The following is a 144,179-nucleotide window of genomic DNA, read 5'->3' on the forward strand; positions in this document are numbered from 1 at the left end:
CTTGCTATTTTCTTTTTTACCTGTCTTTGTGATTCTAGTACAATATAGTGTTACTCAAACACACAGGAGTCATGGAACTTGGCACTCAGGACTTAAGATACAAGTTGAAAACAAATTTAAGCTGATTTGAAAATTATGTAAAAAAACTAAACTTACAATAATGCTAATACATGGAATATTTTCATGTTAAGTGTATTTAATGCTGAATCTTATATTTGAGTCAAGATCTACCAGGAAAATAGAAGTCATTTCAAGTTTTATAACAAAGAACATTTAATGCAAGAAATTGGTTACACGGGCGATGGAGAGGCTGAGAAACCACACACAGGACAGTGAGACAGCTCAGAGATAAGTCACAGTAAGAAGCCCTGTGACACAGTGGACTGGAGTATCTGGGAGGAGGTGAACCCCCAGAGTGCAGCAGCCAAGGATGCCTGGAAGGAGTCACCAGAAGAGATTCAGGCAGTGCCAGAGATACTGCTCAAAGGAGAGATGGCGGACTATTCCACTTCTTTCTTTCCACCCTCTGAAATCCCACAATTACCTCTCATTAGCTGAATCAGTTGTCATGGGAGCCTGGGAAACGCAGCCTGCAGGTGTCAGTTCCTCTGTGATATAGAATAGAACAGGAAGACTGAGGAGAGGCTAATAGTCACAGAACTGGCTCAGCTTACATGCCATTGAACATAACCAACATGAAGCCTTGTTTTAATATTCAGTATAACAGTAAGTCTTACCAAGGTTAAAAAACAAAAAGAAAATCATGTTAAATTCAACTCATCCCCCAAAGTCATATTATTCATTTTAATATTCAATTATGAGTTTGTCAGCATACCCTTGTAATCAAGTAGCTATAAATAATCAACTGCATTACATGGAAACAATTATTGATAAGACTATGCTTTAATGACATATGACAACACAACTAATACTCTACCATAGAAATTTAATTTTAAACTCCATATTTGTTTTTCAAAAATCTAGGATCCAATACTGTCATAACAGATATCACTTTAATAAATTTTGGTTTCTTTCTATAACATATTATTACTTTTAACCATTGTGGCAATATAATTTATTAAATAATGTTTTCCTTTACTTCAAACTGGGTAAAGCATTTTACATGGAATCCTTAACAACTATACGTGACCCATTTGCAATAGACCCATAAGCTTACAATAGACCATGAGCTGAAGTAAAATGACTCAACTATAGCAATGAAAAAGAAAAATGTTAGTGGCAACAAACTGAAAATAATTTTATTTTAAAAGTAGCCTAAATGTGGATATTTTATATTAAAAACACCCTAGCTGAGAAATAGCAAGCAATCATCTTGCATATAGTACCAATAAAAGATTAAGGTGGCTTTCATTTTGTGGTTGTTGTTTTTAAGAAAATTGTTATGTAGTATATGTGTAGAGCCACAAACCATCCCACCAAAGAATGGCTGTAATTCTTATCTAGAGTGATCACACTGTTTCATTGCACTCATAAACTTAAATCACATGAATTTCCAAAGGAGATTCAACATGGATTAAAATGAAAGTGCAATACAAGAGAACTGAACCATTAGCCCAGAATTAAGGATAAGGTAAGGAAAAAAAGGATGAAAAATAAAACTATTTCATTAAACCTGTTAAAGACCTGCCTGAGCTTTCTAGGAGCTGAAACAAAGAAGAAAATGTTAGGTTTTTGTAGCTCCCACTGTCAAATATAAGAAAATATATATCCTCTTGATGGAAAGGGTTGTATGGTTTCAGTCACATTTTCAGCCTCACTCAGGTTGAACAGTGACAGCATCACACTCAGCTCTGATAGAAAAAGTTGGCCTGATCTCAATCAAAGTGCTAAAGGCCTACACAGTAAATTTAAGGGTTATTGATCTCATGCTTCCTTAAAGATTCAGTGATCCTTGTTTAAGCGTTAATCATCATCTTATCAAATCCCCATTTCAATTCATTCCCCGTGGATTTTGTAAAACTTCTGATTGTATTTGTAGATTTTTTCCCTCAAAATTATATTATTGCTTCCAAGAGAGAAAAATGCTTATTTTTGGTGCCATGACACCAAAAGTGCTGTCATGACAACGCTTTTTGTAAAAATCAGGCTGTGCATGAGAAACAACTTAATAATTCAAGGATTCAAAACGAGTAATTTTGCACTGGAAAACAGAATTGAAAATCCCAATCATTTTGGTACTTGGTTTGATTTTGGTGGACTGTGATCCTTTCTAAGGCTTAATATGGAAATAGATCACTATTGCCATCTCCTGGCAAGTATACCACATGACCACCACGATTTAAGTCTTCGAACAGCCACGTATTATGGGAAGACAAGAAGATTACCCTATAAATACGCAATAAAGTATTAAATATTTATTGTAAGACAATCGTTGGATTTTTATTCTTTATTCCTATAAGGCTTTTTACAAAAATCCATTAGAGTCGATAAATAGTAGCATTTGTTTTATGAGCTCTTTATGTTGAACAGAAATCCTGCTTGTTGTAAGTTTTTAAATTAAATGCATATGACGTATCTACCTGTGATTGAAACAAATATTAAAACTGATTCAAAGAGAAACCCTAGAGAATGTTTGCAATGCATTGGGGAAAGGAGCCAGGATTGTACCACCGCATGCAGCCAAGAGAGTGACAGGTAGCTTTCTACCATATAATAAAGCTGATTGAATGGATAACAGCTCTGACAGCATTAATCCATCTTTCTGCTGTGGGGGCTTTCACAGAGATGAATGATATTCCCCCTCCAATTCACCGTGTCATCTTGCTGTGTTCCTCTTTAATTTCTCTCCCTTGCTATTGTTCTCCTTTTTAATCAGCTATTGCTGATACGTTGATCCCCCTTCCTTCCCTTCTTCACAACTAGACATCAAGTCATTAGCATCTGAACTTGGTTCATATACTCCCTGCCTGAGATGCCACCTGAGCCATTTATGAGCTCAATGTCACTTCAGTCTGTAAACTGTACTCCAAGGTGTCACCCTGTCCTATAGACTCCAAACTCTTGCTGCAGCTACGTGTAAAAAAGAGAATGAGATATGGCTTCAAATCATTACCGTGCCAATCAGAATGTTACATTCCACATGGTTCTGAGGCTTGACATATCACCTTAACCTAATCAGTTCTTCAAGGATGAGCATGAGAACTAACTTCCCCAAGATGGGCTGAAAGCACCAAGACAATTGACAAAAAAAAACACCCTCTTCTGAAGTCATTCCATGAAGGAAGAAAAGAAATCCATTATGGCTGTTGTTGTTGTTTCACTTTTATCATATCTTATCAGACTTCTTACCTAATCAAAATTCGATTCCCTACCGACCAGCTCAAGATCACTAAGCTTTTATACTAAAGTAAAAAAGGAATGAATGTTTGAGAAATCAGCCTGGACGTGAGCACTGAAGCATAAAATCACTCCAGTTAAGTAGCTCAGAGGGCTCCTGTTGAAGTTTCACGTTGCCAACCTGTCGAATCCCTAGCTACACCAATTTCCTGAAGAACCAAACTGAGAGAAAAGAGAGGATGATCAGCTGATGATGCCAGAGTACAGAGGGCAGATCAGAAGGACTGACCCTTGAAAATGCTCCGTTTCTGTATTCCAGCTGCCCACCAGCTCAGAGAACCTTCGCCTTTAAAGTGAATCTCAGATAAATCTATGAGATGAAATCCCTCCAGATAAGAAACAGTTTTTGAAGAGAGGAAAGAAGGACAGAGTAAATAAAGATTATAGTAAAAATAAGTCAAAATCATAAAACGGGAAAATTCAAATGAACAAGCATTTGAATAATCATCATCCAAGCAATAATAGCATTAAAAGTTGACATATACAGTACTTACTATGTCCCAGACATGGATCTAAGCATTTTACATAAATTAACTTATTCACTTCTCAAAATTCTATTGTCTCCATGTAATAGGTAGGGAAAGAAAGCACAAAGATTTGAAAACAAACAAGGTCATGCAACTAAGAAAAAGTTCAATCCAGGGGGTCTGGCTCTTAACCATTATGATCTTCTATCGCTCCTAAATTTATTTATATTTATGTCTGTACCTTTAAAAACTCCTAAACTCTCTCTCTTCCCTCCCTCCTCCCTCTTTCATATGTTTGGCTATTACAGAAAATATATATATGCACTAATTTCCCCCCTTTACAGATAAGCTAACTCCAGCTAAGATTAGGGAACTGCTAAGTGACAGAGCCAGGATGTGAACCAAATCACACCTTCTTCCCTTCACACCTCACTGTCTCCATGGGTATGATGGCCTTGAAAATGCATGGCTCAGATCTCCTGCTGCAGTTTTCTGACAGCCTCAGGTATCTTTTCTCTGGACCCACCACCATTTTTGCACCAGGGTGTTACTTCTCTTGAGCTGCTCTCAACAATGACTGAGCACAAAGGGGTATTAGTACAGGCCCATCCCCCTGGTGAAACAGGACTGCTCTATTGTGAGGCTGTAATCTAAAGACTCCCCTTGATCCTGGTTGAAACTTTCTTAGAAGAGCCCTAGCACTCTTCTTACCCAGTCTTTCTTCCTTCCCCTTCTCCTTTCACAAGTGTCAGACCTGCATCATAGTCTGGGTTTCTTTTTTCCCGTTCCTACTCCCTCCTCTCCGCGTTCTTTCATAAGCATTTTCTCTAATAAGTTTCTTACATATTTAATCCCATCTTGAACTCTGCTCCTCAGAAAACCCAAATTAACACACAGGCCAAGTAATATCTTTAGAAACTCATTTAACTAGTGATACAAAAATGTAGATATCTATGTTTTTAGACATATTATTGATATTTAACTAGCTATCTGAGTAATATTGGTTCAGTAAATCACAATAAAACAATAATATGGAGCAAACACACTAAAAAGCCAATGGAGACAATTGGGCCCTCTCCTATTACACATCACTAAATCTAAAGCATATATGCTAGAATTTCTCTGGGATAAAAATAAACAAAAGGCTACAATGTAAATGACTGGCTCAAAATGGATCAGAAGTCTTCAGGAGAACTTTATGGCATTCCTATCAACCTTTAAATGACAAGACTTCAAAGAACACTAAAATCCTTTCTGAGAGAAAAAAAATGTTAATTCTCTGATTTTACACATCTCACTATACTGCAAGCTGGTTTAAATAATCTCTAGTGACATATTCTTCTCATGATATTCTATGATTTATTATTACCCTGAGGTATGAGCTTTCTCCTTATAGCTCGCAAAACATGGTCTCTTTTTGATGATTTATTTTATTTGCCAAAGAGCTTACCTTGAATCATCTTTTAAGAAAAACTTGATCCTGTAAACATAGTGGCAATTTCAACTGCCAATCCCCAGATATTTAGCGCATAGGGGAAACGCCAACACCAGAAATGTGCTTTGTGAAGCACTAACATTGGGCTGATGAATCACACCGGGAGTCATGGGATGTAAGAGGCTCTTGTAAGTTGAGCTTCAATAGAACTGATCATGGCCGTTGAATGTACAAGGCATTTAAAATCAATATATCATTAGTAATCAACACAATTGTACTTAAACAGGATTCAGCTTTGACTAAATTGTCATAAAGAACTGACTACATCATTTTAGTGCTGGTGCAGATTAGCACTAGTTAGAAACTGGGCTTCTGTGACAATGGAACAGAATGCTCTAATACATCTGTATTCTATTTCACGACCTAGGCAGTAACAAATCATTGGTTAAGTAATTGCAAAACCAAATTACATGGTACCGAAAAAAAAATAAAATACAAACACGAGGATGTAAACAAATCGACTTTGCTGAAATAATTACCCTATCTAATTCAGACTGCTAAAGAAGCCATCTGACACTTACGTAATGACACTACAGATGATGATAATATAGTATAGAATGATAAAGTATGGTAATGATATGGTGTGACACAGTACAAGGTGGTACACTTAGCTAAGATAAAGGATGGTATAGAATAGTATTTCTAGATGATTACACACCATAAGAATATGTCCAGAGTCCCTCCAAAGCACTTTGCTATTTGTCAAGTGTTTAGCCAACAGGATTCAAAAATCTTTCTCAGAATTAGTAAAGACAAAGAGCATTTTCCAAGGTTAGAGATCAATAACCAGTTTCCTACCTGCCCACTTTTAGAGTGTGGAATGCTTATTCAAAACCTACAAAATAGATACAAATATTGACAATAATTCAATAAAAATTTTATTTATAATTAAACTCATTAGAAAATCTGAAATTTATCTAAAGTACAGCTTGTTTTTTTTTTTTTTTTTAATTAGCAATGTCAAGAGTCAGTATAAAAACTCTGTTTACATGCAGCTTTTTAAAGTGAGGGTTTACTCAACTCGTATGTGCATATGTTTGTGTGTATAGTTGATAAAATAACTACCTATCCAGTCACAAGATTTTAATGGATAAATATAGTTGTGCATGTATTTGTATTCTTACTCTAACTCAATTAAATCAAAAGGATAAAAATTCATTGCTCAAAAATTAACATAAAGTTTTCTGTAAACGTAAAACTACTTTAAAAAATAAAGACTATTAATTTTCTTAAATGGTATGTAGGGGGAATAAAACTAACAAAAGTCATTAACATAATGGAAGTTATCTATGTAACTATCCAGATCTTTATTAATGTAATTACTAACTTGCATAAAATCATTAAAAAGTAAAATTCATAAATTAACACTGTCAAAATTTTCTGAGGGACCTTAAAATATTTATAACACTGTACATGAGTAAAAGTCTTTCTATAGGACTTCCTGTGCATGGATTCTCATTTATCCTCACAATAAACCTATGAGATAAGTGCGATGTTCTCCATTTTATGTGGAATGTATAAGTGGAACACAAAGAGGTTCTCCCAAAGTCATTTGGATAGCACCTGGGAGAACTGGGATTCAACTCCAGGTTTTTCTGACTTCAGAGCCCCACTTCTGAACCATTATGCTCTATTGCTGTCCAAAATCATTGACTGCTTAAAGCTTATAGAGGTTCCATCTACTGTTGCCTCAGTTACCTATATGGATTTAAATTGGGCTGGGAAGATTTACCCGTCTGATACAAAGCTTTGTGTTGCAATGGGCTAAGATAGCTTGCAGAAAATTTCCACATATTAACTCGGTTATTTAATGTTCAGCAACTTAAATCATTCTAGGCAATTCAAAATAGATCATTGAAAATTATTTCTGGTGTTTTTACTGTCGAAGTGAAACTGAAGCACATGTACGGGTAATTATCAAGGTCATCCTCCCCTCCACCCATCCCCTCGATTTTTAAGAAAGGCATTCGATTTACTCTTTAGAGTAATCTGAGCCTTTCTTTTTTTTTTTTTTTTTTCTGACATCCTTACAAATAATGACCATAAAGCTACAATATTTTTCAATTCCTTAAAAATTCTATAAGCATCATTCTTCTGAGTCTGCTGATCTGAACATATCCAGCTTTTCAAGCTACATATCAACTACTGTACTCTATTTGGCTTTTTTTTAAATCAACTTTTCTATTTGGCTTTTTACCTTCCCTTCATGGATTAACTCCCTCTGTATGATTAGATTTGAACTTTTCAAAAAGACACGTTTTATAAAAGCATAAAAAGCTCTCATTTTCTCAGATGTTTTTACCTTCTACAGAGATCTACAGTTTGTGTGTATATATTTTTAATAAAATTTAAAATAAAAAATAATTTAATTTAATTTTTAATTTTAATTAAAAATTTAAACCAAGTTCAATGTCTTTATCAGGCTGATTTTTCTGTTTTTCATTTGACTTTCAAGTGCTATCATCTTAAAATTATCCCCACCAAGGCTATCCTTGAAATTCTTTCTTTTTTATAAAAACCGAAACAAGAAGGACACCTACTCTATTAATATTTCTTCTTCTGTATAGATACTTATTCTAACAACTTTTAAGATCAGGCCAAAAGTATTATCAGTCAGCTGGAGGAGGGTGGAGAGGGAAGAGTTCCTATATACAGAGTGTTAGGGGCCAGCGCTTCAGGAGCTGATGGGATATTTTTTTTTTGAATGGCATTCCCCAAGCTGTTCATAATACTGCTTTCTGGCCTGTGGCCTGTGGTTTTGAGTGATGAAGACCCCAAAACTGAATTTTTTTTCTCCAAAATGTCATACTTTATTGTTGTTTCTTATACAAGTGATTTTCAATAAAAGACATGAAATGTGAGAATGTGTAGATATATTATTTCTCTAATACTAACATTATGGAATCATCACTCTCCAAATTTGCATCTATCTTTTACAGACTACATATCATATACTAAGAATATGGCTTGTCATTTCTGTCTTCCATTGGGGTGAAATCTCCAGCAGAGCTGTTGTGTCACTTTCATCTATCCATTGCCAGCACAGTTTATTTGTTTTTTAATGTCATTTTCTGGCTCAAAATACGTCGGCATCAAGACTAATGCTTACTGCACTTTGTTTTAAGGAAGGAAGTTCAGCCTTAGAATGAATTTCAACACTTTTAATGGCTCCCTGTTGACCAAAAGTAAAATCCAAACTCCTTACCGTGACACGTAAAGCCTCTGAGGCACTTGATGGTTTTTAGTTTTATAGTCTCATTCACTTCACGATTACACCAGGGCTTCAGAACCACACACAAACATTCCAGCCACTCCAATCCTTCTTAGTTCCTTTTGCTTCACATCTTTTGTTTATGCCTGAAATGCCTTTTTTGCTTTTTCTGTTTGACTGGTATCTAATCCATGCTTTCTTCCAACTGAAATCATAAATTACCTCCTTTCTGGCTGTCCCCTGACACTTCCTCAAATAAATATTTGTTCCCTATTTTGTAATAATATACATTTTGAATTTATTATCATATTTAGTTTTTGTCACATTTTACTATAATTGTACATTTCTCTTCCTCCCTCACGTACATATATGCTCCTTTGCAAATATATACATTAGCTATAAGCTTCACCAAGACAAATATTGTATTTTGTTCTGCAGTCTCTTTATTTTGCACAAAGTCTAGAAAATGGGGGAAAACTGCTTTGGAATAAAATTGTAGGGCAATTATTTTCACGTTAGAACTTATTCTGCCCCTTACAACCGTATGTCATTGGGGAAGTCACTTAACCTCTCTGAACTTCAGTTTCCTCCAGACAAAATTGTAAAAGAAGAAAACTGCTTTATATCATACAACTGTTGTGAACATTAAATCAAATGCTTTGTATGAAACACATTGGAGAATCCTTTAAAGCATATTATGTGAACTGTTCATATTATTAGTGTAGAGCTTGAGGTGCCTAATAAAATGATGCTGTTTGTTACTATGGTTTCTTTGAAATACTAGAATGAATGAGAATAAAGGAGTCAGCTTAGTCTCAATGATTAAGTTATACAGGACTATCAAATTTGCTCCCAATAGATTTTTTTTATTTTAGAACCAGCAACAAAAATAAAAGTTTAAAAATATATTTAAAAAGTAGAATTATTTCAAGACACAATTGTATTCTTTCCCAAATACTATAATGAGAAAGTTATTAGGTGTTGCAGTTATACTTTATCAGGAGACTTTGTTTATATTTATCATTTAAAAGCTGACTACATTAATTTCATTACCATCTTATTCTTGCCTGGTTCACTTAAAGTTAGTTAAACATTCTATCTGAAATGAATCTCCTGAGGTATCTTTTATCTCTTTGAAGATGAACTTACTTTAATGTTTGCACAGGGGCTCAAGTGTGGGCATGGTAGATATTAATGGGTATGAAAAACTGCAATGCAGCATGAAGCAGAGAATGAGTCTCTGCTTATACAAATGCCTCCACTCCATACTCAGAAAAAGCTGTAATTAAGGAGATTTTTATCAGGTACCTGTTCCTATTCATCATGGCATGGAAGAAGCATAACAAACATGGGGAGGACACCCCAGTCAGGATGCTAAAAACCTCTATGAGTCCATTTGCTAATTTATTTACTGATTACATCTAAGTAGAGTAGGAGTTTTAATTTAGAAACAGGCTATGGCTTGCTGAAGAATCTAAAAGTGAGCCATATCATTTTGGGATTACACGAGCTGGAGAAGACCTTGGTAACTTAACCTATATTCCCAACCACCAACTGAGGGTGTGATTGAGATTGACTAGCTGGATGGCTGGGAGTTAGCTCAACTTTGTATACTCAGTCATTCACATAGTCAATCTGCCCTAAGGCAAATAGATCTGGATTCTAGGACACTTTGGTAAGACAGTCAAAGAAAACTTCATTCAATTATTTTTTCTGGAAAGCCAATGTTTCAAGGGCCTTTAAGTTCCAGAAAGGAAATATTTTAGTACTGGGTTTGATTGAGAATTTATAGTTTGTTGGGAGAATGGGAAACATCTCAGTAGAACTGGCTTCACTTTCTTACAATACTCCTACAAGACGATGACAATCTATGGCTTACACAAGTATTGATCTGTACATGCTCCTCAGAAATTCAACCCTCATTTTAACATTGATCTTTGTTTCCTTATATCCCCATACCATGCACTTATCAAATCATCATTAGCACTGTGTCATCTAGCTGCTGTCCTCTCAAGTAATGGTTCACAGAATTGGCAGTCCAATTTCTCACCACATATAAAAATACCTATATATCTACATCTATATCTATAAAAGTGGTCTAAAACAATGAATGGTCCTCTGTTACCTTTACCCAAAGTTGTATAATATTAGTGTTTTTCTTCATGAGTCTCATCCTTTTCTATTTGGAAAAACAAGGATTTTCCCCCTTCTCTATGGTTTTAATATAGTACAAGCCAACATGATATTATTTATGCAGTGATTTAGCCCAGAAGCCATCAAATATGTGAACTGTGTATAGGAACACTGGACTTCAGGGCTGCTTCTGCTGCATAAGTAGTCAAAGGTACCAAACAATAAATAGTGTAAGTCTAACCCAGACATGAATTAAATCTTTCTTCAGTTCCACCTTCCTCTGCCCAAATTATAAAAAGAAGTTAATATATGTGATCTGGATCTAGACCTGGTTCATTTAGGATTTTCTGCTTAGGTCAAAGCTTGCCTACCCTGCTCCTTAGTCTCTACTAGCTCTTAATCAGATAGACCAGACATTAAACAGCCTGATGTCTTGGGATACGGGGCATGCAGGTAGATAGAGGCAGCATGATTTGTGACTAATATCCTTTGTCAGTGTCCAAAAATTATGATGGATATAGACTGAAGAACTGCTTAATGCAGTATTTCACACTTTTAAATAGGCTGAGGATTGGGCAATATTTACAAAAAGAAACTGTTCAGATAATTTATTAAAAAGACATTAAATAAAGTGTAAAATATTGATAAAGCTTATATAGCTATATAGTAACAATAGTTTCAGTAAGTGCATTTACCATCACTAGCATTGTTAATAAGTGTCAGGTAGTGATGATTTTGAAGTGGTTTCATGACGAGAAAATCTTTATTTACATTTACAGTACAGTTTCTGCTTTGCCTCGGAAATAATGGTACTAAACAAAACAAGCATTCACCGATGCACTAGCACTCAGAATTGTAATTAGATGTATGTTGAATGATGTTTCTTTGGGAAGAAATGTGAACAACTTTTATTTCAAGAAGTAGAGACATGGAAAATGGAAAGATCTTCATTTAGAGAAAATGAATTCATAGAATAGCATTCATATAACCAGCAATATCTACACTTTAACTGTTGTTAATGATGCATTGCTGTTTCCATTATAAACTGATACATTTATTGAATTAAAATTCCTACCCAAATGTTGCTGCAGGTTGACTCTTAGCAAGCAGGATGCCTTTGCTAAAGAAATGAAAGATTTCCATAATGCAGTAGGAGAGACTGACTAAAATACAAAGGAAAAATAAATTTAGAGTAAATTAGGAAAAACAAAAGTTACCTTGAAATTTTCAGTGTCTCTTTTAAAAAACTGCTCATAGAAATCCTTCGCTGTTAGTAAGTGTTAAGTACAGAATCAGATTAAAACAAATATTTAAATAGGCACCTACAATCTTTTAAAGAGGCATCATAGAAATGCAAAAGAAAAAAATGTAATTTAAAGCAAATGTTTAGTTTTTAATATAATTTTTTTTTCAATACATTTATGGTTTTCACTTGACTTAGACTAGAAAATTTATTTGTAATTTCACCTTTCTTTGAGCAGTTGGTTTTATTTTCTGGTTCTAATCCATGTTTTTAATTTTCTGACATTAGATTTGGCAATTTATAAAGTAAAAACAACAAAGAATAATTTCCCAACTCATTAAAACTTTATAAAATATCCCCTTGTTAGGAATTACAAGCTTTCAAAATATATGAAAATATAGGATGGAAAAATAAATACAAAGTCTTTGCAAAATATGTTATATTTTATGCTTTTCAAATGCCATTATATTTTTTTTCCTGTTTTTTACAAGAACAGTGAATTATCGTCTCCCAGACATGGAAGATAAAGTGAGATTAATACTTTTAATGAATTATTAACTGTCTGTTATCTATCTCTCTGTTCAAAGGTAATTTGCAAAATAGTTGACCAATATTAGCCAAATATAGTTTAATTAAGAGAATCAAGGTTGTTTTTTTCTTCAAATATGTTGCATGAGTTTCCATAATACGTTATATGCCAAGTATAAACATGAATAAATTATTTTTCTCACAAATGTAGGCCTTTAATAATAACTGTGTCATTATATTAATAATTAGAGCTAATAATTATTCAGTAATGCAATGTTTCTGGGACTGTTAAAGTGTTTTGCATAGATTAGCTCATTTCATCTTTACAATAACCCCATGGGGTAGGAACTGTTATCTCCAATTTCCATATGAGGAAACTTAGACACAGATAATTTAAATATTTGACACAGTCACAATATGACAGAATGAGATGATAACCAAGCAGGTCTAGCTTCAGAGACAGCATTCTTAATCACTACTTTTATAAAACTGCCCCTTTGCACACTTTACATTTTGTGGTCCTTTATGTTATGACTTAGCTCTCCAGTTTTTCTAATGGCAAATAAATTACAAGCAATACTTGGAAATGTCTTGCAATTAGTAAACACGACAAGATATTTTGTTAAAAAGGGAAATACAAAGATTCATCATCTAAGAAGTTATCTAACATAGGAATATTTGGCCAATAGACAACTGTAAAAAAACCGCTAAACACTGGCAAAACTCTAAAACAATTTGGACACTTCAGGATAACATGACAGCAGGTTAAAATGTCAGGCCATATGGGGTTGTTTCTCATTATTATTTTCTACCTGTTGTTTTGCAATAAGTAGTAGGAAATGAAGACCCAAATATCACCACTATGAGCAAAAATGTTTAGAGTACCTGAGACATAAAAGGCATGTTCCTCTGTCTGTGTAATCTGCAGTCTATTATGGAGATAATGCATGTGCTTAAGAAGACGGTACTAATATGGCAATACTAGGTAGCACAAGCAAGGAACAAAGTTAATGGCACCAGCCATGAGGGAAACCTTCATGAAGGAGAAAACAGTGTGTTCAAAATGTCTTTACTGAGCACCTTCTATGTACCAGGCACTTCCTTTGCCCTGGGGTTACAATGAGGTCAAATTAAACCCCAGCTAACATTACAGTTGGGAGATACATAGACAGACAGACAGACAGACAGACAGATAGATAACAAGACCTAATAAAAACACAATAATAAAAGAATAAAGAATGATAGGTGAGCTATTTTACTAGGAAGGCTTCTCTCAAGTTGTGACACTTAAAGAGTGACTTAAATAAAGGTGGAAACAAGCCATAAATTTTTAGTTAATTACTTCCAGGCAGAAAGAATGGGAAAAAAAAAACAAGATTCTGAGGCAGAAAAGATCTGAAATGAAGTCAGAGATGACCAGGGTCAGATAACATAGAGCCTTGTAAAATATGAGTAGGTCTTTGCATTCTAGTGTAAGAGAAACAGGAAGCTAGTGGGGTGCTTAGAGCAAGAGACTACATTGTATGACATCGTAGGCGGCTCACTGAGCTTCTCCATGAAGAATAGAGAGCAGGACAAAGAGAAGAAACAGGAAGAACAAATGAGAGGCTACCATGCAAGTCCTGGGAGGGAGGATGGTGCTTCGAACCAGGGTGTTAGCAGTGGAAATAGTGCAGAAGCTGAATATTCAAAGTTGACTCTAGAGCCAAGAGGATGTGCTGATAAACTGGAAAGGTTGGACAAGGAAAACAAGGGGAAGAAAACAGATACAGTGATTACTGTAGAAAATACACACCTGATGCAAAACAACAGTGCTCATGCAATGAAAAATGGCAAAGTAAACCAGTGTAAGAGCATCCATTGCTGCAGCCTGTTCAAGCTGTGCTGGATCAGCTAGACATTTTTTCACCACAGAACTGTTCTTGCCACATGCTGACCTAGACATAAAACTGTAAATATATACAGAGGGTGCCAAAAAATGTATACACATTTTAAGAATAGAAAACTGTATTAAAATTGTAATACTCAATGTATACCAGTAACAAAAGATGAATATCAGTCACATTTGACTTCTACAATTACAAGAGGTGCTCAAAGTGGTTACCATCAGCATCCAGACACTTCTGATTACAGCTAACTACTGCTTGAGCAATGTTGACCAAAGTGCCCACTAGTGTATAGTTTCTTGGTACCTCTGGTATAGATTTAAAACTGTAAATAAATATATACATAATTGTAAATAAATAAGTATACATATTTGCATATATATAGTTACCAAATACATCATGTTTATTTTTTAAAAGACTAACATTCCATTTGCTTAATTTTGAAGTGCAAGCAAAAATACTATCATATATTCCAAAAATTGTATTAACCCCAAAAACATTAATAAAAAGGAGTAAAAAATGTAAGTATCTCTTCTGATACACTGTCAATTTAGAGCTGCTATTTCATAGTTATTCACCTTGAATCTTGCTCTAAAATGTTCCTTGGCCTGTCAGAAAAGGCCAGACACAGAGTAACACAGACACATAAACATGCATCACTACATTTACAGTGATTCATTTATTCCGCAAATGTTTATTGTGTGCCTAATATACATCAAGTATTATGTAAGGCGGTAAGGCTATAGAAATGGATAAGCAGACCTATGCCATTAGGTGGGGATCTCAATGTCTGGAAAGAAAGTGACATTGAGTATGTAATTATAAGTGATGAGCTGTAAATAAAGCATGTTAAGGAACTCCGAGGTGCCACATAGCCCCTATCACCAAAGAAGCTGGGTACTACATAACCAATATATTTTAATATGATACAGAATTTTGTTTGTTCAGTTAGCTGATTGTTTGTTCTTAAGAAGAAGGCTTCCTAGTGATTTAAAGTCTCAATGTGGACATTAAACATTAACTACTTCAATATGTCTCTAGGCATGAGAAAACAGTAAATAACGTGGAATAGGCTATTGGGTTTTTTGTTTGTTTTTTTTGTGTGTTTTTTTTTTTGGGGGGGGGGGTATTTTAATCCATAGTACAGAGCCTGTGACCTACCAGTACTCAAAAATATTTATTGAAGAACAAAATGAATGAATAAACAAGTCTATTTAAAGAATGAAAATGGGATTCAACTTCCAAAACAGAAAGAAAAACTAAGAGAAACCTTCGACAAAATGAAAACTTACCAGTTCCTTTTTCACCTTTCCACCTCTTACATGCATACCTTATTTTTACAGTCTCCATAAATTATCCAGCAGTAGTTTCTACAATCGAACTATATATGAAAAAACCAGAGACTATATACCCTGCTGTGTTTTAACATTTAGTAAGTATGTATAGGCTACAATCTACAACAGTGTTTTCAGATGTTTATTTAAATGTTACTTTTCTTTGCTTTTGAAAGAGACTCTGTTTTGCTTTATATCCACTGGTTTTAGAAACTGGAAATAAAAAACATTAAAAAATTGAAAGTAAGAGAAAGCTAATTTTTTTGCAAAGACGCTCGCTTTACCATACCCCAGCCATAATCCCAAATCTCCAAGTTTTCTTACAGATACAGCAAGTTCAAGGAGCCTTTACTTTAGAGCATGGTGCAATGGTTACCATGGATATTTTTTAAAGTTTAGTGAACTGTGCACTTTCAAAGACATACACTGTCAATGCCTTTAGCAAAATAAGAGGTTTGCGCTACACAGCAGGCACCCCAACCCTTGGAACCTGCATCAGAAAGACAATACCCCAAAACATCTAGCTTTGAAAAACAATGAGGCTTACATTCAGGAGACCCAAAGGGCTGTAGAGAACTGAGATATAGCTCTTAAAGGGCTCACACACTGACTCACTCCCCCTGGGGCCCAATGCAGCAGCAGCAGTTTGAAATTGACTAGACTACTTGTGAAGGAGATCCATTTGCTAAGCTTAAAGTGTCTGCCCAAGGGGACTCTCTCAAGGATGGAGGGACTGGTAGACACCATTTTTGCACTCATTCTCTCCCCTGCAAAGACTGTCAGGGGTGTGCAGTTCTCATAATCTCTCATTGTCCTGCTAAAGCCAGAGGGCACACACCACCCTGCACTCGCCAGCTGCCTCACTAAAGCCTGTGGGCAAGCACAGACCACACAGGAGACCTATCCTTGATTACCTGGCTCTGGTGGTCAGAAGGGTTTGTATTCTTGAGTCCCACAGGACTGTAAATATCAGAGAGACAGTTCTTGGCAGGCTATAACCCCAGGGCACTGCACAGCCGACTGAAACATACCCCAGCCTTCCTTTGAAAAAGGCCTATTTCCTTGTCCTGGGGCTTCAGCCTGAGGGTCAGGCTTCAGGTGTACCACACATCTAGAGGTTACAGAGGTGCTCTCAGGAAACTTAGGCCGGGAAATGCCATTTTGCACTCTCCCTATGTCTTACTACAGCTCACAGGTTCGTCCCCGGAAGGAACTTATATACTGGAACTTATGTACTCACTCGGGTCCCAATTTTTGCAACTGTCACTCAGAGGACATCTCCAGATCTCCTGATCTGGAGGTTATGATTGCAGTCCCACAGGACTGTATATGTTGCCATAAAAGCTGCTGCTGAGCATGTGGGTTCCAATCAGCCTGAAACTAGGTGCTGACTTGAGATCCCTCCCTTTGGACAGCCAACAGGTCTTGGCAAACCCTCAACAACTACTAACTCTCAACAATTACAAGGATAAATCAGGTGGCTTAGACATTCACAAAGTTTCAAGAAAAAAAAACAAGAACTAGGGCAGGGTTGAACAACAAGATTCATTTCTTATGCAAGGCCATTCTTTTAAGATTGGGAGAGGTAGCTATTTTTTATCTAATACATAGAAAGAAACATAGAGAGTCAAGCAAAATAAGGAAACAAAGGAATGTGTTCCAAACAAAACAACAAGATAAAACCTCAGGGAAAAAGAAATATACTTACTGAAACAGAAATAGCTGACCTTGAGATGGTCAGATTGTCCTGGATTATGCCAGTAAATCCAATGTAATAGAAGGCTCCTTATAAATGGAAGAGGGTGACAATAGAGTCAGTCAGGGAAATATTTGAAGAGGCTATGCTGCTGGCTCTGAAAATGCAGGAAGAACCCATTAGCCAAGGAATGTAGGCTACTTCTAAATAAAAGCTGAAAAAGGCAAGGAAACAGATTCTCCCCTAGAGCTTTCTGCTTATACCGATTTAGACAAGCTACTACCATCTCTCATGGGGATTACAAGGAATTTAGCCCTCCAGAGATGCATTTCAGATCTCTCACTTCCAGAACTGTAAAATCATAAATTAGTGTTGTTTAAGCTACTAAGTTTGTGACAATTTGCTACAGGAGCAATAGGAAACTAATGTAATTGGTGTCTAGAAAATGTGCTAAACTACTGTTAATGCCAATAGTTATTTTTGAAATTTCCTTTCAATTTTACCTGCATAAACATGTATTACATACAAATAGCCATGATTTTGCTTTGTTTTTTTTCCCAATACTAACACATTATTTTAAATTTTCTTTTTTTCTTGCTACATTAGTTATAACACCCAGCACAATATTGAAAACAAATCGGCACTTCAATTCTTGCTACCTTATAGAAACGATGCAGTTATATGATGTTTCCTGATTGACGGATGCTATTTATATAAGGTAAGGCAAGACCTTACCTACTCTTAATTTTCTAGGAGTTATAACAAATTTCCTACTCAGCATTTCCTCTTAGATATTTAATAATCATTTCAAACTTAATGTGCCTAAAATAGTCTTGTTATTTCTTTCCCAAATATGTTCTTCTATCTACCCCATCTCAATGAATGGCACCCCTTTTCACACAGAAACTCAGGTCCAAACTTAGGAATCATTCCAGACTCTTCTCTTTCCTGTATTTCTCACATCCAAGTGATTGGCAAATTCAATGAGCCCTATATTTAAAACGATAACATAATTAACCACTTTCACCTCTCTGCTCATACCAACTTGGATGAGCTACTACATTCTCTCATGTGGTCTTACTGCTCTCTTTTGCCTTGAGAGTCAATTTTACAAGCAGGCAGGATGACCTTTGAAAATGTAATTTATTTAATGTCCTTTTGTGCTCAAATTTCTCCACTGGCTCTCCATCATATGCAAAATTTAATCTGAATCTTTATCATGACTTTTAAGATTCTATATAATCTGACTTCATCTTCTATTACTCTCTCTTTCAACCTGCCTCACACATTGCATTCTTTGATGATGCTTGAGTATGTGAAGCACTTCTAGTCTTTTGTACTTGGTGTTCCTTCTGCCTGAAACCCTCTCCCTCAGATATTTTTCCATGTATTACTTCCTCTTCCCATTCAGGTGTCAGCCCAAATGTTTATCTCCTCAAAAAGTCAGTCTTTGCCCATACCATCAAAAATATCTAAAGTACTACACACATTCAAGTAAATGAACACACCCATGGTTCTTTAATTTTCTACATAGAACTTATCACTACCTGCCTATATATACATCCGAATATACAGTTCATTTTTTGTCTTGACCACTATGATATAGGAATGATGAGGACAGAGATTTTGTCTCTTAGCTACTATGGCATTCCTAGTGCTCGAAAAGTGCACATCATATAGTAAGCAGTAAAAAAATGTTTGTTTAATACATGCTGAATTTGATCAAATACGTACTATACCTAAAATAAGACCACAGATGTTGCATCTGTCAATGTAGTGAATTACACTTATATGGTCTATCATTGTCACATTGTTAACTTTTGTAAGTTTTCTGTGTTTGCTTAGAAAAACATGTGCTTTTTCAGATCTATCATATCAAAATAATCAATCATATCTATATCATCCAAGAATTTTAAACGCTTACTAATTCTATATGCTTGATTGATTTACTTTTTTGTAAGATATGTCCCATTGAGATTATATTTGTAGATCTGTTGGCTTTTGATATATAAATTCCAAGAGAAAAATGTGAGAAAAAATGTGTGAAAGCTCAATATTGTATTATCTTATTTCTTTTCTTTTCATCATTTTGTAAAATTTCTCTCCAACCCAAATAACGTACTGTTTTCTCTTAAATTTTATTTTGTCTCATATTTATATTGCTATACCAGCTGTATTTTGGTTAGGATTTTATAGTATGTTTATTTCTTGTATTTATATTTCTGTACCACTTTAAGAATTCCTTAGAAGCTGTGTTTTTCTGAATTTTATTTCAATATAAAGTATCAAGTAGTCTTTTATTTTTATATGCAACAGTTTAGCACATTAACATGTCTTATGATTACTGGTTAAGTGTAGAATTATTTCTTCAATCTTTTCTTATTTTTTTTTACTAGCCATTCTTTTTTTTCTCTTTCTGTTTTCATTTTTTACCATCTGTTGGATTACGCTTTCCTTAGATCCCTCTGTATTGCATACGTAAAACTTTTCTAAACAAGCTCTCTAAGAAAAACAAGAATTACTATATTTTTAGTGTTTACTCTTTAATAGTTAGCATTAATGTTGACTTTATACCATCTCAACAAAGTTTAAAGTTGTTTAGTACACCTTTTATCAAATAACAGATAATTAATATACTTTAGTTACTTTCCAACCCCTCTGCAATCATCTCTATAACTCAGAGTTGTATTTTTTCTTATCTTTAATAGACCTATCAACATCATTTACCACTGTTTTTTGTCAATGAGTACTTATAGCATTGCATTCTTTTCCTTGAATTTATTTATTTATTTTGCTGAAGAACATCTTTTAGTAATGTTTGAAGCAGAATCTTTTAATTATACACTATCAGATTTTATATTTCTGAAAATATCTTATTTTTTTCTCACTCTTGAATGATAATCTAGCTGACTAGGATAGTTTCCTCCTGAATAAATGCAAATAATTGAAAAATCCTCTGGAAAAAAACATGTATTTAAATGGCTTTGAAAATCCTCAAAGTGATAAAAGAAAAAAAATTCATGAATAACAAAAATTATGAAACTAAAGGAGACATATGTGTCAAAACTAGATGAATGTTTTAAAGTCAATTATTAATTTTGGAAATGAAAATATCAACATTAAAATTAAATTATGGGTGTATGCTGATTTGGGCAAAGCCATATACAAATTGAGATAATTGGAACACAGTACTAAAGACTTGACCCGGTGGGTCTACAAAGAGCTATAAATAGATGCAAAATATGAAAGATGAGGGAAGAATTGCCAGGGAACGATTGTGAAGTTCCAAGATACATCTAATACAACTTCAAGAAGTGAAGGGTATAGGGAATGAAACAAACTATATTTGAGGCAGTAATGTCTCACCATTCTGAATTCAAGAAGGAAACATTTATGTTGAATTTGTGACTATCTGTCATGGAGTTGATTTCTTCTTATGTTTTGAAATCTTAGTTTTCATGATCACATTGATTAGGAATTTCTTGGAAAGTTTACCGTTGTTGTCATTTTTGTTTTTCTTATTTATGTGTTTGTGTGTCTCTCTTGAGTTATCTGAATCTGTGGCTTTACGGTTGTCTTTAACCAGCTCACAGACATGTATTTCAGAAATAAGTCTTAAAACAAATGTTTGGGCCTATATCCTGAGGTTTCCACAAATACAGTTTCTGAGTTAGTGGGCACTTTGGTGTTGGTCCTGATATGCCTCCATTTTTCTTCTCTCTTTTGCGCTAGGCAGCAGCTCAGTACTAGTTGCAACGAAAGGTAGCCCTCAAAATAGATTAAATCACAGTTCATAATCGTAAATGTATCCTGCTTCAGTTTAATGTCATTAATATGACTCCAGGCCGCATATGAGTAAGTCTCATCCATATTATCACACAGCATTGAACCCAGACACCTCTGCTTCCTTCCTGGTCTTAGAGCTGGATTCTAGAGGTCTATGGATTAAGCCTCTAAATACTGAATTGTGTTTCTGTTCTGTTTGTGAATCACGAAATCTCATCTTGATTTTGATTTTTTAAAAGCTTTACTAATACCCTAGACTATCCTCTTTCTATTTTCCTTCAAAATTAGTTAGGACAAAAGAAATTGATTCCCACATTGCCTTATTCCCTATGACTGCAGTAATAGAAAAAGATATTCTCTTAGCAAAAATTTATCAACTTGAATGTTAATTAATATTGTCTATTTTGCTACACATGACATGTCTTCAGATAGTGGACACTCCAGCAGTATGGCTGACACTTCTGGTCCACAAGTAGAATTCCACGATTAACATGAGTTAGTTGTGATTGTTTTCAAAAACACTATGACAAAAACACACTAGTTATGGCAATTCTGTTGTTTAATTAAAAAGCATGTACATTGATGAAATATAAGTGCCAAAAATGGTTTATTTCTGTGAAAAATTAATTGAATGATTTTAAAAAGCTTGGTTATCATAAACTCTTAAATAAAAATGCTATTAAATTATTTGTGGGTGAGCCAATGCTGAAGACTCAAAATTTAATAAAAAACTGAAACATTTCTGTGCAGTTGTCTTTAAAATCATGTTCTACTCTGGAGAACTAAACCTGAAAATTATAGAGTGAATTCTTTATATGGTTTATGCTATAAAAAATAAATAAAAATTTATTCAATAGATTTATACGTTAGGAAAAATCTTAACTCTATTTTAAATTATTGTAAATAAACGTACGTTTATGTTTTAAGCCAAAAATAAAGCATTTACCTTGGGCTTGTATAACTTTCATGATTTCCAGCTTTAACCAACATTTTGATGATCTAATTAGATCCCAGTCCCAATAGCTTTTATTATATTTCTGCCACCATCAGAAAAGCACTGGGAGAAAAACAAATTGGAGGACTTTGTTTCTTTATGAAGACAAAAAAAGATAAAAACCAATTTAATTTGGCAATAAAACCATTTTTTAAACTTTTAAATGAAAATTTGATACCATTTCTATGTTCAACTGTGTCTGTTTTGGGATGTCAGGCTGGTTCTTGAGACAAAGTGAGTTTTGGGATTAGTCTTAGTTTGGAATTGTGTGGTATGGGTCCAAGCAACATGAACTCAGGGAAAAACAAATTCCCCACCCACTTGGGGTCATAAGAGCAAGTATCTTAGAGTTCAGTGGAGGATTTGTGGCTTTGTGAACAGTTAAGGTGAAACCCCAAGGAACTGTCCCTTCTAAACAAGCACTATACAGGAGACACTGAATCATTGTTTCAGGGTAACCTTCGCAGGACTTCTGGAGAGTGTCCCTATGATTATTTACTACCTTAAAAACAATCTATGCAGAATTTGTTAGGATATGTAGCCCCTTGGAGATCTCACCAAAAATGTAGAAAAGAAGCTTTGAATATTTTTTTTTTTTTTTAGGTAGGACTAACATAAATTTGTATTCTACATAAGAATACAAATTTGTTAATTTTGTTATAACAAGTTGTAATGTCTACAACTGCTAGTTTCAGAGATTTGCTTACATCTCCAAGATGACTGATTCCAAAGACATAGTATTATTTAAAGCTCTAAAATCACTAGGCTAGTGCAACCAATTCATTTATACATAATGAAATAAGACCTATTATGAGAACCATGACATGCTTTCCCCATGCATAAAGTAATTTAACATATTTTTTTAAGTCGCAAACAGAGATGCAGAATCACAGACGACTAGTAATGCTTCCAAGAGCTTCTTCTATTGACTACCATGCCTCATAGGATGAAAGCTGAAGGAATGAGGAAGGAGGAGGCAGGAAAGATAGCTTCTAGTTTTTATTCCTTTTAGGGGCTATATAACGCTCAAATCTGTGCAAACTGCTCAAATCTCCTAAACAACAGATAAACATTCCTTGGGACTATAAGATTATTGTAGCAATTTATAACATTTCTGGAGCTATATTTGATTAAATTTTATGACCTCTCCAATCAATGCACAATATATAATATCAATAGTTGACAAGGATACAGAGGAACTGAGACTCAAGTTTCCTGCTGGTGGGAATGTAAATTAGCACAACTACCAATAAAAAGTAAAGTTGAAGATAGATATGCCCTTTCTTCCAGTAGTCCCACTCAGGCATATGCCCTAGAGAAAGTTTCCCATATGTACTCAATGAGTTATTCATAATAATGCTTATTGCTACATTTACACATTCACAAAAAAATGCGAGTCGACGTAAAAATCTAATATCAAAAGAATGGATAAATAAATTCTCATCTATCACACTAGGATACCATATCTAGCAGCTAAAATGACTGAACTAGAAGTTGAAAAAGATTACTTACAGCTTAAATCATTCTTAAGAAGGTTAAAAACAAGAAATACATATACAGCTTGAACACATATACACATTGCATCTCTATTACCTTAAAAATACATGTATTTCAAATATATATAATATGTATTATATTATATAATTATATATTTATATGTAAGCATAAACAAAAGAAAAATGGAAGAAAAAAAACACATTTAGGATAGTGATTATTTCAATAGAGGCAGGAAATGAAAAGGGTTCAGAAATGAATACACAAAGGATTTAAACTATATTTGTAATATCATATTGCTTTAAAACTGTAAAACAAATAAATAAATTGGCAAACTGCTTTGAATTAGCAAAAGTTTGTAATGGGTTCTTATATTTTCACTATGTTATTCCTTTACTTTTCTCTATAGGTGTAATATTTCATAATTTAAAAAATATAAGCCATTATAAGCCATAGTTTTCTTAAATTGGCTTATAAAGTATAAGCCATAGTTTTCCTAAATTGAAGATTTAACAAACTCTTTAAGATACCTAAACATATACTGAAACAAATAAATAACCAAGAGCCATGTGTTAAGCCCTTATTTTTCCATAGCTTATATGGATTTTACTCTAGAAAGTAAGGACCACACTAGAATTGTTTCTTTAATAGTCCATTTTTAATTGTTTTGTTTTGTTTTGTTTTGACATTTTAATCACTATCACATGCGTACTTCCAAGACTGACTGCTTGCTGAATTTTTTTGAGGGATGAAAATATTACAGGAGCAGTGCAAAGAAATTTAGGGTTTTTTCTATGGAAACGAAAAATAAAAGGAGACTTTTCATTCATGGCTCCTCTTGTCATACAGTAGCTAACTCCAAGAACACTAGAAAATACAATTTTCATTTTAGAAGATCGAAAAGTTGAAAGTAGTAAAACTAGGCTGTAAGTCTCCCTCCACTGCTGTATTCAGAAGAACAGAGAGAAAGCACCCACACAATTATTCCATTATTTCAAAGTCTGCTGTGAACATCTCAGGTTGTTTGGGTCACATAGATTTATAACCAGAAGAAAATTAAACTCAACTTAGAATTTAATCTGCTATTGGGGATTGTGAAGACTAAATGTTATTTCCCAGGCAATAGTTGTTTTTCACCTCATTTTCTCTAATACTATATCTTTTTTATTTGGGAAAGTTCAATATCACCACTTCAATTAAACTTGAATACTCCCTGCACTAAACTAAATTGAGAGGATCTTGACTATGCTGCTGAACATTTTATCTCCTTACTTGGTGTAGAACAGGATTATTTACACTTTTTCTGTTCATGCCTCAAATTTAACTATAATCCACAAAGGGAGAGATATAAATGCCTCCATAATATTATATTTCTCATGTACATGACTTTAACTCTTTTGAAGTGCTATATTTACATAATTCCTAAGATTATTTCCACAAGAACAAAACCATTTTAAAGCCCTGAAGATTCTGCTTTAATAGCTCAGGGGGGTGCTTATTTTCAAAAGAATCAGCATGGAGAAGTTAATGATAAATTATGTAAAGGGAATAAAAATGATTCCAGAGATAAGACGAATAGCAAGCTTCATCTCCCAGCTGTAATACCTCTTTGCTGCCTGCATGGTCTGAGGGGAAGGAACTGTGTATATTTAGATGACAGGCCTGACCTGTACTCAGGTCTTTGTGACTCCCCATCCAGTCTTAGTGTTTCTGAGGTTGTAATATCTTCTTGCTGGATCAAAAGAAGCTGAACTCAGCTATGTGGGAGCAGTTCTCCTGAGCATTTCTCCTTTATGACATAAAGCAGTTTGATCCAAGTAGAGAAAATGATACTTTGCACAGGCTTAAGTGAGTTTTCGAATTTTAGTTCTATGTCTCACAAGACTAAATTCCTTGCTAACTTGGGCAAATAGGAGACTGCTCCTTTTCTGCTGGGTTGTACTTTCAGGTTTATTCCTGATTCCCTGGAGTGTACCAGTAAAACTGAAGTAGTTGGAAGGTTCCATTTAAGTACCAGCTTCTCTGTCATTTATGTCACTGCTATCACTAAATCTGTAAAACTGAAACTTTGCACAAGTAGCTAAGATTGTCATTTTTTATCTTATTTTGAAAAAGTAAAAGCTGAGTTGACCATGTAGTCAAAACATGTGTTACTGAGCCCAGTGGAGAGTCAAAGAAATCAACTGAATATTTAAGAGCACTTACTATGTATTATGTTACTCAATTTTTATGCAAACATGGCAAAATGTTATCATCTTTTTGTGCAAAGTCACATTTAATAACTTGGCTAAGTTGCACACATTGTAATATTAAATTTGGATTAAGCATCCAACTCTTTTCAATTACAAAATGTTACTATTTTTCCATTCTGTGATCCTTCTTGCAGCACTGTTGTTTTAATGATTTAGAGGAGAAGCAAAATAATTTTATCGCTTTTTATATATTGAAAAAATATATAATATGCTAACCAATGTACTAGACTTAAAGAAATTTTTAAGACAGCATTCTATCTGCCCTCAAGAATTTCAATCTAGTTGAAATAAATAAGGTACAGCAACTATAATGCAGTACTGGTATCAGACTTACCCTTTGATTGAAAACAACTCTAAAAGTTCAGTTAACTAAAACTAAACTGTGGTTTGAACACATTGAAGAGTAATCAAGGCATCCAGGATTTGGGTAACTGAGATCCCAAGTTCCTGAAAAAAAGAAAGTGTCAGAGAAAAAAAGCACAAGATTCTACATGCAATTTCCCCAGAGATATATGCCAGTTCCTAACTGTGCATATGCAGTATGAAATGTCAAAACCAACAGAGAGCAGCTGCTAAGAGGATATAAAGGTAAGCAGAGATTTTTGTAATTTCAGAGTTCTTACAAGACAAATATTGTAGTTCAAGGTTCACCAAGGAGAAGTGGAATCGATTACAGCCCTAGTTGCCTATTAACATCACTGAAAGATCCTGCCATAGGAAAATAGTCCTCTCTCTATAATTGATGAAATAAGCAGAAAAGAATATATACAAAGTATGTTTCCTGACCACAATGGAATTGATGAAGAAATAAATAAAAAAAGGATAACTAGATCATTTAAATAAATAAAATATAAATATCACTTGGGCCAAAGAAGAAATTTAAATTGATAATTAGAAAATAATTTGAAAACATGACATTTATGCTTATAGAAGACAGTGCTTATTTAGCCTTAACTGTATAAATTTTTAAAAGAAGTAAGGCTGAAAATCTATTATCTAAGTTTCTACCTCAAGAAGCAAAAAATCATTTTTTAAAAGAGCAGACATAAATGAAACAAAAAGCAGATATACAAAGGAGAAAATTAACAAATGCAAGAGTTGGTTGATAAAAATGAATAAAAGTAGTAAGTCCGTAGCAAACTGATGAAGAAAAAAAAGAGAAGGAATACAAATTATATGAAAAATGAAGAGAACACATTACTACAGATTCTACAAAAATTAAGATGGTAATAAAATCTATTGTGAATAACTTTATGCTAAAAGTTATCATATTGAGATCAAACAGATACATTTCTTGAAAAACACAATTTGCCAAATCTGACACAATGAGAAACAGAACATCTGATTAGTTCTATAGTTTATAATTTAATTCAATCTGTATTTTAGCAAATTCTCACAAAGATAACTATAGGTTCATATAACATTACTGGTAAATTCCACCACGTATTTAAGGAAAACAATAGGACCAATTTTATGCAAAACATTCTACAGATTTAAAAAGAGAGAAAGCATTTCCAATTTATTCCAGGAAGCCATCTTAACCTTAATATGTAAAGATTAGAAGAATATAGAAGAAAAGAAATCACAGAATACAGATGCAAAATTGCTGCAATGAATGTAACAAATTAAGTTCCAATTTATGTAAAAGAAATATACCAAATTAAATTTATTCTAGGAATGCACATTTGGCTTAAAATTTGAAAATCAATCTCTGTTGTTATATTAACAGTGCATATATATATATATATATATATATATATATATATATATATATATAATCATCTTAATAAATGCCAATGTACATCCAAGTTAAAAAACTTTGAGCATTCTAATGCTAGAAAGTAACTTGTTTCCTATTAAAGGATATCCACAAAAATCTATAGCAAACATTAAATTAATGTCAAATGTTGAAAAAAATCTTCCTAAGTTTTGGAATAAAAAATAGAAGTCTGATATCACTGCTTTCATTCATCATTGTATTTGACGTCCTAGCCAGTACATTAAGGCAAAAAAAAAAAAAAAAAAATTGACTGCATGGGGATTTAAACAGAGGCAGTAACATTGGCATTATACATAAATAACAAGAAAGATTATATAAGTAAAAAATCGAATAGACTCTATAGATAAACTGCTAGAATTGGTAAGTAAATTTAACAAGGTCAGTAGACACTGTTCGATATTCAAAATCAAGTTTATTTTTATATACTATTAACAATCAAGAAATCTCTTTTTTAATTGATACTACAGTTGATCCTTGAACAATATGGGTTTTAACCAGGGGGGGTCCACTTATATGCAGATATTTTTCAATAAACATAGAGTTGGGTGGCTCACTGTATCTCCAAGTTTCACATTCATGGATTCAACCATCCATGGATTAAAAACAGTATTTTCAATCCACGGTTGGAAATCCGTGGATGCAGAAGGTGGACTATATGTATCTGTGGATTTTGGTATCGTTGGTGTGTCCTGGAACAAATGTCCCACAGATACAAAGGGAAAAGAGTAAAGTTGTAAAGTTTGGGGGGAGGCAAAAGTTAAACACAGATTTTCGACTGCACAGAGGATTTGTCCAAGGGTCAACTATTTATAATATTCAAAAAATACTAAATAAATAGAAGCAGTGAGACAGATGTTGTGACCTTGTTCCTGATCTTAGGGGAAACCATTTAGTATGCTATTAGCTACCAGTTTTTCTTAGATGCTTTTTATAATGTGGAGGAAGTTTCCCTCTATAACTAGTTTACTAAGAGACTTTATCGGCAATGTACGTTGGATGCCAAATGTTTCTTTCTCTCTGCATCTATTGAGATGATCATATGAATTTTCATTTTTAGTCTGTTAACATGGGAGATAACATTTATTGATTTGTAAATGTAAAAGCTATATTATATTCCTGGGATAAAACCCAATTGGTCATGAGATATATAGTTTGAATTGTGTTAAGAATCTTCGCATCTATGTATTTGGCGACAATTCTCCATATGTTTTTCTAGATATCTTTAGAGTTCTTCTCTGCAGCTCTCTCCTCTCATATATTCTACCTTGTAATATTTTTGCATTCTTAGCTTCCCCAAATTCCTAGCTCTGCCTCTTCAATTTAGGAAGATCATTGAGTTATATCTGGGTCTCCCCCATCACCTCTATGCAGCACCTGGAAACTCTCCAGCCAGTAAGCTGGGGCAAACGTAAGGCTCACCTCATTTGTTTCCAGTCTCTCACAGATGGATCAATGTATTTAATTGACTGATGATCAACATTTTGAGTTACGGTTTTATATATTTTGTCTGTTTTCTTAATAGTTTCAGGTGGGAGGGTAGTTACCCATCATTGGATTGAAGTAGAACTAGAATTTTATACCATATTTAATTTTATCTTACAATAAATCCTCATGTTCTCTTAGAAAAATCACCATCTACACTGCTACTCACATCAGAAACTTTTTGTTGTCCTTAATTTGTCCCATTCCCTCACTTGTACAATTCAATTTGTCAAGCCCTGCCAAGTCTTTTCCAAAATATACCACCAATATATTGACTTTTTGTCAATACACTTTTACCACCCTAGCTCAAGTCACCTTAGGTATGTGAACTTGAATAATATGACCTCTGAAATACATCAGTTTTCCAGAACCCGTAAAGGAACAGTAATAAATAGTTTCAGGAAAGATTCTAAAATACAAGTACAAGGTGAATGTAGAAGTGGCCATCTTTATGTTGGTCTACATGCAGTGAAAATAAATTTCATAAGAGCAAGAGAAACTAAGGAATACACATTTTGATAGAAAGGGGACAAGAAGAAAATCACCCATACTTTCTTCTTAATGTATTATTATAATCTGGACAGAATTATTTGCAAGTATCCAGCTATCAAGAACATTAGCTCAAAAATGCTCCCTCCCACTCCATTTGATCCCATTCAATTAGGGAAAAACAGCTTGGGAAATAGGGGCAAGAATCTTCCTCAACATTCTTCATAGGTATGGAGAAATCTTTCTGCTATACATGGAATCACTGCTTACAGTTGTAAGCTCATACGTACCTGCCAATTACCTAATATGCTTTTCATTCATTTATTCATTCATTCACAAAACACCTTTGCATATCTAGATGTGCCAGGATCTTGAGATCTGGGATTACAATTATGAATAAGAAGCAGTCATTGTTCTCAAGTAGTCTTCTAATAATGAATGTACACATAAACATAAAAAAAATATTCTATCTAAAGTGCTTTTAAGCTATAATACTATTTTGTAAATTTATACACTATTTCAAGATTGAAGGTTCAGGACACGAGCAAGTATTTTCACCAAGACCATCTGCTATCAAAAAATAACTCGAAGAACAGCAGTTTGGCCACCTACACAATCCAAATTATTAAAGTACCACTTATTACTAATTTTAATGAAAAAGAAAATCAATAGAATACCTAAATGCTACTCAAACTCTTAGGAGAAAAATAAAATAATTGAAGAATAAGAGTCATCAACCATGGACATTTATATATTTTTCAAGCTTCAAATTCATTTTATATGTATATAGATGCACATACATATTAGTCTCTGCACACTACCAACAGATTTAGAAATTCAGTATAAATTCATATCAAAGCACATCATCTTCTACAAGCAGGAAAAGGTATTTAACATATGAGAAAAAAACATTAAGTTGCACAGTGATTCCAATTAAATAAAAATTAAATTCTTAAAAGCAGTTACCAAGGGTTTTATAGTCTCCACAAAGAAAGTCAAGTGTTTTTCTATTGAATTATATAGATGCTTTAGTTTGACTAAGATCATTAGATAATAAATTAGATTTAAGTACTCAAGGAGAGGCAAAGTATCACCTGGCCCTTTGTTGTCAACTGTATATTTCCTTATGAAATAGTCCTATTTAAAAGTTGTTAAAACATTTATTTCTGTTAAATTAATGTAAAATATTCTAAAATGAATGTCTTCATACGTTGTGTCAATATTTAAGTAATGCTCAAAATATCACCACTTTATATTAGGCAAGGAACAAAAGCTACATATATATATAAACATTTATAAAACTCTCTCTCATACTATATATATGATATATATGTGTGTATGTGTGTATATATATATATATATATATATATATATATATATACACACATACATATATATTTGGCACTATATATACATATATATAGTGCCAAAAAATGTATACACACTTAGAAAGAAAAACTGTATTAAAATCATAATATTCAATAAATGCTGATAACAAAAGATGAATACAAGTCACGTGTGACTTCTGCAATTACAAGAGGTGCTAAAATGGTTACCATCAGCATCCGGACACTTCTGATTATGGCGAAATACTGCTTGAGCAGTGTTGACCAAAGTGTCCATTTGTATACATTTTTTGGGCACTCCATATATATATATGGACTAACTTTTTTTGGCACTCCATATATATACGGACTAACTTAATTTTTGTACCACACTGAACTGATTAAGAGTACCATTTTTGATATCAGACAGACCTGAGGACTCAGCCAGTTCTGTCAATTATCAGGTCTCAGTTTCTCATCAATTAGATATAACATGAGAACCTAAATAATTGGGCTGTTGTGAGTACTGAATGAGTAAACTCTGTAAACTGTTAGGCATATAATCTCATCTGTGTGCCCAGACCTGACAACAGCACTTCTCTTTACAAGTACACCCAGGTCACATCTCTTCACTGTGTAAATGAAAGGGCCTTGCGATCCTCAGACTTGCATTACTTAGCACATTCACAGGGCAGGGCCTGGGGCTCAATCCTATGGGACTGAGCAGGCAACAGCACCCAGCTCAGAGCCCTGATACAGGATTGGCACACAACAATGACAGCCTTTTCTCCTGAGAGTGTTAGAGCAGCAGAAGACTTATGCAGCTCTTGGGCAGAAACCTGGAGAGGCATGGAGAAGGACAGGTCAAATCCTTCGGTGAAGTAAGTGTGTAGATCAATGAAGAGAGAAAACACCACTACTACCAAGTTCCCTAGCGGCTTCTTTACAAGTGATTTCTTTACAAGCTTGGAACATCTGTTCTAATTTTTCTGCTTTGGTCCACATGTTAGAAGGCAGCTTTGCACAGAAGGAATTAGAATTCTAACCAGGTAGTCTGACATATTTATTGCTCTGAGACTAAGACTATCTACCTACTTTGTGGACAGAAACATGAATCCCAGGGCTTTTTCACTTGCTAGCTGTAATCTTGGGATCTTCAAGATCTGTTTTCTTCATTGATCAAAAAAAAAAGGTAACAATTTCTACCAAATACAGATTTTATAAAGACTAAAAGACATTAAAGCATGCATCACACACTTGGGAAATAAATAAATGAATCAATAAATAGCTATTATTATAATCATGAGCAACTTGTAGTAAAAATGGGAAAGTTGAATGAAAAGGAAATAGGCAACAGAAAAAGATTCTTGGGAAGAGGATATCAAGTGGCTGAAGCCTCCAGGAAAGGAGCAGTGGAAGTTTTGGATATACTGGAAACATGGCAGACCACTGTGTGTTACCAGAATGCATGGTTTGAGTAGAGAGAGGACAAAGCTAAGAGTTAAATTTGGGAAGATAGGGTCAAGAGCCAAACCAGAAACCTCACTGAACGACACTCCATTGGGGTTATCATTTCAAATATCACAGATTCTATGATAGAAGAAGATATAATTGTAGCTTATATCTTCTTATAATGTATATTAAGTATACAATAAAAATTATCTTTTTTTCTTTTTTTTTTTTTTTTTTTGCTTTTGCATGTGCTGTTTGCATCTTTATTCTCTAAGTTTTCTTTTTGGTGTAATGAAAATAAACTAAAATTAGATGATGGTGATGGTTGGCCAACTCTGTAAACATACTAAAAAACCATTGAATTATATATTTTAAATGAGTGAACGTTTGGGATGTATATTATATATCAATAAAGCTGTTAAAAAAATGGAACAAAGAAAATAACTTCTTGTTCATTGAGATTTCCGAGAAGCAATATAGAATAGTAGAAAATGAGAACTTTACAACCTGAGAAACCAGGCCATACATTATATATATACATACACATACATATGTGTATGTATATATATATATATACATATACATATATATATATATATATATATATATATATATATATATATATGAAGTGGAGTATAGCATTAGGAATAGAGACAGTGGAAATGTAATGGCTGTGTGCAATGTCAGAGGGGTAGTGGATAGGGGGAGAGGGGTTGTCACTGTGTGAGGGATATAAATGATAAATGTCTAACTATGACACTGTTTTGTGCACCTGAAACTAATAAAATAATGTTTTAAAAACCGCCCTACATTATTGCTAGCCATTTACAGCTAGCAAGCATCATTTAGGAGCTGAGGCACTTAACAGTGGCAAGTTATTTGACCATTCTGGAATCATTTTCTTCAGTGCTACAGTGAGGAATAATACTCTCCTTGCAGTGGTGTCGCTAGAATTGCATGAGAAAATAGATGTAAATTTTTCAGCACGGTCCCATGACAATTGCCCAGTAAATAACAGCTGTCATGATAAGCCTTCACGTTCTGGATGTGTAAACCAAAAATGCAAAACAAGCCAACTTTTGGTCAGGTCAGATCTGGCAGGCTGACCCTGGGGCTATTCTCAAAGTCCTACTACCAGCTCCTGTCACTACTACTCAGGTCTCATATACAGAAGTATAAAAAAATCCTTTCTTAAATATTGCAGACAGGGGATATGACACTGGACAAAACCTTGATGATTTTCACTTCCCTCTACTGCAAACTTGATATTTCTCGCAGAAAATATACCTGAAAGACTTGTTTTCCAGGTCAGCGGAGACTTTCAAACTCATGCAAACTCTGCTGCCTTGCATTATTTATTTAAGGAAGGTGAGGCAAATGAAAGGAAGTTAAATCCAGAGACTGAAATTTCCCATACTGAAAAAACGCCAACTTTAAATTCACAGTAATTTACAGAAAACAAAACCATTACTAACGAAGTTGAAAACAACTGTCAATATTTTGTGAAAATAGAGCCTGAGATTTTGTTTAATTGTGATTTCTTATTTTATTCTACAGGTTCATCTTCTTTTAATAATAAACATAACACAATATAGCAAAATAATTAAAAATTTTATTTTTACTGCTTCTAAAAGTACATATCAGTATAATTTTAGTATGGCTCTAATGACATGTTGCAAAGCTTTCAAAGTATAAGAGTGTTTCTGCCTACCTATCATTTTCACAGATGTTCTCTATTACACCCCATAAAACCACCCAGTGAAGAATGTATTATTATCATTGTTATTAACCAAGTTTTGTTCATGAGGACTCAGACCCAAAGAGGGAAAGTAACTTACCTACAGTCACATGGCTAACAAGTGGCAGAGACAAGACTCTAACCCAAATCTTCTCATTGGTGCATTTTCTTGTTATCATTGCTAGAGTACTTATTAAGATTTCATGTACCTTGAGCACTGTATCTCAATACATGGTAGTATGAAATTTAAATATGAGGGGAAATGTGTTTTAAAGTAGCAGAATAAACCTGATTAAGCAATCTTCCTGCCCTATAACGAACAAAATAGCAAACAAAAAATAATAACTCAAAAAAAGATTGAAAAAAAAAACATTATCTGATGGCAACCAAAGAAAGAAACATTGTCTGTACTCAAAAAACTTCAAAACTCATAGTCAAAGTAGAAAAGATAAGATTTTGAACAGAAGGAAAAGGCACCATACAACACAATGTGACAAAATTCCTAAGAACTCTTAGTAAAACTCTCAAATACAAGGAAAGGCAAACTGAGTGACGAGTATCTTTGTTCCAATTCTGACTGAGAGGTAATGGAAACCCTTGCTGAAGAAAACAGATAAATGAGGAAAGTGAACAACAGGGCTGACTGATAGAAATAAAGCCTCTAGGAATGCACACTGACTTGGAACAGTGGCCTGAAATCTAAGTGTTTCCCCCATGGAAATGTAAATCCCACCTTCCCAACCAGAAGGAGTGAAATATCATACAATACATTTCATAACCTTCCGGAAAAGTGTAGCCCAAATAAATCTGTGTATCTCTGCAATTGAGTTCCCCTCCTCCCCTTGACAACTCCCCGGGCTCCAATAAAAAGAAAACATACCAAAGGCTCAGTCTTCAAACTATTGTTGAGAAAGAAAAGACAGAATTCCCAAATACAGTGAGACACTGCATCAGATTGAATAAGAGACTTGGACGGAGCCACCCAACCATAAACAAGGTGACAGAATTTACATGGCAGCTAGGCAAAGATATTACAGTAAAAAGAAAAGGGAAATCTTTAGCATGGTAAAAACCTAACCTAGAAGAAAACATATCCCACTGACCCCCGCCCACCTCCCCAAAAATGTAATCCTCCTATAGAACAATTGTTTTTTTGAATATAAATTGAACCAAGAAGAACTCAAAAATGATCTTATATCATGTTTAGAATGAGATTTATTTTCAAAGAGGGAGGGTTCATCAACTCACAACCATATGCATGATATTGAGGATCATATTTATTCATTTTTTTTAATTAAAGTTTATTGGGGTGACAATTGTTAGTAAAGTTACATAGATTTCAGGTGTACAATTCTGTAATATGTCATCCATATCTCACATTATGTGTTCACCACCCAGAGTCAGTTCTCCTTCCATCACCATATATTTGACCCCATTTACCCTCATCTACCATCCCCCTTCCCCTCTGATAACCACTTAAATATTGTCTATGTCTATGAGTTTTTGTTTCTTCATTGGTTTGTCTTGTTCTTTTGCTGTTTTCAGTTTTATGTACCACATATCAGTGAAATCATATGATTCTTGACTTTTTCTGTCTGACTTATTTCGCTTAGCATTATAATCTCAAGATCCATCCATGTTGTTGCAAATGGTATTATTTCATCTTTTCTTATGGCCAAATGTATTGCATTGTGTATATATACCACAGCATCTTTATCCATTCACCTGACATGAAACAATAAATTGCACTGAGTAAAACATAGGTACTAAACTTAGGGACCTTGAGTTCAAAGAGGATTTTATGAATTTGACTACAAAGGCAAGGGAAGTAAAAGCTAAAATAAATGAATGGGACTATATCAAATAAAAAGCTTCTGCACAGCAAAAGAAACCATTGACAAAATAAAGAGGTAACGAAATGAATGAGAGAAGGTTTTTGCAAATGATGCCTCCAATAAGGGGTTAATATCCAAAATATATAAGGAACTCATACAACTCAAAAAACAAACAAACAAACAAACAAACAAAAAAAACAATTATAAAATGGGCAGAGGACTTGAAGAGACATTTCTACAAAGAGGACATACAAATGGCCAATAAATATATGAAAAAATGCTCAACATCACTAATCATCAGAGAAATGCAAATAAAAACCACAAAGAGATATCACCTCACCCCAGTCAGAATGGCTATCATCAACAAGAAAAATAGTAACAAGTGTTGGAGAGGCTGTGGAGAAAAAGGAACCCTCATACACTGTTGGTGGAAATGCAGACCGGTGCAGCCGTTATGGAAGGCAGTGTGGAGGTTCCTCAAAAAATTAAGAATAGAATTACCATATGACCCAGCAATCCCTCTCCGGGGTATCTACACAAAAAATCTGAGAACATTTATCTGTAAAGACATATGTGCTCCAATGTTCATTGCAGCTTTATTCATGGTGGCCAAGATATGGAAACTACTAAAATGCCCTTCGATAGATCATATTTATTTTGAAAAACAAATATATTAAAAAGTTATGGAACAACTATACGTGTCTGAAAATCAATTAATATCACAGAGAAAAAGCTTGAGAAAATTTCAGTGAAAACAGATAAAAACACAAAGAGATTAAACTAATGGAAAGAAGTTAATAAACACAAAGGACAGACAAATGCAAGCCAACCTAATAATAGTTAATATCTCTGAAGTCAAGAATTCAACAAATGGAATGAAAAATTAAAATATGCAATCTAAAATTACGTTCCTCTGAAATGAGTAATAATAATGAAACCTGAATTTGGAAATATATGAAATTTCAGGGAAACTTGTTGTATGGTACTCAACATTGAGATACATCCTGCTTAAGAATTTAAGGACAAATAAGAATCCTCCATGTATCCAGTGAGAAAAAGCAAGTCACATGCAAGGGGAGAAATTACAGGTTGGCTTCAGACTTGTCTACCATACCATATAATAGCAGGCTCTGTGTACAATAATATGAGTAAAAGGAACTATAATCTAATGCTATCATACTGAGCAAAGCTACCGTACAAATATAAAGCAAACAGGAAAGAACCCAGAGAACACAGTGCCCATGAGCCCTTATTTGAAAAACTACTTGAAAATAAATGCAGTCAAAATAAAGAACAAGGAATTCTGGTGAGCACCAAATACAATAAAATAAAAAAAATAATAAGAAACTACAATGCAGATTATGGTCACAGGTCAGAAAATTACATGTATATACCTGAAGCATGTAAAAAAATAACAAAACATATAAAATTGGAGATGTGAAGAAGAAAATAGAATTGTGAAGGTCTAGCTGTCATGGCAGAATCATCTGATACACAGTTAAATTGAAATACAGTTTTAAAAAAGGAATTCTGAATGACTTTCATAACAGTATTTCTTTCATATTAAAAGAATCCTTCAGGCAATATCTCTTGTGAAGAAAAATATGTGCATTTATGCAATAATTCCAATTACGCTGTGATTCTTATTTTGAAATATTTGAATACAATTGAAATAGTTTCATAAAAATTGCATGATTGTATTTAATAAAAGTATGTCAGTGTGTTAGTCTTTCTCTTGGTATATATGCCAAAGATTTTTGAAACAATGTAGAACAGGTGAAAACAAAGATTCAGTCCTGGTGAATGAAGATGTCTACATTTTTTTTGTCTTCCCTTATCCTTATAATGACCTCGCACCATGTTTACAATAAAATAGGATGATTTAGGGTAATTAAAAAAAAAATACAACAAAATACAACATCTCTGCAACTAAGGAATTTGAAGTCAAATGTTTTTTAAAGACTTTAACACTTACATGGCAGTTCCTGAGAAAATTTGAACAGAGGGGGTCATGTGGAAAAAAGAGACCTAAATTAGTTAATGTTGATTAGAAGATATTTCTTTGAGATAAATGTTAACAGTTTCTGAAGGCAGGAATAAACAATGATTGATAGAAATGAAAATATCTGTGAAGAGATAAGGGAAAGTGCAAAATATGTCCAATTCAAAAAATGAATATTTAACTGGACCAATGATTTTGTATTTTGAAAAAGAAAGAGAGGAAGGTGAGAGAAGGAGGAATAGAAAGGGGAGAGGGGACGGAAGGGAGAGGCGAGATGGGGGAAAGAGAAAGAAAAAGGGGAAGAGAGAGAGGGAGAAGATAAGGACGAATAGGAGGCTAGAGGAGCACAATTTCTATTAGACATTTCATGTATTTTCCTATGTACTAATTATAACAATAGTGTGAATAATTTAAAAAGGAGAAAGGAAAACTGTGGTTTATAGAGATGAAGTAACATATCCAGGTGTGTAAAGCTAGTAAATATTACAGCCAGAATTTCTCCCACCCCCCGAAAAAAATGTTAAGATATTTCTAGAATTGCTTCCAAACAGATGTAAGAATTTAAAGATTAAGTGTATTTACATACCCCATAAACCTCCTTCATGCATAGTTCAACCTAGCCACTCAATTCCCAGAAATAAAAAAAGGAATTAAGACCCATTGACTGGGTTTTATGGACAAAGAAAAAAAATACATAGAAATTGATGGAAATTGTCCTTTTTTGCCCTCCGTAGGTTACACAGAAAGATACTTTTAATATCCAGATATTTACTGTCAAGTTTGAAGTAGCTAGCCAAAGAAGGGTTAGTATTGTTCTGTTCTTCACAGACCCCGACTCAGCAGCTGTTTGGTCTTCTTCTTTATTGTTTTTACAGGGAAAATCACTGGACTCACATTGGTTCTCAAGGCATCATCTTAACATCTAAGAGGTATAACCCTAAACCCTGGCCAGGGTTCAGTCTTACATAGTACCCCGCCTATACCAAGTAAGTTTGCTTTGACCTATTCTGTGTTCTCCAAGGCTGTGACTTCACAGCAGGGCATTTGCCAAGGTAGACTAGTCTATACTGTGATGATTTTTAAAGAGTCACTCTTATCATAAGTCCTTTGGATATTGGTAGGCATTTCTGATCTCTGTCATCCTCACTTTTTCAGATTGAAGAAATCTTTCCCATCTGGAAAATCGTAACAGCAGCAGCCGCAGACTCATCAACAGTTAGATGTGGCACACGTTATGGCTTCTTGGACAGAGCAAGTCAACACAGCAGGCCTAATTTCAAGGGTAAAGGAAAGCATAATCTCCTAATGCCAAATACTAGAGCAGAACCAAGTATCAGGTATTAGAAGTAAGATCTACAATCAAAATCATTGACTGATTTCTAAGTCCTAAATAGAGGTGGGGGGTTACATTACCATTAACTTAGCTATCTTAAGTAAAAAGATACTAAAATTCATACAGTCAAATATTGCAAAACTGTACAAAGTTACCTTGATTTACTGTCAATTTTAAATGAAAGCACGTAATATCCTAAATATAATCGGAATAATTTTTATGCCTTTATCAAGAGGAGAAAATTCCAATAACATTATGCTACCTCTTCCCCATATATAAGCTGACAGCTTGCTTCCTTTTGTTTTGTTTTGTTTTGCTTTGGTCTCTTCTAGGTGACATCAGCACAAACAGGAATTTTTTTAAAAAATATATCTATTCTGAGGTTCAGCCAGTGAAATTAAATATGGTAAGGAGAGATACTACAAGTTGTTAACAAAGTGAACTTTATGAGAAGTTGTATTTGAATTCAATTGTTTTAGCCTCTTAGGGTAAGATGTAAAGTTTTAAGATAAAAAAATCTTTTAAAAAATTTTTTGGACTTACTGAAAAACTGCAGTAGAGAATAGCAGAACAACACAAAAAATGTTAATACTTGAAAAATCTGATTCATTAAAAGGTGAAAACAGAAGTATTTCATAACTAAGTCCACTTCAGCCAAACTTTAAATATTGTATCCACATAAAATGACATTTCAAGGCTACTGTAATTTCAGGATTTATTTTCTTTCAATGAAAGTGGCTTTTAATGTCTGACAGGTTATGACTTAATTTTATTGTTCTGAAATTTTTCTCATATAAACCAATTTATGTTTAAGAAAAAGAAATGTATCCCCTCTCTTTTAATATATAATAAAATATAGTCACTATAGCAAACAGAAAAGAAAAGTAACTCACATTTTAGCATCAGTCTTTACAATACCCAGAAATCTTATTTCCCACAAAGGGACAAGAATTGGCAGCCTCACTGATGAAGTCTCCAATAAATTCTTCCAGAGCCAAAGACTTCTTGAATTGGGTTACCTCATTAGAAAGCTGGGTGATTTCACATCCAAATCAGGAATGAGGAAAAATAAGTCTTGTGGGGAGCCACAAGTAAATTCCAGCCCACAACGGAAAGACTTCATCAACTAGAGTTGGTTCTGCCACAAGGCAATTTAGCCCCTATGATTGTGCATGCACAGACCTTTCTGGAAAACAGGCTTTCTGCCACACCAAACTAAATAAAAAAGGAAAATGCAGAGCTTCACATTCTTGTTTATGAAGGCTTTCTCTTTATTCACCAATGTGAAATTTTTATAAACTATACCATAGTGATGTATACCTTTTTTCCAGAAGTTTACTGGGAAGAAGTTTTCCTTTGGGAATTTCTTTAGCACAGTCTGTTGAGCTAGATAATGTTGCATATTTTTAAACTATTACATATTATTACAAAATGCAGAAATTAAAAAATATTAATTTATTTCAAGAGAAGTTGCTGTAGCTTTCACTTTTATGAAGGTGTATCCTCTGTTGACTAAAGGAACTACAAGTAATTCAAGCAATTAGATCACCACAGTATCCTGGTTAGCTTGCAGTCACAACACAGTCACACCTGAAGTTCACACTTACTCTCACATACACAACTAGCTGTTTGATTTGATCACCTATAAAACATAATAAATAATCTCTAATGTATAGTAATAGATCTATCGTAATGAACTTATTTAAATATAGCATAAATCAACTGGAGAAGTGAATTACCATAGTCAATGATGAATATAAACACACGATAAAATTATAGCCATTGCCAAAATGTCTCCAAATAGAGACAATCTGATAAAGGCAGAAAAGTTGAAACAGGAGACACCTAAAGACCAAAGCAGGCAATGGTGAAGAACACAGTTTGCTTCATGTGTGACTTTCTCTTAGGGTTGTGCTTTCTCTAGGAGTGTTGCTGTTACCCACACAATGGGATATTGTTGGGATAGGGTGGTGGTGATAGAAAAAGAAAAAATGTGTCTAAGATTTTTGAACACAATGCTCTGTTGTAGCTGTGGTGCTCTCAGGAACCTGGGCCCCGTGTGCAGGGAAAATATCCAGAATTGGCCAGAACAATGGTTCTTTCCATGTACATTATCCATGACAGTGGTTGTGATGGTTAAGTTTATGTTCAACTTGACTGGGTACCCAGATATTTGGTCAATATTATCCTGGGTGTGTCTGTGAAGGTGTTTTTGGATGAGATTTATATTCAAATTGATAGACTGAGTAAAGCACATTATTCTCCCTAATGTAGGTGGGCCTCGTGCAATCAGTTGAAGGCCTAAATAAACAAAATGGGTGACCCTACCATGAGTAAGGACAGGGTAGTCTTTCTGAGTGGCTGTTGAGCATTTCATGTCTTTGAACTTTCACGGAAACATCAGCTTTTCCTGGGTCTAGAGCCTGCCGACTGTCAGACTGGATTTACACCATTGTCTTTCCGGGTCTCCAGCTGGCTGACTACAGATCTTAGGGTTTCTCAGCTTCCATAATCATTTGAGCCAATTCTTTATAATGCACATCTTTATGTATATCCTCTTAGTTCTATTTCCTAGAGAATAATGACTAATACATTTGTTAATGGTTTTCTAATCAGCTAAAGTTTCCAGTGACTGGATTATCTAACTGAATAATGGATTAATACCCAACCATTTATACCAATGCTTCTTAAACATTCCTGTACATACCCATTCCTGCGCATCTTGTTAACATGCAGATTTTGCCTTGCTGGACCGAGGTAGGACTTGGGACCCTGCATTTCTGACAAGATCCCAAGTAATGCCAATGCCAATGTCACTAATCCATGGACACACTTTGAGCAACAAAGACGTAGAGACTCCATCTTTACTTTAAACTAAACTGACTGAAGACTTCTACAGACCCAGGAGCATCTGTGCGTTATACTCGGTCCTTGGCCCTTTCCTACACCAAGGCAAAGCTAGAGTGAAAAGTATAAATCAGGGTCATCTGTGAGGGAAATGCATGTCACTCTCAGTAGTTGGTCTCTGTTTCCACTATCAGCAAGCCACAAATTGGTGCCTGTCTGTGCATGAAGAAGAAAGATAGAAATGGATAAAAACAAAAGCATGTCCCCTTGGGCGGAAAGAATCTACTGTTTCAAGTATTATTTTCTGGCTAAAAAGCCACGGCAGGCAGAACTCAGTCCTCTACATAAGTGGAACTAAGTCCATGCTGCAAACCCTTGCTTTCTCAGAACCTTCCCATAGCAATGTATTATCTTGACAAGTACCTAAGCAGCTTGCCTATCTCTCCAGAACAGAGGAACATGAATTTCTGAGTTACTTTTTGTTGTATCAAGCTTATCAATAAGAAAAAATAAATATATATATATATATATATATGCCATATGTTAAAATGTCGTTTAGCCAATTTAGTAAAGAAAAGCCTTCATTTGTGACAATTCAAATATGGGCTCTTCAATAACCCTATTAGAGATTGTAGAAAATGAAATGCCAACTTCATGTTCCCTTTCATTTTAGGTTAAAATGTTGCGACAACTTTTCCTGACTTGACAAAAAGCACTTGTTTAAGCAGTAAATGCTACCACATATTTACCAAGTAGACACCAGGTTAATGAAGCATGAAAATATTTCACCATTATGACAAGAGGCAGCTGTAACTTTTATAAGAAAACAAAATGTGTTCTGATTTATCCAGATTTCCAAACAGTCAACTTTATGATTGGAAGCAGCAGCCTGGGTTAGAAGACTTGGCATTTCATCAGATGTATTACCTATTCTTTGGACTGCACAGTATTTTAAGCTGTTTTGTGACAGAAAATAGCATGCAGGTGTGAAGCAAGGGAGTCTAAAGGTGCTTTCACTCACTTTGCATTATGAATTTCATCCAGTGAAACTGTTCATTTTTGGTCTTTCCTTTTAATATCATTTTGACTTTCTCATTTCCTTGGCTGCTTTGGTAGGTGTTTTGACACTTGACACTTAAAAGGAGCAAAAAGCAGGAGGTTTTTCTATATAGATATCTCTCTGTTTTCTAAGAAAAAGACAGAACTCTTCTGGAAAATCAGATGTTCTGATGAGAGAATCTTCACATATGTGATTGTAGTACCACTAAATCTAAGCTGTGTACACTAAGCTGTGTACAGTGTAACAGTTCTTTGATGATTCAAAAGGCCCTTAAACACTGCATGACAGATGTGTGGAAATACTGGGAATAGTGCAGTCTAGCTGATCAAATGAAACACAACACTTTTACTGAGTGCCAAGGCAATAATGATACCCAGTCGCTAGACTGCTAAAATAAAGCGCATTACTGGCTCACATAGGTATCATCTAACATCTGGAGCATGCTGTTTCTCAAACATAGAAAAATCATTAGCCTAATGAGTTAAGGTTGCTTGACACCTGATATATATGGGCTCATGCATTTAGGTAAATTACCTCAACAATCTGGAGACAGTTTTCAGGGTATTTAAGTTTCCAGTGTCTTGAGTAGGACCAGAAAATGCATTTACATCCAATATATTGAAGTTCTGGTGCTGTGAAATGAGTACTTTAAAACATTTTAACCCCTGAGGTCCACTGTTCCCCCTGTCCTACTTTTTCACGTGAGAGTCACAAACACTAACCCACTCTCTCATCTGTCCTTTCCCTCTCTGGCATATCCACTTTACTCTGCAGTAAGGTATTTCAGCAACACTATCATTGATTTTTAAAATTGGGTTTTTGTAACTATTTAATGAAAATAGCATTTTATGGAAGTTTTCATTAACAAAAATTTATAAGCTCATGAAAGTGAAATGAACTAACATTTTATAAATGGCCACTATGTATCTCCACTTGGGTAGGCACTTCATATGCATTATATGCATGATATACTTAATTGCCACCAAAAATCTGTAAGGTAGTTATTAGTTCCACTTTCCGGATAAGAAAATGGATCCTCTGAGAATGCAAATCTGTCCCTAGTCACACAACTAGTTATCATTAGCTAAATCGTATTCTCATGTACATATGATAAATTAACTAAAATGAATTATAATTTAACCTACCCTAGGCAGTTTGTTTGCTTGGTTTACATCTATTCATTTATCTAATTAGAAGAGTAATATAACTCATCATCAGACAATTTGGAATATAGAGAATACTTTAAGAAACATGAATATTACCTGTCAATCTGCCAGGTAGAGGAAATAATTGATAATATTGGATGGTTTTATATAAATTTAAGTTTTAAAAATTTAGGTTCATAATGTGTGCATCTTTTATAACTAGTTTTCCCTTAACCATATATTATGATTATTTTACATGATGTTAAATATTCTTCTGCACATGACTCCCATGGCTACATACTATTCTATGTAATAGAGATAACTAATTCAATCTGTTCCCCATTGTTGAATATTCCTGTTGTTTCCAAGCATCATTATTTCTTAAAATACAAAACAAGAAGGTAGTATGATATAATTAAAACAACTAGGCCTGGGAAATGCAGAATATTGAATCCTAGATTTGTTATTTGCTAGCTCTGAAACATTTAGAAAGTAATTTAACCTTTTCTGGTATTGATTTTTGACTGAAAAATAAAAGAATTGGAATAAATAACACTTTCCACATATTTTACCCAAAGATATAGGCAACTGGGGAGAAAGGGGTGGTTACAAACATACAGACATTGGACCCATGTGGCAGGCTTTACTTCTTGGAATGTCCAATCTTCTCTACTATTTGAGCTGAAATGTTATTTAGACAAGTACTAATGTGTTATTGAATAACGTAATATTTTAGTCTCTAAAATAGAAAACTTCAAAATATCAAACCTCAACTCTCTAAGATATATATATACACTCTTCTGTATTATTAGGTAAGCACTGTCTAAAGCAATTGAAACTGACCCTAGAACACTATAGTTATGTTAGTAACTAATAAACTAATTTCATGTAAATGATGCAGGTTTTTGGCACAAATATTCTTTGCAAATGTCTCTGTTCAGATTCTATAAACAGCTGAACTTTTCTCTAGATTTAAATGAAAAAATAGCAGTACTTTCCTTTTGTTTCACCTCAGATGGATGTTTCCAAAAAAAAAAATCTCAACAACAACAACAAAAATCACCTCATGAGCGCCTGTTAAAAATATGAGTTTAACACCATTAGCAAAATGTGGTTCTGAGAAGCAGTTTAGTGTTTGTGACTCCTAAGCATTTTCCTCTGTTGTACATTTTGTGTTGTTATTTGTTCTTCTTCAGTTTTTCGTCCCCTTGCCACAATCCCAGATATTACTCTCTCCTTTGATTGCTATGTTAGAGACACGTTTTCATTAATAATGTTGACCTTAAAAATGAAACAGTCAGTTATTTTACCAGCAAAATGGGTTTTGTTCAGAGACAGCAAAGAGTTGCAATTCAAGACAAGCAAGGTGTAGCAAAAGCCGTAGGTAAATCCTATAAACAAGGAGCAAAATGTTATTTGATGGAGAAAAAGGATGAAATTTGGCGGACTTATTTTAAATGAAAGTGAATTGGGGAAAGGCAAGACTTTGGAAGATGATAGTCTCTCATTGGCTGAGTTGTTGTGATTTCTTGTAGGAGATGCAATGTACACCTTTTTCTGTTTAAGCCTATAATTGCTGTTGAGGATTTACAGTAGGGTTTGTAATTGACAATTCTTTCTATAATTGACTTCTAGTGTCACTATGTGACAGCGCCCTCTTCTAGCCTGTCAACTCCATTTTAGAGAGCTTTCCCTTTGTTAATTAAAAAAACATCCTTCATTAAATCAGGTATTATAAAATGTACATAATGAATCTCTTTCAAGACAATTTTTCCCGATAAAAGTTAAAAATGTGCATTTGTGCAAGCCATACACCCACACAGAAACACACATTGTTACACATGGGAATCCTTGAGATTCCTCTCATGTTTGAATGGTTTTCAAAGCAAACTACAATTGTTGAAATGAGGATCATCATCTGAAACAACAATGAGGTAAATCAGTTGGGAATTATTCATTCCAATAGTCACTTCATGAAAACCAGCAATTTCTGACTGTCTGAAGAAATAATTACTGGTTTAATGGTAGTCAGGCAACAGATGTAATAAAAATTAAACAGGGTCTTCAAGATAGTGATATAATTTTCTCCATGTATCCTTCAAGTCTTAGTTTGTTTTTGTGGGAATCTATGTTAATCATGAAACAGTGCATTTCCACAGGTAGACCCTTGTATTTTCTCTTATCTAAACATCTATTGACATTGAGATAATCCATTCAGCAATGCAAATATAAATATGAATGACATATGACTTTTATCCTCAGGGAGTTGAAAATCTATTGGCCAACAGTGAAAAGATCCTAAACATAGAAAGATAATGTTACTGAGAGAATTTTTCTTGCTTTGTTTTGTACTGTTTTGAGAACTAGCTGGACTCATAAAACTAAATCATCAGTTTTCCAGGATCATGCAGATACCAAGGCTAATATTTCAGCATTTATGAAATGTTGTGTTTGTGTTGACATTTATAGTTTTTTTCCACTCACAATGCCCCATTTGATCTCATAATAGGCATGGGATGCAGGAAAAGCAGCAGTCATCCACACTTGAGAAACAAGCTAGAGAACCTAAGTAACTTCTTCAAGTTTATTTCACACAATTCAGATTGTCAGTCTAATGTTTTCACTTTTCTTTTGGGTAAATACCAAATTGTTTGAAAAGTGTGCTCAATTTTAGATTATAATAAAATATTAGATCCAAGCAGGGACTTACAGGGATGAACTGAATTGTCTGGCTTCAGGGTGTGAACTGGAGAGGCAGCTTTCTCCCAGACAGAAAAGCTGACAGAGTCATTGTTCCTTTGTTCTGCCCTTCCATCACCCAGCGCACAGATGCAGGCAGGCACCATATCTGAATCACCATCACCCTGGCTAGCACTATTTGCCCCACTCTGGTGATTCCCTGAGACCACTCCCCCCACACACACACACACACTCAACTTGCAGGCCCACCAATGCCACTTTCAGTGGTTTTTCTATACAAGTGGCCTGTTTTGGTTCATGCTGCAGATTTTACTAAAATCTCTCAAAGGTTCACAAGATCCATACAAGAAGCATCTGGCCTCAGCATGCCCTATACTCTTGTTAAACAGCCCCAAGCCCAGCACTAACAGCAGTTGGCCTCAGTTCACAGCTAAGCCTCTCCCAGGTATCTCCAAGCCCAGCACACGTGGCAACCATACACAGATCACTTTGTAGCTCATACCAAGTGTCCCCCAGTAGGGCACAGGCAGCAGCTGACTTTGGCCTGCAACAGAACCCTACCCAAGAGGCCCCAGAACCAACACACTCAGTGCCCAGCTTCAGACCACAATACAGCACCACCCCCACAAAAACCACTACCGAAGGCAGACTGGGAAAACACAGACCCCAGCTAAAGTGAATCCCATTTTGTAGATTCAGCCCCTGAACAACAGCTCCACCACCACAGTCACTGCCAGTCCTCACAACCAATCAGGCAGAGGGTCAATCTCTTTCATTGATGTGCCATTAGCAACCAAAGCTCAACTACCACAGGAGGTCACATACAACCCACAAAAGGGACACAATTGCAGCGTCTGGCTCAGGTGACCAGGTAGACTGTGCCACTGAGACCCACAGGACACCTACTATATAAGGCCACTCTACCAAGACCAAGAGACATTCAGCTCTACCTTATACATAGAAAAAACACAGGGAAGAAGCCAAAATCGGGAGACAAAGACACATGTCCCATATGAAAGAACAGAACAAAGCTCCAGAAAAAAGAACTAAACAAGATGGAGACAAGCCATCTACCAGATATAGACTTCAAAACACTGGTTATAAGGATGCTCAATGATCTCAGTGAGAACTTCAACAAAGAGATAGAGAACTTAAAAATGGAGATAGAAAACATAAAAAGAATCAGAAATTAAGAATGCAATAAAGAAATGAAGAATATATTAGAGGGAATCAATAGTAAATTAAATGAAGCAGAAGATTAAATCAGTGATTTTGCAGATAAGGTGCCAGAAAACACCCAATCTGAACTGCAAAAAGAAAAATAATCCAAAAAAAAAAAAAAAAGAAGATAGATTAAGGGGCCTCTAGAACAACATCAAGCATACTTATATTTTTATCATAATTAAAATGCCAAAGATTAAAGATAAAGAGAGACTCTTAAAAGCAGCAAGAGAAAAGCAATTAATTACCTACAAGGGAGCTCCCATAAGACTATAAGCTGATTTCTCAACACAAACATTGCAGGTCAGAGGGACTTGCATGAAATATTAAAAGTGATGAAAAGCCAGGACCTGCAACCAAGATTATTCTACCCAGCAAAGAAAGCTATTATTTAGAATTGAAGGACAGATAAATATCTTTCCAGACAATTAAAAGGCAAAAGAGTTCACCATCACCAAACAAGAATTACAAGAAATGGTGGAGGGACTTCTTTAAGAACAAGTAAATAAATAAATAAAATGTGAATAATCAAATGGCAATAACTACATATTTGTCAACAATTACTTTAAATGTAAATGGATTAACTACTCCCATCAAAAGACATAGGGTGGATGAATGAATAAGAAAACAAGAGCCTTATACATGCTGCCTACAAGAGATCCACTTCAGATTAAAAAACACACACAGTCTGAAAACAGAAAACAATGGATAAAGATATTTTATGAAAATGGAAACAAACAAAAGCTGGGGTGGCATAATTTATACCAGACAAAATAGACACTAAAACAAAAGCTATAATAAAAGACAAAGAAGGACCTAGTAACCCCACTTCTGGGTGTTTACCTGAAGAAACCCAAAACACTATTTTGATTATCCATGTGTCATCCATATGTTCATTACAGCATTATTTACAATAGTCAAGATAGGGATACAACCTGCGTGTCCATCAGTGGATGAACGGATAAAGAAGAGGTGGTACATATGTACACTGTAATATTAATCAGCCATAAAAAAGAATGAAATCTTGCCATCTGCAACAACGTGGATGAGTCTAGAGGGTATTGTGCTGAGTGGAGTAAGTCAGATAAAGACAAATGCCATGTATTTCACATATATTTGGAATCTAGAGAACAGGATAAACGAACAAAGAAAACAGAAAAAAGTTCATAGATACATGGAGCATTTTGATGGTTGCTGGATGGGGAAACTGGTAAAGTGGGGAAGAGGATTAAGAGGTACAAACTGGTACGTACAATATAGTTATGGAGATATAGACTGTAGCATGGGGAATATAGTACTATTGTAATAACTATGTATGGTGACAGATAGATACTGGATTTATCAGGTTGATTACTCTGTAAGTTATATAAATATAGGTATAAATGTCTAATCATTAAATTGTATACCTGAAACTAATATAATATTGTATGTCAGCTAAATTGAAAAATAATATATATATATATATATATATACTGAGACCTAATTTTAAAAAAATAGATTTAGATCCAAGAATCTAATAATTTGATTTAAGAATTAGATTGATATAGAAAACAACTATGTAGAGACAATACCATATTCTGTAAACCACCATCTCCTAGTCTCAATTTTCTTAATCACTTATGGTAGTACCAGATGGCAGGCAATGATAAATTGAAAAATAAAAATTGTCAAATTAAAATTAAAAATCATCAGGAAAATGTTTTACATTTAGTAAGAAGCCTTATTTAGAAGAAGGAGTTAACACTTTGGGTATAGATATTTGGAGGTCTTTAAGGCTGTGCTGAAATTATCCTGATCAGTATGTCCGATGAGAGGAGGCTGTGAAAGACAAGAGTGAGGTAAAACGAGGAAACAGGTGGAGGCAGGCTGAGTAACTAAAGGATTTTCCCATCAGAACCTGAACTACACAGTCTCCCCTCAGTGTTGCCATGATTAAAGAACCCCTCCTCCTGTTAAATGCATTATAATAATAAATCTTACATATAAACTAAATAGTAAATAGAGCAGAGCAACACTTAGACTTGCCGGTTTCCCTTTGGGCAAGGTTTAAGGAGAAATGTCTAAAAAAGACAAAGGATGGCACCATGGAAGTTAAAAGTAATTTTTTTTTTCCTGTGCCAGCATGTTGTCCCATTCTTAGATACCACAGGTGTGCTAGATTTCCTGTTGGCTTTATTAGTAAATGTGTTAAGCTCAGTGTTTTGGGCATCCACATTGCTCTTGCTACTCTGCTACATGATTACCAATGAGAGGAACTTCGGAACCAGGAGAATTTTGGATAGCTTGATGGGTTTGCCATGGGTTGCAAGCAGTTGTGACAGCAGCTACCTGCAGGTATCTTTCTGGATCTGTTGCCCCCAAGCACACTCAAAGGGATCTGGGGACAGAAAAGAGACAGCTGCCAAGGACATCTCAAGTAGAATACCATTGCTACACTGCAGAAACTGCACCAACTTCCTTTCTGAGCCACTTCTGTGTTTGTCCATTGGTACGTACTCTGTAACCGGAATGACCACAGAAGTGTTTAAACTATCTACAGACACTCCTGTGACATAGATTTCATCCATTCTGTAAGCCAGAGGTCAACGACAAAAACCTTTGCATGAAAGAATCAAAACAATGCCAGCATTTGAAATGCCTCCTGGTCAATGCCCTACTTCCTTTAGCAGAGAGGGACAGCTTTGCCTTTGTCTATTACCAGATACATCCTTCAAATTGAAGCCATCTGTTCCATGAACTTCTAAGACTTGGGCCAAGGGAACTTTAAACCAAGAAACCATTTCACCAACTGTCAGTCAGAGTGTCGGGCATCTGGCTGAAAACTAAAGACTCAGAATGTGATGTTTCAGAAGGCTGCATCTTTTTTCTGGGATTTCACAAAGTGTAGTGTTCACTTTAAAATTTATGTTTATTTTACATTTCGTCTTAGAAAATGATTTGATGGTCCTTATAAATAGTTTAAGAGATAAAAAAAAACCCAGAAAGAAAATAAAAATGATTCATGATCATGCCACACAGATGTAACCACTATTAATGTGTTGTTGTATTTCCTATCTTTTTTTATATATTGTTTGTTTTACAAATTTAGCATTATATTTTATGTACTGCTATGTATATCTGCTTCTTCCTTTATACTTTCCATGTCATTTAATAGTGTATTAAAATGTTAATCTATCATAAGGCAGTGCCATTATTAATCAATTCTAAACTAATGTACATAGATTTTTTTCCCATTTTAAATAGAATATTTTAGAGAATGTCTTTGTTCATATTACATTGTGCATCTTTGATTTATGCCTTATTTTTTCTACAATCATAATTACGATGACAAAGATCAATGCATGTTTTTAGAATTCTGATACATTTTGCATATTGAGAAAATGAGTACTCTCTCACAAACAGGACAGTGTGGATGAGGAGCTCTGTATCACTGTACCCTGTCAAGAGAAGAACTATCCAGGTAGAATATCTGAAAAATGTCTAAATATTGTTTTGAATTTTCACTAGTGAGATTAATTATTTTCTCTCTCTCTCTCTCTCTCTCTCTCTCTCTCTCTCAAATGCTGCTTTTCTACAACAGGAAGAGCTCTGACACAGCCTCACAGCCTGTTCCACAGCTGGCCCTAACCTGGCACATCTAGGACTCATTGGAGGACTTCTGTCCAGATCTCCTCTACCCACTACTTCTCAGGAGAGAAAGGTGCATGTCGGTATTTAGTGACACTCTTCAATCCAATTATATCGAAAGCATATACAGTTGAAATCCCTCAACTTTAGCATCTTTTCTGTAGTTTTCAGTTGTTGCAGGTTTCCCCTTAATTAAAAAATATATACCTTGTTTATCTTTTTATTTGTACTATTTTATTATTTTTATACTTTTCACTTGGCATTCATTTCAGCTTTAAGCGTTTAAGGTTCTGTGTTTTTGTTTTAGTCATCAGAACTTTCTCCCCTCCCAAATGCAAATTCAGCTTCTTCTGAGGCCTTCCCCCATTAGCAGCTTTTCCTTGCTTTCGGAGTTCTGTCTTGCCCAGAGGAAACCTCTCTTCCAAACAACTACTATAACCCAGTTTTATTCTCAGCGGGCCATGAATTAATCCCCCAAAGTGTTAAGATGATAATCAATGTATTAGCTAAATCACTCATGCTGTGCTTCCTTTCATTTAAAGATTTTAAGGTGAATTAAAGAAAACAAATGATAGCATTCCAAGATCCCAAGGAATAAAACTTTAATGATAAACAGTAGGGAAAAACACTTTGGATTTAAGAGTTACTTGTTGCTCTTCCAGAATGTACTTTAAGTTGTTGCCTTTTGAAGACTGCTACTTTGCATTAAAATCTAAATCCCAAGTATGTCTCCAGTATTCTGAGGCTCTCGATCCCATATTAATTTTCATTTTTTCCAAAACAAAATCTTGTTACTGAAAAATAGCTAGAATTCATGGCTTTGTTTCCTCCAGTTAGTTTCAATATGTAAGTTCACTGATTTACTTGAACAGGGCCTACTCCATGAACTTCCCCGTAAGCTCAAGTTCACCGCATTTTAAAACATTAAATTCTAATGGTTCAGTAGTATGGTACAAAGATAGCTTAACAGTATTTGATGAACTTCAGAAAACTGAGGCCCTGAGAAATCAGACAATTTGCAAGGAATACAAATGATAAATGTCTTCCAACACTCAAGCAAATGCTTTCTGTTATAATTATGTCATTTTCCATGTTGTTATTGTTGAAAATTTCATGTGAGATGTATCTTAAAAGAAATTTTCAAGGGCATTTTATTTCAGTTATATTATTATGACAGCATCACAGTGTCGAATGGCCAAATAATTTTCCAGGTAATCCACTAAAACAACAGTTTATTCCAGAAAAGAAAAAGAAACAAAGCCACCAAGGAGTGTGTGTACGCACACTTGTCAGCTAGTGTCCCAACCAGCCACCCACGTGGAAAAAGCCCCGAGACCAACAAGGCTTCCCCCTTTTTTCACATCCCTCCTCCAGAAGTTACCACAGAGTTCATTTGGGCCCAGCTCCATCCGGAGTCCTCCCAGCTCTATGGTTAAGCATCCTAAGATGCTAGTTCACTTTTATCAACAGTAACTTTCCTTTGTAACCAATCCCTTTAAAAAACTCATCTAGTTCCTATGAGAAGAAATAGTTCTTAGTTAAAAATAAAGATACAAATACACAGGTGCAGCCTCAGATGAGTCAAAAAGCTACTCTGCTGCTGCTACAATCCTTCTCCTCACAAGTACATTTTCTCTTAATCATGTGCTGTGCACCTGCTTCTAAGGGATAAACTTCCAGGAACTTAAACAAGTGTTCGTCTGAATCCACATTTATTCTACTTAATGAGCTTTATGCATATGCTAATTTTTGAAACATCACATCTCAAAGAGGTATTCAGTAAATATATATATATGTATACATATATAGATATATGGTATAGCTTATCCCAATAAAAAAATGTGTGTGTGTGCTCATGCACGTGCATGTGCGTGTATGTATCCTGTCCCAATAAAGAACACAAACAAGAAAAAGCAGCAAAAGTTCTAATAGTTCAGTAGTATGGTATAAAACACAATGGCACAGTTGTTCTTCCATGAACAGAGAGAATAGAGACATTTAAAACTGAGAATAGCTTTCCTCTTGGGTTAAGATTTTTTTCTTCATATAATGTACAAGCTTTCAGTCTTGGCAGGTTTTCTTGAGACTAAAAATGAAACATGATCATTGTCTTTTATGACAAATAATTCTTGTCTCATTTGACTAACCAAGGAAATGACATCTTAAGCACCAGATCGCATATGGAGGAAGGCTAAGCTGCTTCAGAGGAAGGGCTTTGCAGCAACAATCCAAAGCCTGTAATCCATGCAGATCTGATGCCCACACACTCACTTAAGTTACAATGGGACTATTTTAGTTTTCAGAATGTTTACCTGGCAAGAGGGTGTCCCGGGTTCAAGAGGGACTAAAAGGTGAAATGACATTCACTCCTCCAAGTTGGCTTGGTTCTCATTGTCATGACTTCTGCCCTCAGGAACTGAATTCAGGACAACTATGAACTGATCTCACTCCATCTTTCAGAAGAGACAACTGTGATGAGTCTTTTTATAGAGTACTGTGCTTACACATGGGTCAGTTAGTTTAACTTCAGAGCTCAGCATTGGAGGGTTAATTGAGTTAGCAAATGTGTTAAATCAGTAATTTGATTATCTTTGCCTGACTTAGAATAAGGCTAGGTCCTACATTGTATATGCATATCTTGAACCAGGACTGATTTTTGTGTTTGGACATTTAGTAAATAGATTGAAATAGATTATTCAGAAGGTAAATTCTGAACCTCGATGAATTCAGCCCAGACAAATTGACCCTATTTTACTAACTTATATCTTATACGCCATGAAGGAACACAATGAGAAACACAATATGTAAGTTAGACTTGAGGGATTTGGGAACATAGAGCATTTTCATTTTGCCAAGAGTAGATTCATTTAAAGACAGGCAGAACGGGCTCTGTGTTTCCCTTGGTTAGGAGTGTAGTACTTCATACCACGAAACTCACTTACATCTACAGACCTCAGAAGTTTATAAAGTGATTCACCTATATTTTTTTCTTTGGTTCTTTCAAATACCCTGTAAGTTATTTGCAGAAGGCATTATAATTTTAAAACCATGAAAACTAAGACCAGGAACGTTCTGTGCCCTCTGGAAGTAAAGCCCAGGACATAGTGACTTTAACTTACCACTGAAACTTATTGTTTGTACAAGCAACTCCAGTCAAAACAACTCATCTTACCCCATTCACATTTACTTTCCTTCAGTTGTTAATGTGCTTCCATGTGTGTATTTTTCCTTTATTTGATCCAAAATTCTGACTGGACACGTTAACCTATCTCGACAGGCTGAATTGTCATTTTAACAGATATCCATGTAATTATTTAATAATTACTTAATAATTAATACATATGATCTATTGATGTATTACTATTTGTAAGTGCAAAAATATTGCCTTTTCCATGTTAAATCCCTTTTAGAGGTAAAACAAAGAATTATCTGGCTCTTTTTTTTTTTTAATGCACCTCTCAGAGTTGGATTTTCCAACGATGAGCTTAGAATGCCTTTTGACTATTTCATCCTGTGCATGAAAGTTGGGATTCCTAGTAGTTATTTAACCTTCTACCTTCAGTCAAAATAGAGTAACTTGTCCCTTAGCATTTAATAAAAGTTTTCATTTTGCTTTGTTATTTATCTCCTATACTCATCTGTGTCCATTCAGGCTGCTATAACAGAATACCATAGACTGCATGGCTTAAATAACAGAAATGTGTTTTTCACACTTCTGGAGGCTGGAGAGTCCAAGCTCAGGGGGCCAAAAGATGTGGTGTCCAGTGAAGGCCTGCTCCCTAGTTTGCAGACGACTGTCTACTCACTGAGCTATCATATGGCATAGAGCAGAGAGAGAGAAAAAGGAAGCTCTCTCATGTCTCCACTCTCATGACCTAATCACATCCGAAAGACACCGTCTCCTAATACCTTCACACTGGAGGTTAGGATTTCAACATATAAGGCTTGCGGGGGACACGAATATTTAGTAGCAAGCTTATCAGTACAATATTTTTGACATACTTAAAATTCCTAGGGAACTACGTATCATTCAGGAGTTTTCATATATTTCTCATTTAAAATTAGAATTTCTATGAGTTTCACTAAAATCCTTAAAAGAAGTATTTCTCTGGCCATGAAGACTTGATCAAGAAAATGTAAGAATGCATGTGTTGGCTCCAAACGTGGCAAATGCTAAGATTTTTCTATATGAAAAGGAGTAATAAATTTTAAATGATTTGCATGATTTCATGAGGCATTCCCTCCTCCACCCCAAGAGTGACTGTAGCTGAAAGTGACTCTTGGCCCAACTAGCCAGAGCGGTTATCATGTATGATTGCCAGCTTTTGGTGACTTCTGCTATCGTATGTTAACCACCTCAAGTTCTGCAGTTCTTGCCATTATGACTGCCTCCAAAACATATTCTCTAATTCCCTTTACACATATTTTGATGTCAGGGATAATGAAAAATGTGATGGACATAATAATCTAAAGAGCAGCTATGAGTATTCATAAGGAAGACCCCAATCTGTAGCACATATCTAGAACTAGCATATCTTTGATGGTCACCTCAACTTACCCCTTATTTCAAAGCCTGTTCTCAAAATATAATCATTATAGCCAAATTTAGTGATTCTATACTGAAATGTGAAACATTTTCACCAGACTTATAGGTCTGACAAAAAAATCAAAGGAAACCATGGTGATCCAAAAGTAGAAATACGAAAACATGAAGCTTTGGGTAATTTTAAATTTCAGCAGTTCATTTTAACTCCACCAAAGCAGAAAAGAATGTAAAATAATAATAAAGAAATAAAAACCACAAATAACTTTTGGAACATCTTTATGGAACCACTAAGAAGTATTTTTCTGTGTTTTTTAAGAATCTTAATGCCTTCGATTAAGAGCAGGATATCTCAAAATCAGCACTATGGACAATTTAGGCTGAATAATCCTTTGTTGTGGGGGCTGTCATGTGTATTGTCAGATATTTAACAGTATCCTGGTCTCCATCCACTAGATGCCATAGCATTCCTCATCACTCCTACTCCTACAGTTATAAAAACCAAAAATGTCTCCAGGCATTGCCAAGTATCAGGGACCGAACTTCCCCCTGTTGAGAACCACTGGCTAAAGAGTAAGGACGGAGATATAAACAAACACTAATATGGATTCAAAAATTGTAGAAAGAAAATTTTGAGTGGTAAATTTTAGAAATAAAAATTTTAGAAATAAAATTTTGAGACAATGGTGTTTGTTTAAAAAGCTAGACCATTTTCTTTATTAACTATTTCAAGCATTAATTAACTGCATACTATGGGTCAGGCACTAGCTTATACTTGCTCATGTGGACATTAATTGACTTCAGGAAGAACAATCAGGCCCTCTCAGAACATAGTGTATGGATATACCCCTGCAGAAAAGAACACTAGTTTGGAGAGACTATGGGTCTGATAGATTATTAAACATTTCCAATTTGCTGTAGTAGAAAGAGCCTGAGGAAATTAGATCTAATACTAGCTGTGTTACAAAAACTATGTTACCAGTTGTGATCTTGGGAAAGACACTTCACATTCCAAGCCTCCATGTTCTCTATTTATTGATGAAAAAGCTGTTACATAGTATCTTGAGAATTAAAGATAATATATGTGTAATACCTGGCATATGGAAGGTATTACCTTTACTGCCCACTTTTTATCGATCATTAATCATTTCTATTTTTATTATTGTTGTTATTTTGTCCACAACCATTACTGTTGTGAATTGGGAACAGCAAACATGTTATATTGCCTTGTATCCTGAGTTTAAACCAATATGAACTAATGGCAAATACTATTTATAGTGAGTTACAATTTATTTGAGTTACATAAACAAGGTCATTTTATTTCATAAAAATTAAGATTTGCGAGTTCATCTGAACATGAAGGAATTGATTTGAGGACTCTATTATCCTTTGTACTTTCCTGGGCTATGAATTCATCATGTCTGTATTGCTCTCTACTAATATAGACATTTTCCTATGCCTCCCTCTAATTACTCAGTTTCTCACTTCAGTACAACCCACCTATAATTGTATTCAGCCATCATTTGATAGAAACTACTTGTAGCTATCTTGTTTGGAGGGCAAGTTCCTCTTTCATCATCACTGTGTTCTGGCATCTGTAGACTAATGTGTCATTAAACCATGTGCAGCATCTTTAAAATGATTTGAATTTTCTTTTTCCTTTTTGAAAAGTACTATATATGTATAGATTATCTGATATTTAATATATACATATATTATCTGATTTTATACATATATTATCTGATTTTAAAAATACAAATCAACAAAAAGGATAAAATTTAAGCCTTAATAATCCTTCCCTGTGGCTTTTCACTACTAACACAAACATACATACACCCATATGCATTCATACTGACAAATCTGACAGAATTATGAGATACCTACAATTTCTGCTTTTATAGGTATACACAGAATGTTGATCATGAAGGTTTCTTAGAAGAAGTAAGTCCTGAAAGATGAGAAGCAGGTAACTAATCAAAGGGAACAGGGATGTTAGAATGAGGAGTCCAGGCAGGTAATGATAATGATGAAGGAAGGCAACGGCATGAGCAAAAGCCCAGAGTGGAAAGCGTATGAGAGGTTTAAGAAGTTCAGTGCACAGAAGAGGGATGTTGGTGGTGCTGGGAATTTGTAAGTGATAAAGCTGGTGCCATGAATAGGGGAAAGAGCATGCAAAACATTTTAAATTATGTCAAACAGTTTGATGTTTCTCCTGAGATCAGTAAGAGCCACTGAGAACTTTAAACAGAAAGGTATATGTGGATTTTTGTTTTCTAAAAAAAAAAAATATTTATTCTGAGAAATGAATTAGAGAGAGGTATTTGTGGGAAATATGCTGGGCAGGAGTCATACTAACATGGGGTAGTATTAAAAGGCTGCTTCGGTAATTTGGGAAAGACAAGATGAGAGCTAAACTAAGATAATAACAATAAAGTTGGGGAAAAGTAGATGGATTTAAGAGATATTTAAGAGGTAAAATTGAATTGTTTGGTTTTTTTAATGGTAATTGTTTTGATATGAGTGCTGAAAAAGAGAGGTGAGACACAAAAAAATACCCATAAAGACTTGTAAGTTAAACGGTTGAATAAAATTACCTAACAGAATCTCCATTTCCAAATACCTAACAATTTAAAAGATATCAGCAAAAATTCATATTCTCTCTCTCATTTTATGTATATATAATATCATTATATATTACATGTATATGTGAAAATATACAATACATATACATAAAAATAGCAAACAAACAAGGGGAGGGGCACAGCTCAGTGCCATTAAATTCAAAAAGTGGCAGCCAAAGAGAGAAACTGAAATTCTTGGCATAGAACAAAAAGGCAAATACTGAAAGGCTCCTATCCTGTACCCAACTGCTGATACTTAGCAATCAGAAGGAAAAAATAAATAATGACATCTCATTATCTTTCCCAAATCTGGAGAGAGGAAAACCGGTTGGGTATTCTGAAGCTTAAAGGAAACAACTTCTGACTGTTTTACAGAAGTGAAGTTTCCTGAATGGAAAAAGGATATGAACACTAAGGCCCCTCCACAGGTGGAGAACATGCCCCTCAACAAAGTACCACAGAGCCCTAAAGAGTACATTTAACAAAACCTCAGTATAATTACAGATCAGCTCTGAAGCATCCACCAAGGTCCGACTCCTATTGTCATGCCCTAAGCCATAGGTAGAATACCAAATACCCAGTTTTCGAACTCTAGCTTTTGATGGATGGTGATGGACAGGTTTTTTGTTATTGTTGTGGTTTAATTTTTTTTCCGATTACAGTTGACATACAATATTATATTAGTTTCAGGTGTACAGCAGAGTGGTTAGACACTGATACAACTTATGAAGTGATCCCCCATTAAGTCTAGTGCCCATCTGATACCATACATAGTTATTAAAATATTATTGACTGCATTTCCCATGCTGTACTTTACGTCCCCATGACTATTTTTAAACAAAATAAAAAGACAGAACAGAAACAAACTCACAAATGCGATGGGCCCATGTTTGATACATAATGAGATGGTTACTCAAGTTCTCTACTCTGGAACACAGCAAAAGACCTGTAGAAAGCTGCTACAGAATGCAACAGCTCACTTGCAGATGAACTGGTGCCAAGAAACAAGCAAAAATACATAGTTCAAAAGATTTTTTTTTAACCCTAAGAAAATGTAACCTTTAGAACAAAAGAGATTCCCTGAAGCAACTTTGAGCCACAGAACAATTTAGTAAGAACATTTATGTAAGAGCTACACTAAATGTAAAGAAGTTAAAACAATAGAATGACATGCATAGGGAGACTGTAGTCCTTAGGATATTAAAGTACTCGTTAACAGAAAAAAATAAATAATAAATAAATAAAGACAGCAAGGAATGGAGGTCATTTAACTGACTTACAGAAATGGCTTGCTGTAAACACTGTGAATACAGATGTGAAAGACAGCATTGAGAGCAATCAAGACTAAACTAATAAACCTGAAGAAAAAAGATTATTCATCATGGGTCTGGCAACTCTACATAAGGAAAACTCTGCAAATGGTACAGAAAAGACATTTTTAAATGTAACATGAGAAAGTTTCCCAGAAAGGAAGAGAGGAGGAGGAAGACAGGAAGAAAAGAAGAGACAAAAGAGAAAATATTATACAGAACTTACCTCTCTCAGTCATTGACCTAGGTACTTTAAATATTCTAGCTTGGTATAATATAAATACTATTATCCCTGTTTTTGATACCCAAACTGAAGCACAGAGAGATAAGTAACTTGTCTCCGGTCACAAAAGAAGTAGCAGAGCCAGAGTTTAAACCTAGGTCGTTTGACGTTTGAGAGTAAAAGAATATATGTTCCATGAAGATTGGAAATAACAATAAGTGAATTGTTATTTGAATAGTTGAAACAAATAGAGAAAAATTTAAATTATCCTTGTTGTCTGAATTATCCTAGTGATTCTTCAAATAGGAATATATCTTTTTTTCTATAATCTTTGATATGAAACTTATGAAGCGTGATACCATCTTCCCCTTGCTTTTTCACTTAGAAGATCAATCAGATTTGTCTATATGAAAAGGAGAAACTTTTAATAATGCCCATGATTTTATCAATTAGTCCCTTACCTATTCCCAAATAATGACTACAAAATGAAACATTATCCTACAATGTAACTCAATGTCCACAAGTCTCAGCTACATGTTGTGAGCTTCTGAGAAGATTTTTAATGCTTACCATTAAACATGAGCAGACAACCAAGAATTAACAGATAGCTGAAGAAAGCTTTTTCATGAAAGAAAAACAGCAGGTGAACAAATGAACAAAACCTAGAGAAGCAAGATTACACAAAGAAAAAAATGTTCAAAACCTACCATTAATATTGTAAGAGAAATTTGATTCATAAAACAAAAAGAACTTCCCAATTTCAATATTAATATGGAGCTACAGAAATCAACACAGCGTAATATTGTCAAGAGACTTACAAAGCCAATCACCCCAGTCTAACCTTAAGAAAAAGATCAGGCAATCCCCAGTGAAGAACATTCTACAAAATATCTGATCAACAATCTTCAAAACTGTTAGGATCAAAAAACAAAACAAAAATGAACAAGGAAATCTGAGACAGTGTCACAGACCATAGGAAGCTAAGGACACGTAATAACTAAATGCAATGTGGTATCCAGGATGGGATCCTTGAACAGAAAAAGGACAATAGGGAAAAAATAATGAATTCTGAATAAACTGTACAGTGTAGTTATTAGTAATATACCAATGTTGTGTCCTTACTTTTGACAGATGTACCATGGCAATGTAAGATATTAACAATAGAGAAAATTGGGTAAGGAGTACACAGAATTTCTGTACTACCTTTGCCTCTTTTTTTCTGTAAATCTACAACTATTCTAAAATTAAAAAGTTTATGTGAAAAAAATGGATGTCTGCAGTGAAGTTCACCTAATGCTGAAAAGGGGTTTCTTGAGGGGTAGGAAGTTGGCTTCGTATGTCTTTCTTTTCTTTTCTTTTCTTTTTCTTTTCTTCAATCGTTCATGTATGTCCTCTTCTTTATTGCATACATTCTAATAATAACCATGTATTTAAAAAAACTGTAACCTAGTTTTTCTTAAAAACAAACCAAATTTTAACAGTGATGATGCCAAGCTTTCTGGCTTGGATTACTAGATAGATGGTGGTTACATTAACTAGTTATTACTGCAATAATACTACAAAACAAACCACCCCCAACTCAGTGGCCTACATTGAGCATTTATTTTTCTGTGGTTTTATGAGTTGGCTCTGATGGATTTGGCTCTGATTGGGTGGGCTGAGCTCCAGGCAGCGGATTCGGTTCAAATGAACTCCATGTGTTTCTCATTCTCCTTGGATCAGTATATAGCAATTAGTAGTTTTTCTCATGGCAGCTGCTAAGACCACAAGAGGATGGGAAGAAACACATGATGCCTCTCAAGGCCTGGCCTTCATTTTCATTTCACTAACATTCCACTGGTTTTAGAAAAAGTCACATGGCCAATATCAACAGTGTTCAGGCAGGGAAATATATTTCACCTTCTCCAGTGGACAGTACTGCAAGTCATAGGCTGAAAGACATAGATGCACAATTGTAATACAGAAAGGCCATAGAAAACTAAGTGCAATGGTTCAATCTACTTAGAGGTATAATTTACTGAGAGGAGAACAACGTCATCCCCTATCTAATATGTTCTTATTTAATTAAAAATTAATTTAAGTCAGTCTATATATTCTAGGAATTATTACAAAAACTTGATCTGACCAAAGGATTAAAGGGAGGTAGTTTTGTTGTTGTTGTTGTTGTTGTTTGCTTCTCTTGTCAAACATATTGAACTGTAGAATTTGGTCTCATCAATTTCTTTTGACTTTTTCTGACAACAAACGCTGTTGGCAGACATCAGTAAGAACAAGTTTTCAGGATTTGCCTAAAGGAAATCTGTGATGTTATTCCTGGGGTAAACGATTCAGTTAGTTGTTATGGAAATTAATTCATAGCAGCATATTGCTAATAACTTAATTTAATGTTTTATTGCTTCATACCTAATCATATGTTTTTATTTATTAATAGTATTTTGCATTTTGAATAAAGAAATGTCTTTCACTTCCATTTTTTATTGTACATTTAATGTTAGTTAAATTGAAGGTTGAATGTGAGGGAAATAAAATTTTCTAAATAATAATAGTGTGGGTAAAACATTCTATTAATATCACTGCATTAAATCTAGAAATTCCACAATTGGATGTTTGTTGCAATCTAGTTATGTTGCTATACTATGGACTGTTTTTGTGTACAAAGCTGTAGCTTAAATTAAATGAAAGAAGTTGCTACTTATGCTGTATTTATGGTTTCCTCATGTCAGAATAAAACAAAAATGTTTCAGTACTAATAAAATATTTTTAAAACACATTTGTTTCATCTATAATTTATACATTGGTAACTGTAATAAAAATGCATTAGTATTTTTCAATGCTCAGATAATGATGAATAGCTACCTGATTGAAACAAAAAAAGTAAACAAAAATATTAATGGCAAATATAATACCAGGTGATTTGCATAATGTACATCTTGCTAAATAGAACTTGTGCTATTTACATATGAGGATGTAGAGGGGTTAGGAATTCTGTTTGATATTTTTTATGGAAAACAAGAGAAGAGGAAGATTTTCTCCCAAAGGGTATTAATTCTCAGTTTTGAAGTCTCGAAAATAATAACCTCCATAGCCCAAACACAGTAATTAAAGGGAACAGCAGTGATATAAATCAAAGCAGAACAAAAGACCCAAAAGGAGGAGGGAGAGAGCCCAGTGGGACATCAGAGGGCTCAGATGAAGACAGGTTTTTCTCAAATCCTGACACTACTACAATAGACTGATGACATGAAGCCACCGAATATAACCACTATACCATTATTGAAGAATGTTTACATACACATTTACATTTCTTTTCCAGTTAATATCACAAATGCTTGTCAACCAGAAGAAAAACACAGAGAGAAAATGTAACTGCAATACAGGGTAGAGACGTTGAGAACTAAGTCTGGAAAATGAGACTACTTGTGAAAACCCTGGCTCTATCAACCGTTTACCTACAAGTTACATACCATCTCTGTGCTTCAACCTCTACAGGTAAACAAGTATTTATTAATAACAGCCCTCCAGGTTGCTGCAAGGATTAAAAGAGACTGTGTTGAAGTACTTTTTAGTACAGGGCCCACATATGATCCTAAATATATTAGTTTTAGTATTTGGTTTTTTTGAGCATCGTTATCTCCAGGTCATCTAAATTCCAAAGTGGTGCATACATATCACCAGTCAAATATATGTTTTCAAAATTTCTGTATGGTTTGGATTAATATAGGCAGGACTTTATAAGTACAAATTTTCAGTTTTTAACATGGAGATTTTGGTTTCCATATTGCTTACATTCAATGAGTAATAGCCAAATCTTTCATTTTGGGTTCAGTCAGCACAGCTCTCTAATGTGTTAATCTGTTGTTCGCTGTGGCCATTTACAACCTGGTGTAATGGTCTGTTCTCCATAAGACCCGTAAAGAAGAACACAAAAGCACAAAAGCTAGTGTGTTTGGCAAAACTTTTGGTTTGGCCAAAAGCATGCTGACTCTGATGGTTAGAAAGCTGTTAACAGAGGCTACTTGTAAATTTTATCAAGATGGACATTGAAATACGTAATGTTTAAGCTTAAAATGTAATAGAATAATAAAAATAAAAAAAAGCCAAAAACCTCTGGTTTGGCCAAAGAAATCAATTTGACCTAACTGGAAGAACATTTAATTAAAAGGCAAATCTGAAATGTGGGAAAAAATATTAGCTCACAAGAAAAGATATACTGTTTCTGTTCTTTGGAGTTTAGATTATCCAGAAACTCTCAGTCAACTCTTGGTTTGGCAGGTAGAGCTGGGACAATTAAATACTAAAGTATCTTGGAATATTCCTGATATATTATATATGGATTCATCTCTAGGGGCCTTTCCTCAGAAGCTACAGGACTACTGCCTGGATTTCAAAATTGCAATTTGATTTATGTTATCCAATCTATTTAATCCCCACTTGTATGTGTCCATTGTAATTCCTGTCTGGTACACACAACCCACAGGCCTGGAGTTTGAAGCAGACAAGTAATTCCATTTAACAGCTGTTAAATAGGGGAATCACAGGTAGCTTTCATTCAAATGTTAATTGCTCTCAGTGCTTTGCTCATAAACCCACTCTGCAGTCAGTTACTTTAAACTGTGTTGCAGGAAGATATAAAAGTAAGATGAGTTACAGGCATCCTGACAAAAAAGGAAGATGGATTTCATTTTAGGACTGAGTGTGCCTAGGTCCCTGGAATGGATACCATCATGGAAATCAAATAGTGGTGGATGTTTGAGGGGCAGTAGTTGTTTTCCAGATGGTAAGAATTAGCAAAAAGACTCCTAGGGCCTAATGGTGAGTCAGTCATAAAACACTTACAAATGCAGGTTGTAAAAAGAGGCTGGAAGAAGTCAATTGGCCAATTATCAAACTATAAAACTGTGCAGAGCCAGGACAGAGGTAGCCTGATGTCAGTTGTTTTGGACTACATTAAGTCAATTAAGACTGGCTTTGGAACCAAATAAATAAATGTGGTGACTTCATTGGAGCCAGCAGTTTTGAATGTAGCATAGATAATCCCTTTGTACATGGCTTTTCAACAATGTGCCTAGGAAGGATACTGGATTACCTTTTACCAGCAAGTGTTCAGAAAAAAATGAGTAGCCTAAGGGGAAAAAATCAATAGCATGATTTAGAGAGAGTCTGTTTGCCACTCCGAACATTAGTTTCTTCCTCTGTAAAATGAGATGATTAAACTCAGTGGGTCTCTGAGATCCCAATATGGTTCAACTTTTGGGTTTTCAGTATTTGACTATCTCTGGAGTCACTAAAAACGCAGGAATCAAGTATTCTTATTCAGATACAGCACAAATGCTAAACTCTAACTGAATGGCCAAGGGAAACAGCCATGCCCATCTGCAGGAACGTTAGATCTCAGCAAACACAAGTCCAGTTAGGGGCAAACTGGGTGATCCAGGACGAGAAGTATGGACTCTCTGGGATGACTTACCTCAGAATTCCTAATACTTTTTGTCAATTCAGCTCAGCTATCCAAAATTATTTGTTTGTTTATTTAATTAAATTTATTAAGTATTTTAAGCACTTGCTGTGTGCTAGATTCTGAGGCGATGCAAAGGTACACACAAAAACTAATGGCTAGTAATTATAGATTTTACTTTTTCATGTAACTGCACAAGATTTTACTCACATTTCCACTTTTACGTTAGGTTGTAAGCACTTTTGAAGGACAGACAATGTGTGTAAACAGTTGATTTTGTACTCACTTTATGAATGTCCTTTGTTGATGATAGAGGAGAATTTCATTCTAAGAATTTTCCTGTCTTGTTGCCACTTGAATATGCATGCTGTTGGGCACAATGGGAGATATGGGGGAATTCATTTATTCTTTTGAAAGTTGTTTTGAACCTAGAGACAGTAGATGTATGTGTACACGCAGATATAGTCTTACATTGTCAATGTCAAAAGATAAATTTCCAGTGATGGGAATTGATTTTGTTGCACTAAGTTTAAAAAATATATTATTTCATTGGTAACATTGATAAACATAGATTATTATTACCAAGAAACTGTTTTGTAAATGACTGCATGTGAAGGGAATCAAAACATGCCACCCAAAAATATACCACTTAGGCATGTTGATTATTTTGAATTAAAGTTATTTAAGAAAAAGCTGGTGCAAGAAGGATACTCTTACCCTCCTTTGACCCCTGAAAGCAGCAAATAAATCTCCCATGTGAAAGGTAGCCTCTCTGTACCAGGAGGTAGAGAGACTTCTTTATAACCTGAGATGGAGAATTTAGAGACAAGAAGGCTATATAAACACAACTTACTTTTTCACTAGTTTACTACCCCAAGCTCAAACTTCTTTGTCTTGTCAATTCTTCCCAACTTTATTGTTTCTTTTTCTAAAATGTACAAAAGCTGTCTGCTTTGGTCACTTCTTTGAGCTTCATATTTCTACAAGCTCCTATATATATGAAATTAAATTTGTTTTTCTCCTGTTAATCTGTCTTATGTCAATTTAATTATTAGAACGAGCAAATAACCTAGAAAGAAAAATGATTTCTTCCTCTACACATAACACATGAAAACAGCAAACATACAATATACAGAAAATATGGGCTTGCCTCATTCAAAACATTAGACTTTGAAAGTATATATACATATATATGTATATGTATACACACACACACACACACACACACACACACACACACAGCAGGTCCTCGAATAGTTGTTTTGTTCAATGTTGTTTTGTTATAAAGTTGATGAAATGCTGTAAAAACTTAACTCTTGTTTATATCAATTAGCCTATGGTAAAGCCAGTTTTGTTAGATGTTGTTCCTCTTAAAGTTGTAGAACCTATCAACAACATCCATCTCATTGTCTTCTAGTTCTAATATTTTTCTTTCTTAATTTGCTTCCTTACTATTCATTTGCTCTATTCGCTACTTCTATTTGCTGCTCTTCTTTTCACCCATATTTTCTGTCCTCACCCTATTCAAAAAATAAATTCCTCCATTTCTGCAAATGCATCCTCTGGGCATCTCTTGGTGCTACAAGGTCAGGATAAAATGAGGTGCCCAAATATGGAGAATCGATCAGTCTTAGGAGCTCTGTCGCCTGTGATTTGCAAGAAGCCAAAGTGCTAACATACATCCCACTGATTCTTGCTTCTGTCTCCTCACATATAATTTTATATTGCTACAAATTACTCCTCAAATACATTAGAAAGTCCCTAGGAGGTGTTTCACACACACTCACAAACCAGTCCAAACTCACTTGATGCCTCTACTGCTCCACCTGGTACCACAGTTTTCCCTGGGAACCTCTATGCTCATTTCTCCAATATAAATCCCCTCATTAGTGCAGCTCCTTAGTATCTTCTGCCACCATAAGTAGTGCTCTGGGACTGAGGAGATGTCAACACGACATGATTCTCTATTACAGAATTTCTCAATACAGCCAGTCCACAAACTCTTCGTTAGCAAGAGTAAGGAGGTCCTGCCAGAACATAAATGAACACCCTTTCTCATTCAAGAATGTCTTGCTGTCACACAAAGAAAATATCAGCTAAACTAAACAGTGTTCTCACTGGCATGGTTGATTTATGTTCTGACTCAAGCTCCGTATCTCATTATGGACCAATTTATATACTGGCACCAGTCCACAGATCCCACTTTGCATAGCTCTGCTCTATTGGGCAGTGATGAAGGACAATGCCTCTCTCCGCTCTGATCTCCAACACTTTACAGGGTATCTGGGCAGTAATTTTGATGTCCCAGTGCTTGAAGAGTTTTCAGGGAAAGAGCACTTTCATGCTTATTCAAGTGAGAGGACTCATACTTGAGTCCAGCGAGAGGTGGCCCTGGGATAGTGTTGAATCCCATGTTCTCTTCACAATCAGCTCACCTCTCTAATCACTAAGGTCTTCCTCTTGGCAAGCTTATCTTGCCAGATTATTTTCTCTATTATGAATAGGTCTCTTTCAAAAACTTCTTGATCTTCATGTAAATGAGCCCCTGACAATTCTGTCCCACCGGATCACTGGACGTATCCTAATCCTATTTGGGACACAAAATTGTAAGCAAACCAAAACTCAAGCTGGATTCATTCTTAATGTCCTTATTTATTTGTTCACAATTTATTGAGCAATATGTGCAAAGTAGCACACGGGGTACAGAGGTGGGTAGAGCATGACATTCACTATAAGCAAACTAAAGAATATTTGGGCAAGAGATATCCATACAAATGCATATAATATTACATTAATTCTAATAAGTATAATGAGACAAGTAAAACAGATGTGACATGACTAAAAGAATAAAAAAATGTTTGAGTAAGAAGCTATATTTGAGCTAAGTTTTAAAGCATGTTTATGATTTATGATTAGGCAGAAGAGTTAATGTAGAAAAAGCAGTAAGGGGCCTGAGAAACTATTGGATGTTTTTGTGTTATCCTGGACCCATCTGTGCCTATTGAAACCTGAGCTTGTTGTTGATAATTGCTCACACTCTGCTCTATAGTGACTGAATAAAATAAAACAGCAAGCGGTTCAAGGGTAATATTGTATTCACTAAAAAAATTTTGGCAGGACATAATCTTGGCTTATACCATATAAATATTAAAAATAGAAAGAGTGTGATTTATTTCTGGTGTTTTGTCAGACCCATGCTTTGAGTATGTGAATAAAATGACAATGATTGATCTAAATGGTTCAAAAGTTAATTTCCTAGCAGCTATATTTGTGTAAGACAGTGATTACTATCTTGGGAGGCCTTACCATTATTTAAAAGCATTTCTCCTTAAGTCAGAGAAAACTTTTACACTTTCAGTAATTTCCTTGCATCCTTTTCCTACTAATGTTTAATTGCTTCCTGTGTTTCCAGTTAGATTGATTTGGATCTCATTAATGCAGTATCTAAAAGCTTTAGTTTATAAAAATGAATAATTTGATGAAAAATGGCAATTAGGACTTGTTTTTATAGTAGCAACTTCAGTCAGTTTAATGCAAACCACTATGGTGTATTTGGTTCTATTTCGAGACTATTGCTTCCTATTATATTCCATGTGAACTAAAGTTCTCGTTGGCCCCTGAGAAATGAACATTAGTAATAGCTCACAAAGAAACTACCTCCCATTTCTTGAGGCAGTGTAGCAGTTTAAGTTGTTTACATGTATGAACACATGAAAAGCAACTTCCCTTTATATAACAAAGATAATAGATTCGCAGGGGAAGCTGAGAGACTCCATGGACTGAACACCAGGGACTTGCCTTGTAAAAGAAAGTTCATTCTCCTCATAAAAGAAAATTAATATGAGATCCTTCATGATCAGTATAGGGAAGAAAAATTATTGGAGGGGGTATCTGGACTACCTGGCTCTGCTCTGTCCCCAACATTCCCTTTTGCCTTGGAGATCCATTAATTTGCATTTCAGTGTCCTCGGGACGTGGAGGAAATGATGTTTCCCTTAATGGTGCTACACACCTTGCACCTCTTGCACTGCTGAGGCAGTCTGGAACACTTAAATAAGACATATGGAAGGTTGGGGAAATAACAAGAGGAAAGTCAACGGAAAGAATGTTGGCTTTACATAACCTAACTTATAAGGCATAGCTTATTATGTTCTCAGGCTATTGTGTCCTTGTATGACATCAACAAAAGGGGGATCTGTCTAAATCCCTCTTTGCCCAATAAAACCGTGAAAATCAAAAAGGATGCATCTTTCACAGAGCATCAAGAATACTCATTAGATGCCTTGAAGTCTAAGCTGAAGGAGTGAGTTGAACTTCTCCCTCCCACCTATCAGCACAGTGGTCCTCAAACTTCAGTGCCCATAAGAATCACTAGAAAGATGAGTGAATATGAGAATGTACAGACCCTACTTCCAAAAAGTTGATTCTGTATAACCAGGCTGGTATCCAGAAATATGTATTCTAATGGATACCTCAGGAGATTTTAATGTAAGTTCTTTGGAACACATATTGATAAATAGAATAGAATTCTATTCTATTCTTTGAAACACATATTGACAAATACTAGACTTTGCTATGACTTTTCCAGATATTTTCTGGTTACTATCTTTGGGAATGATATCCAGGGAAAGACAAACATTATCCAAAAGTCCCAGCAGCATAGTCTTATAATTTCAATAGGCTGAACAAATCATAATGATCCTTTCAGAATAGAATGCAATTACATTTACATGAGACAGACATAGAATAATGCAGGTCCCTCTGTATTGGAAACACCATCACCTTTCACCAGACCTTGGGAAAGACATTTTCCTACATCCTTAAAGTGAAAAGGTTTGGCTAGATCTATAGTACAGTTATTTACTCCATCATTCAACACATATTTATGGAGTGTCTATTATGTGCTAGGCACTAAAGTTTCCAACTACATTTTAAATGTAAAACTTTTAAGTTTTAAAACTTCTACAGATCATCTTCTCCACATGACTGCCAATAAATTTTTAGATTCCACTGATTAGAAGAGTATTGGCAAAACACTATTATGACTTCAGGAACATTTTAAAATAAATCCATTTGATGTTATTCAAAATAGCATCTAATTTGGTTTGAAAACTAGTGAGAACTAGTACACAAAAGTATGAGAATTTTACTTTAGCCAAAGAAAATGATTGGTGTCCATATGGAATTACAGACTCCATACCACAACCCTGAAATTCCCTGGAGATCCACAGCCCACAGCGTGGAAATCACAGGACTAGATGTTCTCCAAGATTCTTTTTGAAGATCCTTAAATTCCAACTTGCTGAGACACTAAGACCAGGATTATTAATATGAAATATATTGGTAAATTAAAGGAAAACTTTAAAGTATACAGTTGGATTTTCTTCGTATTTCTTTTTTCAAAATGTCAAAACCTGATGAAATGGAATGCAATTCTCAATATGCAAGCTATTCTGTTGTAAGGATAGACATTTATGATAGAAGTAAATAGAACCATGAAATTAGCTCAATCAGGTATATTTAAATCCATATTAGGTCACCCTAATTGATTGTTTTGATTGGCTTGTGCCTGTAAGCCCAAGCCTAATTACATTAAAAATACTGGAGTGGTGCACATCAGACTTATAGCTTTACTACAGAAAAACCATCATGGAGAATCGACTGAAATCTAGCTGAACAGAAGTGCTATAACTAAGGACATACAGAAAAAGCCATCTTGAGGCTGGTAGGAAGGGTAGAGACATGAAATGGGCTAGTCCCACACCTGTGTATTGGGGTGAAAAATTGGGAGGGATATCTCAGCTGCAGAGGTACCCCTTGAGGAGCGAAGGGTCTCAGCCCCACACCAGGTTGTCCAGCTGAGGATTCCAGTGCTGGAAATAGAAGTCCCCACAACTTCTGGCTGTGTAACCCAGTGGAGATGTGACTGATTAAGGTGGAGGGTTGCTGGAGGCCCAGGCACTCCTCTTAAAGGGCCCACACAATACCACCTCACTGACAGACTCACTGGTTCTGAGCTCCAGTGCTGGTGCAGCAGCTAGAAAGGCGCCAGGGACATATAGTGAGGAACTGAATTGCCTGGCTTCATAGCAAGAGCTGGAGGGGCAGCTTTCTGCCAGACAGAAATGGAAAAAGCCATTGTTTCTTTATTGAGTCCTCCCACCATCCAGCCTGCATGCATGGTGGGTGCCATATCTGAGTCTCCAACCTGGCTAAAACTATTTTCTAAGCCTCAAGATGATTCCTTGAGGCCACACTCCACTCAACTTTCAGGCCCACCCAAGCCATTTACAGTGACTTTTCCATACAAACAGCCTGTCTTTTCTCATGCTGGAGACTTTCTTAAAATCTTTCAAAAGTTCACAAAACCCAAACAAGCAGCATCTGGCCCTGGTGTGCCCCAAACCTCTTACTGAGCAGCCCCAAGCCTGGCATTAGTGGAAACTGGCCTCAGTTTTTGTCTTGGCTTCTCCCAGGCACCTCCAAGCCCAACAAAGATGACAGTCATCTGCGGATTGCTTTGTGGCTCATTTTAGGTGGCCCAGGGCAGGGAACAAGCTGAAGCTGAAATTGGTCTGTGTTGTGGCCCCTCCCAGGCAGCCCTGGAGCTGGTATACCTGGTGGTCAGCTTCAGACTGAGCTGGAGCACCATCCAGATGCCTCTGCAGACAAAACACCCAAAGAGGACACTGAGCAAACACTAGAGCCCTGGTAAAGTGAATCCTGCTCTAAAGGGTCAACTCCTGCACAACAGCTCCTTCGCTATAGTCATGGCCAGTCCTCAGGACAAATTAGCCTGAGGGTCAATCCCTCTCATTGATGTGCAAAGAGCAACCAAGACTCACCTACAACAGGAGGGCACACACAACCCACACAAGGGCTATGCCTGTACTACTCGATTCAGGTTACCAGGGACATGGTGCCATTGGACCCCACAGGACACCTACTACATAAGGCCACTCTACTAAGACTGGGAGATATAACAGTGCTGTCTAATATATAGAAACAAACACAGGGAGGCAGCCAAAATGGGGAGACAAGAAAATATGTCCCATATGTTTGAATGAAACAAAACTCCAGAAAAAATGAACTAAACAAAATAGAGACAAGCATTCTACCAGATGCAGACTTCAAAACACTAGTTATAAGGATGCTCAGTAATCTCAGCGAGAATTTCAACAAAGAGATAGGAAACATAAAAAAAATAAACAGTAAGAAATGAAGAATACAATAACTGAAATGAAAAACACATTAGAGGGAATCAGCAGTAAATTAGATGAAGCAGAGGATCAAATCAGTGATTTAGAAGATAAGGTAGCAGAAAACACCCAATCAGAACAGCAAGATGAAAAAAGAATCCAAAAAAAATGAGATAGTTTAAGATGTCTCTGGGACAACAGCAAATATACCATTATTCACATCATAGGGGTACCAGAAGGAGAAGAGAGAGAACAAAGAATTGAAAACCTATTTGAAGAAATGACAGAAAACTTCCCTAACCTGGCAAAGGAAATAGACATAAAAGCCCAAAAGCACAGAGAGTCCCAAATAAGATGAACCCAAAGAGGCCCAAACTAAGGTTCATTATAATTAAAATGCCAAAGGTTAAAGACAAAGAGAGAATATTAAAAACAGCAAAAGAAAAGCAGTTAGTTACCTACAAGGGAGCTCCCATAAGACTATCAGCTGATTTCTCAACAGAAACCTTGCAGACCAGAAGGGTTTGGCACAAAATATTCAAAGTGATGAAAAGCAAGGACCTACAACCAAGATTGCTCTACCCAGCAAGACTATCATTTAGAACCAAAAAACAGATAAAGAGCTTCCCAGACAAGAAAAAACTAGAGTTGATCACCACCAAATCAATATTACAAGGAATCTTAGAGGGACTTCATTAAGAAGAAGAAGAAAGATTAAAACTATGAACAAAATGGCAATAATGATATACCTATCAACAATTACTTTCAATGCAAATGGATCAACTGCTCCAATCGAAAGATACAGAGTGGGCTGAATGGGTAAGAAAACAAGACCCTTAAATAAACTGCCTACAAGAGATTTACTTCAGATTGAAAGACACACACAGACTAAAAATAAAGAAATAGAAAAATATATTTTATGAAAATGGTAATAAAAAAAAGGTGGGGTAGCAACATTTACATCAGACAAAATAGATACTAAAACAAAAGCTATAACTGAGACCAAGAAGGACCCATTAATCCCATTTCTGGAAATATATTCAAAGAAATCCAACACACTACTTTGAAAGGCCATAGGCATCCATATGTTCTTTGCAGTATTATTTACAATAGCCAAGATATAGAGGCAACTTGGGTATCCATCAGTGGATGAATGGATAAAGAAGAGGTATTACACATATGCAGTGGAATGTTACCAGCCATAAAAGAAAGAAAAAGAGAGAGAGAGAGAGAGAGAGAGAGAGAGAGAAAGAAAGAAAGAAAGAAAGAAAGAAAGAAAGAAAGAAAGAAAGAAAGAAAGAAAGAAAGAAAGAAAGAAAGAAAGAAATTTAGCCATCTGCAACGTGGATGGACCTGGAGTAGGTATTGTGCTGAGTGGAGTAAGTCAGATAGGCAAAGACAAATGCCATATGATCTCATTTATATATAGAATCTAAAGAACAAAATTAATGAATAAACAAAACAGAAAAAAACGCATATATACACATTTTGAGGTTTGCCAGATGGGAGGGGGGTTCAGAGATGAGTGAAAAAGGGAAGGGATTAAGAAATATAAATTGATATAATCATGAGGCTGTATAGTATAAGGAATATAGTCAATAATATTGTAATAAACACACATGATATCAGATGGGTACTAGATTTAACAGGGTGATCACCTTGTAAGTTATATAAATGTCTAATCACTATGTTGTACATCTGAAATTAATATAATATTGTATGTCAATTGTAATTGAAAAATAAAAATATACATGTATTTTAATAAGTATTAGATTGGCATTCTAAGTGACCCTCTATTTTTCATGATTATTTCTGAGAACTACAAAGAGTCAAGTGGCCCAACATTATCTTCATTACAATTTGGTTAGTCTTGGCCTCAGGGAGGCATATTTGTCTATAAATGCTTTATCAGCATGGAGACTAACAATCTGTAAAAGTTAGTCAATGCACTAAAGAGTCTATTTAATCTATGTTTAACTTCATATTTATTATAATGTATGCAAACACCTAAATGGAATTGCTTGGTTTTAACTTTATGTATTTGTAGATGTAAGTCTGGCTCTCATTCTCCCATGAACAAGACCAATTAGCATGGGTTACTCAACGAACTCATCCTGGCACCAATCAAAGCATTTGCACATAGGTAGTAGATGCCTCACAAACTTACATTAAAAGAATAAATGAACCAACAAAGAGAAATAAATGCCTTTTCTCTCAGCCTACTTTTTATCATTTAACAGATAGATATGTGTGCTTTCTTTTTAAGCCGTTAGTCTTCCAGTGCTTTTGTGATAAATATTATGTAGTGACCAAATTTTAACATTGATTCCTGAAGCACCTATCTTATGACCAGAGACTGTCGTACCTGTAGATAGAATTCAGCTCAATGTTCTCTACACACAAATGCACGTCTCTTGAGTTTTACTCCCACCAAACTAAACAGAAGATCAATTTATTTAACAACAATCCATTGAACACCATCAACTAAAGGTTCAATGAAGGACAAAAAAGAGCATTCAGATGCAAGCCCTTCCTGGAAGATCTTAAAATGCAGTGGGAGAGCAATTCTGATACATAAATACCTAACAAACAATCTGTTAATAAATGCTACAGGAAAAATGCAGGTGAAGTATTATGAGAAGTAACTCAAAGAGCTATAATTAACCTTAGCTAGATTTTCATAAAGACTCAGAGAAAAATCCCTAAAATATTCAAGCCAATTTTAGTAGTTCTATTTCATCTGTTCATTGTGAACAAAAGTTTCCCATTATCTTTAATGCTAAAGAGTTGGTTAACATTTTATTCACAAATCTCTACTATTTAATTATAATACATAAGTTTATAATTAAATGCTCATGCCCAAATACAAGAATCCAAACAAGTTTCTTTGCTTGAAATCGTAAGCCCTTAATTTTATACTCACCTACCTACCTACCAAGATTCCTAATATAACAATTTGGATTTAAGCAACAACTGATATTCAAATCCTAGATGTGGTGTTGGAAAGTCCAATGCAGTATTGACCACTTCTCAATGATGTACAACCACTATTGTTTGCATCAGTAGTCATCTGATCCCTTAATTATAGATGATGACATCTGAAGACCTTCTTTTATTCCCAAATTGGCAACTTAGTTTGTAGAATTTGGAGACAGATGAATTACTTGGTACAGCTTTGCTTTTTTATTATACTTTTAAAGTTTCAATCTCTGTTATTTTTGGAGGATACAGAAGAATTTATTTTCCTAAGCATCACCAGCATTTTGTAGTGTTAGATAGATATTTAATGGGAGGAATTATTTGAGGGGTGGGTATGACATAAAATCTACTGAAATACATGTTACCTCTCAAGTTGAAAGATTAAAACATTTAGATAAACTTGGAGAGGTAAGAATAAAATCAAAAAAGAATAAAATCAGAACCTAGTATTAATGCCATGTTGTATAAAAATGATTGATAGCAATTTACAACTCATATTGAATAAACAAAATGTTGTCAAGCCTGATTATTATTAGAACTGACAATATTATTTTTAGTTTAATAACATGGAGTCCAATTACTTTACCTGCTATGGTGAAGGAGAAACCACTAAATATTTGATAATTACTAGATGAGATTGTGACAAATTTATTTACCGGCCTACATTTTTTGAAGTTTCAAACTTCAAAACAGGGAATTTAATAATTCCCTGAATGCATACAATGTATTTACCTTAACCAGAGGTGGTCTCAGGTTTAGAAACCTGAACTCCCTTTAGGGTAAAGAACACAAAATTACTAACACAAAATCAAATACAGAGCCTTGTCCTGGCGAAGTGAGAGGACCTGAAGCATGAGCATCCTCAGATTCACGGTAATCCCACCTGACAAAAATTTACAATATTTACTACAATATGTTTGGTTTTAAAAGGCATGCCGTGCAGAGGTTGGTTCAGTCCTCCTAGCTGATTTGCCCTTTGGAGGTTATGAGATGCTCTGTCTGCTGGCTTTTGAGCTAGAATAGTTCAATCCGGTGTAGGTAGCTATCTCCAGTCTTCTGCCAGCGACTAACAGCTGTCTCTACAATCAAATTTCTGCAGTCTGAATCTTTGTTCCTCCTCTACTTGTGCGACCAGGAGCTCACCAACCACACCTCAGGCTGTTTCATCATCCATAAAAATGGGAATTATTACAATAAGAACACCTATTTTGTAGGATTGTTAGAGGATTAAAGCATGTAAAAGGTTTGACACTGTATTATTAACACCTACTAAACAGGTATTGAAACTCACCCAAAAATAAGTATATTTGTGGACTGTAAGTGTAATGATAACATGATTATTCCTATATATTATGCCTAATGATTTCTACACAGGCTTCATTGCCAGATGCTGCTGGTAGCATAACACAATTGATACTCAGTGTAGACTTGTTATTGTAGATACAGGTTTAAACTTCAGAAGAGATGCATTGAATGGTTAAACTATTTTATCTTTTCATTTTATCTTTTAAAAATTTTTACAAAATTGTACAGATAGCTATATATGTCAAAAAAGCCTTAGGTTTTTATAATGATAAATTAACTTAATACATATCAGATTCAAGTTTTGATCTCTACTTAGATCGATGAAAGTAAAACAAAAACTTGTAATAATTCACGCATTTGGCCTTTCTTTAAATCTAGCTGACCTAATTCTCCAAACATTTCTTATAGATTGGGACTAGAATTTCCCAAATGAATTGATTTCTTCAAGGAAATTAAACTAGTATAGAATATAAGAAAGTTACTGAATGAATTTCCTGGGCTTTTTGATCAGAGATAAACAGATAACTCTTTTTCCACTTTCAGTTCTAGAGAATAAGAAAGATGGCCTTGTCATGAAAGGCTTCCTTGACTTTCAATATTGGAAAAGAAATAATTGAACAATTATTCTCTGCTTTAAAATTTCCTTTTAAAGATTTTTCTTCAGAGGCCATAGGGTTTTAGAAGATTTTTCTTTTCACTGGTTAGTTCAACTAAGTTTCAAGTCTTTTGGCGTTCACAAATTTAAGTATGTTAATCCATATTTTATTTCATTTGAGTCAACTTGTTTCTGAGAAACTGATGAAGGATAAGCATGTGCAAAAAGTGTGTGTGCGTACGTGTGTGTGTGTGTGTGTGTGTGTGTGTGTGTGTGTGGTAAGATTACTATTGGCTTGAAGCAACAGAAATGAATCAGATTTGTTTTCTTTATATACAAAGTTTGGATATGGCAGGTCACCAGTGTTGATTTAATTAATTAATAATGCTATAAAAGACTCAGGTTCTGATCTGCCACCCTTCACACTTTGGATTGTAGCACTATGTGCTGATGGCATCTGTCCCTTTTATCAGCAAAACTATAAGCCTTCCCAGAATCTTCCCTAGCAGATACCCGCTTAAACCTATTGGCCAGAAATGTGTCAATTTTTTTTTCCAATAGCTGAGAGACTGAGGAAGTGAGCACCTGTCCTAAAATCCATTGTGGAAGCAAGCAAGGATGAAGGCAATGAGGATGGATATTATATTTGCCACCAAAGTAAACACAACATTAAAAATAATGCCATATATTTATTATGTAATATTTATGTTTCAAAGCATCTTCACATCTACCATATTAATCAGTGGAAGTAAGAGTCCTTGCTGGATGGTAATTGAGATTCTATATTTGGGGCTAATTATTTAAAAATGTAATTCTTCACTCATTATTTAAATATGCTTTGAATAACAACTGACAACCAGACCCTACACAACTACAAAGTGCTACAGATACATAGAAAAACTGTTCATAGTTTTCTCCCTCAGGAAAGAGCAAACCCATTTAAAAAAAAAAAAAATCAATCATATTATGTGGTATATAGAAAAGTGCCCCCCTCTCAAAGATGGTTACATCCTAATCCAGTGAATATGTTACATTGGCAAAAGGGAATTAAAGCTGCAGATGGAATTAAGTAGCTAATCAGCTGATTTGGAGATGGGAAGGTTCATGGATTATTTCGATGGACCCAATATAATCATATGAGTCCTTAAACGTGGAAGAAGAGGCATAGAGTGTGTCAGAGAAAAGAGGCATGACTTGCCATAGCTGACTTCAAAGATGGAGGAAGGGAGCCAGTAACTAAAAACTGTGGTGTTCTCCAGAAAATGGGAGAAGTCCTCAGTTTACAGCGAGGAAATGGGAACCTTGGTCTGATACCTGCAAGGATCTCAACTCTGACAACCACCTGACTAAGCCTGGAAGAGGAGTCTCACCTGGAGGAGCCTCTGGAAAGAGATGCAGCCTGCCTAGCCGTTGATTTTAGCCCAACAAGGCTTGCTAGCTACATAAGATGATAAATTTGTATTATTTTAAGCCACTAAGTTTGTAGTAATCTGCTATGGAAATAATAAAAAATTGATACGTAATGATCTGTTAATGGATAAATTAAAAGACTATGATTTAGCATGGTAAGAGATTAAGAAATGTGTTGGATATCATGTAAGGAATTTTAGATTCTATAAGTGGTAAGTAACAAGGAACCATCAGGAACTTTCAGCTGTCACTGAAACCACAGGAGAGAAATTATGTAGAACTTTGTCTACATAGCAATTTCCCCAAGTCGTACAATTCCTGGAACTTAACAGAGGTAACACCTATGGTTTGGATTCTTAACTTGTTAAAGAGAGAACCATTTAATAAATCTCTTTACTACCAAACATCTGGTATGGGACACCTTCAGGAAATGGAACAAATTATTTTTGTGAATTAGTTTTCAGGATTTTTAGTGTGATAATCCATGCTCCTATAAAAACAACCTGTGTGATCACTAAATTAAATGCAAAATACTTTCTTTCTGTGTGAGTTTTCCAGATAGAATAAAGTAGTGCACATAGCAACTTATTTTCATGTTTTTATTACTGTGAAAATCCTTGTTTACCTATAGCAAGCAGCCCTCAGGCACTAGTTTTTATTAAAGCTTATATACCAAAACAAGTTTGAAATTTTAAAGAAAATCATCTCCAATGACCTAAATAGAAAGAATATATTTGTCTTTAACTTAATTGATGAATATATCATTCTCCCTGCCACACTCCACTGAAAATTTTATGGAAAAGAGGCCAATCCTAAGTCTTCTAATTGAGGCAAAATAAAGCAAAGACAACTCAGAATAAATTAAGTTTAACTTAAGCCACAGAATTCAAGTTTTTAATCTAGCTACATCGGTATCATCAGAACAAATTTGAAAAATGCCTGCTACATCCTACAGGGTGATTTTCCAATGCTATATGTTTAGTTTTTATGAAGACAGTTGGAAATAGAGTTTACTACCAAGTCCACATGACACTGCCAAATTCACTAGCTAAGAGGATTTGCAATTTTCTGTTGTCTTAGTAATTGGCTCTGAGGCTAACCATCAGACAGCCCGTATGATAAGCCAATTTGCTCATCAAGGGGATATAAAATCCTGGTTCAACGTTGCCTCAGTATACTCTTTGCTGTTGCCTGGCTGTTAGGAATTCGTGTCTGGTTTATGACTGGAGGGAAGGATTTGAGTCTTACATTGCAATTACCATCCCGTATCAGAATGCTTTCATTGTTTACAGCAAGAGAGTCCAGGAGCTGGCATTAGACCCAGCCAATAAAGAAGGACAAATATTTGGGAGAGGACAAGAGCAGAGGCTTGCAACACAAGTTCCATTTGGGAAGTAATTATTTCCTTTAAAGACCCAACAGTCTCCAGTTAAAATTGAGGCAAAATGTTTCACGGTAACGTATTTAATTAGATCTTAACAGCCTCCTAGCTGGCCTGCTTGAATCCACTCTGAACTCCTGCAGTTCATTCTCTACAAGGCTGCCTAAGAGATGTCTCCAAGCTGTGAATCTCAGCAATGCATGACAATGCCCACCCTTCTGCCTAAAATCTTCCAATGGCTCCTCCTCCCCTTGGATAAACACAACATACAATAAAGGCGAGGAGGCTCTGTAATGTCTGGCCACCACCTGCCTATCCACACCATCTTATACCTCCCCCCTCCTTGCTCCCTGCTCTCCAGTCACACAGACTTCTGTGATCCTTGTACTTGTCATGCTGGCTCCTGCCATTGGCTCTTTACATACACTGTTTTCTCTGAATGGAGGACTGTTACCACCCCTATAACTTCATTAACTGCTATCCTTCAGCGCTCAGCTCAAGGATCAGTTCTTGGTAAAGCTTTCCCTGACCTGCGCAAGTGAAATCCTTTGTTTTAGGTTGATACTCCCAGGAACCACCTTCAATCACTTTTCACTGTTGCAGAGTCCTTCGTTTGATTATTTGATACTATGTATCTTTCCACTTAATAGCAAACTTCATAACTGTGTATTTTTGCTCACTATTGTTACCCCAGAACCTAGAAGAGTGCCTGAGACATAGGCATTCAAGAAATGTACAAAGTGATGAGGTAAGAATTTTTCAGGGATTCTTAATTATTTAACTTCTATGACAAATTGTTATACCACTATCCTCCATGAAGAAAATGAACCATCATATCATCTAGCATAATGCTTTCAACAATCAGCTGCTTAATGCTAGCTTTTAAAAAACAGAATTAAGGTCATATAGATAGAATTGTGTCCATACATAGCAAGGAAAATGTTCACAATGGTTAGGGGGTTTTTTTGGTTGTTTGTTTTTTGTTGTTTTTTTATTTGTTTGTTTTTGTTTTTGTTTTTGTTTTGTCCTTGTTTTTCTCTTCTTGTTTAGACATGCTGAGTATACACTAGTAAGTGAAAAAACAGAACTAAATGTCATAGTGCAGTGGTATGCATGGCACTCAAAATTCTGTTGAGTTTTAACTGCATCACTGCTATTTGTCACAGATCAAGCAGCAGTGCAAAGAGAAAGAGAGAACCACATATGGTCGCTGTCCCAACTACTCAGCTCTGCCATTATAGTGCAAGAGCAGCCATAGACAAGACATAAACAAATAAGCGCAAGGCACCATGGTTAATTTTGATCAGTGAGTATGATAAGAGCAGAGACAAAGAACACCTGTTCCCCTACTTGGAGTAGGTGGCTCTGGAGAACACAACACAGTATCTTTACAAAGTTGCTGAGAGGTAGAGATACTCTTGGGTCATACTTAGTACTGAAGATCAACTAATACTAAGAATGAAATTTAGTCCTAGAGCAGGGGTTATAAATGAATAGACAAGTTAGGGATCTGGGAATTCAAGAGTTAAAATATACCTCACAGAGATACAACTTCATTCCCCTCATTTTGTAGAAGAAAAACTAAGCCACAAAGCTTAAGAAGTAAGTCCATGGTCACGACCCTATTGAGGGTCAACATCAGGGCAAGAGGCAGATAGCACAATGCGACATTCCTGAGTGGATATGTTAAATCTGTACTGATTCTCGTAGGGAAATGGATTTGAAAAGATTCACTCATCCATTTGGGCATATGGAAAATATTATTAATAGATATTTGGCAGAACTCTCAGAGCATTTAAAAACATAGAAATAAGTGTTCTGAAATCTAAAAATGTAATAACCAAAGCAATTATTAATTCAAAAACCAAAATTTAAAATAAATCATACAAGAAAGAAACATAATCATAGAACATTACTTGGATGAATGGTAAATAATATTTATGTAGTCATAAAAACATAAGCAATAAATTATTAATTTAACCAAACGTGATATTATTATTGGGATAGTTGGAGAACTATAAGAATAGGTAATGTCTAAAATTTTTATATCCAGAAATAACAGTATAAATAACCTATGCAGAAATATGGAGATAAGCACATAAGTGTTTTAAAGTATTACCTCTTGGGAGTAGAGATGGGTCCTAAAAGAGAGTTGGAAAAAGGGACTGCTATTGTTTTTCTTAAATCTTACAGCATTTGTTTCAGTTAGGGTCCCATTAAGGGAAAGAAACAACACAGTGATCTGAACAAAGAAATGTAATGTCAAAAAACATATTAACTATAACAGGCTATTTGGATTATTGAGGAATTAGCTACTAAAGGGTAAAGAAGACTCTCAAAAGTATAAAAATGGCAGATATATGGAGAAGCCAGTGCTCCTAAGGGCAGAGCCAGAGGAACCAGAAAGGAAGAACTCAAGGAGACACCCCCCATACCCAGGGCTAAACTCCAGACCTTGATTTTGAGGGCACGGTTGTAACCTACTGCATGGTGTAAAAGTTTGCCGAGGTGCTGCATGGGTGGGGTTCACTGGAAATACCGGTATATCCTCTAGGGTGTTACAATAAGCCATCCGCAAGGAGGTGCCACAACAGGGACAGTCACCAGACAACTGCTTTCTGGGGTGCTAGAGGTTGTATCCATGAGGAGATATCTCAGAACCTGCTTAGAAGCAACTTGAAGGGCAGTGATTGGAAATGTCATCCATGGGATACAGCCAGGCCTCACGATTCACTGTAAAGCCACCTGAGGGGTGCCATAGGAGCTGTCTGTAGGGAGGCGTTGTTCCTGGGAACGTGCTCCCAAGTTCCAGAACTTTAGCACAAGGTGGTACCAGGGGAAGCCATCCATCGAGAGAAGTGACGCCAGTGGCATTTGCTGGGATGCTGCTCTCAGCATGTTGTGAGAAGCTACACATAAAGACAGGACATGTCCTGCAGGAAACTGCAAGGAGCAGGTTGGACCAGTAAGAGACGCCCCTTCCTCCTCAGTGTCTTTCCAGAGCACTCGGCTGACAACACCATGCTGGCTGGAGAAGAAGTATTTAGTCCAGCTCTGGTTTTGCAATGAAGAGTGGACTTGGAGCTCAGAGGCAATAAATTGATAACTGGCATATGGCTTTTTTATAACTTGTTAAATAATGTGCATTAATGTAAGTCAAAATTAATCTTTTAAAAGTAATTGCTGAAAAGCCTGAGGTTTATCAGAGAACATACAATTGGTCTGATGTCAGTTAAGTTCACAAACTTGTTGCAATGATATTGCTAACCTTTTTTGCTCTCAGGGGAATTATTCATTATGAATTTGTACCAACTGGACAATCAGGTAACCAACCAAGTTTACTATTTGGAAGTGCTGAAAAGGCTCCGTGAAAACATTAGACGACTTGAAATTTTCACCAACAATTCACAGCTCTTGCATCGTGACAATGCACCAGCTCATACAGCACTGTCTGTGGGGGAGTTTTTAGCCAGTAAACAAATACATATTGGAACACCCTCCCTACTCACCTGATCTGGCCCCCAATGACTGCTTTCTGTACCCAAAGATAAAGGAAATATCTAAATGAACACATTTTGATGACATTCAGGACATACAACGACAGCTCTGATGGCCATTCCAGAAAAAGAGTTCCAAAATTTCTTTGAAGGGTGGGCTAGGCACTGGCATCGGTGCATAGCTTCCTATGGGGGGTACTTAGAAGGTGACTGTAGTGATATTCAGCAATGAGGTATGTAGCACCTTTTCTAGGATGAGTTTGCGAATGTAATTGCCAGAGCACATAGTATGTTTCTTCCTCTTTGATGGTAAAACTTGTGTTACCTTGCTCCCTTACAATGTAGCATCTACAGGAAATACTGTTATCATTCTTAAAGTGTTGGCCCTCATTCCCATTTATATTTCCCTGCTCTTGATTCTTTGTTCCTAAATACATTTCCATTATTTTTTAATATGCATATTTAATGGTAGTCTCAGTAGCTTCTAATAAACAAGACATAGTCCTTGCTTTTCAGAAGTGTATTGTCTGGCTGATGTCATAAGACAAACTCACTTACGACAATTAGGAAAAAACAAAGTACAGAACCTTATCAATAGATCAATTTTGCAGGACAAAAATCAATGCACTAGGAGTTCCTTGAAGGGAGAATATCCAAATTGTAACAGTCAGTGACAGCTTCCTAAAGACTTCAACTGATCTTTAAAACACAGAAATAATTTGTTTCTGATAAGGGACAGCACAGGAAAAGCAGAAGGAAGATATTGCCGCACCCCCAGGGAGTTCCCAGGCCTGGGGAGAGTCAGAGTTCCATAAACCATATTTTGGACGTACCTGCCCCTCCAACATGATTTTGGACCCGTTTGACACCAATTCTACACTTCTTTCACTTTGGCTTATCTACTGCCCTGAACTTATCTAATGTGTACTCGTGTTTCTATCAGACATTCTTCTCACATCTCCTCCTTGGAAGTCCCCTTTCTCCCTCCTCTTCATCTGCTTGAGTTTTGTTCATCACCCAAAACCAAGTATTCTGGCCTACAGGGATTTCTCCCTTTTCCGAATGTCGATAGTACATAATTCAGTACCTCAGTACCACTCACTTCGAGGTCATCTTATTGTGTGGCAAACTAGAATAGTTGAAAGTACTTAGACCTATAGTCAGAGACTTGGGTTCAAATCCTGACTCTCCAACATCCCCACTGTATTTTTTAATCTCTCCCAGTTTCTACCTTTTCACTAAAAGAATTGGTGATACCTGCTTCGTAGGTCTGTTATGAGGATTGAATGGCATTATATATGTATATGTGCCTTGAAAATTGTGCTGAATAAAGCACATGTTGGCTATGATGGCTCTGTGTGTGTGTGTGTGTGTGTGTGTGTGTGTGTGTGTGTGTGTGTGTGTGTTCTCACCCTAGTCAGGATATAAAGAGAGATGAAACAATGTCTCATAATTCTATTCCCCTTAACACCCCACACAGGGCTCAGCATATAGCAGACACTAAATAAATGATTAAAATCAAAACAGTGCCTGTAAAAATATAAAATTATCCATCTGCACTGTATTTGCTTTATCCATCTTTGTTTGTACCCATTTATAATATCATTCACTGCAGAAACTACTGGTGAAAACAATTTGAACTGGTAACATTCATCTTTGCTATATAAAATCCTGGGTTTATAAAAAACAGTTTGGAACTCATGAGCTGTCATTGCAACAACACTCACTTGATACATTTTACAGATAGTGATTGCAGATAAGTGTTATTGCAATGAAGTACTCAGATATCTGGTATGACTAGGAATGTCAGTCACAGATCAGTCAAGTGGGAAATTTTCGGGAATCAATTTCACCAGCAGTTGTAGAATTCCTCAATCCTTTTCTTTCAAAATATAATCTTTGTCCAGCAGATTCTAAACAAATTGTACTGACAGAGCAATTCAGGGGCAGGGTGACGGGGCAGAGCTAAAAGGAGGTGGTATTGGTTCTGTGGGATAATGTAAAAAGAACCCACTGTGGAGCCACTCACACCAGGGCCATATACTATCATTGACTTGCATCTTGGCATGAGGCCTTCTTTAAGCCTCAATACTTTTCTAACAAAATGGCAATAATGCAATTGTCATAAAAATTAAAAAGAACTTTTTAAAGTACCTAGTACAGGGTCCTTTGTGGAACTTCAGCAGTGAACACTGTGTATGGTAGCTCAATACAATGAGATGATATTTGAAGATTTGCCTGCAAACATATTCCATAAAGTTTCCAACATGCAGGTCCATAACATAAGCCACCTGTGTCATGGCCACAACAAACATCTATGACTCCACACTTCAGTAAGTGTCTTGCCCAGGGTCAGAGGTTCAGTTACTGGTTAACTTGAGCCCAGTCCTATGGTATTAAAGAGAACCTCTGTGATCTCTGTATTAAATATATACTCCTATATCTCCTCCCTACCCCCCTGCTCCCCACCCCACCCCAGTGAACAGCTCATTAGAAATATCACTTGGCACCCATAGAGTAAGCAGCACTCTATTTGACACCGTCTAATGGATTAATTTACGATTAGTCAGGGTCTCTGTTTCAAAGGAAATGATGATCCCTTCATTGTCCTCATTGGGATACTAAGGTAAAGTCTGTAACAGAATTTGATGAGATCTGACATTGTATCTCCTGAAGAACTTAACCTCTATGAGATCCATGTAATACAGTTGTGAAGGTTAAAATAAATTAGATTTACAAAGCACTTAGCAGAGTGTGAAGCACATAGTGATCAATAGTAACAACAACATTATTGGAACAAGTAGTTCCTATACGACCAGCCCAAAGAATCTCCAGAAATATCAACCCTATAAAGATGCTATAAAGAATTACGCCTTATTTTTAAATTAGATCGCTTTTTAAATGTTAAAGCGATAGAAGGCAACAAACAGAAAACAGTCAGCTGCTATAAGGTGATTGTGTGACCTTCTGGTGTCATTGGCTGATTGGAGAAGCTGAGTTCTACCATGAGCTGTGCTGCTGGGGTTTTTTGTTGTTGTTATTGTTGTTTGCGGGGGCGTGGGGAGGAAGACCTTGGGCAAATCAATTAATGTCACTGAGAGAGTTTCCTCAGGTAAAATGAGGCTGTTGGAATCGAAGTGTTCAGGTTGCTTTCAGCTCTGCTATACTGTGATTCTTACACGTGGAATCTGTTCTGGTGGTGGTAGAAGAAAGCACTGTGATACAAGACAACGGGAGCAGAATAGGGATAAAAGATCCCGAAGCTGAGATTAAAAATGAAAACGCTTTAAGGGAGTAACCAAGCAATATATTCACTTAGAGGCATAGCGTTTTAAATGTTTGCCACTGACGGCATGACATATTTTCTTGAACAGAGTTCCTGTAGCAAGTTGACAATAATTTGATTTTCTCTGTTGCCTGACACTGTAAATTCTTATTTCCTAGGTTACCATAGAGCTCTTTCTAGTCAATGTCGCTCAGAGACTTTTGACTGAGCAGGTTTAATATGATGCCAATTTTGTGCAATGCTATTTACTCCTTATTCCTTCGAATTAGATGATTTTCTATTCCTGAAAATAACATATCAACAATGCTACTAGACAAGTCTTCAACTTAGTAACCTTTCAAAAATATAGCCCTTCTATTTCTGTCTGCTGAAGACATGAGGATTTTTTTTTTTTTTTTTTTTTTTATGGAGCAATGTGTACAAGGCAGGGCGACGTGCTGCATGTAATGGGTTGGAATCTGAAGCTGGAGTGGAGGCCTATATCCTCAAGGGAGCCTCTAAAAAGAGAAATACCGTGAGTGAAGAAAGCAGCATCTTTCATTTCAGAGTGGATAAAAGAAGCCAGACACTGAAGATTGCGTATGAGAACATAGAAAATGTCCACTCCCTTCTCACCCCTCCTTCCACCAAAAGAAACACCCTCCAAATTATACTCAAGATTCCTGTTTCCATTGCAAGTCCTGCATCTCTCATTAGATCGAATGTGACATCTAGGAGGGCACATTTATCCCCCATTCGTCTCTCCTCCTTTGCTGGAGGAGGGGTTTTCCCTCAAAGCTCTTGGCCTCGTGCCCTGCCTTCACTCATCTCCAAGGACAAGGAGCAAATAACCTGTTTGGTGAAGATGGAAAAGGAACCAGGCAAGTACAACTCAGCTTCTCACACCTCCCGTCCTCTTAGGAGCAGTCTTCTTGCAGAGAAAGGACATGTGCTTTTGCTGAATGGTCCCTGCCCTGAGGGGAGACCATCTGGCTCTGTGCCTCAGCATTAGGAAGCCTACACGTGAACAGACAGAAGCCATATTCCTCACTTCCAATTAGATGTGCAATTAATACGAGTGCTATTTGATCTTTCATCTTCCCTCCTCTTTAGCCTTACTTCACATTTTGTTCAGCATGCAGGTGGGGAGGGAGAAGTTATTGTTGCTTCTCCTCAATATAAAATTATATTAATATATGTTCTGGGAGCTAAATCTGCTACAACTTCCTCAGTCATTTCTTAGCGTGATAGTCAGTTCATTTCTGTTGGTTCCTTCCTTTTCCAGGGCATCTTATTCCCCACGAGTCATGTACTAATCCGTGGAATTGATTATCAAGTAACCCCTCTGTATGACCCAGTGATAATTAAAATAGAATAGTCTAGGCCAAAGAAAGATTAGCTTCAGATTTAATGTGCTTCAGCGATCAATTTAACCAGAATAACTGCTTAGAATTGAACCCTGCTGTAGTAGAAATGTGGGCTGAAAATAACTCTGTCCCTGACTAAATCATAGAATTTAACTAGAAGGAAACATATGTAGTCTGAATCTACTCTCTCTTTTGCACCTGAAGTACAGTAACAGGTATAGTATAAGGTTATAAGTAGCATGAGTTCTCATCTTGGTTTTGTCACTAATGTGTCACTGACCTGTGATAACCCTTCTGAAACTTGGATTTTTTTTCCTACAATGGGGACAATAATAACTGCCTTGCAAAACTCATAAATATTAAATTAGATAATGCATCAGAACAATATTTATATTCTGTAAAATTGATATACAAATGGGAACTGCTAACATCATAGATAGAGAAACTGATAAAAGACAGAACGTTACATATCCAAGGTTACATACCTCTTTGTGCCATGTCAAGACAAGAGCCCATTTCTTGTCTTCTAGCTTCTACTAAAGTTTCTCAAAATGAGATCCAGGGACTACTTTTAAACAAACACATATTTTTGAGCCCCACACCAGCTCTCAATCAGAATATCTAGAGGCAAGCCCTTGGTTCTGTATTGTAACAATGAACACTGAGTTTGGGAACCACTATATCTGGTTCACAAGTTTTTTTTAATATTTGTTTCAATGCCACATTCTCATCAATTATAGATGTCACTTCTCTTTCACTTGAAAACATCTTTAAAAAATCAGTTCAGTCAAGACATTTCCCTCTATTTTGACCTATTTTGGTCACTCTAAGTCAAAAGTATATCTCCTCACAATTTAAAAAACAATTTTCAAATTTCTACAGGCAAACGTCTGCATCTCAAACTTTCCACTCGAAATGATAATGCTAATATTTATTTCATCTTCCTAAAAAAATCCATTTGGAACTCTCAACACTGGGCAGCGACAGACCTCGATAAGAATTATTAAACTATAGTATAAACTATCAGAAGTACAACAGGTAAAACATGATTCTGACAAACTCCATAAAACTGCCAAATAGTTATTATATTCTAATAGAATTGGGTTGCAGCCAATACAGTGCCAGAAATTAGGTTCAGGTTTGTGGAACTTGGAAAGCAAAATGTTTGATTTCCAGCCTCTTTGAAGTGAGTTATCGGAGGGAAAGGAGTGCTTTGACTGCAAGGCTTGGCTCTGTAGACTTTCTGGGTTTGCGTGTGTCTGCAGCTGCTGAGCATGCATGGACTTGGCCTGTGAGTAAGATGGGGAGCCTTTAGCGTGGGAGCAGAGGAGTAGCATGATGTGACCTTCATTTTCACAGCACCTCTGTGGCTGTGATGTTGGGACTAAGGTAGAAACAAGGAGAGCCCTTAGAAAGTTATTTCCATAATCTAGTGAGGTGATGGGTAGCAGCAGGGGAGGGGATTAGGAGCAATGGGGCCTCTGGATATATTTGAAAGGTAGAACTGACAGGATTTGATCCTCAAAGTCAATTTCACTGAGCATTATATGTATGGAAATGACTCTATTCTGCAAAACATTTTTTAATAATTCTTTTAAACAACTTTTATTTTTCAAGGAAATAATCTTAACCTTGAAGAAAAATGGAGGCTAAAACAAAATAAATATACATTATGTTAATATAGTATAATGTATGTATCACATATATCATAAAATAATATAATAAAATGATGCATAAATAGAATAAAACAATATGTAAATATAAAACAAAAATAATCTATTCACATGTGCAAAAAATATATAGTCTACACATATTCTTACTGCAAGCCGATTATAAGCCACATGGGTTTACTCTCAAATTTACTTAACTAAATTCAGTTTTATTTTGTTTTGTTTAAACCCATGGTATTCTGAAAAGCTCCACAATAAAGCTATTAAACAAATAGGTATATTGCATTGCTGTGTTCCCTTTTTTGGTCTGCAATTTTTAAAAACATATCCAGTTTGTATATTTTTTCTTTAAACCAGCTGTTTGCTCACAGTGTCACAGAATTTCCTCCCTTTCTATTTTTCTTCTGTAGCCTCTACTTATTATCTTGCCCTTCCATTGTCCTCCAAGTTCGTAGTTTTGGAAACTAATCTTCCACTCACGCACATTTCCCCTGGGAAACTTCTCTTCCACCTTTCACACTGCTGACTAGTTTTCTTCATCTTCCTTCCTTTGTTTCCTTCAGCTAGCCTCCTATTGGTGGACCAATCAGGGCAGACTATTTCCCTTCACCCAGGAGGCTTATAAAACTATCTCTGCAAACTAACTGGAGGTTCTGTGATTGAAGTCAACATATCAGTTGAAGCTATAAATAAACTGCAGCACTCAAAGCTGAGGCAGTGTTTTTTTTTCTTTAAGTTATTCAACAGGACACCATTTCATCTCTTCTACACATTTTTTTTATTACACTTCATTTTAATATTCAATATGATACCCCAAATGAAATGCCGACACCCCCTGTGGACACTTTATTGTGTATGCCATCTCTTTTCTGCTTGGAATCAGGATATTAGCTTATAAAGTGGTTTTCTCAAATGAAATTAGGGAGTAAATCAGTGTGATTCAGGCATTCAAAATTGTGCATCAGCCTCCTATTGTGGAAGGCTTAAATGTGATTTCAAACAATAAAAGGCAATCCTAGGAAGAAATTATGCAGGTGGGTGTGTTGATTATGATGTCACAATGAGGCTTTGGGTTAATATCCCTCAGCAAAGAGCTTCATTAGAATCATGACTGTTATTGGATGATCTACCTTCATCACTTGGCTGTCCACATTTTGCTTTATCTTTGAGGGTCATCCATGTATATTTTTATGTCAGATCTCTTTTCTTTAAATAGAATAAATTTGCTTTATGATTGTCAGTAGATTACAATATGCTTGGTTATTAGCGTTTCATGTTAACTGAACAAGTCTTGAATTCTCAGTCAATATTGTTTCATAATTTCAGTTGTCATGGAAGCACAGACTAAAAATTATCCTCCCAATTTTTTAAGAAGCACAGAGAATTAATCATTTGTGTATACTAAGTAATTATGTTCTAGTATGATCTATGACTAAGTCATCTTCATTCATAAAAATGTACAGATTATACCTACCATGTTATCAAACACCTAGACAGAAAACACTGTCTCTGTTAAATGTCTAGGTAGAGAGAAAATTGCTCTAATTTTCTAAGGAATGTTTCTATTTCCATCGTACATATCACCATCTTTGTTGACATTTAGGAGAGGTCAAACTTCTCCTTCTCCTCCATTCCCCTGCCTCCCCTCAAATATGAATCACAATGAATAATAGTGATTATAGTCAGAATTTTATTGATGATAGACAGCACTTACATAGTGCTTACTGTGGTTCTGGCAGAGTTCTAAGAGCATGACATATTTTATATCCCACCCTCCCACCAACACTATGAATAGAGTCCTGTTATTACTCCCATTTTACAGATGAGATCACTAGACCCATATCACAACACTAGTAAGTGGTAGAGCCCAGAGAAATCTGACTTGCTGCTCTAAACCCTATGAGACCTCGCTTTCATCCCACTGCTCCACCCCGCCCAAGGAAGAGAGTGAAGCTGCAGTTTGAGAAGCAGTAATTTAGCCATCTTTTTAGGAGTACAATTTTGAAAAACAGATAACTATTATTGAGCAAATAAGTATGGACATTTATCTTTCTATTTAGAATGGGTACTTTTGGTCCAGATCAGAATCCCTGCATCCTTAGCAGTATACTATCGTATTAATAATACCCCAATGCAACAATGACCTCTAACAGTATTGACAATGACTAAATAAATTTGAAAATTCAGGAACTGTGCAGAAAGCATAACCTATACCCATTTCCCAAAAAGAAAATTAAAAATATTTAGATTACCAAGTCAAAATGAATAGGTACCTAAATTTCACAGAAAAGTTTTAAACTTCATTCTATTTGTGTTGAATTCCTGTGGGCACAGAGCTACACTTTATATCCTTAAGATCTGGGGCTAAAGCATTACAGAAAGAAAACTTATTATTTTATCCAATAAATATTAGTTCAAACTCATTAGGCACCAATAATGTGTCAGGAACTATTATAGACCTTGAAGGACTGAACTTTAATGCACCTGGTAAAAGAGAGAGAGAGAGAGAGAGAGAGAGAGAGAGAGAAAGGAAGATGCACCCAAACCCCAGGAATCACTGGCAGGCTAAATATTTAATATGGAATTTTTATATTTTAAATTTGTATCAGGAATTTAACATCAATGAAAATGCAATAAATACTGACAACAGGACCCCTTACTTTACCGCTGATAATTTGTATTAGTCCCTTACCCCCACTCCAACAGCTTTAAGATACTGGAGATACAATTGTATAATGATGCAGTGTCTGCTCTCAGTTCAACATCTGGAGAATACTACCTCTCGGGCCGGGAGAATTTCACGCAGCCCTTTCTACATGTACATTCAACTTCTCATTCACTGCCTTCGACATATCCTCTGACCCAGTTCTGACTGCCTCTTCATAATTCATGTAGGTCATCTCTGTGCCTATTCTCATCCAGCCCAGCTTGATCCACGACTGCTCCCAGCACCTGTGCTCCTCTGAACCCCATCTGACCCACCAAGGGCTGCCAGGCTCTGCTCCTAGGCGTACTTCCTACTGGGCAGGCACCTGGCTTACCATTTGCTTGGCTTCTCCTGCAGCCTGGCTGCTTTCTTCACACACACACACACACACACACACCCCACACCGCACTCTCCCACTTCCCCACCTCCTTGAGCTGTAAGAGCACGCACATAAATCAGTATTTACTTGTTGACACCCATGAACATTTCACACAAAAAATATCCCATTTTCTAAGCCAAGAAACAAAGTGAAATCAATGATATGCTTAAAGGGTAATACATTCTTAGTCTTTACTAGTTAAAGTTGAAAGATTTAATAAGATTTTTTTTCCTTTATCTTTATTTGAGATATTAAAACAAAGTTTTAGAAGAACTAAATGAATGCCATGCTATTTAGATCACCACAGGCAATTGAAAGGGACACAGTAAAACCAGTTTGTAAATCTCCAAACAGCCAATTAGCATACCAATATGAGCAGTGAGTAGACCTTACAGCCTTTCCCGAGCAAACACAGTAATTAAAAACAAATTACTGTGTAGCCTGGATGTGGTACTTTACATACACACCACCTGCCAACCAGCAGCTAAAATCATTCCAAGACTGTCTGGCCAATTAGCTGCTTCCCCATTGGGTGACTCTGACTTCCTGTGTGAGCACCATTTGCAAGAATCCACATCGGACTGAGCCTTTTGTTCTCAGAAAGCAGCAGATCTTCCAGGAGACTCAAGAGTGGGTCTCTATCTGGATAAATTCAGTCTCAGCCAGAGACTGTATTCTTTGTACTTCACAAGAGGCTGGAGATATTCCAATTTTAACACAGGACTAGAATCCCTAGGTTCTAACAAGAAAAGAACACTATTGCATATTTTCCCTACAGGTAATTGTAATTAGGAAAAGAAAAATCAGACAATGGGTTTTGACAGTGTCATCAAAGGCCCTTGCCAAAAATTCAAGTACAACATCCAATTTGTGCTCTAATAAGATACAAATAAATCCATAAAATCAGGTCAAGTGAAATTTATTGATTTACTTTATAATTGATTTTGCTCATCTATGTAGAAACGTAGAAGGCTAGAATTAAAAGAAAAAATCCAGTGTTTAAATCTTGTAGCTGAGGAAATTGAGAAGTCATATAAAGGGGGAAGCAGAAGCAAAGCCTTAACAGTCTTTCTAGAATACTATGAGTGGGTTTATAATTATGTATATGCTCATAATATGTAAAATTTAATGTTCATAATCACGTATCTCTAAATAGCTCCTCATGTGTATTTTTCTATATCATCCTCACTTTCTCTAGGTAGGCAAGTCCAATAGCAAAGAACTTTGTTGATAGAAGCACTCTTATTTTATGTCACAGAAGAAATGAGACTCCAATATGTAGATATAGAATTTTTTTCTCTTTGTAAGTTTGAAACATTTAATCATCCATTCAGTAAGTACTTATTTAACATTATCCATATGCCAGGCATATAGACAGTGAATCATGTGGGAGAATCATACATAGGTTTCAACTCTTGAGACAAAGCCAATTATCAGTAGCTCAGTGTTGTGTTAAGAAGGATTCTGAGAAGCTATCTGAACTCAGAATAAAAGAGAGATTATGTGTGATTTCCACTGATCATTATGAGCATAGGAATGGTAGTATATGTGTTATTTAGATGACATTCCTATTTGAGGACTATTCTTCCAGCTCCAATACCCCCTATAAATTTTATCTCCTGTTTCCATTTAAATGTTTCCCAGAAATTGTATGAAAGGAGTGGTTGCTTGTGGAAAACTGCTTCTCTCTTAGATTCAACATGAAAAGAAGAAGTGAGCGGATCCGTGAAGTGGTGGTGGTAGAAACCGAGAGCAGTTAAAAACAGCCAGTCTGTTTACTAGGTAGGTATTTCCTACATCAGGGCTTCTTGGCTACAGATACAGACCATTCTAAAAGTGATTGCTTTGCTGCTTTAGCTACTGGGACAAAATATGAGCAATATTTTGGAATGGTTCTTTATTATAAAACTTTGTTTTTTCATTTATGACTTAAAATAGTGATTTATTGAGAGAATTCACTCTTTCGTCAAAGATAAATGCAATGTAATCTTCTAGTTTATAACATTTTCTGAGTACCTTTATCAAATCAATGAGTCTTCTTCAAAATGAAATCACAAGTATACAATAAATATGTGTTTAAGCTGAAAAGGAAAGAAAATCAAAGTGGTTCTATTATTTCCCTGTTGAAAAGCTTTTGTAATCAGTACAAGTCTTTCAATGGTGGTTTCTTTAATCATTTGGTTGGTATAAAACCATAAGTGACATGCCCTCAAAATCATGAAGAGAAGCCAGGAAGTCAATATTAAGTTCACTGTAAGAATATGATGAATTTGCACTATTGTCTGGTCTCATTATATTCTTTGTCACAAAAATGAGTTATCACAGAACTATAATGTCTAGTACGTTCTTCTTTATAATACATTCTTATTCACATGACAAGAATTACGACAAGAGGAGAAAATGGACAAAATTAATCCACCTTCATGACAGAAAATACTGCATCAAATTAACTTGTGACAGGCAAGTATTTTTGTGAAGGCATTTATTGATGGCATCTGTCTTATCAGTCTACCTACATCAGTTCTTTATGTGCCTCATCAAAGATCTATCACGGGTAGAACCCTGGGGGAAAAAAAAAAACCTTCTGAAAATAGTTTAGATGTAAAGAAAAGAAACAGGCTCATTCTGTACATGAACTTTGGAGGAAATACCTAACTAAATCAATAACTTGGATTTTACAGAACTTCTCTTGAACAAACTCCGTCCTACTCTATCCCTTTTTTGAGAACTTTCTACTTCTGGATTTGGCAGCAGAAATTTATTTGCAATTATATTTTAGGGTTAAAAAAAAGGGATAGAAATATTTCAAACAATTAATTAATTCATACCTTAAGGTATATTTGCTTTGCAGTTTGGATCTGGGTAGTAACCAATATAGACCATTCTTAGAATAGATATAGTGCATATCTTTTAACCAGACCAAATTAGCTGAATGAGAAAATACAGTGTAATTTTTCTACGAAGAGGAAAATGATGGTGGCAATCGATGACAACAGGTGAGTATAATTCATATTTATTCATATGTGAATAACTTCGACGAAGGTAGGCTGGAATGAATGATGTAGAGATTTTCAAAAGAAAAAGGTGCATGAAGCAGATATGTGATGAAGCAGAGAGAGGTCACTAGCACAGACCAAAAAGTTGTATTCAAAAAGTTATTCTTGGGAAGCATTTATTCTAGGAATTCACCAGAGAGAAGGCTCTGGCCCATAACACTGTAAACTCAGAAACTCATGCATGCTCACTGTGCAAGAAAGTTCTCCAAGACTTATGTGTCAAACCAGAAGACCAGTCTTTGGTTGTTTTTTTAAATAATGTTGAAAACCACAACTGTTTTAAATGGCGAATTCATTTTCAATAACTTATAAAAGAAAATAATAAATGTTTTAATTTTTTTAATGTTCCTAGAAAACTAAATGGAAAAAATGTTCCTTTTGTTATGGAAAAAAAAATCTATCACTACATTTCTGTGTGGAAAAGTAATATCTCTAAGGAACTATGACAACTTCCACATCATGCCCCTATTAACTCTCATTTGGATATGGTTCTAAGTTAGATGATAAATGAGAAAAGACACACATGGAGCTAATCAGATCCCCAGTGATTATACAACTGCAGACACAGCAGAACACAAGCTCCTTAAGCAGGCTTCTCATTTACTGATGCCTAAAATATCTTTGCTAGTCTCCCTTAGTCAGAAAATATAATTTAGTACAATATTGTACTTTCATACCAGATTATATACCCATTTGATTTTCTTCCAAGATGAACACAAGTAGCATTTAGTTCAAGTGCCATTTCTCTAGGAAGTTATGAAACAGGTATGACAAATTTATACAAGTAGCAAACACCAGATTTTAAAAGCAGTACTCAAGTTGCGGTTCAGTCTTGGTTTTGGCTTGTTCTAGTGTCGTTAAAACACACAAATAAGACATCTACTCTTCCAGGTAGGTGGGCATTTAGCATTATAATTACCTTCTTCTTATGGGAAACATACACTAATTACCTGACCTAAATTTAGAAAGTTTGGGGGCTGGAGTCATTATTCTGAAGACTCTTGTCTGTGCTTAAATGAAAAACTGTAATGAACTAGTCAAACCAAATTGAATTTAAGTGCTTTGGGAATTGCTTAATATTTTTCACCAGAAAAACAATGTATCTTCTAAAGAACCTGGCATATTTATTGCAAACAATTTTGAAGACTGACTTCTTACAGAGGCATATGCTCTATTAAAATAATTTCACAATGTGATCTATAGGTGATATATTACAGAATTGCACACCTGAAATCTATGTAACTTTGCTAACAATTTCACCCCAATAAACTTTAATTAAAATAATAATAATTCAAGATTATCTTTCGCATTTAAACAAATAAACATCATGTAAATGTGTGATTCGCTTGTCCAAATCATTGTGTTGCTGCATTCTGAGAAATTTAGCGATATTTCATCCACAAAAATAATAAAGCAGGCCACAGTAGTTATTTCAAATACAGTGAATGTAATAAAGCCCATTACAATTTTACACTGAGAAATATTTATTTCAGATTAGAAAATTAGGTGGATTCGATTTCACACACACACACATACACACACACACACACACACACACACACACACAATCTCATAAGCCCACCATGTTGAAATACTATGTGTCTAAGGGGGAAACAAGGATTTAATTAAATCCTTGAATTTTAAGTGTTCTCCAACCATACAAATGTTGACCTTCCGTAGCATTCTTACCTCTGAACATCTGTGTTACTCAGCTAAGAAAGTAATGTAAGACACCACTATTACTTGTGATACTTCTAGACTTTTCTATTTTGATAATTTTTTACATATCTTGAAATATTCAGGTCTATTCTGCCATTGGCAATTACTTTTCAATAGAGTATAAGTAAATCATTTTCATGTTGCTGTTGTCTCTAAAATTATTCACAGTCTCATATTTTTGGCTGAAAATAACGGGGCATATTCTCGTTATTTTGGTATAACACATATTAGCTAATGACTTTTCCTTCCCCCACAGGCACTCGCTGCCCTCCAGACATCTCTTTAAACTTGTCCTAAACCCTATTGCGTGGTTTGAGCTAGAACTGTTTGGCTGCCTTCTTCATTATGTATCTCTACGCCACACAGCTTCCCCATACATTTCCAATTTTCCTAGGACAGTCTGGATGAAGACCCAAGATTCTTTACCAGTTTCCATATGAAATTCAAACACATTAAGTATTCAGGACTTGCTAGACTTGACTAGGGTTGAGGTAGGGCAAGGTCTCTATCTCACTTTTGCATCATCTCTAATCTACCCCTATTTCTCAGAAGCTACAATCAGAAACTCCCTCTTACGCAGCAGCAGCATAGCTCCACCCTGACTGAGGCCCCTTAGTTCTCAGGTCTCAGCTTCCATCCTGAGCAATAACCAAATCATGTTACCCAAAACGCTTACATTCTCCCCTCTCAAGAGGAATCCTGATGAGACTCAATCTCATTACCTTTCTATCACCTACAACTCCATGCACACAAATGATTTTCCTTAAATGTTTATTAAGTGAACACTTCATTTAACATGTGGGAGCTCACACAAAGCTGCTGAGTTTGGAATAAAAAGGTCCTGATACCAACTCCCTGTTATATTTGCTGCGAAATCTAGGAAAATCACAAAGCTCTCCAGCTCTCACTTTCTTCATTCAGAAAATAGGAATAATAAACTGTAGTTTCAGAAATCAGCTATGAGAAAGTGAGCGAATGAGAGAGGAGTAACAGTTCAAGTAAAGCAATAGTTCTACCTAGTATGTCACTCTCTGTAGTAATGCCCATCCACACTGAACCCATTGATGCACATTGGTTAAGCCTGTAAGAAAGAATGGATTAATGACTTTAAGGATCTCCTGGACTTTGACAAGTGAAACATTGTTCAGGTGGCCCAGCAGGCTGGTGTGAGGACATCTTTAACATTCTTAAGAAAAACATTGAAAAATTAATAGAGAGTCACTGAAGAACACTGAATAAAAGCAAGTTGTTAGAACTGATAAAAAAAATCTTCTCTAGATGATGATGATGATAAAAGAGAGTATAAACTGCTGGGTGAAAGCTCTTTTTTTTTTTGCTGAAATAGCTGTAGCAGGGAAAAAATGAATAATTTAATTTCTGAATTTGATCTCTATTAAATTGTAATACAAAGGCATTATTATATGCATTATACATATATTATTTGCATTACTGAAGGATTTATTTTAAAATGTACTTAACAATATTGGGTATATTTACATAAAATTTTATTTATGTATAAATTTTCAGGAGTACATCTAAAGAGTCATAGAGTTAGAGAAATAGGTTAAGGTTTTTTAGTTTTACTCTTTCATTTCCTGCTAAGGAGATTGAGATATAAGATAGTTGCATTGCATTGCCTTAAGTGTGAATAATAATTTAAGACTCTTGATTGCTAGACTAAGACTTCATGATTCTTTTTTTTTAAAGAACATATTGTGTTTTTCCAATTAAATTTATTGGGTTGACCTTGGTTGGTAAAATTATACAGGTTTCAAATGCACAATTCTATAGTACATCATCTACACATTGCATTGTCATGATTCCTTTTCATCTCTCCCATCAGTGATTCTCAACACCAGCTGCATGTTAGGATCAACAAGGGAGCATTTTTAAAATAGCCATGTTCATGTGTCACCCTAGAGATTCTAATTGAATTGGTCTAGGGTGGGTTCTGTCATCTATGTTTGTTTTAAAACTCCCTGAGTGATTCTAAAATATAGCCAGAGTTGAGAGCCCAATGTTTTGGTTGTGTTTTTGTATTTACTGCTGGACCATTTATCCTTAACTCCGTGGAACTGAAAGAAGGAAGCAAGAAGCAGGAAGCAAAGAACACACATTGTTGCCCCTGGGAGAGCTTACTGAAAGTCTGAGCCCTCTCTCAGTTTTTCAGATCATGCTCGCACTGAGCTCCATCATAATGCACCATCATAAAGTTTAAATATTCTATTTCTTCTCTTAATTCAGAGAACAATATTAAGCCAATGGAATAGCATGGTCTCCATTGAAAGCTTTTCTTCTATAATTTTTTCTGAAAATTGACAGATGTTAAAGATTATCTATGTTAAAATCTAGCACAAGATGATACCTGATTAAGCACAATATTGTATATTTATTTCCTTTAAATTTAGTATAGCAATATTTTATTATTTTGCTTATTGCCAAATAAGCATTATAAATTTCAGATGTATTACCACCTAAATAGTGAACCCTAACTCCTTAATATGTACCTATACTTGATTTCAGTTTCCAAATCTAGAAATTTTGTAATCCTTTGGACTAAAATAATCTGGAAAATAATAACTGATGAAAAAGCATTTATTGGATTTATTTCTTCTGTTACAGTTTTCCAAGAATCTGTTATGATATTTCCATTTTTCTATTCATAATTTTCTCAGCTTTATCTTATTCACTTCGTTTTTTTCTCTACAAATCCTAGCTTAGCTAAATTTTTTTTTATAATTTATTTTTTAAATTTATTGGGGTGACATTTGTTAGTAAAATTACATCGATTTCAGGTGTACAATTCTGTATTACATCATCTATAAATCCCATTGTATGTTCACCACCCAGAGTCAGTTCTCCTTCCATCACCATATATTTGATCCCCTTTACCCTCATCTCCCACCCCCCCACCCCCCCACCTTCTGGTAACCACTAAACTATTGTCTGTGTCTATGAGTTTCTGTTTCTCATAAAATTTTAAAAATAAACTGGGGTAACCAGATACAAGAAAAGCATGTACCAAACTCTAGAGTTGAGTGAAAAATGGCTGGTTTGGTGAACAAAAAGCAGAAACTAAGGATAGTGCATGAAGAAAGAAAGAAAGAAGATGGAAAAGCTAAGATATGAGGCAAAAAGACAACCATCTAACCATTAAATATCAAGATCAAATGTCTTCCTGTGTCCACTTGGTGCTTCCTTATCTGATTAGCTCTCCTGCTAAGAAAATTACCCTGATTATCTTCACAACCACTGAATTTGGCTGTAAGTTTTCTGATCTACAGAAGCTGCCACAACTCCTAAAATACCACTCACAATTTCTGTTCAAAGAATTATATAAACCCTCTTCTGCTAGATGACTTTTAAAGTTCTGCAATCTAGTCCCAATTTACCTTCCATTCCTTCATTTTTCACTGGTGAAAAAAATTAGGCCAAATTCATAAAGTAGTGAGTAGCAGTAAATTTGTCCAGGCTTTAACTTAAATCAGACCGAACTGTGTCCCTCCCACACTCCTAGACAGCTTTCTAAAGGGCCAATGATGTGGTTATGGTGGCATTTGAGCTGGACTTGGAAGTCATTAGAGTTGGGGAAAAGGAGAAAATATTTGAGCTCAAAAGGATATTCATTTTGTCCACGTGGCAACCCTGGTATTCTGGGAAGTATGCCCCTGCCACATCCCCCAACAGGCCTATTGTTTTGTGAAGATAACCTATTATCAGATACAATCCTGCCCTCCAGCTACAGTTGAATCACCTACGATGGGCTGACCCAAATTGGACCAATCAGAGCCTTTCCCAGGATATTTGTACTTGTGACCCATACTACCAAGTTGGGTCATTGTTGGCCATATTTCCCACAATGGAGAATACAACTAGAGCAGGAATGGAGAATGATTCCTACAAATAGAGAAAAACAAAGATGAGAGGCAGGCAGAGTTCTGAAGGTAGTTAAGCCCAGGGATTCATGTGTTTATGTGGCCTAACTGCTTCCCATAGCATTGACATTCTATGAAATAACCAGCTATACTTTGAATAAATTTCATCTTTTGCTTAAGTCAAGTCCATCTGAGAAGTTGCCACTTGAAATCCAAACAATCTTATCTCATACATGCATTTTCAGAGGTGAGCGGTTGCAAGTGACTGACCTAATTGAATCTGGTAAAATGGAAGAAAGTGAGAATGTCAAGATCTTGAGCTGAGCAGACAGCAGTCCGTTTTCCATAGCAACAAAGCAGTGGGTTAAACTGTCACCGGTTATCTTTTGAGTGCAGATATGTACTCACAAAATCTAGAGCAACTGAAGACAAGAGACCAAAATTGAAGGAGACTGGAGAAGGTTGGCTAACTCTTAGAAACTTAAGTATGTTACTAAGAAAGAAAGAAGGAAGGAAAATGAGAGAGAGAGAGAGAGAGGAAGGCAGGAAGGCAGGAAGGCAGGAAGGCAGGAAGGCAGGAAGGAAGGAAGGCAGGAAGGAAGGAAGGAAGGAAGGAAGGAAGGAAGGAAGGGCCACTGCAAGCCTGTCCACTTGAAAGTAGTAGAGTATAAGAGGAGGAATAAGGGAAATGCCTTTTTTATCTAGATATTTGAGATCAATGAAGATCACATACTCATACACTTTTGTGAATAAGAGAAGAAAATGCGTCCTCCCACCCTAAATGTGGAGGCTGACCAGGAAATGACCAATACTAGAAGAAAGGATACAGAGAGCTGAGAAGAGCCAAGGAACACTGGGAGTCCTGATACTCCTTGTGTCCCCAAGTACATTGCCCTAGATAACACCTGTCAGAGAAAATGATGCTTTTAATTGGAAAGCAGTTTTGGAGCAGGGGTCAACTTTCTAGGGTACTTTAAACCTGCCCATCCTCCCACTTTTGGGTCTGCTCATATTTCATTAGGTCATTAGCTGCAGGAAAGAACTAAGCACAGTGCTTAAGAAACAGAAGCCCAAGGGCCCACGTACAAAGAGCGAGATGGGTTTGACTTTCAAAGGTTGCTGGGATTTCAGCAGACAGAGGTGGGAACCTAGAGAACAACAAAGCCAAAGAGTAGGATGAAAAACTCCACATTTTGTAAGACGAAGGGTGATAATCTAGCGTGACTGAGCAAGATGCACATGTGTAGGGGAGCAAAGGAAACTAAGGTTGTCTACAACATCTGTGCCATCCAGTACTTTTCAGAGGCCACTCAGAGATCTCTTTTATTTATTTTTGGTTTCTTAGCTTCCCTTCTTAAAAGCAAAGTTAGTGGAACATGGACTGCTGGATAAGTAGTATGCTGCTGTAATTCCTCTTATTTCTGGTGTAGCAAACCACCTGGCTTCTGTTACTACAAATCCCCAAATTCATAATGGTAAAACATATTTCCTACAAAAGAGCTTGCTATGTAGGATTTGTCCTAATTATAATATATATAGACATAGAAATAGAGTTGTCTCTATCTCCTCTTCTATTCCCCACTTCTCCCAACACTAACAAAAACACATAAAATGAATATATTTAGATTAATTTTTAATGCAATAATAAATAGTCTCTTGCTTTTTAAAAAAAATTGTTTTACTGACTATCACTGAACTTCCTCAGAAAGCAAGTGTTAACATTATCCTGAATATATGTATATAGCAATTCTGTTTCAATGTGGTAGCCAATAATCACAGGTGGCTATTTAAATTTAAATAATAATTGAGTTTCACATTTCAAGTGCTTAATTGCCACATGTGGCTCATGGCTACTGTATCAGACAGCACAGTAAAGACTATTTCCATCATCAAAAATGTCCTATTGAAAAGCATTGGTTTATATAACAATTATTTAGAATGATTCGGTAACTACAGTATAAGACTCAGTATAACGTGATTTTAAATCTTGAACAATAAACAAGTAGCCTCTTCCAGGTTATGAGGGGTACAGGAAGAAATATTTTAAAAGGGAAATTAGGCTATGGGGGGGGAATTATAAAAGAACAGTAAGATTGACACTAAAGTAGCTAAACAAGGTCAAGACAAGATTGATGCTGGTTTGATAACTAGTTCAGTAGTGTTTTCTACTTTCCTATAGGTCTTTCCTCAGCTAGAGTCTTTTCAGATTTGGCTGTTGTTCTGAAACCTCCTTGCAGTATCCCTTTCTTAACATGTTTTAGTCACTGAAAAGAAATGCAAGCATCAGGATAGAGTGTCATAAGAGGCTTGAACTGAAAGTCAGTTCCAAAAATGAGCAATCATTTCCTCTTTCCAAAGTCTAAACAAAATAAAACCCAACACAACAACACCAAGAAACTACAAGCAACTGTGTTGAGGGAGGTAGAGGGGTGGGGCTGTGAGACCACCCACAACCAGGCATACAGAACGAGCATACACTTAAGGCACTGCCGCGTACAAACCAGGCATTTTTATCTCTGCCCAAAAATAGTTGTTTTTCTATGAACAGGACATTTCCTGAGATTCTTGAGATTTTGAATGTATATCATTGATAGAAACGGAAAATCCTTGAGCAGCCATTACTTGTTTCTCCTCTGTATTTCCTCCCTGACTGTCCTGTCACTCATTATGTTCCACCTGGTGTAACTGGGATCTAAATATTACAACGAGCCAAAGTTTTTCTTAATAGCATAGAGGTTTGATATAAAAGGCAAAATAAAAGAAATCTCTTAGAGAAATAATATCTACATACACATCAACAATCACTGCTCTGCCCAGAAGCTGTACCTTTAGTTTTCCTTAACCTCAACTTTTTAATATGACAGGACAACCAAGAGATTGCAACATCATCATGTATTTGATTAAAGATATAGCCCCTTTATAGCACATTACCAGTAAGATAAAATATTCAGTAGCATGATTTCTAGACAATAAATTTTCCACAGTATGACTTATAGCTGGCTCATCAGCCACAAAAGCTGAATAATAATCAAAGTTAACTTCTATATTTCTAGAAGGAAGGCACTGGTGTTTCTGATCTTAATTCTTAGGCTGACATTGGTTAAAGAGGTGCTAATATCCCACATTTTATAGTGCCATCAATATTGCAAATAAATGCAAAATACAATGAAAATATTTATGTGTGGTACCATCCAGGAAGATATAGCTCGGAAAAATATGGTAAAGTATAAGTAACCTTGACAAATTAGGCTTCATTGAAATACTTTCCAGGCCGTGCCTAGAAACATAAAAAATTCACAGAGCCTAGCACCAAATACAAATGAAGAGCCTTTGTTATTAGTCCATCCCTCCTTTTTTTGGCCAGAGCATTATTCTTCCATAATGAAACTCATTGTGAACCACTTTCTGTGCTCCCCTACGCCATTACCTGCAAGTTATGAAATGTCTAACATATGCAAGTAACCATGTCTAAAGATGGGATGCTTATTTGTTTGTAAGCAGCCCATAGGGCTATTGCAACGCTACGTGATCATCAAATCATATATAACAAATTCATGTTTGCAAAGTTAAGGGCACCTGGGAACTCTTACTACAGACTGACCAATCCATTAGTAAAACATAGTTATATGACAAATGTCCTTTACCTGAGGGTGGAAATTATTCAATGGGTGAAAATTTAAATCCCATTTTCAAAGTTAAAAAGACAAAGCTTATTCTTGAAGAAAGTAAGTGAGAAATGGAATGGATGGAACAGGAATCAGTTAAATTGGACTTTGTTCCTAAAGCCATCTCATTAAAAAACAGAGGCTCTATTTGGCTGAGTCAACTTCAAAAAGAAGGATATGAATAGTTTGACCTGCCTGACATCTGAACAGGCAATTGATTTGTTTCATTTTAAATAATAGCTGATGTTCCAATCTCTTTCTTTGTAACTATTAGTATAACTGATTTTTTCTTATCTTTCAATATACTACCTACATATAGATACATACATAGATATAGATACAGATACAGATACAGACACAGATATAGATATATAGATTTATAGATTTAATACAGTTTCTTTCCTTTCTTAAAATATGTATACATATTTTTGGCACTGTGTGTGTGTGTGTGTGTGTGTTTTACATACTTAATCTGATTAAGTTCTGCCAGTTTACTCTATATGCTGGTTTGCACCAGATTCTATACCCACAAACAGTACACAAATTTCCTACTCCCAAATCCTGCTGAGTGCTTTATGTGACTTATTTAATCTGCACAGTAATTCTAATGAAAAAAAGTATTTTCTCCAACATGCAAATTAGAAAATCAGGGCATAGAGAACTAAATAACCTTTCCAGTTTTACAGCTGGTAGTGTTGGAGACAGAGTCAGGCGATCTGTTTCCAAAGCTTTCTTTTCATGGTGATCTTTAGTGCAAAACCTTTGCTGTGAGCAGGAAAGGTGGCCTGAGCCACAGTGCTCTGACCCACAACCTCTACTCTAAGTGCACACTTTCCTAACAGAAACTGGGGCATTAGATATGTAGGGGATGATTGCCCAAGAAATTCTGAGGGAAAACTCCATGATTCTTGGCAAGGCAAACACTTTAAACAGAGGATATATATTCAACTCAATTCAAGAACACAAATACTCTGTGAGCACATGTGTGTCCAGGTGCTTTCTAGATGCGACATTGTACAGAAATCCACTTAGATAAGAATTTTTGTCTTAAAGAAATAAAACATATATTCCTAGAAATCAGGAAATTATGTAAACAAATATTTAGTCATTCTCTTTCACCCCAAAGTGCTGCCAGCACCTTCTCCGCTGTTTCTACAGATGGAATCTCATGCTTAAAGTTATTAAATCAAGGACATGGGCATTTTGAGAGATTTCAAGCAGTGGAATGGTGGGGGGCGGGGAATGGGAGCAGCCTCCCTTGCCACCCCCTCTCTTCCTCTCGTGTAGGCAGTAGAGGGTACATTGTCTATAGACAAATCTAAAAACAGTAAGAAAATCAATTTTAAGAAAAGTCAGTCTTTTTATTATCACTATGCACTGATAATTTTAAATGTTGTCAGTAATAAAATATTCAGCCTCAGTCATTGGAGTGAACCTAACTTTATGCCACTTGTTATAAGAAACCATTATATTTCAAAGGTAGAAGTTAAAATTTGACCTTGGAGAGCCAACCCTATATTAGATCTTTGTTCGGTAGTTTAGTCATTAGTGATGCAAGTATCTACCCATTGTTCTTGGGCAATCCCTTAAGTGAGAAAGAAACATTGATGCATATTCCATTTTATAATGTAAAAGCTAATTTCACTGGGAGAAATGTACAATTCTATAGAGATATCCTGTCAAATGTTTTTGTTATCTCTAATTGACATGGGATCAAGGCAGAAAATAGAGAAGGAAGGTTCTCCAGGAGAGGAAGGATAAGCTGTTTGCAGGCCTGGGTAAATTGCTGATAAAGGGCATAGAAAATAGACTCCAAGAATGGTAATGCCAGATATCTGGTTTTAAAGTTTTCTACTCCATACTTCAGAAAAGTTTTGGCAAAATACTGCAGGTTGATGTTAGCTGCACTTTGACCAAATACCAAAGGGATCCATAACCATATAGAGGATGAGGAAGATGGATAAATACCTTCAGAAGCATGGAGCAGCAATTATAAGGTGGCAAAAGGTTACCAGCAGAGAAGTCCAGAGAAATTTGGAGTGAAAGGTATCTAGGTACAAGACGAATAGATGTGGAAAATGTGTAGGCCTAGGAATCTCAACTATACAGCTGTATACCTAGTGGTATTGTGGCAGAAAATTTAAATGATGAGGGATTGAGTGGAATATGGAGTGTTCATGTCTCTCTGAAATTTGGCCAACACTCATCACTAGCCAGTTGTTTTCCTGTGTACAAAAAGTGTCTAGGTCTACAAATTTTCTGAGGGAATTCCAAAATTTGAATTTGAATGAGAAATAACTCATTTATTACAAGCTGCAAAATAGTTAATTAAAAAAAGTAATACACTTTCTCATTGCAACTGTTGATACCCATGCCTTAGGAAATTTTCAAAATTTCCCAAGACACACTTGGGGGGATATTAAATTCACATGATGGGGACATGGATTATTGTTTGTATAATAAAGGAAAGGGTGGCCCATTAAAAACAGACCTTGAATATGTTCTTATCATAACTATAAAACAAGGTAGGTCACGCTAAGTGCTATGAGAAAATTATAAGAACTAATCATGAAATATTCCAGGGAAAGGGACCCTTGGCTGGTCCTTAGCAATAAGTAAGTTTTCAACAGTGAGACATGATGGGGAAAAGCAGAAAAGGAAGGAAAGGAAAACCTAAACAAGACAAACTGTAGATGCTGTTAGAGATTATTTTTTTAAAACCCAATGTGTTTGAAGGATTATAATTGTACAGATTCACTGGATAGAAAAGTCTAAACAAGAAAAATAAGGCTAGAAAGGTGGGCATGATCACACACAGAAGGCCTTGGAGGACAACAATTGAGTGATTTACAAAATGCTCACTGTGCACATAGAACCCTTAAGAATTTTAAAGGTCAGTTACTATAAATTTATCCATTTTTTATGCATTTAGAATTTTAAAAACAATTATCAATAATGGAAAATCTATAGAATAGTTTTCCAAAGTATGCCAGAACACCGGCAGTTTCTGTCAAACTTTAAGCAACAAAAGAAGGTTATGACGAACTAAAATAACCTTACCTGCTACAATGAACGATGATCACGATTCCACCAACTATACAAGATAATATTAAATTCTTTGACTAAGCAAAGGAGAAAAACCTACCCTTAAATCCAAGGGGGAAACGTGTTGCCCTGTGGCAAGTGGAGATATTTGTCACAAACACTCAGCATTTATGGACCCCAAATGCCTAGCATTGTTTTTCAGAATCCCCAACGTCCAATGTTTTTCCCGCAGTGCAACATATGTAAGCTGCTTAAATCAGCTTCTGACATTGCTTCAACTTCAAACTGGAGGCTATGTGGGGCTTAGCAGATGGCAAAACCCATCCAGTTCTCGAAGTGTGTGTTCAGCATAAGGTGCTCGTATGTTCTCTTGGACCCGACAGGGCTGAAATCTTCCCTTGGAGAAAAATACATGGTGTTCAGTTTTATGGTGATGAGTCTGAACTCCAGCAACTTGAGCTATGTCTTGCTTTTTTTCTTTAACAAAGGTTAAGAGAACAATCACAGTGGCTTACCTGCCTCTTAAACAGGCTTAGGAAAATTGAAAGTTGATTAATTGCCTTGTGACTGTGACTAAAATTAAGTCTGGATGATTCAAGGCCCTCTAATCATTCCAGAAATTCAAATTTTTCCTGTCTAAGACTCAGGTCTTTTTAAATTCTTCCTCATGAAGTCCAGACTCAGGAAAAAAATCGGCAGTAAAGACACAGTTTCAAAAATAATAAGAGGGGGCTGATACCTATATCCAAAATAGGAAAAGAAAAAGATGAACAAGCAAAACAAAGCATAAAAGAGCCAAGTATCCCAGTTTACTGTAGAACAATGATAAATTTCCCAATCTGATATTCAAGCCTTTCCACAGTCTGGCCCTTTCCTGTCTTTCTAGACCCATCGTATGGTATAATCATTTAAACTGGACTATTCCCTATTTACCCACACCTTATGTTACCTCACCTTGGTCCTTTTGTATAGGCTAGTTGTTTCCAGGAAGGACTTTCCTCCCTGTACCAACTCATCTTTGCAGTCCTGTCAAGTCTAGAATATAGTGTTCATGATGCATCTGGGCTGGAGGAGGGAAAGAAGTGGTGAGGAAGGAAATGGAGATTGGAGCCAGAAGGCAAAAGCCATGAATCTTATACTAGGTAACTTAAACTTATCCCCTAGGCTACTGTTTCATAAAGTACCAATAGAACATCTGCATGTGAACCAGCTGGGAATCTTTTTTTAAAAGGCCTATTCTTGGGTCCAGATATACTAAATTAGCATCTCTGGGTATAAGACCCAGAGCTGGTCTTTCAATAGGGCTTAGGTGATGAATTAGGCTTAGGTGATTCTTTTATGTATGAAAGTTTGCATGCTATAGGCATCTAATAAATGCAAGCCTAAGACTGTAAATAGATTTGTGTATAGAAGGAATCATATGGACAGTAGAATGAGGCTAGCAAGCACAGGGAAGAGACTAGAGGCAGAGAGCCCAGTTAGGAAGTTATTGCAACTGTCACTCTCAGTCTCTCTTCTGCAACCTTCCTCTTTCCTGGCTTCACGTATGACTTCCTCTTGATTCTCCTGACACATTTACATGTGCCATTCTGAATATTTCATGCTTGTCCTCTTATTCTGGCATCTCTTTCATTGTTAATGTTCTGTCAGGTTCCATTTGCCATATACTTCTCATGTAGAGTCTCCTTAATATCTCATCTACTTCCTTAGCTTCAAATACCACATATATACTGATAGGCCACCATTTATATCTCAAAACAAAGGATCTCTGTTTCCAACTACCTAATGAAATGGTCTACCTAACATTTCATGGGCATGTTCAAAATTCACACTCTTCTCTGTCTTCATACCTACTGCTCTTACTTTAGTCCCTATCTCCCATAAAGAAGGATAGTGTAATCCACCTAGTACCCCAAGAAGAACACCTGAGTGTCTCACTTAAAATTTTCCCTACCCTAAAAGTCACCCCCACACTATTTGTGTTTTGCCCTATCTGCTACTAACAATTATCTCTTCAATTGTTACCATCCTCTCCATGTCCACCCTCATATCTATGGTTCAGACTCCAAATCCTGAGAAGACTCCTGGTACATATCTTTCCCCCAAACAAAGAAAAGGTCAAATACTACATACATGACAGAGAAACATTGGGAAAATTCCCAAACCAAAAACAGTTAAGAGGGTCAAATGTCACTATTGATGAAGAAAAGCTTTCATTTAAGGTTTTATATCTGTAGAATATATTTGCCAAAATGTAAATACCATTCTATTACAAAATTCTAATTGTATCATGCTCAACTTAGAACACTGGCAGAGTGGCCTCAACTTGTCACTATCAGAACACGACGTGATCTCATAACTATCATGATGATGGCATGCAGGAAGAGAAACACTAAGGGAAATTGACTCTTTCAGGCCAGGTTATTCCCCTGCCCAAATATATCAAAATAGTGGTTTGCAAAGAGAGAAAAAAGAAATGTGTATGTGTACACACACATATACACATATATACATATATAAATTTTACATAATTATATAACATATACATGTATATATAAACATATATAAACAATTATACATACATATATATAAACATACATACATACACATTTATTAAAATAATCATGGTCTCTTCTATCAGCTCATAATTAAGACTGATATGAGTAATGATGATGGATTTTAATGTGATTTAGGGTTCCAAGAAGTCAATTGAAGATGTCCCAGAGTTGCTGGATTAACTGAAGACTCCTGGAAGAATGGGAGTTTCCCTCACTTGCATTTCTGGTGACTGCTAGAAAGTACTTTGCATGGGTGAGCACACATCCCTATAACCGAGTCTCCTGTGGCAGAGGAATCCTGAAGATGTCCTGCCTCCTTAACTCTTCACGTGAAGTGAAAGACACTCTAAAACCATCTGACCCACGTGGAATTTCAGCCTCTGTGTGCTACTCACTGGTGACCACAGCTACACTCACTAACTGCTCCAACAATGGCTCTTTCTTTAATTTCTTGTCAATTTATATACGAGATGTCATTTAATCTTCCCCCCGAATCATATAAGGTAGATGTTATGTTCAATTCAAAGGCAAGGAAACACGTTCAGACAAGTTAAGAAATTTCCTAAAAGCACACAGTGGTGAGTATTAGATCTGAATTATGTGACTCCAAAGCCATCTCTTTCTGTTAGCTAGCCTACTTTTGCTATTCTAAGTCTTGTTAATTGTTTTGCTCCTGTAACCTTGTGATAAAAAGGCTAACAAGTATCAACAGTACTTGTCTCCTATTTCAAATATCCCCAGGAGTACAGGGTGGGGAGAGGGTAGATACATTGTCAAAGGCAATACTCCTTGAAACTAATTTCCCTATTATTCACGGAAGAGTATACTGACATGAGGGTTATGCCTTTAATGGTTTTGCATCAGATAATTATCGATAATTAAAGACCCAGTAGGAATTAGTTTATTAGATCACTTTCCAAGGTGGCAGTAAGCCGAGATCTAAGATGGAAATTAAGTTGTAAATTAGGGAGACCTAGACCTTTTCAGTACAAGTATGGAAAGAAGATGGAAATTATGAATTCTTGTAAAGTCCATCCTTTAAAAGTACTTTCTTTCCTAAAATAATTGTCCTTAACCCACAGCTTTGAATTCAGTTTATTATATTTGCTTAGACTTTAATATACAAAGAACAGTGTAACTTGGTCAATATTGTTATTTGGATTGTTCATTCTTCCTGAAAAACAAAACTGTGGAAGGAAAAGATTGGCTGCATTTACGTTTCATACATTCAACATACGCTGTTATGAAAAGATTTGCCCTGTGAGTAGGAATCTTCTAAAGAATCATAAAACATGCCATTTGTATCTTTTAGCATTCCTTTGGGCATAGATCCATAAGAGAGTGTGTACTTAGGTTTTTCTGTAAACAAAATATGCACACATTTTTGCTTCTTTCAGATTTCCCAAATAAGCCCTTTTCCTTCTCCCTGTTCTTCTTCCTTAACTCTCTTCCATGTTTCTTTCCTCTATTTTCCTGCATGCAGGACTTAACTTCTTGGTAATTAGAAAACAAGGTAAGGGATGGTGTCAGTGAGAATGGTGGATTAAGGATCTCTAAAATTTCTCTCTTATAAAAGTAACTAAAACACTAGAAAAAAAAGTCAAAAAGTCAAAAATCAACTTCTCAGAACTCTGGAAATTAACCAAAGTCTTGCAACTATGTAGGGAGCTTTTATTCAAGAAAAACTGCTGAGTCTTAGAAAGAACAGTGAGCTTTGTGACCTTTTATCTTGCCCTATTCCAATCACCCTCTCCCTAGCTCTGTGGTAACCTCAGAAATCACCAACTACAGTGAACACCAACAGACTAGCAGCCACTGAAAGGGTCAGAATGGGCCTGGAGCTCTTTCAAAGCTTCATCTCAAAACGCTGAGATTATTTGAACTGTCTGGCAATTCTCTGGGAAACCTTACGGACAAGGCATGTCTTCATCTGACCTGACTGAGAGCTTACCCAATAAAAACAACCTTTTTCCTGGGAATGTTTGTCAAAAACAATTGGTGGCACTGTTTAACATCACAGCTGCTAAGGTGGTAATAACAGTTGTGGCAAAGAGCAAGTTAATCAAAAACTTAAAAGAAAACCCTGGGGAAGAAGGTAGCAAGAATGTGAAGAAATTGGAACCATAATACATTGCAGTATAAAAATGGTAGAGCCACTTTGGAAAACAACCTGGCAGTTCTTCAAATAGTTAAACACAGAATTACTGTGAGAGGAAATTGCAGCCCTATGTATATACCAAAAAGAATTAAAAATATATGTCCACACAAAAACTTGTACATGAATGTTCATAGCAACATTATTCACAATAGTTAAGAAGTGCAAGCAACCCAAATGCCCATTAGCTAATGACAAGATAAACCAAATGTGGTGTATCTATATAGGAATATTATCCAGCCCTAAAAAAGAAATGAAGTACTGATATATGCTGTGGATCAACCTTGAAAACATTATGTTAAAGTAATAGGAGCCAGACCCAAAATACCACATATTGGATGATTTCATTTATAGGAAATGTCCAGAATAGGCAAAGACATAGAGGTAGAAAGTAGATTAATGGTATTCAGGCAATTGTAGGGAGTTGAAAGTAATTGCTAATGTATGTAGGATTTTATTTTGGGGTGATGAAAATGTTCTGGAATCAAATTGTGAAGATGGTTGCACAGTATTTTGAACATATTAAAAACCACTGAATTGTACACTATAAGAGGATAAATTTTTCATTATGTGAATTATATGAGGTTAAACAACTAAGTTCAAGAACTCATCCTAGAAAAAGTGCTACATACCTCATTGCTGAATATCACTACAGTCACCTTCAAAGCACTCCCCTTAGGAAGCTATGCACTGATGCCAGCACCTAGTCCACCCTTCAAAGCAATTTTGGAACTCTTTTAGTGGAATGACCATCAGAGCTGTTGCCCTATTACCCTTGATGTCCTGAATGTCATCAAAGTGTCTTCCTTTCAATATTTCCTTTATCTTCAGGTGAAGAAAGAAGTCATTGAGGGCCAGATCAGGTGAGTAGGGAGGGTGTTCCAATACAGTTACCTGTTTACCGGCTAAAAACTCCCTCACAGATAGTACCGTGTGAGCTGGTGCATTGTCGTGATGCAAGAGCCATGAATTGTTGGCGAAAAGTTCAGGTTGTCTCACTTTTTCATGCAGTCTTTTCATCATTTCCAAATAGTAAACTTGGTTAACTGTCCAGTTGGTACAAATTCATAAGAAATAAACCCTCTGATATCAAAAAAGGTTAGCAACAGCATAGCAACAAGTTCGAGAATTTAATTGTTAGACCTTGTAAATAAATAAGTTAGAGTCTTGATTAAATTTTATCATCTGAAGAAACAAGGAAAATGAGAATACAACTTGTGAGAACAGGTACTGCATGGGGAGATAGCAGTCTTGCAATCTATTAAAATAAAGATATTTGACTGTGTGATCGTTTCCCATCATGTTCTATGTAGCCTTGAAATTCTATGACCCTATATGTTGAATCATTATTATTATGATTCGAATCCAAGATATAAATGCCATCTTTGTTTCTGGTAAAAAAAAAAAAATATCGATGATGCACTGGACACTATCCTGGGTGGTTGGGATATAACTGAATAAAACATGCCAGGATCCTTGTCCTTGTACAGCGGACACTGACTAAATGTGTTTTTCTTTCCTGCTTGCCCCCACTCAAATGTACTAAGTATAATAATAGAACTTCAAAGTTTTGATACTAGAAAAGCTAATTATATTTGCCTTCTGAAACAAATGTTATACCATAAAAGTACAGCAATATCAAATTTCTGCTGGCCACATTTCCATTAGAAATGGACAGCCTTACCTCCTAAGAAGATTATTACCTGGAGGAAAAGTCAGTGCCAGAAGTAGATATAATATGCTAATGATAGAAGACACTCACCTTGGACCTTGGGCAATAATAATTTTACTGTAACAGTGAAGAAATCAGAATCCCATCAACATGGTTAATAATTTCTAGCATATTACCTGTTTCATTATATTTATTAAAACATATCAGATATTAGAATCCAAGCCCAACTAATTCTGTCATCAATCTCTTGTTCTGTATTTTGCTATCTTCTGCCTGTATTTTAATTAGGATGAATTTCTTGGCATTGTTTTGTCACTTACATTTTCAATATTCATCTATAAGATAGAACCAACCTCCATTTGCCTCTCCTCTACATTTCTTAAAAAGTAGGTCAATGTAAAATTCAAATATAAGATTCTCCCGTGGAGGAAAAAAGGAACATGGACCTTAGTATATTTAACTTTGCCCTTAAGACATGTGTATTGTTTCTAAGTGTTAGTCTACTCGTGTCTTGTATGTTCATAATATGAGGACTGTTCAAGAGTTGATGTGCATAAATGAAGACAACCATCAGCATTTAATTATCTACAACTTCTGTTTTGTATTGGGCGTTCAAACACCACACTTAAAGCAATATGTATTTTTCTTATCTGTCATATACTTTCTTTTTTTAAAAGTACTGCTACTTTTAGAAAACATTAAATGTATAGAATCACTTTTAGGGAGTTGTAATGTTTGATCCTCATGTCAAAATACAACACTGAGTATCTGAAATACAGAGTCTAGGTATTGCAAACTTTAAACTTGCTTTCATATTTTAAATTGCATTTCCTGTTTATAGATAATCATTGCATAAATACACAGAATCTTACATTTTAATACAAGTTAATATCCACTAATTAATAAATATTAGTCAAAGGACGTCACATTGAAATTGGGACAATATTGTCATCTCTTATTTTATTCCCACAGATATCTAAATGCTCTCTGAGAAATATAATACCTGCAGACCCAATATACTGGTTACACTCTAAATTTATTGGCAAAGAGAAAATGAGTAGATATTCAATATGTACCATAAATATCCAGTCAGTAATGTAAACATCCTTGGAACACAACTGTTTCAACAGTGCCCACTGAGTCCTGCTGGCAAAGCAGAGGGTGCTACAGAGTGAAAACTGGGATTGTTCCAAAACTCTGCAGTAACATTCTAAATAAACATGCCCAGATTTCTGAGCATGTTTCATACAGCATCCTCACAGCAACAAAAGAAAATGCCATGTCTATCTCTGCAGAGCACAAACTGAAAGAACCTGTAGTTGCCTGGTGACTCAGCCCATAAATGAAATAGAAACACAGCATACTTATATTGGCCTTTCTATCTGTGTGACTTTAGGCTTATCGCTACCCTCACCGAACCTCAAGAAACACAAAGTACCACCAGGTATATTTTTAATCAGTTATAAGATTTTGTCCAGAATCTAGGAAAATAAATCCTTAAATATGCATTTTCTTACTTGTTCTAGTAGTGCAAAGCACAGAATGTGCCTTATTGTGATTATGTAGACCTATAGTTTTGGTCAAAAGAATACAAAAAAAATAGTTAATATGCATATTTACAACTGAGAATGGTTAATGGAGTCATTGCTACTTGGGGAGTTATTTAACAGTTCAAAGAAAAGCTAATTATGGTTAAGTGAATGACCAGTAGACTAATATTAATGTCAATGAAATCACAATGCTTTATGAAAACTACTGTTTATGCCAGAGATTAGCAAACTTTTCCTATAAAGGGTCAGATAATAAATAAATAGGTTGACTTTGTGTACTATACAGCTGTTCACAACTATTCAACTCTGTCATTGTAGTATAGCATCCATAGACACTAAACAAATGAATGTGGCCATGTTCCAATAAAACTTTATTTAGAAAAACAAACATTGGGCCAAATTTGGCCCATTGGCTATAGTTTAGCAACTATTGTCTATACTATTCAGTGGCTTAGAAATCAGTGATTATATAGAAGACTACTCATTTTTTTAAAAAGGATAAGGCACTTTTAAACAATTCTTGTTCTAGTCATAGCTATTTAAGCTAAATTAATTTTTCCTTTTAGAAAATACTTTTTTACTAGCCTAGACATGGGAAGAAAAGAAACCAGTTATATTTGCTCTTTATTACACTGTATATATCTTACTGCATTTTTTCTCTATTCTTTAAAGGCAAATTTATGATCAATATCGGTATCTACAAAGCATTATGATAAAATTGGCCAGAAGGTGAATTAAGAACAATTTACAAAATGGATTTTGGGAACCATATCATTTATGAAATGAGGCATATTGATTATTAAGACAACTCAGCAAGCAGTACTAATCGTATTTCTCATGCCAGGATGTGTTGTTTCACCACAAAGAAGCCATTGTTTTTCCTGTTACTTTGTGAAGTTTTTCAGACAACTATATTTTGTTCTGTTTTCAGAGAGGCGGTACCCTCTTGAATAAACAGCTGCTGATCACTTTAGGAGCTTTTGAGCTTAAAATCAAGGTAGATGAATATTTCAGCTCAATCAAAACAGAAAATGAAATTATCTCTTCGTTGTAAATTCTCTACAACATCTCTCTCTTTCAAAACCTAAAAATCCTCAGTGAAACCAAACAATAAGGAAACATAATAAACCAGATGCTTTCTGTCATTTTCCTGTCTTATGACTCACACATCCTGAAAATGTAACTTATTCTTATATATTAAATAAATGTTGTTGCCAACAGCCAAGACCTTATTTGTTGTGAAAAGAACTGTGGACTGATAGACAGCTGGGTTCTAGTTCTTATCCTGCTGATAACCCGCTGCGTCCTCAGGGAATCTGGTGTGGAGCAAAAAATTATTGCAGAGAATTGGAAGCAAGATAAAGACATACAGACAATTTGAGCTCCCATGGACACAGCTTTATCTGAAACCCGAGAAATATCAGAACTTGTCAATGAACATCCAATCACCCATGAGAATAAGTTAGTGTGCCTTGTCAGACTCTGAGGAATACAGATGCCTCCTTGAAGAAGAAATGCCCCAGAGTACGTTTGAGAAACAAGAAGATAGATGTCCAGGTCAGGAGAGATTTCTAAAGCTAATGAGAATGTGCATCTCACTATATGAAGGACTGCAAAGCTCTCAGATGACTACTGTGTAATCAGAGCAACTGAGCTTCCAGAAGAATGTCTTGGCCCTGGAGTATAACTCACAGATTTGGCCACAAAAAAAACTAACCCCTGGCCAAATCAAAACTTTACAGAGGATAGCAGAGGAAAGAGCAGAGAAGGCAAATCCATAACAGTGAAAAACCAAAGGAAATGAAGGCAATATGTACATACAATCTACAGAAGGCAAAGCTCCAGGTGGCTTTCATCTGGAAAAAACTTACAGAGATTGCCACTGTTCTTAAGTAATATATCTTATGCAACATTGAGAAATGGAGAACCATGGTGTGATATCCAGCCTTAAAGCAGATTGCAAATTGATTATTGATTTCGTTCTCTTAGTTACTCTAGATTATAAGCAGAAGGGTTATTTCTCACATAAACACACATACAAAAAAAACATACTTGCAAACTGGACATGTGGATATAAAAATGTTTAACAATCTCCTATATATCTGATTAAACCACAGTTCCAAGAACACCCTTCCCTTTCTTCTCTGGAGACACAGTGGTGAGAGAAAGGGTCCAGTCAACATTTGAGGAAAAGGTCCAGTCAGCATTTGAGGAATGGGAGGAAACCTTCTAGGGCATGCTTAGTCCAGAAGATATTCATGTTCTCTTCTAAAACCATGGCTGACCATAAAATGTTTGCCCATAAAGTCACATCGACAGTGCACAGAGGCTCCTACTTGGTACTACTACTGCACAGCTCCCTTGGAATTCCTACTTCACCCAAATTCTTCCAGTTTCAAAAGGAAAAGGGCTTCACATTGTGAATGTTTTAATGTAAACATAAAATCTTTAAGGACTGAGCCAAACATTTTCAGGGTAAGAAGAAAAGAAATGACAGCAGGGTGAGTAAAACCAGGAAATGTTCAGTCTGTTCTGGACCTCAAGACAGTCACAATGCAGGTCAGGAAAGACAGGACAATGTAGAATATAGAATGCACAAAAAGAGAAGGATCTGTAATACTGCCCTGATCATTTGTGGCTAATAACTTTACTCTTTACCTGAGGGAATAGGGATTTTGAATTAAGAGAATGCTCTATTTTTCTTCACAATGAAATATTGTTCACCCAGATCAGTTTGGCAAACCTATAGTCATGAGAATATCCTATGTTAAGATTCCATTGTCTTTCCTACACACTTATTCCTAATATTCTTGTATTAGGTTCATGTATCCCATGAACCAGTTGCCCCTTAGGGGTGTAGCATGTGAAAAGAAAATTTAAAAACAAAACTCTTTCATCAATTATGTGGTATTCACATAACTTATACTAGGATATATTAATTTATTTAACAAATAATTCTTGAACAACTTCTTTGGCTCAACACTGTGCTGGATGCTGACGACGTAGTCTTTGGTAAAGGCCTTGGAATGCTACCACTAGAAGGGAAATTGGGCAAGTTTTAGTTACTTAGCGAGGACCACACAGCTTATATGAACAGCAAGCTACATATAAATTTCATTCAGAATGTGGGTTCTGTTTAGGTTAACTGCTTCCCTCCAAGCAGTTACAGAATTCTCTGTGAAATGGACCCTGTTACACTATTAAAGATTTTGATGCTCAGAATAACCGGAACTAATAAGTCAATCGTACCCTTGGCCCCCTTACAGAATTTGGTGTTACCTAGACTTATTTATGATCAAGTAGGCTACATTTTAAATTACACAACTAAGATGGAAATTAGTTCTCCTTGATAAGTAGATGGAGAACCTGTCCATTAGACCAAGGTTTTTCAAACAGAACCTAAATCAGCAGGTTTTAGCAGGACCTAAATAGAAATTGGGACACATTTTAAACCTCTAGTAAAGCACAGATGCCCTTTGTTTATGAATGAAGGGGAAAATCCATAGGTTTGATCCTATAGCATAAGGAGCAAAGGGGAATTTCTATATTGACAGATGAAAATCCTGGCTTGTGTATTCACCCAGAAGGGAAGCCATCTTACCACTTCAAAGATACCTGCTGTAAGGATGCCCTCAGGCAGACCAATATTTTCCTCAAATTGGATTTCTCTAATCCCTGAACTGTGACCAGCAAAGACTTTAGCCTGGAAAATTGATTTTTCAACTACACTTCCTGAGGACTCACCAGAGCCACAAAGTAAAAGAAACAATAATTCTTCTTTGTCCACTGTATTGATGAAATGAAATCACATGGTATTTTTATACTCACTAGTATAACTGAGAAATAGTTTTGCAACTGTTTGCCTCTTCATGGTAAAAATATTACATTCACTAAGGGAAGAGGGTTGTTTCTGTGCCATGTAGCGTGAGACCTTATCAAGTATTTTGTTCATTTTGATTTCTTTTAGTTTTGTTCAATAAATATTGAACTGCTTGGTCAGCGCTTCTTCAAATGCTCCTCAGAAAGAAGGAGACTGAAAATAAAGTGTGGCCTCAGCCTGATGCTTTAGCAGGAACACAAAGACAAATAAAACGTGCGTCTAGCCCCCAAGGAATTATAATTCAGAGGTTGTTGTGTCCTACAACAGTGACATAAATGATCAAAATAAAGAATTGCTTTGGTAAAAGTCTGCTGTGTGTTTCTATTGTAATAGTTTTGAGTTTATATTATTGCATGTCACCATGTATAGGCTCATAACTAGACGTACTTCACAACTCATCAAAAAGGACAATTTCTGTTGAAGGGCCAAGTGTTCCATTGGATGCGTAGCCAATGACCAGCAGGAAAAACATTCCTTAATCATATTAAGAGGAGTACCATTTTCACCAAAGAAAATAGATTTTGAATCATCTTCCCTTAGCACTTGCAGAAGCAAAAGAAGAGTTTTATTTTATCTCATACTATCCAATATTCTTTGTAGTCCTTACTAGTTCTTTCTGGTTTTTCACCCATAAATAATTGAACAGGTAAACTCTGTTTATGACTTAGGCTCATGTCATGCGAAGTCATTAATTAAGACTCATTTACATTTTAAAATGTCTCTTACCGATTTTTTATTAACAGAAACGGTTTTATTACTTATTTTTAACTTCCAGCATTAGATTTTCTTCCATGTCAAAAAATTAATAACTCAGCAGCTCAGTCATTTTAGCACTACTATTGATTTTAAAGCCATGGTGAATTTTAAAAGATTATTTTCTTTGTCATTTTTCATCTTGGAGTAGGGCTAAATAACACAAAATACTAAGTAATTACTTAGGTTTTATCTTTGTAAGAAGTTTGCAAGTTTCTTACAGGCAGGATTTATTCAAAATGGGCCTATTTTTAAAGTAGTATAGTATCTGGCAGTAACTAGTTTGTATTCCATAAATAATGATGTTATATTTATTTTTTTTTTAACGCCTCAAGTCTGTGTAGGTTGGTGTCTGACATTTATAGATCATTTATTTAGTCTTGATATCTACCTTTTAACATCCTGCTCTTTTCCCTAGTTATTCTTTAGTGGTCTCTTCAACCGTTAGATGAGAGATGAAGAGATCTGAATTACAGGCAGCAGTGGCCTTGATTTTTTAAAGAAATTTCACTTATCTGGACTTCAGTATTTTCCTATGGAAAATAAGGATAATAGGCTACATGGTGTATATGTAAACCTTCTAGCACTAAAATCCTAAGTTTTCTGATAAAATTTCCTAAGACTGGACTCAGTTTATATGCCTATCTTGACCAACTGGCTCAGAATATTTAAAGTTAAAATGCATGAAAGGGAACACAGCATTTAAGCTACCACTTAACATACCATTCAAGCACATATACCTCCTTAGAAACTTTGTAAGCATATATGCTTTTCTTTAGAATATAAAATGTGTTTTTATAAGGGTAGCATTATTCTTCAAAATAAATGTTCTAAAGGCAGAGCTGGGATCAATGGTCATAGTTTGCACAAAGAGAGATCCAAGTTCAATATATCAAGACCTTTTTAACGTCAGAATTTCCCAGTAAATGGATTGGCTGTCCGCAGTGTATTGGGATATCCCCTCCAGGGAACTAAGGCAGGACCCAACTAACTACGTGGCATTAATGAGAAGTTGGACTAAAGGATCTTTAAAGTTCCTTCAAATCCTGAGATGTGTGGTGTTAAGAATATCTGAATTTATTTTTAAAACATCAGTCTCTTTCCATCAATCAGATTTGTTAACAGAGAGAAAGCATTCTTATTTTTTACAGTGCTAAGGTATTAGGGCACTGATACTTTTAAACATTAAGACTTACAGAGGTCTTGAGATGTACTTGTTTTTATTTTTCCCTAAAAAAAATGTATTAGCATTTGGCAGAGTCCATATAGTAAGCTGGATTTATGGTATTTTGCCCACAGGAAAAAATTAGTTGCAATGGACAGAAACTAGAATCTATTGTCTGTTAGATTATATGGACAGATAGATGATGGCCCTATGAATTTCAAATAGTCATTGTCATCCATGTACAAAGTCATTCCTAGAAAAAATGAAGACATGAAGAACCATGGCTTTGACAATTTGAGTTTTTATTATCTATAGAAGTAGTTATTATATGGGTCACAGAGTCCTTTAAAAATTCAACAAAGCAATGAACATACAATTATGAATACAGGACACATGATAGTGGCGCTTTTCTCATCCCTTTTTAACTGTACATCATTTAGAGTAGATTTACTTTTAAAGTCTTACAGTATCTGCAGTAATTAGTTTATGTTCTACAAATTATGATATTATACTTACTGATTTTTCAGAAATTCCAAATCATTTCTAAGTTGGTCTGTGACTGATGAGTCATGGAGATACCTTTGCTTAAATAAGATCTGAAGTCTTTTGTGTTCCAAGTAGAAAGAATTGATGAGAAACTGTATTCTTTATGCCTGGACAAGCATTTGAAAAATAGCTTCAGAGCTCAGAACAAGAACAAAAAGTTGTGGTCCTGGAAAGAGATTAGTTCTCAGAAATCAGATACCTCTAAAAAGGCTCCGCAAACGCTCAGCCCACTGTACTGGGCTTCTGACTCCCGAAGGCCAGAAGGTAAAGGCAAATCCCTGAAATGAGGAGAGAGCAGAGAGACCAGAGACCAGGGGAATTTCTACCTGCAATCAAACAGGGCCTGACTTACACAATTATGTGCCAATAATATAGATACTCTAGCAAGATGCTTGCTATTTAAAATACTATAATTGATAGACCTGAGCCCAAGTAAATTGTCAATGCAGCAAAATGTGCTGAAAAGCTAGAGTTGATGATCAGTCACAACAATCAGTACATATATTCCGTGACACAGAACTACTAGAGGAGATAAATTAAGATCTGAATAAAAATACACATGCTTGAGAATTTTTTACATGAAGCCAAAGACTTATGGGAGCCAAAAAACACAACTTTCCAATTTAAAAATTCAACAGATGAGCTGAAGGATAAGGCACTAGCAAGACTCAAGTTCAAGTGTGAGAAACCTCAAATTATTTTAAAGTATGGAACAAACTACAGAGACGAAAATCATAAGGAGAAAATAAAGAGAATTAAATGATATATTCAGAAAAATCTTACATGACAATATTATGAATTTCATAGGAGAAAAAGGAACTGATGGAGGAAAAGCAAATAAATAAATAGGAGAAGGAAAATTTCCCCATGATGAGGGGAGATCTGAATCTGCAAACAAAGGGCTCACTAAGGGCTAGATTGATAAGAGAAGATACCCAACTAAGCACACCCTGGTACACTTCTTAAACACTTAGGGCAATTAAAAAAAAATTACAGACTTCACAGCAGAAAGAATAACTTAAAGTGAAAATTAAAGTCAGGCTGGTACTAAATATTTCATCTTCAATCTGCTGGGTTAACTATGACAGTATCCTAGCATCCACGATCACAGAAAGAAAGGGGCTATAATTCAAGAATCTTACACCCAAACAATTTATTGATTGAGGCTAGAGAAAAAATATTTTAGGATATACAAGACTTCAGAGAATATATCACCTATGTATCTCATTTGACAGAGACGCTGGAGAAAATTTCATAATCAAGGAAAATATCAGTGAATGTTAGCGATTAGCACTATCAATTCTATATTATCTTGCCAAAAAACAAAGTAATTAGGTAAAAGAAGAAATAATAAAAACAATCCAAATCTAATAATAAATAGGATAGAAAAGAACTTTCAAATTAATAAGGGGAAGTGTGGGTAGATTGAATAGAATTTGATCAAAGTGAAAATAATAAAAAAATATGTTAATAAGAATTAAATATAGGCAATAAAAAGATTCTAACATTAGTTTAGGAAGAGGGAAACCCAACTACAGATGTCTTAAAGTAAGTGATTTTAATGAAAAATAGGCAAGAGATAATCATGTAAGGGAAACCAAATGGAACAGAGGGGACATGAAGGAAAGGGGAGGAAGGCAGAGCAGAATTTAATATTAAATACACTAATCAGATAAAAACTGATGTCATATAAATAGGAAATATAACTGGTTCTATATGATAAACACAAAAGAAAACAATATATGGATATGCAAATGTCATAAATCTTAATGTAGCAACCAACACAGTTGCCAACTCACAAAGCCAAAATTTCTTAAAGTCCCTGATAGCCCAGAAAAAAAAAAAAAAAATGCAATTATTGTGAGAAACTTCAATATGTTTCTTTCACAATTAGATCTAGTAGACATAAGTTTGGGTCATGTAAAAATTAAATAATGTAATTTATTTAATGTGAGTTAATATGCATAAAGAATTACATATTCCTCAAGAAACTGAAAAATTTCAGTAAATGTATATTTATAGAACATTTATAATAATCAGTAATCTTGTTCACAAAGACAATCTTAACAAAATTCTTTTAAAATAAATACCAGGTTGCATTTTCTGGGCTATGGCCCAGCACAATTAATTTTCTACAAATTAATAAATCTAGAAAAAATATAATGCTGGCAATAGATAAAAGGCTAATATTTATAATACAAAAAGAGCTCTTATAAATTGACATAAAAAAGACTAACAACCCAACAGAAAATAAATGGCAAAGAATAGGAATGAACATGCACAGAAAAGACATTGAAAGGCCTAAAATCATGGAAAACCCATGCTCAAATTATTGAAATAGGGAAAGAACTGAATATATTATTGTATATGTTATATACAATATGTATCATTTGTCATGTACCTGGAAAGATATGCAAAATTAGAAACTCATTCTTTGACTTGGAAGGACTTCTACTGCACAATATTAAGAAAACCAAGATATCTACTCTGTCAAAAAACAAAGTAGATTAACGGTCACCCAAGGCTGGAGGTGGGAACAGGTGCAACTATAAATCGCAGGACAGATCACATTGGGGCGATGAAAATGTTCTAAACTGGATTATGTGATAGTTGTATAACCCAGTAAGTAACTAAAAATCATTAAACTATGCACTTAAAATTGGTAAATTTTATGGTATGTAAATTATATCTCAATAAAATTGTTTTTAAAATTTAAATAGCGACCTGTGATTAGTTGCTACAATAAAATTTTATTTAAAAAGGGAAATGAAGATGCAGAAAAGTGGGCATAACATGATACTGCTTTAACTTTTTTTGCAAAACAAATAATTGAAAGAGATGAAAGGGAAGAGCAACCAAGAACTAATTAAATTAAAAGAAAAATAAAAGGTTGCAGTAAAAATAGAATATTTATGATGATATCTCTGAATTTATATCAGATGATATATGTGTGTGGTATATACATAAATATTACAATATCTGTAATTAACCTTAATATACTTCAGCACAGACAGTATATCATTGTGTATATACAAATCAGTTTATGATTCCACTCTAGGGACAATCAGTTGCCCTAATTATGCACCCATACTCCAGTGAGGGTTATACAGACTTTTCTTAGAAGTCCATAAGCTAAATATGACCATTACAGGTATTTCTGTTTTCATTAGTATGGTCACTACCTGAACATAGAAAAAAGCAGAAAAGGATTTTTATTGATATAATTATTGGCTTCTGAATCAGTATGCAACATATTAGAACTGGGTTCTCATTGGTAAAATTAAAGGTATTCAAGAAAGCATTGGCTAAAATACTTTGAGAACACTCCTTCCTCCAATCTGTTGCATGAACAACACAAGAATACAGTGGTATGGAGCCTGAATTCTTAGAGAAGTTTTCAAAGCTTCATCAACAAGCAGCCCCACGTTCAGCCATTGTAAATTCACATACTGTGAGAGTATCAAAACCCCATCTCCACAAAACTGTCATGTCATCCTCCAGTCAACCTTTCATCCAATGGAGAGGCCGGAGAATTTAAAGAACAGAAAACTGGGACTTCATCAAGCTGACCTAAAATATTAGATCAACTGTTTTCTGCCTGCTTATACGAATGATATTTAATCAATGTATTTTATGTGGAAGAATTTGGTCTGAAATTCCTTTCATTATAACCTAGTAGTTAGACTAAAGGCCACTGTTAACCCTTGCCACATCAAACTTCATTACCTACTACTATTCCTGACCAAAAGAGCCTATATAGAGATGTATATAGCCAAATTAGCTTGCCAGCTCACAACAAAAAAGAAACAACCTTTTAAAAAAGGAAAGTATAGGCTATCATTTTATGAAAAAATAATAATAATGCCATAAATATATGTAAGCAAACATTTTATGTTCCATTTTTTAGAGGTTATAGACCTTTCCAAGTCCATTCATAGACTTCTACGTGGACTGCCAACAACTAAGCACTTGAAATTTAGATACAGGTATGTATATTCAAACCTTACTTCAGTAGACAAAATGTGACAGGTGAAGAACACAGGTATGATCCCTGATTCAGTCCAATTTATTCTAGCATACCTGTAGACGTAGACTTTTAACAATGTACTATGAATTAGGGTCATTTTCTGGCCACTGGGAATGACAGTTCTTATTCTGCTAGCATAGTATATGCATCTCTTATTTTTTATTTATTTTTTTTATCATGACCTGCTAGTGAACAGCTGAGATTTCACTATGAGAAAGTTACTACGTAAGTTTTCTTTATCCTTTGGGACTTGGAAAGCAGAGACAAATGAGGGAAATAACCAAAAACCTATTCTCACTGGAAAACACACAGTGGAAGAGGCAACCTTAAGAAATTAAATTAGGGCAAGGAAAAGAGAACCTGGAACTCACAATTGGAGATTTTGATTTAATTGAAATGAGAACACCGAGAGAGGCCTTTGAGTAGTCCAATGGGTGACCTTTATCAGCAAAAGCTACTGAGAAGGAAAAATAACTCTGGCATTTTAGAACTAATAGAAGGGAAGTTGGGGGTCTGAAAGCAAATAAGAGAAAAACATAAAATAATAGTAACTGAAAGGGAAATTGAAAGAAAATGGAAGTATGTTTAAGACATATTTTAAAATCAAAGCTACAGTTTCCCTATTGATGAAAGATGATATAAATATACAACCTATTCACACATCAATACCAAACAAATCTTCTAAACGTGCTACTTCCAACATTCTACCTTTCTGTCCTGAAGTGAAAGCACCTTATTCTAGAGCCTTAGAATGAGGTCTATATTTCCTATCTTGAAATGTAAGATTTTTTATATTATGGTCTCACACTCTTCCTTAGAAGTACCCTTAAGAATAATTCTGATTGCAAAGTTCTTGTGAGTTTCTGTTCTCCATAACTCAGGAGAATATTCAAAATTAATTTACTTAGACTAATTAAACTGATTTGTTTAATCAGAGAAAGATGTGCTCTTAATCCCATCATCACCTTTCTAAGCCCTTCACCTTCCATTCTAGGATGGGCAGATGTGCAAGGGTGGGAGGTAGAGATATTAATGTGTGCTTTTCACATCCAGATGGGACACTGCCCGTGTGGGATGGATCCTCAGAGGGAGGGGACCTGGGCAGAGTCATAGGTACAGATAAAGTAGGCAATGGACCTGAACACTGTGCCGTCCTCACCAGAGGCCATCTCCCTCTTTAAGAGCGTTTTGTTTCTTCATTTTACTCTCTCCTGTCTTTGGGAGGCCAGCTCCTCTTCCTCCAGCTTCTGGCTACCTTTTAACTCATTCTTTTAAGTGGGAAACAATGTACGAATCTGAATCTGTTCTATCACATTTACTTTGCCTAATGATTGAGTATTTGCAGCCATTGTGGTTCCTTGGTGAATGATTCCAGACTCCCATCTAGTTCTGACACTGTTCAAGCTGAAGGAAAGAAGAGGCCTTTAGGCTATAAGTAAGAGGTGAAACCCACACAAGTACCTTTAAAACAGTGTACGAGGTTGCCATGAAGTTACTTCCTACGTCCTAATTCCCACTCATGGTTGATTCATTCTCCAGCAAGAGATCCTTCACTGTTTCCTTTGTATTTTCATTTACTTTTACTGTTTAAGACGCATTTCTCAGACTCAGCTTTTTCACCATCAAATTTTCAATTACCTTTATTGCCATTCCACTTCAAAGTTCAAGCCCTATGGCTACACTCTAAACACTGTCATCACTATACTTGTCCAGTATCCAAAATATTAACTACAACCACCATGACCACAAAGCCTTATCCCTTTAGTGTGCTTGCTGTTTTCTTGTTATATCCATTTTTCCATCTTTCAGGGACTTCTTGTTCCTTGATCTCATCCCCATTTGCTCCCTATGTTTTTACCCCCTCCTCAACTCCTCCCCTGTCCTGCCTAGTGTCAATAACACATTATTCAGCCACTCTCCTGCCAAAATTACTTTTCTTGTCCAATTTACCTTTATCACATCTGTATGACAAAATTCCAACCCTGCTTCATCCCAAAGTTGGCCTTCTCCAAATTTATACCTAGACCGTTGATCCATCACTCCTAGAGAAAAATCACACAACTATTTAGATTTGATACCATTGAAAAGTCTTGACCTCAAACGTTAACTGTCTAGTAATCCCACAATTCTTCTCTAGGTAAATCTCCCTCCTATTTTCCACAGTGACTATTTTTAAACTTTACCTTTTTCAAACCTCTAAACCTAACACTACTCACTTCCTTCTGAGCAAATGCCACGATATGTATTTCATGAAGAAAATAGACATCTTCAGTGTGGAATTACCTCAATTTCTCCACTCAAGCCACCAGCTTATTTGCTTCGGACTATATACTGAATTCTGAATAACTGCAGAAATTTATGTCTGTTCTCTCATTCCATTATTCTTTTTTTCATATATTGTTTTGGAGAGATGAATAGGAGTTCCTGCTGAATGACGTGGGGGCTTCCTCCACATTCCCTGGGAAGGAGCTGGCTGAGATTAGTGGCTCCTCATTCTCCTGTCAGAAAGGTTTCTCTTGTTTTTGATTTTGCATGAGGTGTCCAGGTTTTATTGGACCAAGATTTTGATATTCATGATAGTGGGCAGCCAGCTGCAAGGTATCTATGTGTCTGTGACTCCTCAGAGTATTTGGCACCCAAGTCCCAACTGGATATCATTTGCTCTATCTTCTACAAAGGATAAGAATAGGGAAGTTAGAGCCTCTTCCCAAGAGTATGTTCCACCGGGGGGCCGACTGTGTCCAGCTGAGGACACCCCTCTGCAGCAGGTTGGAGGGAAGGGTACCTGACACCTGCTGACCCTGCTCTCTGTGAGTTCCAACCTGCACTAAGTGATAATTGCTCTATATTTTCTAACTCACCGACACCCTATACTTTCCCAGTAATAGCTAAACATTCTCCAATCAGGAACATAAAATCTTACAATCCCACTTCCAGAACAACTCAGATCAGTCTGCTTGCCCCCACCTTCACTGCCGCTATTCTAAGCAGTTTCTTATATCACTAAAGTCTCCCATCATTTCCAAATGCCCCTTCTCCCCAATTTATTTTCAAACCATAGTCAGAGTGGCCATAAAGTCACAAATATAATTATGTCATTCTCCTCCTCACACACTTTCCGTGGTTTACCAAGGCTTTTAAAATAAAGCACAAACTTTCCTGGAAAGACCATCACGCTCAACAATAAAAATTACAATAACTAATATTCATGGAACATTGTGAAAGTGAGTATTTTCTGAACGACTAATATTTACTAAACAGTGCTAAGCATTAAGCTAGGTGCTTCACGTATCTTAGCTTGCAAACTTTACCAAAATGTGATAACATTGGCAGAATTATACTCATTTTATAGATAATGAAATAAAGTCTTAATAAGGCTTTACAACTATTAAGAAGTTGGGCCAGTATTCAAACCTAAATCTACTTGTTTTCCTGCCTGAGATAGTTTCACTATACCATATTTCCAGTCATTATTAGGACTTCCTATCTCTCTGCCTGTCTCCATAAAATCTGATATTTAATAAGTAGTTGGTACGCACACATTTTTTTTCAAGATACTTTACATGCTTCCTCAAATTGAAGCAAAAGAGGGTCAATTAATTTGCCCAAGGTCACACTTTTAGTAAGTGACAGGGTCCTCAAGTCAGTTAATTAATAAACTAATCTGTTATTGATCTACGTTTTAGAAGTACTGCCCTCCTCTAAAAAAAAAAAAATAGTAACAACACCAAATGCTGGTGAGACTATGGAAAAACTGGATCGCTCACACTTGGCTGGTGGGAATATAAAACAATAACAGCCACTCTGGAAAACATTGTGGCAGTTTCGTAAAAACAACTAAACATGCAAGTATCATAGGACTCAGCAATTGCACTCTTAGGCAAATCTGTCCCTGCAAAATGAAGACTTTATGTTCACACTAAAACCTGGACACAAATGTTCATAGCAGCTTTATTCCTAATAGCCAGAAACTGGAAACAACCTAGATAGCCTTCAAGGGGTGAGTGGAAAACACAGTGTGGTATATCCATACCGTGGAATACTAACTACTCTACAATAAAGAGGAACAGATTATTGATACATGCCACAACCTGAGTAAATCTCCAGAGAATTACTCTGTTGGGGGGAGGGGGAAGCCAAATCCCAAAGTTTACATAGTGTCTGATTCCATTTATAGAACATTTTTTAAGTGAACAGATTAGCTGGCCAGGGGTTAAGGAGAGGGGAGAAGGTGTGCAGGAAGTGGGAGTGACTATAAAAAGGCAACATGAGGGGTGCTGTGGTAATGAAATGTTCTGTATTTGACTGTATCAATGCCAGTGTGCTGGGAGATGGTTCTGCAAGATGTCACCCTTGGGAAAAATTGGGTAAAGAGTACATGGGATCTCTCCATAGCAGTTCTTATAACTGCATGCAAATCTACAATGATTTCAAAATAAAAATTTAATTATTTTTTTAAAAGTACTGCCCTCCTTCCTTTATTAAACATAAATTGCTAAGGGGGCATGAATCTCTGGATGCTACTTGGAATCCCCCTGGAACCATGTGTAAGACTTCAGAGAGAAGGTTAGACTTATGACTGGAGGCATCCAGACAGGTGACTGTGATCTCACTTTCCACCCACTATGTTTATCCTCATGACCACAATTCCCCTTCCATAGGATGGTATATCACCTCTAGAGCTCACAAAATTGAAGCCAGTTTAATAGTAATGGACAAAGTTTGGTGCAAATATGTTTGGTCCTTAACAAAACCACAAAACACAACATCTATGCCGGAAAAGTGTTAAAAGCGCGTGGCTGGGTGCCAAGCTTGACTCAAACTCCAGAGGCAGCTACATGGAAGGGCAACAGGATCAGCTAAGAGCAATCAGATGACAAGGGGCTAAAGCCATTACTTCGTTGAGGCAGAAATCTAAACTCAAGTGATAAAGCCAAACTGAGTGTCAGATGAGTCAGTAATCACTCTTAGATCAGAGACAAGAAAAGATCTAAAGAAAGGTTGGGAGTAAGAAACGAAACAAAATGCAGTATTCAAAAGAGGAGTGTGTGGGTAGTGGGGGTAGGAGACAGAGGCGTGAACCACGGACCATTTTAATGCATTTGAGCACGTCAGTCCTTCTTTCACCATCGTGATAAAACAAATGAGATGCCTCAGGGATAGAAAAATGTTGCCTTGATACTTCCTGCCTTTGATACTGCCTGTCTCAGTCTGTCCCTAGGGGCACATATTTATTAAGTAGCATAGCTGAGATCTCTGCCACCTTGACAGATTCAGGACAGGGCCAATCAAGGGTAGGGTGTGATTAACACTGGGACCCATCTCATTAGACATGATCTCCCTAGAGCACTAAGGTAAAAAATAGGGAGAATAAGGCCAGTGTGACTTGTAAAACTTTAGGAGATTATAATGATTTTTTTTAGCTAAATTATACAATATCTCCAGTAATTTATCTGTAAAATGGGCATAGTTATAACCTCATAGAGTTCTTAGGAAGATTAGATGAGTTCATATATATAAAGTAATTACACAGTACTTGTAATTACACAGTACTTGTAAAAGTACAGAAGAAGTTAAATATTCCTCAAATCCTTCACAACTGATAACCCATCCTGAGGAATAGAGGCATCATCACAAGAGGATGGAATCCGCATCTGTGACCTTCACCTCAATTTTAAGATGTTTACTCAGTGAAGTGATGAGTCTCATTCTGTATCTTACCTCCATCAGGGCTCTTGGTATCTTGTATCATAGAGTCCTGGGTCATTAGCCATGGGAAAATCCCCAAGATAGAGCTAGGTGCTCTGTTCATCCAGCCACCAGGATATTACTTCCCCAATATGAGACTTTGATAAATACCAAAGTGACATGAATCATAAAAATCACACCTCAGACAGTATCATAATTATAAGACTAGCCCAAAGTAAAAGACGACACAAGATGTTGAAGAGTAATAAGACCGTGCTCAGGAGAACAAATGGGAAAGTATCACAGACCATGCTGGGCTAACCAAAGACTTGAATAGGTTTGGGAACAATTTGTTTAAAAAACTCACTTTCTAACCCTCCACAGGGTAAGATTGAATGAATCAATTTAGCAAGCAGTTGGATTGATAATATGATTTCTTTGCACTCTATCAGCACTGACTCAATAAGGCAAACAGGCATCCACTTTCACGCCGCCTCTTCCCACCAGGCAGCAGATGGTTCCAAAGAGGCTTTCTATGGAATTGCAGGCAGGAGCTAACCTGTATGGTAGTTTAAGAACTAAGCTTTTTCTTATCTAGAAAGCTCTTTATCTGTCCTTCGATTTTAAATGATAACTTTTTTGGGTTATCTTGGTTATAGGTCCTTGCTTTTCATCACTTTAAATATTTTGTGCCAATCCCTTTTGACCTGTAAAGTTTTTGTTGAGAAATCAGCTGACTGTATTCTGGGAGCTCCCTTGTAGGTAACTAACTGCTTTTCCCTTGAAGCTTTTAAGATTCTCTCTTTGTCTTTCACATCTGGCATTTTAATTATGATGTATTAGGTTGGTGCAAACGTAATTGTAGTTTTTGCAATTATTTTTAACTTTTTAAACCACAATTATATTTACACCAACCTAACATCTCGGTGTGGTCTTCTTCGGGTTCATCTTGTTTGGGACTCTGCACTTCCTGGGCTCGTATGTATATTTCCTTCACCAAGTTAGGGATATTTTCAGTCATTATTTCTTCAAATAGGTTTTCAATTCCTTGCCCTCTGGTACCTCCTTCTGGTAACTCAATGGTGCAAATGTTGGTACACTTGATGATCCAGAAGCCCCTTAAACTATCTTGATTTTTTTTTAATTCTTTTTGCACTTCTGGTTGGGTGCCTTCTGCTACCTTAACTTCTAAATCATTGATTTGATCCTCTGCTTCATCTAATCTACTATCAATTCCCTCTAATGTATCATTTATTTCAGTTATTGTATTCTTCATTTCTGGTTCTTTTTTTATGTCTTCTATTTCCAGTTTTGTGTGTCCTATCACTTTGTTGAAGTTCTCACTGAGATCATTGAGCATCCTTATAACCAGTATTTTGAACTCTACGTCTGGTAGATTGTGTGCCTCCATTTTGTTTTGTTCTTTTTTCTGGAGTTTTGTTCTGTTCTTTCATTTGGGATATATTTCTTCATCTCCCCATTTTGGCTGCCTCCCTGTGTTTGTGTCTGTGTATTGGGTAGGGCTGCTATGTCTTTGTGTCTTAGTACAGTGGCCTTATGTAGTAGGTGTCCTGTGGGGCAGTCTCCCTGGTCACCTGAGCTGGGTGTTCAAGGTCTGTCCCTGTGTGTGTTGTATGTCCTCTCTTATTGTAGTTGAGCCTCATTTTCTGTGTTCACATCAGTGAGAGGAAATTACTCTCAGGCTGATTTGTTGTGAGGACTGGCCATGTTTAGAGTGGAGGTTTTGTTGTGCATCCCAGACAAGAAAAATCAAGAGGAGTTCATCAACACCAAACTAGTATTACAAGAAATGTTAGAGGGATTTCTTTAAAAAGAAGGAGGAAAACAAAAAAGATCAAAAATCTGAATAATAAAATGGCAATAACTATGTATCTATCAATAATTACTTTAAATGTAAATGGATTAAATGCTCCAGTCAAAAGATAGGGTGGCTGACTGTATAAGAAAACAAAACCCTTACTTGTGCTGCCCACAAGAAACTCACTTCATATCAAAAACCACTCATAGACTGAAAGTAAAAGTACAGGAAAAAGATATTTTATGAAAATAGAAGGAAAGAAAAAAAAAAAATCTTGAGTAGCAATACTTATACCAGACAAAATAGACACCAAAAAAAAGGTTATAATTGGAGACCAAAAAAAAAGACCCAGTAATCCCACTTCAGGGTATTTATCTGAAGAAACCGAAAACAGTACTTGAAAGGGACATGTGCATTCATTGCAGCATTATTTACAATAGCAAAGATATTGAGGCAACCTGGGTATTTATCAATGGATAAACGGATAAAAAAGAGGTGGTACATATATATATACAATGGAATATTACTCAGCCATAAAAAAGAATGAAATCTTGCCATCTGCAGCAACATGGATGAACATGGAATGTACCATGCTAAGTGGAGTCAGTCAGATAGGAAAAGACAAATGCCATATGCTTCCACTTATAAATATGGAATCTAAAGAACAAAACAAAACAAACAAACAGAAACAAACTCATAGATATAGAGAACAATTTGATGGTAGCCAGATGGGAGGGGTTTAGGGCAGTGGGTGAAAAAGGGGAAGGGATTAAGAAGTACAAATTTATAGTTACAAAATAGTCACAGGGTATAAAGTATAGCATAAGGAATATAGTCAATAATATTATAATAACTATGTATAGTGTCAGATGGGTAATACATATATTGGGATGATCACTTGTAAGTTATATAAACATCTAATAACAATGTTGTACACCTGAAACTAACATAATATTGCATGTCAACTGTAATTCAAAAATAAAACAATTATTCAAAAACAAAAAAATAAAAGCATGTGTATCTAATGACCTCCAAAGAGGACAACATGGAAGTGGGAGGAGTAACTGTAAAGTGGAGAAACCTGACCAATAGGACCTCAGCCCAGTGTTCAAGGTCAATATCAACAATGATAAGTCATGTTGAGTGTACCTGCCATTGATATGATGTGAAAGAAAGGGCACTTTGCCTTTGTGGTCTTCCTCCCTAAGGCCCTTGACCTCAGTCTAATCATGTCAAAGGCATCAGACAAATACCAATTGAAGGACATTCTGCAAAATACATGACCAGTACTCCTCAAAACTGTCAAGGTCAGCAAACACAAGGGAAGTGTGGGAAAACTCTCACAGTCAAGAGGATCTTAAGGATACATAATAACTAAATGCAATGTTGTATCCTAGATTGGATCCTAACACAGAAAAAAAGACATTAGGTAAAAACTAAGAAAATCTGACTAAACCATGGATTTTAGTTAATAATCATGTATCAATATTAATTCATTAATTATGACAAATATACCTTATTAATAGAAGATATTAATAATAGGAGAAACTGGGTGTAGGGTACTTGGGAACTCTGCACTGTACTAATGACATTTTGTATTATAAATCTGAAACTAAATCTAAAAAATTTAGATTTTGTAAATCTAAATCTAAAATAAAAAGTTAATTAAACTGAAAAAGAAGAGTCCAAGAACGGGATTCTAGCTGATTCCTTTTAGCATAACAATACACTTGATGATAAATGATTAGCATACATCTTCCAGCAGTTAAGGGCAGGTAATTTCTTCCTTAAATTTTTATAGCATTTTGCTCTAGCTCAATTATCATTTGGATTTTAGTTTACTTCTATACAGGTGGTTTTCTTTGGTTTTACATTTTTTCTTATGTCTGCTGTGAACACACAATGGGCTTCAAACTGGAGCATTTGATCTCTCACTGTGCTTACCTTTCCAGGAAGATGTCACAATTGACCCTTCACAGTAATCAAAGGGGACTTCTATTTCTTCCTCTGAAAAATTGCAGCTCTCAGGTGGGGAGGCTAAAGAAGATGGTACATGTTTCACATCCTTAGTTTAGTTCTGAGAGTGAGAAGAGATGAAAGAAGATGAAAACAGACTTCAGAACATACAGAAAACTCCTGTCTTTTACAAGGGAAGAAACGGCATTCAAAACACTACAGAGCAAAGTAAGCAATACCTCCAATGCCCAAATAAAAGATCTTTCACAAAAGGAATCATATGTGACCTGAGATAATAAACCTCTATACAGTTCAGCAGTTGACTTTATAGCTAAAGTAGTCAAGCTTTGCCTTCAAACACCCAAATTTCTGGTACTTGAAACTGTTCAATACCCATTGTGCTCAAATTATTGCAAATCTATAATTTTCCTGATCCCACTCAATTGAAAAGTGAAGTTGAAGGTACCTTATGTTAAATAGTCTAACTTTGCTTCACAGGAACCAATTAAATCAAGTGGGACTGAAGATTACATATATGGTCTGTTGAGAAATTCCTAGACTTAAGTGAGAAATTTGCTATTCTGGGCAAGTAGAAACAAATGATGGATTTATGATATGTTTTGTTTATTTGTTTTTAATTAAGAAGTTTTTTTTAAAAAAAAGCATTGACAACTTAAATAAAATCTTTGAAAAGAGGCCAACTGTATGGAGACAGTTTCAAAACTGGAGTATGGAGTTCAGGCCACCCAGGAGGAATGAAGACCTGGGTATTAGGCATGAGCATTAACTTGGAGGGAACATCAGGGCAAAGTGGGTGGTGGGGAGGGGTATACGGGGCAGGTGCATTAGAGCATGTGGTGTCTGGTGGCAGGAATCATAATGATTATCATCAGAAAGGTAATTGGTAGTTTGAAGCCCCTGCAGGCAGAGGGTGCACTGTGATGGGGTATCTGGGACAGTGGCGAAAAGCAGGCATAACTGGCGAGAAGGAGAGGACATCAGCTCCTGGACTGTTGTGTAGTGATGTGATTTTAGTGACTGAAGGAAAGTGGAAGGAGCAGGTTATATCATTTCAATGACAATAGTAACCACTACCAACCACTATTACCAACCACCACCACCAAAAGAGATCTGCTGAAAGACGACAGAGAGTCAGGCTTTGTACTTAACACATTGTGAGAATCATCTTATTCATGAAGGACTAACCTCAATATACAGGTAAGGAAACTGGTATTTGAATTACACAGTCTTCCCGAAGTCTCTCAGCTAGTAAGGGGCAGAGCCACTTTTAGCAGCAGGCAGACTTATTTGGCTCCAGAACTCTTAAGCACCGTGCTTTATTCTACTGTGCTAGAAGAACTGAGGTCCAGAGAATGAGATGATGAGGAAGAAGGTTGTGGTCATAATGTCTTTGTATAGGGTTTTGTGCTTGCATGATTTTATATGTAAGGAAAATGTACCCAGACAGTTGAATTGACCTGTGAAAGGTGATAGAGCTAAAAAATCTCACTGCTCTAGAATGTATAAAGCACTTTTCCTTGGATGCCCAGCCTCAGAATTAAGATCGAAATGGAGATATGTTAGACTCAGTATTCAAGGATCTAACAGACCAGCAAAGTTGACTTGAATGTTGTCATCTTAAAAAAAAAAAAAAAAAATAGATAGGAGAAAGTTTTTGAGAACGTGGATTAGGCAAAGAGTTCTTAGATGCAACTTCAAAAGTGAACCATAAATTGAAAATAGTTAAATTGAGCTTTATCAATTTTGTTTTTTTAATTTGTGATAAACACTTTAAGAGAATGAAAAGAGAAGACATATTTAAAAGAATTTATTATAAAGACACGTGTGCTCCAATGTTCATTGCAGCTTTGTTTACGGTAGCCAAGACATGGAAACAACCAAAATGTCCTTCGATAGATGAATGGATAAAGAAGTTGTGGTATATATACACAATGGAATACTATTCGGCAGTAAGAAAAGATGATATAGGAACATTTGTGACAACATGGATGGATCTTGAGAGAGTAATGCTGAGCGAAACAAGTCAGACAGAAAAAGCAGAGAACCATGTGATTTCACTGATATGTGGTATATAAAACAAAAACAACAAAAGAACAAGACAAACAAATGAGAAACAGAAACTCATAGACACAGACAATAGTTTAGTGGTTGCCAGAGGGTAAGGGGGACGGGGGGTGGGGGGTGGGAGATGAGGGTAAGGGGGATCGAATATATGGTGATGGAAGGAGAACTGACTCTGGGTGATGAACATACAATGGGATTTATAGATGATGTAATACAGAATTGTACACCTGAAATCTATGTAATTTTACTAACAATTGTCACCCCAATAAATTTAATTTAAAAAAATAAATAAATAAAAATAAAAGAATTTATTTACAGTTCACATATCTGTCAAAACACTTGTATTTAGAATACGTAAAGCACTCTCAAAATTCAACATTAATAAAGAACTTCAACTTAAGAAAATAGCCAAAAGATTTGAATAGATACTTCAAAGAAGATACAGAAATGGAAAATAAGCTCAACATCATTGGTCCTTAGAAAAAGCAAAGTTAAAATCACACCAATACCACAACACACCTGTTTGAATAGCTAAAACCAAAATAACTAACAATATCAAGTCTGGCAAGGATATGGAGTAACTAAAACTCTCAAACACTGCTGGTGGGAAAGCAAAATGGTACAGAATGAAAAAGGATATAGCTACTTTGGAAGACAGTCTGACTGTTTCTTATAAAGTTAAACATACACTTGCCATATGACCAAGCAATCCCACTCGTAGATATTTATGCAAGAGAGATGAAAACTTAGATTCACAAAAACAGCTGTAAGCTAACATTTGAAAGCATTTTATTCATAACTGCTAAAAAAATTGAAAACAATCAGAATGCCCCTCAATTGGTAAAAACTGTTGTATATACACATTCAATGCAATACTAAGCAATAAAAAAGAGATGAAATACCAATATGTGCAACAACATGAATAAATTCCAAATGCATTATGCTAAGCAAAAGAAGCCAAATCCAAAGACTACACACTGGATGATTTAATTTATGTAACATTCTGGAAATGGCAGCAACCCATCAGTCAGAGAACAGATAACAATTTCCAGGGATTGAAAGAAGGGCTCATTATAAAGAGGCAACACAAGGAAATATTTTTGCTTTTGTTTTGTTTTTGGTAAAGAAACTCTGTATCTTAACTGTGGTGGTGGACACGGATTCTATGTATTAGTAAAACATAACACTATATACCAAACCAAAACATAAATAAATAAAATAAACTTTACTGTGAATTAGATAAATTAAAAAAGAAAATTTTAAACTAATCATATATATGTGTGTATATATACATATATATATATATATAATTTTCACAATAAACTCTGTGCATGCATGTGTGTATGTGTGTATAAAGATAGGAGGAGAGAGACAGAGAGAGAAAGAGAGAGAGATTTTGCCAAAAGATGGATCTTATGTGAAAGCCTTTCCCCCATAGAGGACATTGTGCAGAGTAGTCATTCAATAAGCATTTGTTAAGTTGAAAGAATTAACTAAAAGAATAGCAAAGTGTACACGATACCTCAAATTAACTTAATTTGTTAAACATAAATACCAAAATTAAACAATTAATGTCATTCATAATTGTCTCAGTAATGATTCAGATCAAGATCTTTGAACTTTTACCACTCTATACCCAGCAAACTTGGAAAGTTATATAAAAGGAACAAAGTCAATTCAATGAATTTATTAGCATATTTAAAATTCAGAATGGCCAATGATAATTTCTGTTGTCACCTGAAGTTATAAAGTAGCAAGTTAAAAATTGTAACAGTGGAAAAGAAGAATAAGACTTAATTCATGTTATGTATGATTATGATTTTCTGACATATTCAAATTCATCTTTATTAGAATTGATGAATATTCAATACAGAACATTACTTTAGAACAATGCAGGCACAATGAAAGTATATGAAATGAATACTATTTCATATGCTGAGTGCATTTTATATTTTACTCTAACCCAAATTTTTGTAGAATGATTCATTGCTACTTTGAAAAATAAATTACCTGTAAAAAATACAAATTATAGTTATTATTATGATTTGTTTTAAAAATAGAGTATTGTAGCTTAAGTAAATTTCATGTGAAAGAAATCAACTACACTTAAAAATCAAAAGAAACTACTATTGAGAAAACAACCTAAGTGTGGTATGAGTGAACATATTTCACTTCTGAATACAGAAAATGTCAAATCAAATTTTCTTCATAAAGTATAAACTTTTATGAGATTATTTCAATTTTAAGAATAGCTAGGGCTGTTAGTACGAAAGTGTAATACTATTTATTGGCATGTACTGAATTTTAAAAATAAAATATTATAGTGAAATGAAAAGCACATACATTTGATTCAATTTCAAGACAGTTGCATATTGCCCAAGCTTACTCTTATTTAGTAGAAAGCAAGAATCAGATTAATAATGGAGTCACCCCCCAATCTCATAAAGAGAAGCAGAAAATAAAATTTAAGAAAAAAAGTTCCTTACTTTGCAATTATCTGTCTCAATTTTAATTTTGCCTTAACACTTAAAAATGATATTATTTTAAAAACATCGTATGCAATCTTGTTTGAATATTTGTGATACTATTTCAGTAAACTCTGACATTGGTCTTAGTAATTTTTTTTTTTTTTTTATATATCTTCTCAGGCAAGTGAAACAAACAAAAAAATAAACAAATAGGGCTACATCAACTAAAAAGTTTTTGCACAGCAAAGGAAACCATCAACAAAATGAAAAGACAACCTACCGAATGGGAGAAGATATTTGTCAATGATACATTTGAGAAGGGACTACCACCCGAAATTTATAAAGAGCTCATACATCTCAACATCTAAATAAATAAATAAATAAATAAATAAATAAATAAATAATCAATCAATCAATCAATTAAAAATGTGCAGAGGACCTGAATGGACATTTCTCCAAAGAGGACATAGAGATGGCCAGTAGACATATGAAAAGATGCTCAACATCATTAATTGTCACAGAAATGTGCAAATAAAACCACAATGAGCTATCACGTCACATTTGTCAGAATGGCTATCATCAATAAATCAACAAACAAGTGTTAGTGAGGATATGGAGAAAAGAGAACATTCATGCACTCTTGGTGGAATTGCAAACTGGTACAGCCACTATGGAAAGGTTTGGAGAGTCCTCAAAAAATTAAAAATAGAACTACCTTATGAACCAGCAATCCCACTTCTGGGTATTTATCTGAAGAAATCCAAAACACTAATTAGAAAAGATATATGCACCCCTATGTTCATTGCAGCACTATTTACAATGGCAAAGATATGGAAGCAGCCTAAGTGCCCATCAATAGGCAATTGACTAAAGAAAACATGGTACACATATACAACGGAATATTACTCAGACATAAAGAAGAATGAAATCTTACCATTTGCAACAACATGGATAGACCTAGAGGATATTATGCTAAGTGAAGTAAGTCAGATAGAGAAAGACAAATACCATATCTCACTTATATGTGGAATCTAACGAACAAAATAAAGGAACAAAGAAACAGACTCATAGACAAAGAGAACAAACTGGTGATTGCCATATGAATGGGGGTTGGAGGTTGGGTGAAAAAAGGTGAAAGGATTAGAAAACATAAATTGGGAGTTACAAAATAGTCATTGGGATATAAAGTACAGCATAGGGAATACAGTCAATAATATTGTAACTATGTACAGTGCCAAGTGGTACTAGACTAGTCAGGGGATCACTTCTTAAATTACATAAATGTCTAACCAATATGCTGTACCCCTAAAATTAACATAAAATAATATTGAATGTCAACTATAATTGAAAACTTTTAAGAGGGAGTAAAAGTTGAAAGGGAATAAGAGATTTAATTTTCTAGGTATAAAACAAATAAGTCATGGGGATATAATGTACAGCATAGGGACTATAGTCAATAAAATTGTGATACAGTGGTACAGTGTCAGATGGTTGCTGTACTTACCATGGTGAACACTTATTTAGTGATATAAATGTCAAATAACTATAGTATACACCTGAAACAAATATAATATTGTATGTTAGCTATATTTTAATAAAAATCTTTAAAAAAAGAAAACAAAGAAATCCAGTTATCCAGCTGTCCCTGTTTCTTGAGAGCACCCAACCCAGAAAGTGTTTCTGCCTTATAATTCATCCTTAGACTCATCAGCACAAACTCAAACCCTGTAAGCTCCCAAAACTCCCTTACTGAGGTGCTTTCATGACCTACACTCGAAGGAATTATCAGACCCTACAGCACCAAGATAAATAAACCCAGCTTTGTGACTGTTGGTGAGTTCGTGGTGGTCTTTGTTTGTTTCTAGTGTTGTGATGATGGTGGTGGTGGTTATGTTGGTAGTAGTATTGACGGTGATAGTGATGGTGGTGGTGGAGGTGGTGGTGATAGAGGTGGTAGTGTGTGGGTAAATTTTACCTCTAGTAGTATCTGGGCCCCAGGAAGCCAAAGAGAAATGTTCTTTTAATCATATTACAGTATTATAATAAATCTTATTACTCCCAGCACAGTAGAGGCCCTAAGTGAAGTAAAAAGCAAGTCTATTTGAAGTCAGAAACTGCAGGTTTCGAGTCTTGGTTTTGCCTCTAATTGACCTTTTTTTACCTAAATCTAATCACTCTACCTCTCAGGACCCTTTTTAATTCATCTACAAAATGAAGGCATTTACTGGATTAACAAACTCCTAAAGTAACTTCTCACATTATATAGTTTTGTGTGTCTGTTCTTTCTAAGTTATCAGAGTCAGAGGCCTAGACGGGATCATATGTAGTCTAGGTTCACAGACTGTTTTTGTAAACAAAATTTTATTGGAACATAACCACATTTGTTTACATATTTTCTGTGGCTGCTTTCATATTGCAATGATAGTTGAGTAGTTGCAACAGAAACTGTGTGGACTACAAAGCCTCAAATATTTATTGCTGGTCCTTTACAGAAAAAGATTGCTCACCCCTGGTATAGGTGTATGTTAAACAGGAGTTTGGCAGAGTTAATACATATTTATTAGTAGAAAATACAACTCACAAAGTAAAGATTTTAATCTATTTTGTTTATTAGCGCATAATAAAGTGCCTATAACAGTGTCTAGTAGCTAGTAGATGCTGAATAAATATTTATTAAAT

The sequence above is a fragment of the Rhinolophus sinicus genome, linkage group LG01, assembly GCF_036562045.2.
Source record: "Rhinolophus sinicus isolate RSC01 linkage group LG01, ASM3656204v1, whole genome shotgun sequence".
Classification (NCBI taxonomy): domain Eukaryota; kingdom Metazoa; phylum Chordata; class Mammalia; order Chiroptera; family Rhinolophidae; genus Rhinolophus; species Rhinolophus sinicus.